The 140381-nt window shown below is 41.2% G+C and overlaps 9 protein-coding genes across 15 annotated transcripts in view; 5 read left to right on the top strand and 4 right to left on the bottom strand.

Annotated features, from left to right (window-relative positions):
• Positions 1-9090, bottom strand: part of LOC125286340 (GDNF family receptor alpha-4-like) — a 22601-nt gene extending 13511 nt beyond the window's left edge. Inside the window, exons 1-2 of one of the 3 annotated variants that reach the window (XM_048231358.1) lie at positions 8465-9090; positions 6518-6608 (exon numbers count right to left, since the gene is read on the bottom strand). Coding sequence is in view for 2 of the 3 variants with exons in the window: in XM_048231356.1 (XP_048087313.1) it covers positions 8465-8525 (61 nt within the window). In the remaining variant the exon portion in view is untranslated. The remainder of the gene's footprint in view (positions 1-6517; positions 6609-8464) is intronic. The other 2 variants (XM_048231356.1, XM_048231357.1) reach the window with 2 other exon arrangements.
• Positions 9091-24957: 15867 nt separating this feature from the next.
• On the top strand, positions 24958-35238 carry dnd1 (DND microRNA-mediated repression inhibitor 1). 2 transcript variants are annotated; one of them, XM_048231360.1, is made up of 4 exons: positions 24958-25247; positions 25602-25704; positions 32538-33008; positions 34513-35238. In XM_048231360.1, exons 1-4 carry the CDS (start codon positions 25230-25232, stop codon positions 35124-35126), a joined length of 1206 nt encoding a protein of 401 aa, XP_048087317.1. In that variant the 5' UTR covers positions 24958-25229; the 3' UTR covers positions 35127-35238. The 2 variants fall into 2 exon arrangements, with proteins under 2 accessions (XP_048087317.1, XP_048087316.1); XM_048231359.1 differs by lacking the exon at positions 24958-25247 and adding an exon at positions 25418-25477.
• Positions 35239-36873: 1635 nt separating this feature from the next.
• Positions 36874-44145, bottom strand: hars (histidyl-tRNA synthetase). Of its 2 annotated transcripts, XM_048231353.1 has the most exons (14): positions 44003-44119; positions 42465-42930; positions 42172-42261; positions 41799-41918; positions 41496-41591; positions 41004-41129; positions 40472-40579; positions 39848-39946; positions 39618-39711; positions 39275-39405; positions 38316-38594; positions 37761-37877; positions 37478-37624; positions 36874-37298 (listed from the first exon to the last, which is right to left on the bottom strand). In XM_048231353.1, the coding sequence occupies exons 2-14, from the start codon at positions 42603-42605 to the stop codon at positions 37239-37241; spliced, it is 1608 nt and encodes a 535-aa protein (XP_048087310.1). In that variant the 5' UTR covers positions 42606-42930; positions 44003-44119; the 3' UTR covers positions 36874-37238. The 2 variants fall into 2 exon arrangements, with proteins under 2 accessions (XP_048087310.1, XP_048087311.1); XM_048231354.1 differs by lacking the exon at positions 42465-42930 and having other exon boundaries at positions 44003-44145.
• Positions 44146-47103: 2958 nt separating this feature from the next.
• On the bottom strand, positions 47104-52794 carry tmco6 (transmembrane and coiled-coil domains 6). Its single transcript, XM_048231434.1, has 13 exons — positions 52384-52794; positions 52146-52270; positions 51929-52035; positions 51637-51820; positions 51335-51439; positions 50932-51023; positions 50714-50830; positions 50292-50406; positions 49777-49960; positions 49392-49486; positions 48971-49138; positions 48711-48830; positions 47104-47582 (listed from the first exon to the last, which is right to left on the bottom strand). The coding sequence occupies exons 1-13, from the start codon at positions 52472-52474 to the stop codon at positions 47571-47573; spliced, it is 1515 nt and encodes a 504-aa protein (XP_048087391.1). The 5' UTR covers positions 52475-52794; the 3' UTR covers positions 47104-47570.
• Positions 52795-52906: 112 nt separating this feature from the next.
• Positions 52907-59576, bottom strand: tcof1 (treacle ribosome biogenesis factor 1). Its single transcript, XM_048231376.1, has 9 exons — positions 59379-59576; positions 59182-59237; positions 59024-59099; positions 56909-56996; positions 56632-56705; positions 56341-56542; positions 54021-55454; positions 53723-53823; positions 52907-53630 (listed from the first exon to the last, which is right to left on the bottom strand). Exons 1-9 carry the CDS (start codon positions 59493-59495, stop codon positions 53571-53573), a joined length of 2208 nt encoding a protein of 735 aa, XP_048087333.1. The 5' UTR covers positions 59496-59576; the 3' UTR covers positions 52907-53570.
• Positions 59577-59893: 317 nt separating this feature from the next.
• Positions 59894-64178, top strand: LOC125286522 (THAP domain-containing protein 3-like). 3 transcript variants are annotated; one of them, XR_007192192.1, is made up of 8 exons: positions 59894-60056; positions 60151-60343; positions 60428-60553; positions 60786-60887; positions 61125-61238; positions 61350-61568; positions 62009-62106; positions 63071-64178. XR_007192192.1 is itself a non-coding variant. In XM_048231683.1 (7 exons), exons 1-6 carry the CDS (start codon positions 59977-59979, stop codon positions 61566-61568), a joined length of 834 nt encoding a protein of 277 aa, XP_048087640.1. In that variant the 5' UTR covers positions 59894-59976; the 3' UTR covers positions 63071-64177. The 3 variants fall into 3 exon arrangements, 1 of the variants encoding a protein (XP_048087640.1); XR_007192193.1 differs by having other exon boundaries at positions 62009-62110; XM_048231683.1 differs by lacking the exon at positions 62009-62106 and having other exon boundaries at positions 63071-64177.
• Positions 64179-71695: 7517 nt separating this feature from the next.
• On the top strand, positions 71696-74193 carry arsia (arylsulfatase family, member Ia). The gene is made up of 2 exons (XM_048231793.1): positions 71696-72012; positions 72293-74193. The coding sequence occupies exons 1-2, from the start codon at positions 71696-71698 to the stop codon at positions 73695-73697; spliced, it is 1722 nt and encodes a 573-aa protein (XP_048087750.1). The 3' UTR covers positions 73698-74193.
• Positions 74194-128139: 53946 nt separating this feature from the next.
• On the top strand, positions 128140-129422 carry LOC125286718 (homeobox protein not2-like). Its single transcript, XM_048231952.1, has 2 exons — positions 128140-128440; positions 128552-129422. The coding sequence occupies exons 1-2, from the start codon at positions 128140-128142 to the stop codon at positions 128860-128862; spliced, it is 612 nt and encodes a 203-aa protein (XP_048087909.1). The 3' UTR covers positions 128863-129422.
• Positions 129423-133174: 3752 nt separating this feature from the next.
• The window catches only part of emx3 (empty spiracles homeobox 3), a 9388-nt gene continuing 2181 nt past the window's right edge, over positions 133175-140381 (top strand). Inside the window, exons 1-2 of the mRNA XM_048231758.1 lie at positions 133175-133948; positions 140157-140341. Of these exons, the coding sequence (XP_048087715.1) occupies positions 133606-133948; positions 140157-140341 (528 nt within the window). The 5' untranslated portion in view covers positions 133175-133605. The remainder of the gene's footprint in view (positions 133949-140156; positions 140342-140381) is intronic.

The raw sequence follows: 140381 nt of genomic DNA, 5'->3' as shown, positions 1-140381 counted from the left end.
GCAGAGGAGGAGGGAGAAGATAGAAGCAGGGAGGAAGAAAGGAAGGGGAGGAATTAAACACAGGCCCAGGGGAATGGATGGAAATGAGAGAAAGGGAGAGATAGAGATACGGAAAGGGCGGGAGAGAGAGAGAGAGCAAGAGAAAAGAACACCTGTTTCAGAGAGAGTTTGTGTGTGTGTGTGTGTTCTTGTGCATAAGACTGAAAAACAAAGTCGATTGAGAGGATAGCTCATTCTTGGTCATTCTTGGAGTGTGTATTTTTGGAAGTGGGACAGAGAGCGACATATAGACAAATTAAATCACAGAAAATTAAGGCTACTATTCACGCAACCAGCCAGTGAGTCACAAGATCTCACCGTGGTGTCTAATGTTTAGTGTCTTTTTTGGGTCAAGAGCCCTTTCTAATCTTCTGCCACTCTTTGCCGGAAGTTCTAATTCCCATAATCCCGCTCTCCCAAGTCCTGTCATTTGGAGGAGATTTTTGCTGACATTTAACAGATTTCACACCTCAAAATAACAAATGCACACACAAACACGCAGCACACTTCTGGTGCTTTGTCTGAGCCTGATAAAACACAACAAATGCCAGCGCCTGAGATCACGTCCAGTCCAACCGGATTTGAAGGATGAGGGACATGATTTCTGTGGACAGCCTTTGCAAACTGTTTCAAGTGTGGCGGATGAACCGGAGCTTTCAGGTCACAGAGTAGCCTGATCTTAAATAATGACTGTTTCTGGGAGGACATGGTTCTGATGCCAGACTGGGACACCCTCAAGATAAGATTGAGTCTGAGACAGGCTGGCGAGAAGCCCTGTGGTTTAAAAAAACCTTCATCTCCAGTCACTCATTAGCTAACAGGTGTTGCTGACATGGCTGTCAAGAGTTATCACCCACGACACGAGACGACTCACACTCCAGCCCAGCCTGATAGACGCTTTTACTGCCAGAGGGAGTTCTCAGTAATTCTGCGGACCAAGAAGGTCTACACCTCCTGATCTCCATAGCAATCGTCTGAGCAAGGGTCTGAGGACTGAGGCCAGGGTGGTGGCAGAGAGTCCTCAATAATTAATTGTTTTATCCAGCTTCCGGGGTTGAATCTAAGTAAGGACACAATATGGTTGTAGCACAGCTGTGACAAAACCTGTATCACGCCATGTCACACTTCACACTCTCAGCACTCATAAGACCCAGCACCAAATCACACTGCATATATATCAGCTCATTCATTTGCCAGGCAATCAGATCCCTGAACCAACCAGATGTGGATCACCTCGCCATCTGAGAATCCAAAACTGGTATCTAAATTGGGTTCTGGAGACTGAGACTACACAATGAGATCACACAGTGTCCTGAGAAGATGGGAAGAGTAAATACTGCATGAGCAGCAATTAATAAATGCAGAAATCTGGTGACATGTTGTGATAGGTGACATTTTGTCATGGCCTATACTGAATTGCTATTCTTGATCTATTTCTCTCACCACCTGTCCCCCTGCACATGTTTTCCCATTTTAATTTTTTCTCTCCTCAATTGTATGGAGAATGAACTAGACCTTGTTAGAGGCAAAGACAGCTCTGTTCAAGTGACACAAAGTGAGTGAATGAAAGTGGGTGAGCCATGAATGCAAAGCTCACATAGGCAAGCTGTTTCAGAGGGTGTCTACTTGTGTTCACGCACGGTGAGCTGACAAATTATTCTACTTCAGTGGGAGTGAAATGCAATAGCCCACTTCTTTAGCATTAGCAATGTTGACATCCAATGGAGAGGCATTTAGCAGATCAGTCGAGTTACCCTGATCTGGAGTTACACAGCACTAGCACTATGCAGAGGGTACATACCTGCCCTCCCATATGTTATGGAATGGTGTATATTAGAAGTACAGTGGGCACTCATTTCTCTACTAACAATGTATTCATTCATTTTCTCTCATTACATTCATTGTGAGGCATGTAGAATGACATATCACGGTTTGTCTACAGTTTCATATTGTTGAACCTGGCCTGCACAATACAGTTTATCCATATCGCACTGCATTATGGTGTCAGTGACCAATCGTCTTGCGGCAGTCAGCAGGAAGTATCAAAGATTAGTCACACGAGTAAACGAGTTTAGATAATGAATGTTTTTTTTTTTAAACGAAAAATCCTACTGATTATGCCAGAAAATGGCCTCGACTACAAGCCCAACGTGAGTGAGCCCCAGAAACAATACAATTGAGGTTAATTTGGTGCGTAGTAGATTCATGTCACTTAGGTACAGTGTTTAAATTATTAGGTTACTTCAGACACGAATTTGCAAGTCACCTCTACCTTTTTCCCATAGAATGATATAAAGTCTGATAGATAAGATAACTGGTTGTTATCTCATGCATTCTTTGGCATCTAAGCCACTGAAAGCTAGTGACAATCTTGTCAGCTAGTTAATGTTAAAATATAAACCAATCATGGGAAACCGCATTTGCAATGTAAACTGAAATAAAAGTTTAATTTATCATAATTAGTCCACCAATAAAATACAATCTTGGGTACAAAGTCATCACCCTTAGTGTTTATGATGCTACATTGCTTCAAATCTCAAACATAATAAAGTCCTTAGAGAAATAACTGGGAAAGTTTACTCTAACAGCCATCACTGTTACCATAGAGGTGAAGTCCCCCTTCCCCTTTGCCCCTTTTCGAAATGCTACTGGCACAGAGATCAATTAATATAAAGGTGTAGGCTAGCATTCAGACTGGACTCCTACACACTTAATGCATGCTAAATAAATTGTTATATTTCATTATAGGCAGTTTGTCTGTAAGATTTCATATTTCTTACTTTATATGGTTTTTAGGCCATTCTGATATAGTCTACTGACTACATCCTGACAGTTCTCTCTTTATTGTGATTTAATAGACTTCATAGACTTCAACCCTATTTATTCGTTCTTGAGTTAACAATGAACTTCAATTAATGTAGGAAATGAATAGTGATTGTGTGGCCTATGAGAGAACACCCAGTGATAGGCCTGATTCCATCAAATGGTAGCCTATAGCGATGTGGTCAGGGTACACCGGTATACCGTGGTCTGCCTTACCGGTGACCTCGTCGTGGTCCGCCTTATCACAGAATTTATAGTTCACGCACCTCTTTTTTTACCACCACACCCCTCACCCAGGGACAGTGAGCATACTGATGCTCAAAGGCTGTCGCTGAATTGGCTAGGTGGGTGCCACACATTGCCGTTGGCAAGTTCGCTTCCCCATAATTCAAATGAAGAACATTGGATTTCTCAGCACTGACTTATTCAGTTCATTCATTCATTAAATCCCTGCTCTTGAACCATGCTTCTTTATTTCAAAGAGGTAGTTATTTGCAGTATGCACCCTCATCGACCTTGCAAAAACATTGCTCGGTGTGATGAATGTGTTCAACAAATTAATGAATGTGTTGAACTTGATGTTTTTAAACAAAACTATTTGTCCTTTATGATTCTAGATAAATGTTGGACAGTTCTGTAGCAGTCCTGAACCCCAAAAGTCAAAAGTTCATTCCGTTATCACTTATCAGTCTTGCAAGTATACAAATGCAGAAGTTCGTGCCCTGGTGTAACCTTAAAGTATTTTGTTTATGTCAGACAAATACATCATGATTTACAAGGTATAACAGAGGGGAATACTAACACCATTGGGTAAGACAAAGTGTCAAAAACAATTGCAACCAATCCTCAACATTAATTGGGTTAAAGATTTATTTTATCTTGAGAAGGCAGGTAACTGAAGTGTGATAAGAATGGCATAAATGCCTTGTTTATTTTCTGTTTGAGGGACTTCAGTCTCTGTTACACTTCAGAGAGTAACTGTCGCTCTGCCTGCCAGTTGTGATAAAGATCTTTTTCAAAAGCAATCATGTGCTGTGTGTCTTTGTCCTCTGCAAATTTAAAGGATATTCTAAGAGGGGGACATTTCTTTGAAACGTTACCAGATCTTCTTTGCTCTTGGGAAAAAAATGGTAGCAGCTGTATACAGTAGTCTTTTGTCGTTCAGAAAAAGAGGGAAGTGTGGAAGTGCTTCAAAGCCTCATTGGTATAACAACCACGCTTAGAGATGACATTTTGTGGGCCTTTGGATGGAGGAGAGGCATCTGTCAACTGGTGGCTGTTTGTCGGTGGGTACAAGTACAGACAAACTTGCATTCTTTTGGATGCCGCTTGGAGCATGTCCAATTTTGCCCAGCTGTCTGGTGTTGTGGTATATAAAGTGTTGAAGAGTGTTTGACTGAGCCCTCCAACAGAAGTGACAGGCACACTGCTGGAGAGTTATATTTGTGTGAAGTGGCATCGGTGAGGCAGACTGTCTGTTCTGCATAGAGACAACGGATGTGTGACATAAACAAAAAAAAAAAAGATTTTCTTTCGTACGCAGTATAAATGAAAGGTAACCTTTATTTAATTTAAGACACCAATTTGCTAGTATCATTTTGTGAAATCTTTTAATTTTTATTACATTTTATTTTTTTTTCTGAAGAGCAGTTTAAATTGAGAAAGTGAGTGTGAATGTGGGTGATGTAATGCTGTGCTGTGATCTGCCGACTGGCCGTGGGCTGGGGGTTGAATTTACACCTGGTTCTGCTTTCCCTGCATGACGAATGCACTGCACATGGCTTGGGCCTCAGCTCTGGTCCTGGAATATGAAACTCTACCCAGGGGTCTGGCCCTAGATCACAATCCCTGACCAGGTGTGTGCGCGACAAGACAAGACAAGACAAGACAACACGGCACACGTTGTACGCAAACCGCGACATTGCTCTGAACAGTCGCCCCCCCCTCCGACTGACATGTCAATTAGGCTTTTCAAATCGGGAGCGACACCGGGAGATGTAGAAACATGGAGACGAGCGCACCTACATCGATCAATCATTTTAAACAGAGAAGAGAAGACAGAGAGCGGGATGAGGGCGTGGAGGGATGGCAGGAGGGGGAGAGAAAACAGACTCAGTGTGGTGGCACGTTCCAATCAGACCCATGCTGACATGAGTCATTCTGTGTGTGTGTCTTTGTGTATGTTTGTGTGTGTGTGTGTGTGTGTGTGTGTGTGTGTGAATGTGCGCATTTGTGTGTGTGTGAGTGTGTGTATTTGTGTGTGTGTGTGTGTGTGAGTGTGTATTTGTGTGTGTGTGTGTGAGTGTGAGAGAGAGAGAGAGACAGGAAGTACACAGACACAACCTCCACCAACAGACCTACACTGGACACAGAGGGATGCCTTAGGAGCCCTGGCTAACAGCAGGAACCACATACCTCACAAATACTGAGAGAAAAGGACAAACACAACTTATATCAATAAGGTATAGATCTCAATCTGTGTGTGTGTGTGTGTGTGTGTGTGTGTGTGTGTGTGCGAGTGATGGCAAAGGTTTGAGTGTATGTGTGTGTGATGGCAATGGTGTGTGTGTGTGTGTGTGTACAGGCCCCACCTCTGCCATGAGTATATGTTTAAGTTTACTTAAGATGTGCAAGCCTTTGTGTTTGTGTGTGTACACGCATGCATTTATGTGTATGTGTGTGTGTGTGTGTGTGTGTGTGTGTGTGTGTGTGTGTGTGTGTGTGTATGTGTGTGTGTGTGAACGTCATCCCTGCCGAGGGTTGATGCATTAGCTGGAGATGGCCTCACATCCTCGGCTTTGGCCGTATATCTGCCCATCAATGACATCATCCAGCTGGGCAACAGCCACTTAGCCACTCTCCCTCACTCTCATACACACACATATACACTCTTTTCTGTCCCACTGTATTTTACACACACACACACACACACACACACACACACACACACACACACACACAGTCACACACAGACATTTATGTTTGGACTCATACTCATTTTGTCATAGACATGCATAACACTAATACAAACACATTAATTGACTCCAGCATGCTCTAGCACACACAATTTCAGAGCAATCCCCAAACTCACTGACAGTTCCAAAGGTCCAAACATAAACAGACGTGTCATCCCACACACAGACACATATACACACACACACACACAAGCACGCAAACGTTTATCTGATATTGGTGGTCCTTATGCTCACATTCTACCGATATGATACACCTGAATGATAGAGCAAGCTGAATCAAAGGTGTGTGCACACATCAATATGCATACTGTACACACAACCCCTGTGATTGTCACTTGGCTCCCAGCTCCAAGTCAAGGCAGAGGCCCAACGCCATCTGCCACATCCATGTTTGTGTTCCAAATCCTAGTTATCAACACACCACACACTCACACCCCTCCCCTTCCCACATGCTCTGGATAACCTGAAAACACCCCGCACAGCCACACTTAACCCAGCATACACACACACACACACACACACACGCACATACAGCTTAATTCACAATTCAATTAATTTCAAAGTTGCTTTATCAGAATGACACAGTGTTGATTTAAGGTCAGAGAACAAATAAAAAACATTAGTTTGCAATAGAAGTCTCTCACAACATCTGAAAACTTGTGTGCCTTACTGTGCATTACATTTTCTAAAAACCTGCCACCACTGTCTCCACTTCCTCACCAACTTCTACTGCTTTGCCAACCACAAAGTTGCATTTAGAACCCCTCACACCTGCACACAAAAAACAAGAAACATACTCACACTTGGCTTACACATTATCTCTCAATACAGATTCACACACCCCACCAACATCCTTGTGCCTCCTACAGTGTCTTCTTGAGTAGTCTCTCGACAGGAGACTATCTTCAGCACATATCTTACCTTCGGCTGAATTAATTCGGTTATTAAATATGTCTTAGAATTTTATTACATTTCTTTAAGTCGTGCTGGAGCGTTACTTGAGAGACTTAGTGGAGAATATTTCATCGCATCCACATGTAATCGGAACAGTATGAGGTCTACCTTTAGTTTTAAAAAGATGAAATGTGTGGCAGCGGTGCCTCAGTTTCAATCATGTTCGATTCAAACTTGCACCTTGCGCACACCTGTCTGTTTAGTGGTGACTACCACTTTGAGCTCGAGCGGTTGTCCAAATCTCGACAGCACAGACTGCGTGCTTCCTCCATGCCGGACTCTCCGCAAACACACCTGGTAAGTATCTGACGCGCGCGCCCACCTGGACATTGATAAGAGCTGTCACTACTGTTTGGTCAAAAGATAGCGTGTGCATGCAAATAGCTGTAGATTTTCCCTCAGATGCCCGACAGATGACATTTGTATTAAAAACAACGTCTAAAATATATTGATGAATTCAAATAAAACAGCACTAAGATTACCCCACTTGTGCGTAATTACCACAATAACTATAGGCCATAGACAGTAAAATACAACACTTCTCACTGAGCCAAAGCCCGTAGGCCTACGCCCACGGATTGAGCTCGCGGGAGGCCATGTCAGAACGCGTGCCGCTGATATATGAACCAACCCTAGGGAATACACGAGCAGCCCATCAAATCTGCACTCATTAACACGTGTGATAAATAAGCAGCACTCTCTGTCTGCACGATCATTAAAGCGAGGCGAGCTGCCCACGCGGTACCGTCGGCAATGACAGCGACGACAAGGCTCGGTCACCAGGGGAGGCCAGCCATAAGTTCCCAATCTCTGTCACCCTCATCCTCCTAAACACTGCATAAAATGTCATCAATGACAGTATGATCACATACAACATAGTTTCCAACCTGACGTTCTCAATTCTCTCTCAGACTCAGGTGGCACTTTACACCATAAAAGTGACCACGAGTTTATGTGAGAAAACTTCACTAACCACACGTCAGAAAAACCCAGTGTGACTAAAAACTAGGGAGGATCGGTTCTAGCCTACTGTGTGTGTGTCTGTCTTATGTGTGTGTGCCATTCCCAAGGCCCACGCGTTACTCACTCTGTGAGAGATCTCATAATGTAATTAGCTTTGTCCCAAGACTCATATTTATAGAGCAGCTCTGCCGATACGGATTACGATGATTATTTGATAGCGGCCTGGGGGACAACCCGCAATCCAATTATGATCTGAACGCCGCATGCAGGCGACCAGTGATTAAATGCAACAAAATTCCCGAACTGCGCACCGCATATAGACCAGTCAATTAATGGGACTGAGGCTGAGCCTCTATGTTTTGCTTAAGTCCAATGTTAAATGTCTGATCGGAATGGTCATTGCAAGTGTATGGGCCCAATAAATACTATTATTAGCGTTTAGAGGAAGATTAACATTTGTCTCTTCATTTCTAACTCCACCGTCGACAAAATAAATAACAGACCATTCACTTTTGAAAATGTTGGCCATCTGCTGCGTTAAATAGTGTATGGGGTGATATATTTGGTATAAGATCCTTCATTTTATTGACACGTAGGTTATTGGTTGGAAATGTTGTGACAAAGTCACTTACTTATATTGCGGGAAGAGTAGCAAAAAAAAAAAACACAGAGGCAGAATGAGGATCGTAAAGCGGGAAACCTTTTCGTACCTCGTGAGAAGAAGCTGAGGAGAATTCCGAGAAGGAACATTTCGCCTTTTGTCAAGCGCATCAGTGACTCTCGAGTCTTGTGGTACTGAGGCTGCTGTGGTCGGGGCTCAGGACTTGGACAGAGCGTCTGCTTGAACCGATCTCTTCCTTATCGACCCGCGGACCCAAGAGCCCACCGCCCACATCCACTCACACGCGCCGCTGACCTATCCTTCGACGCGCGGAGACAAAGCAGTCTGAGTTGGGAAACGTACACCGAATTCAGATGTCCATGTGAAAAAAATAACAAAAAGGCACATGAAACTTATTACGGTTTGTCAACCACAAACGCCTTTGCTTGATCACATGAGAAACCACCAACATAAATAAATTGCTGTGGTAGACTAAACGATTGTTAAAAAGGCAAAAAAAACATTCAAAGTGATATTCCCCAAACTAATTAAAAAATATATACATCGCATTTCGGTCCGCTCGAAAGTGTCAGCACGTCTGCATGTCAACCCAGGAGCGTTTAGCCATCAGAGAGACTCATTTTTAATCTCAGCAACAGCAAGATTGGTACTCTGGTATCTCCGCGTGCGGCTGAAGTGGATATAGACTGCTGCCCACGCGACACTGTCCGTTGCGCGCTGCCAATCCTCAGTGAGCGAGAAGACTCTCCTGTGAAATTCGGTAGCACTCTAGCGGCGATTTTGGCGAGTTCTGATTGGCTCGTGCAGATGTGGTGGATGAGACGCGGTGGGGCGAGCCTCACCCCTACCCCCTTCATTCGGAAGGTTGCGAAATGCTAAAGTTTCCATCTGAAGTACATCACAGAGTGACCACGGGGAAAGTTGGCCTATCGATTTTTCACCGAAAAGCAAAAAATGTTTTATCGTCTTCAGTGGCGCATCAAATGCGAAATAAATTAAGGCACTGGAAGGCACTGGAAGGCTTGTATCCTACGGTGTAAGCAAAGCAAAGTATTTTTTGTATTGGCCAATTACCGGCAACATCTCATTTCACCCGCAGTCTTACAAGCCAATTGCTACAGCTACGATGCATTCAAAAAGAACACAACATCAATTGCCCCAGAAAACATGATTGCGCACCTGCATATTTCTGAGAATTGATCCGTGTGCATAACAAGGGGGTGGTGTGTCTGTATGCTGTGTGTGTGTGTGTGTGGGGGGGTGTAAGAAGCAGCTGAAGTACCTCAAGGGTGTATATTTAATATGCCCCCAAATCCAGTTGACATGGCAGAAGATTGGGCTTAGCTAAGTGTCTAAGAATGTACCTTTGGGATGATTCCAGAACATCATGACTATTCATGATGTGCATGTGGGTGGCCTGAGATAATGATAGATAACACTCAGGGGGGCTCTCACAACCCCTCAATTTACTATGTCTGTGAGTGAGTGAGAGTGTGTGTGTGTGTGTGTGTGTGTGTGTGTGTGTTGGCGCGGACACACTCAAACCCCTTTGCCTACCCAATCTCTCCCTCTCATCTGTGCTGTGGCCCTCTTGCCCCATACCCCCTCCCTGTCCCTGTCATCTTCCTCTCCTCTATCGGTATATCAGAGTATCTCTGACGGTCCCCATTGCTCTTACTGTCTTTACTTCCCAACACACATTATCCTCTTCACCTCTCCCCGCCTCATGGGCGTCTCCCCCTTTTTTTATCTCCCCCATCTTTTTTGACTCTTCCCTTCTTCCCCCTTCCCTGCTCCCTCGTTTCGCTCTTCCATCTGTCTCTCTGTTGCCACCTCCCCACCTCGTTTACCTCTCCTCTCTCCATCATTGTTTTACGATCATCATGCCCTTTCTCTCAAGTGCTCGGTCCAACACTATTAGCCCTATTACCCCTGTGTGTGTGTGCGTGCGTGTGAGACAGAGAATGGGTGTGACTGGATGTGATTGTGCACACCATTATTCTGATTTACTGGCATTAGCCATGCATTGTAAATTATTATTATTATTATTATTATTATTATTATTGCATGTATCAAGGTAATTATCTTCAGTATATTTTCTGCAGGTGTTTGGGTGTTGATCTATGCATTAAAACATAACGGTTTACGTAAGGTGGACTTTAAACTTGAACTAAAAATGAGGTTTAGATCATTTTGAAATGTAGCCAGTTACAGAGTTATATTGCATTTTTACTTTTTATTTCCTTTCAGATTACTTATTTAGACCCTTGTTTAAAAATTCAACAAGGAGACAAAGACATACACAGTGTCTTAAGAGAGAAAAGAGGAGAGGGAGAGAGCAGGGTGAGAACAGAGAGAGAACAGGGGAAGGGTCTTGAAAAACAGGACCTTATTTATCATTTATGCCTATTTCCTAATTCATTGTTAAACAAATGTGCCAAGTACTGTACCTATGCTGTGGCTATATCTATCTGTAGTAACAGTAGTAGTAGAAGTAGTAGTAGTACTGGTAGTAGAAGAAGAATATGCATGGAAGCCTAATAGTAAAGAAAAACCCCATGAAAGCCAGTGAATAAAAGACTGATAGGTGATTGGGGGACTCAATACACATTCCTAACAAGCTCTTGTCTCTGACTCTGAAACATTGTCTCTGACACTGAATAATACTGAGACTGACACTACAACTCATTTGTCACTCTTTTACTCGATCATGTTAAAGCACCAGAGATGGGCAAAAATACATCAAAATTCATTTTAAAATAAAATATCAAAATACCTTAATTTTAAGTGTATCAAAATAAACCTCAAAATACAGTAGCCACATCATGTATCAAAATAAAATACCGCATTTTTATATTAAACTATGTAAAGGGAGCATGAAATCACTTTGCAAACCTTCCAGTCTATGTAATGTATTCCTTCATCAGTACACTGACTCTGTTGATTAAGTGGACAGTGTTTGAGAGCAACAGCTTTTCTCTGCCTACGAAACATGCTATAAATCTGCAAACAGTCAACAGATCAACTATGCTGACCCTGTCTGTTACAAGTCATAGCATAAAATATCAGAGATGTACTCAAAAACTGAACTTGTCAAGTGGTACAAACTAACCACCAAACCTGTAGCCACATAATGTGGGCATAAAGTAACCCAATGCAGTTCTACCACCATAAAATAACTTCAAACTCATAGTACACTGACATATAATACGGAGAATGAAGTCTCTGACATTGTCAGTGCATGCCCAGATACCTGGGGCAACTTTTTGAGCAGGGCAACCACATAACCGGTTCCATGTGTTCCGACTGGATGATCATGTGAATTTGCCTATTTGATTCTCAAAAGAAAAAAATAAGTTGCCCAGTATCAAAGGGAACGTGCCAGAACAACAATACTCAGGAACACTGCTCAGCATCATTGCTCAGAAAGGTGCCTTGTGTAGGAGCTTTGGAGGACACATACACATCAGTCAAAGTTGTTCCAAAGTTCTACCAAAAACAGGCAAACTTAAGTGTGGGTGAGCAAGTAACCATGTGGTTGAGTGAGTGGGTTGGTGTGAAAGAGGGAGTGTATTGTGTGTGTCAAGTGCGTAGGTTTACATATGGACCATCGTATTTGCATCAGCACCAGTCAAAGGCTATGTTCACTGTTTTGCACTTTTATGATTTAATCACATCACCATTGGTTTTACCAAAAATATTTAGCAAAAATACATGCCTATAAAGTATTTCGATACAAAATATGCAGTAATTTTCTTCAACCCAATGAAGTACAAATGACAAAATACTATTTACATGTATCATAAATACAGCCAATCCCTGAAAAGCACCCACCACATGTTCATTTTGACATGATCACTTGTTTTTAAGTCCCGTCAGGCCAGATATTAAAACGATACAAATTCCTCAATCTTCCAATATGATACTAACCAATAGTGCCCTACTTCATTGCCAATACAGCTGGGAAGCTATGCCATTTTTGTTTATTAAAGTTTTAAGTTGTGAAGCCATCTCCATCTCGATGACTCCCTCTTCAGACCATTCACGTAGGAAGGAATTAATGAATATCAGTCAGAGAGAGCATCTGATACAACCTCTATCTCTGGACCAAGGGACATCCAAACTATGCAGTACCTCAGCAGTAATTGACAAGTAAAGGACAAATTATAATACCATTTTTTTGTGTTATGAGAACATCAGTTTTCTTTTTTGTTACAAATCCCTGACTGACATAGCTCTCTTGAATGTTGTGTAGACTAGACTAGACCAAAGTGTAAGTGGTAGGACTTGATATAGTGGCAACCGACACCACAGAGGTGAACTGAATTTTGAGATTTCTTAAGGACCATAAAATAAAGCTTCAGGCTTATTTCTAAGAGTTACCAGTACTTCATACCACTTCAACCATCTATTATTTTTTTCTTTTGCAAACTGCAGCGGTCTATATGACCCCTGAAATACAGTAGAGAAAACAATGATGAGCATACTCCTTTTATTTAGACTTACAGAGGGGCAAACACATCTGAACCAAGGGCAACACTAGGATCAATACACTAGATTTGAACGTAAGGAGAAGGCATGATATACTATGACATTCTCAGGAAGAGCTCTGAGGCTGCTCAGGGACAATGACAACAGTCCATTATGGTTCCTCAATTAATTCTAAAGGTTTCCACCTCAACCAGGAAGCCCACTATGTGATATTTAGAACCTCTAAGGCATGGGTTGGCAAGATTATTCTTGTAGTCCGATTTTTATTTTACAATATCGATTTACAAATAGTCTAGACTATCAGACTGCGGGTGCTTAAACAAATATGAGAAAGAACACCAGAATGCACTATGATCCGATCGATATTCAAACAGTGACAGCGTCATTGCAGATCAGACACACAGGCTTTGCATTTGTGAAACCGGCTAAGATGAACGCAAAGTTTTCTTTCCATAAAAAACTTCCTTCGGTAAAACGGTAAAACTTCCTTCTTTAGATATTCAAACAGTGACAGCGTCATTGCAGATCAGACACACAGGCTTTGCATTTGTGAAACCGGCTAAGATGAACGCAAAGTTTTCTTTCCATAAAAAACTTCCTTCGGTAAAACGGTAAAACTTCCTTCTTTAGACTTTTTGACCAAGACATTTGGTCAACATTTGGTCAGCTAACTTCTACTGTAGTTCGCTCCTAACTCTGCACGCTAATATTTCTTGTAGGCAAACAATAAACATTGTAACATTGTCATGTCAGGAGGTGGGTTAACCAAGTATTTAAGAATAAATGTAAGATAGACTATCCAAAGTCGTATCCTAATTAAAATAAGCCAGGCTTCATATACATAGCTACTGTATATATATTGGGGTTTTTTCAGGAGATTCTAGGCTACCCAGATCTGCCACAACTAGGGTTGCAAAATTCCGGGAAGTTGGAAACTTTCCATGGGAATTAACGGGAATATATGGGAATTAACAGGAATAAACGGGAATTAATGGGAATAAACTGGGATTTTTTAATATGGCAAGTTAGTCTATAACAGGGAACCTTAAATGTAGTGGACAAAACCCTATCTTGCAGTCTAATATTAGTTAAAACAACCTGATTTAATGCAATTTCAGTCGAATTTCTACCCTGCACATATGTCAATCACATGCACACAGCAATCGGCATAGGCTGCTAGACATAAAGGAAACCTATGGTGCGTTTATATGCATGGGGGAAAATGTTCCAACCAATCAGATTTTGTTTTTGAGTGGTGTGGTGTATCTTGGGCAGTTCAGTGCTGCTAGTTTAGCACGCTACTAAACCATAGGCAGAGAATAGGATTCCCGCTAGCATGCTAGCCAGCTTTGTATGCTAAGCTAAGCAAAAATACGAACATACAAATCATATTGCTTATTACGAAACAAAATGTTAATGTTTGTATATGAAACAGTTTGTATGAATTACCCAAAATTCCCAATTAATTCCCGTAAATTCCCATTAATTCCCATAATTTCCTTTAATTCCATGATGGTTTCCAATTTGGAATATTTCCAAAATTCCCCAGCTTAACTTCCCATGGTAAGTTTCTGGAAAGTTTCCGGAAATTTACCAGAAATGTTCCGCCCCTTTGCAACCCTAGCCACAACTACATGTACTAATACTGTACTTACACTGATTTGATACAAAAAGCCTAATATAAAAATTCTTATATGTGTCTCACCACCGCAAGCTGATAGCTCGACATGCCTTGCCTTTCATGTGTGTGTAGGGCAGACGGTCCTATACCGTGGCACTATAATTGCCATTGTGGAGGTATTCTCTGAGGCTGAGCAAATGTGAAAAACATGTGGTGTAATGTTAAACAATCCATCATTGCCAAAATGATTGTAGCCTAGGCTACACATTTACTTTTCACAATATTGAAAGGAGAGATTAATCTAATCAGGAGCGTTTAACTACTCAAGTAAACCATCAGTGGGCCCATCCAGGGTTCATTTTTTCATGAGTTATTTTTTGTGTTTGTGTTGCGTGCAGATCATCCACCAGAGTGGCGTTTAAATATTAGCCTATCCTCTGGCCCGCCATCCATTTGCTAAGAAAAAAACTGGCCTGTGGCCAAAGTTACTTGCCGACCCCTGCTCTAAGGGTTCTCTAGTCAACAAAAGAATCATCCAAAAAGTATTTATGATCAGCAAAATAGCAAACTGTAGTTGAATACATAAGGACTTTCAGGCAATCAACATCACACAGAAAGCCCTCAGTAAAGAAGTGGTTTGGGACTCTGTAATTAACTATTACAGTTTCAACAGTTCAGCATGTTGGGAATATAGGGACATCTAAATAATGACAATTATTTGACATGTACACGGCACACTGACGAAACATTCATTTATACACAGCGGTAGCGGTAGCAGCAGAGAGTAGAAGCCATCAGGCAAATGTTATTTAACCCTATGAACCCTAGACTATTTTAAGGGTATTCTCACTACCTTTAGTTAGAAGCATTTATCCTGGTCATTGTGTCATTGTAAGTGCCATCCACACATAGCTACTGTATATATTGTTTTTTTTTCAGCAGAGTCTAGGCTACCCAGATCTGCCACAACTACATGTACTAATACTGTACTTACACTGATTTGATACAAAAAGCCTAATATAAAAATTCTTATATGTGTCTCACCACCGCAAGCTGATAGCTCGACATGCCTTTCATGTGTGTAGGGCAGACTGTCCTGAATCTGGCACTATAATTGCCATGGTGGAGGTATTCTCTGGGGCTGAGCAAATGTGGAAAAACATATGGTGTGTGCCTTACGGAAATAAATGCCATTTTTATTTAGCCCTATGAGCCCTACTCTATTTTTTGGCCATTCTCACTACCTTTAGTTATACGCATTTATCCTAGTCATTGTGCCATTCACACATGCTATATTTTTTTAGCACAGTCTAGGCTACCCAGATCTGCCACCATTTCACGTATTACTACTTGCATTGATTTGATTTTGATTTTTAAATAATAAAAAGAGAAAAAGCGTATTATACAATTCTTACATTTTGAAATGTATCTCACCACAGTAAGCTGCCAGCTGGACATTACTTTCATGTATGTGTAGGCCAGACTGTCCTGGCAATGAATCTGGCAATATAAGAACCATGGTGGAGGGAGACTTTGGGGCTGAGCAATTTACAGTGTGTGTGCGCAATGTACAATGTGGTGTGCGCCTTACAGAAATAAATGCCATTTTTTATTTAGTGATGGAAAATCACCTTTCTGCGCATATCTGTGACACAAACTGATCTGACCACTTGACTTGACCCGAGTTTGCGAGTTAGCCTGTGTGTGCACTCATGATGATTCTCAACAACTTTTTACTGCATTGCAATGAACAAAGTAAAGGCAAAAATGTGTTTATTTGTCAAATAAATTGGGATGCAATGTGAGCTTGAATTGGATACCATGCAGGAATTTGCTAGGATCTCAAAACCAGATTATGAACATGCTTTGCCATAGAGAAACACATGATAGCATTGGATTATGAACATGCTTTGCCACAAAAACACACAAAAAAAGTCACTTATGAATATGAAATTATTATTTTGCTGTCACTTTCTCTGTTTTATAACCCAGAAATGGTATCAAATTATAGTTATCTGTCTCCTCTTTAATCTGACATGCATGGCATATCTATCCGATCACGGTTTGAGAGTAATTCAAACGAGAGTAATGGGTGTGCACCGGTAGGTTGTTCTATATGACGTTATTATTTTGCTGTCACTTTGTCTGTTTTTATAACCCAGCAGGATCGATATACTTGGTATCAATGGATAGCTCTGTGTCTCTTCTTTCATCTGACATGCTTGCCATATATACATGCGATCACGGATCACGGAATTCAAACAAGAGTAATGGGTGCGCAGGTGAACACAGAGCAGTATAGACTGTAAATATGATGCAATTTGATTTAATTTCATTTAATTTCAGTTTTACAATTTGCATATATGAATGTACAGACAAGTGTGTAGTCCCCACTTCTGCTCTGTCACGCAATAAAGGTTTCATCTCGCTGCAACGAATAGTTCCGGAGCAATGTAACAGAGAAGAATGGGTGTGTTTTTTGACGCACTTTGCGTCAATCAGGGTCTAAGGGTTAAATAAACTCCTGGTGCACTTACAAACTTTCCAATGCCTCGTTTTATGAGTACAGACCCTATTTGTACTATTGTAAAAGTTTGGTACCATTCCGGGCATTATTAGTGGGGTAATTTACCAGATACAGCGTTGGTTCCATTAGTGCATGCAATAAGCCATTCGGGAACTCGACCAAGGGAAAAAAGCTTGGGGGCGGGGGGATTGGCTTGAGGTCATGGTGCAAAAGACCCTAGGGTGAAATTACTCCGAACCATCCCTTTAAAGCAAGTCTAAACAATGAAGTATACATAATTCCTGGTTCAACAGAAGAGAGACTGCATTTGTAAATGTGTTGAAATGAAATAAGAAAGGGTATTGGTATTTTGCGTGTGTACCTCTACTTCAATAAAAGTGTAATGGTTTTTTACTGTATAAATAGTGTGATGCAAGTTTGGTATTTTTCCTCTTCAGACTTTCAACATGACCTTTAGAGACTTCAAATGTCACCATTGATCCAAGGAGACGTATCAGGTTCTGCAGAATAACAAAGTGACCGGTGGAAAACCATAACAGATTAAATTTGCTGCAAGTCCTGTTACACACATAAATATGTGTGAGGCAGTAAAGCTTGTTATGGGGGTATAGTGAGTTGAGGTGTAGGAAGATCCAGTGATGAGTGGGAGTTGTACATGTTGAGAGCCATTGACTGTATGACGTCAGATTCTCAGATAACGCACTTCCTTCAAAGGAAAAACCATGGAACATAGTCATTAAAGAAACACACACATACATACATACATACACACACACACACACACACACACACACACACACACTGGCAGGCTCAGAGTGAGTGAGTGAGAGAGAGAGAGAAAGTGAGGGAGGGCCATAATTTCTTTATATTGGACACATAACTGCTATACAGAATCACATGGGGAAATAGATATGAAAACAGTGAGTTTACAGGTAAAGCAGGAAACATATTTGATATATTGACATATGTTTGTGGTATAAGGTGACATTGAAAGGGCTGAACATCTACCAGGATAGGTAAACAGGGTCCAAATAAATGAGCAATATTGCTGAAGTAGCTGAAGAAAGTCGGTTTATGTCCAGCAGCAGATGATTAGGCCAAAAACAGATAGTGGGTTGTGTAAGTCTACATTAGTGCACTGGATAGGTTGACAGATCTACGGTCTGAGGTCAAGGAAGTCAACATCTAATCCTCTGTGTGACTGGAATTACTCAAATGTGACAATAAAATTAAACCAGAATCTCTCTCTCATTCATTCTTTCTCTCTCTCTCTCTTTCCCCCTCTCTCTCACCTCTCACACACAGACACCCCCCACTACACACACACACACACAGACACACACAAAATGAAAGGTCCAGTGCTATGCGCTGATATCAGAGGCAGCACCATTTCCTCTTGCACCCCTCCTCATCCTACGCCTGTTAGTTCCACCTGAGCTGCTATATGACAAACAATCAAAGCCACTGGAGCAGAGGCTAACTGCACGCGCACACACACCACACCACACAACACAAGGAGAAGTCTTAAATTAAGTTGTTATCATTGTGTTGTCAGGAAACTATTAAATAGTTGCCAGTGAAACTTCAGCCAGTGTGTTTGTAATAAAGATTTTAGAGGGAAATGTTCTACAATCTATGGCTAGTTAGTCGTATGTCTGTTATCAGTCTTGTCTATGAAGTTGAAATGAAGCTAGAAAACTGTGCAGGACGCTGGGATTTCACTGAACCTGAGTCCTATCAGTTAATACAGCATAGTACATTCAACTGAGGAAAGCATCAGCATAATCCGTCTGTCAGCATAAAAGTCATACTCAACTGATGCTAATGCATTTAAAACATATTTTAAAGCTTGTGTCCTACCTTAATTACCTTTGACTGGAAAGTCTGCATGATGTGGCTTCCACTCAAACGCCATTAGAATCTCCACAGATACCATTAACAGGTCATGATATTTTGTTGTGGAGTGGCACTGGAACAGCAAGATGGCAAGGTAAGGTTTCCATGTAGTAATTATTGTCATGCTGCAGGGAGTTTGATGTTATATTGTCTGGAAATAAGTTGAATATCAACATTTGGGTAATATTTGAGCAACCTTTCCAAACACATAGAAAAGCAATTTGCAGGACACACCTATCTAATATTATGTTACATGGAATGTTTAATGTACACATTCTGTAAATTAATTGAAATCAGGCAATTAAGAGAGTCTGTTCACAACTCACAAACAGTCTGTGACAATGTAGAATGTAATGATGAAAATTATCATTTCTCATGAAAAAATATATATATTTTGCACCTGGATTCAGTGACTCATCTTATCTGTACAACTCAGTCTGCTTCTGTAGTATTGATATTTGCATGTAATTTTGTGCATTATGTAAATGTCAGTAGTTTCTATGGCTATGAAATTAATTGAGGAATATTTTGTTGACAGAACTGCACTGGCAATACATTGCATATACACACACACACACACACACACACACACACATGTCTACACCCCCATAAGATCATACATTAATCCACAGATACATACACACAGAGAAATATCTTGAATATACATCACAAGGCTGTCACTAAATATCACAGAGACATTTAGCTTTTACACACACACACACACACATGCACGCACATAGCACACACTCAAGCCCTAGCCAACACAAGCCCACACACACACAACTAACCACCCTTACTCCAGGGAAACAAAATCGAGGAAAGTGAGGACAAGGAAAGACAAGCACTGTGAGTCAGAATGTTAGAGAGAAAGAGAGCGTGTTAAGGAAGTGGAGAATGATGGAGACACGAGGCAATGGGGGTGGCTGCTGGTGGGGGAAAGCAAACAGGGGGCTTCGAGAAAGACGCGTGTGCTAATATTGACCAGCGGGCTTGGCCAAACACAGACGTGCACCCGTCACAGTAATGACAACAGCACAACGAGTCATCGACACGTCTTATCACCACCTTGAATTAGCAACCGCTGTTTGCCTGATTGCAACTGTTCATTGCACATGGCTACCTTAGCAGTGCAAGCAAAACACAGTCAAATAACCCCAACACATTCACAACAAAAACACACAGCTAGACAGTCTCACAATCTTGTCTGTGTGCACACCTCTTTTTATAACAGTTATCTAAGCAATACACACGCCAACAGGGCTATTCAGAACAAACCTCAGCAGTACATATAAGGAACGACACACTCTTTCCAAGCATAAAGACAAGAACTCACTCGCACATTCACAACACACACACACACACACACACACACACACACACACACACACACACAGTCACTCATGCACACACATTTATCTGAGCTGTGTACACATTATAAAGACAACATTACACGCGATGTGCCTCAACACATGCATGAAAGCAATATTGACTAGTGCAATAAATAACACATCTGTCATTAAAAACTTGTTAAGGTTCTGCCGCGCCGAGGTGATCAGGACGAAGGTTAATCACACAATGGACCCTTTCAAGAGAGTTCCATTATCAGCATCATAGTTGGCCCCACAAGACTTCCTTTTTAACATTCCATATGTTATCTTAATGCAGAGGAAGTAGATTGGGGCCCAAATAGAATGTTCAAGCATTGTTTTTGTTTTTATTGTTGAAAGGGTCTATAGGAACCTGATGTTGTCCTGAGAAAGGGGCGATTGTAGGCTACTGTGGGGGCATTGCACAGCAGCAAGCAACCAGCTTAACCCTTAAAAGGTGTAGGTTTTTGAACGTTCTAAGTTCCGCAACAATTGAAGGTTCTAAAATTCTATGTTAAATTCAATGAACCCAGATATTCTTTAGAACGTTCATTTCTCAACATTGCTTTAAGGGTTAAAGAGAGTTCAGAGGAGAATTTAGACTAGCTGGACGAAGGAGAGGGGTGAGTAGACTAGACAGCTTTTAGATTACAGGTTAAAAGAAGTCTGTGAGGCGGTGATATACTGACAACTTCAGATGATTCTATTGGCTCGGAGGCGCCGGTGTCTGATGGCTGACTCCGAGGACCGAGATGGTAATTTCCATCTGACTTTGCAAATGAAGTGCTGCAATCACAAGTGAGCTGAAGCACAAAACAAAACAACCAAGAATAGCCTACCCTCCTGGAGAAGCAACCAGCAAGCAACCAAAGACACACGCACACACAAACACACACACACACACCTCAGGGATTCACCATGGTCCCAAAAGTGAATGCCACTCTCACTTATGGCAAAACACTCAAGTCACACAGTCTCACCAAACTAACAAACACACACACAAACACACAAACTCAGTACACATGTGTTCAAAGGCCATTGAGCATACTTTACACATTTACTTGTGCACAAACAGTCACAGAGAAAGAGAGAAAGAGAGTGAAAGGGGGATATAGAGAAACAGATACAGAGTGTGAGAGGGGAGGGTGAGAGGGGCAGAGGGAAGGAAAGCAAGATAAGACAGATAGAGAACTCAGAAGTTTGTGAATCCCAAAGATAGAAAGCAGTTGTGAGGGGTAGGACAGAGATATGGGGAGTGACAGCAGACAGATTGCTGGCCCCTGTGGTGGTCCCTGGGGCTGTGTATGTGTGTGTGTGTGTGTGTGTGTGTTTAAGTAGTAAGAAATGGATGCAAAGTATGTGTGTGTGTGTGTGTGTGTGTGTGTGTGTGTGTGGTGGGGAGGGGGGGGGCACAGCTGGCCTCCTGTGCCCTCAGCTACAGATCTGCTGTCGCTGCGCAGCACACTCCACATAGCAACAAGATGAGGAACCATCACGAGAGAGAGGATGGACTTTCATATTTCACCTTAAATATCTTCACCACACATCATAGGCCTACTCAGGAAGAGAACATCGGAGAATATCCATGCCACCACCAAGCCAACAAACCCAGTTGTTTACAGAAATAAAACAAGGCAATTCCCCTTGCCACCAGTTGCTGTAGAGCACCTGCATTTAGAAACCAGATTATAGTTTTCAAATGGGGAATTACCAGTGTGTCCAGTAAAGGACTCTTTAAATAGCCTGTCTAATAATTAACCGATGTGAACAAGTCAGTGCGAGACCAGTGGTAAACAGAACTGTGTAAATCTCAGATGGGGCCTAGTATTAACACAAACAATAGGGACATAAGCATTGTGTTTGAGTATCTGTTTTTCATTTGCTAGTTTGGTTGAGATGTCTTTAATAAAAAATACCTTTTCATTCTGACTGAAATACGAACAATTTTCAATAACTAGAATTCAGTGGCCATAGAGTTTGGTTGGCGAGCCTTGCATTGCACGGACATCGGCTTTGTTGATAGACACCCGGGTCTCTTCCAGCGTGTTACAATTAACCTCCTATCAGAGAAACAGACAGAAAGGGGACGTGTTCAGAAAAACCTCCCCTTTCGCTTCTACTTCATGTGAAATGGACCCCTTAGGCCTACGTCACATATTCCAGTAGGTCTATTTCGAACTGCAACAGAATCATCACTCGGAGGCAAACAACAGGCTATAATATTCAGCCCAAGGGCGTAGGATTGGTCTCAGCTTTGGTGGGGACACATTCACAACTCCTGTTGTCACGATACCAACATTATTGTTTCAATACCAACAGCAAGTGAAGAATCTCGATTTTGATACTATTGCGATTTCTTTAAAATTTTTATTTGGTTTGTGTGATTTGTGAGATCATTTACATCAGTGGCAATCATAGAATTTGATTGACCCTCCACACACACACATAGAAAGTGATGGTTGTCATATTTTGGAATTCATATAAACTATAAACTTATATTGTTAATTATTTATAGTATTTTATGATCTGCATGATTACTAATAGCTAAACATATTTAGTAATTTGAATACTTCATATTGATATTTAATTGATTAGGCTACACTTGTCTTTAATATCATCACATTTGTGGTGTGTAAATCTAATTGAATGCCTGTCACTTTAAGAGGAACGTGAACGCAATTAGCTTTCAGCCTCATGGTTTTAGGCTAGTGAAAAATAGTTTTGCAAGTGCAAGGATATGTGGATTCAATTAATCATGTTTGCTATGTCATTAGATAGATCTGGGATGAGATCATAGAAGAGATAAGTGTCTCACAATGTTCATTTCTATGAGTATGGAAATGCAACAGTTTATCTTTTATTTCTCTGCATTGTGCAGGCTACATTCACAAATACATTAGCCTACATAAACAGAATATAGGAACAGGAAAATGTCTCGGATCCATTGTTTATTGTGACTGCAAGATTGGTAGCCCAATTAGCCTAACAGTCAGTGATGGTGATGGTGACAGTGATGGTGACTTCTATTCTGTGCCTATATGCGACTGTCCGTGCGGCACATAGCCTATTCAACATGACTTTGGTTGGAAGATTACAGAAGCTAGGTTTAGCTGTGACAATATCCTGGGTAATATCCTAACAGCTAATGCTATTTTACACAGTAAAACTTTTTTTTACATTTAACATTTGAAAGCCTGGTCACCAGTTGCCAGTTTGTATGGCTAGTTATTTTGCCTAGACTGAATAATGAAAAAGCGTCGTATTTTTGGGTGGCATAGCTGATCTACAAACCACAAAAAGGGGCAAACATATAATGCTGAAGGGCAAAGGGAATATCACAATGTTTTACTCTGGCCTTTTATGGGATAGCCCTAACTTACCATTGTCGTTGACACACACCCGCTCGCTTGACTGCCAGTAGCCTGTGCTTAGACACTCTCCGTGCGTGTAGCGTGCATGTCAGATAGCCCCTTCCCCCTCCCCCTCTGTTTTTCAGCAAATCATTTGACGTTTCTTGTAGCCTAATGTTGTGCTGGCTGTCGGAATGATCAGCAGCACAAATGAGTTCGCTAAAATATTGGTGGGGACAATTTTGTCATCTTAAAATATTGATTAGGACTAGTCCTTAGCGTCCCACCCTAAATCTACGCCCATGATTCAGCCTCATTGTCTAGGGATATTTCATGGATAATGCGCGTCGCGGCTTCACTGTTTCTCACGCACCTGTCAGAGAACAGCCCACACACACAGCCAGTCCACTTATTAACGGTGTGCGCTCGAGACTCAGACGGAAGCGGTGCGCTCTTGCCCATAGCCTGCATGTTTATAGCCAAGTGTCTTACACATGAAAAAGCTTTCCTGAATTAGAAATGCCGCGAGCCCTTGAAATGCAGATGCCCGCGGTGCGACGGGGAGTCGTACAACAGCGGGAAACCTGATTACATATGCGCCACTCGCGAGAAACTATTAGGATATTTTAAAACCCCGTCGTCCACATCGAAACGACAAAACAAAATCAGTTCACTTGCATATCAGAGGCCAATAATTCAAATAAAGAACACGAAAGAAACTGCTTACAAATCCTCATTTTTAGTCGAGTTCCATTCATATCAGCACCACGAACGCCATAGTGCATTCAGACGTTTTTAGCCGATTAAAGGCAGTTCAATAACACAGTAAAGAGGAAAGCAAAAACTTTAAACAGATTCACAACACGGCCGAGCACATTTGATTGAGCTCAAGAGCTTTTGGTGGGTTCAACAATCGATCTCATGTGCTGACTCTCATATTAGAGAACAAATTATTCAACATTATGTGGGTTAGGTAGGCTAGGCCTATCATATACGTTTCAGTTCGATATGGTAGCCTATTCAGTTAAATAATGGTGTTATTCGCAAAATAGACCAATGGGTCTACTGTCTAGGGTCCTACTCGAGCCTTTGGCTATCCAAACCTAACCTGTTGAAACCTAAAGGCCACTAGGTTAACGGTGGTGGCCTACCTTCTTTGACTTTTTGAAGTGCAACACTCTGCCGTAGGGTGCCATACAAATTATACGGTGAGCCACTGACATCTTGTGGAGCGAAGGAGAAAAGATAACAGGTGGTAGACGCGATGATTAAGGACCACTAGGGTATTGCCTAGTAATTCACGTGACGAGACCATGAACGTAGTAGAAACTGGCGCTAAACTTCAGCAAAGTAGGCTAATTGACATTTCACTCGACCTTTTTACTTTATCTCTAAATGTTGCACTCTCAACATTTGCCTGAAGCACACACACCTTATATTCCCCATTGCCTTTAAGTTTGTTTTTGGTGTGGTTCCGTTTAAAATAGTTTGGAAGTTATGCTCATCCAATCACCTGCTTCCAGGGAGGGTGGGAGTGTGGTCACAGAAAGAGCAGGAGATAAGGAGATACCATACCAGTGTCACTAGCATCGAACGTAAAGATGAGCGAACATCAGCGGGTGAGTGATATTTAAATAATCAATAACATATAGGCTTGTCCAACTATGCACTATGATGACTGTATATATTAAGGGTTGTATGTAGTGTCCCGCCAATGCAACCAATCAGTTTGTTTCCAAGCTTAACAAAATAGTTGTAGATTCTATTATTGCAGAGTATACAATATAGGCCTATGCATCGTGAATGCTGCAATCTGATCAATCGAATGGCTCATACAGTTGTAGCCTATGTATGTTCATTGGCATTCAGAGCAAACTTCGTCTCAAGCAGACTGTGTTTATACAGTGGAACTATGTAGGCGAAACGGATGTGTGTGTATATAATGTAGGCTGTTTGTTTTCTGACATTTGCAGTCACCCCCCGAGCGATTGAAGGCCTTGGAAGACTGGCTTCAAAAGACCAAAACAACATTAACTCAAGTGAATGGTCAGAGGAAATATGGCGGGCCACCACCGGGTAAGTAAACTTTTAACGCGCTATAGCCTACCACACCAATCCAAACTTCCGATGAATTATTAGAGCTCCTTTGGCTGTTCGTTTCACTGCTGTTTCCACAACTTTGAAAAAACAGCATCTGGGGATAAGCTACAAGTAGTGTTTGAAACAGTTTGAATAACAGTTGCCCATGTAAGAGACTGCCTGTTAACAAGTCATGGTAGGCCTACTCCTTTCTCATGCGCTATGTTTAAATTTGAATTAGGCTCGGAGCATCTTTGCCATTTCAAGCGCAACAACATGCAATCTGGGTGGATGTAGAATTGGAAACGCCTGGTGCACTGATGTGTTGCGACATTTGACGCAGGGAAAAATGGCCACCCAATACACCAATTAAATGATGAGACCGGCAACCACTGTTTTCCTCAGGCAGTGAAAGAACAGCCAGCAGGCCACAAACAAGGCTTGCGAAAGTGGCCAAGCTTCTACAGCCATCGCTGTTTCAGCCATGGTCTCTCCTCCCGAGGCTGCCCCCAGGCCTTGTTACTGCGCGCGGGTGTTGTGGATAATTTACTGCACCTGGTACTAATTATGATTGTCTAAGAACTTAATCATGGTGGTAAAATGGGAGAGATCCATACCGTGGTCCATGTCCTCTGCAAGGGTCGCGCGATGCTTGCTTACAGCTCCCAATCTTGTTCTCCCGAATTATTCTCATTCTTTCACCTTACTCTTTAAGTGTATTCTCGTCATTCTTGTAGCTACACTGCTGAGAATAAAAACAATAGCAACCATGACATAAATAAAATACTTTTTAAAACAAATAGCATAACACGTTTCAATGTTTGGAACATATTCCTACTAGTTTGTAAAAGTTTCCATAATGTGTTTGCTTAAGTTTCCATTGTATTGTCTTTTAGGTATGGTATGATATAGCCAGACACTTTACCAATAGATGCCCATTAGTGTCAATTAAAACTATTAGTCCCCACTAGACCATTATAATTTCAGAGATTGTTTCTGTTATAACAGGGCAAGTTAGTGTACCTACTCCTGGGATGTTCTGTATTTACATTAATAATGTGCACAGTAGGTACAGTATAGCCAACCTTTCTTACAGGGGTCTGCACTTTTGATCAGTTTTACAGGTAATGTGGCATTTTAGTTTTGATGGTTTCATGCTCTCATGTACCAGCAATTCACTGCACACCATACACTGGGGTTTCTGTCCCATTGTGTCCTCAATTTAATTGAAACCATTATCCTACTTCAAATAGTCAGGGTATTCAAGGTAGCATTTGAAATGGTACCTTGAATAAAACACAAGCGCCGCGACCCATCCAGAACGGTTCCTTGACCCACTTGGGTCCCGACCCACCAGTTAAGAAACACTGTGTACACATATGTAATGGGCAGAAATGAATTCAGAAAAGTTTTTATTGCAAAATTATATGTAGAGATTTGTCCAGACACACAGAACAAGATGGCATAATCTAATATGCAGTAAATCAAGTCATTTCAAGCTGTAAGTTCACACAGGCTCACACATAGATAAAGTAAAACCTTGATGTCAGTATTGTACAAATATTTATGAACTAGCACCAATTACAACTAGAAAAAAGTTGGGGGGAAAAAACTATTTTCATTAGCGTAGAAACGATAAAGTCCACATTTAAAATGTATCATGTGCAATGAATATTAACTTTTCCCCCCTTCCCCTTCTCTTTTTAAAAAAAGTTTCAAGGAAATTCAAATAATCCTTTGGGAAAATATTCAAAATATAATTGGGTTTTTCAACGCCGAAGCAAGATCTTTGGCAGTCTGTGGAATTTTATGCTGGACCAAATAACTACAGTAATGAATATAATGTGATAGACCTAGATTATTTCACAGAATCATGTCTTGTTGCAAGAGAGTAAAAGCAAGTGTAGATATCAATTTCATATTCAAGTGAAAGATTCTTAATTTGGGTGAAAATGATTTATTATTTATTGTTTTGATTACTGTGGAACATTTGGAAAGCGTTATTTACATGGATACATGTTGCAAGTTATCCATAAGGATCCTTGGATGTTCAGTGCATATTTCAACCCGATCCAGTTCAAAATAAGCAATTTATGAGATTCAGAGTACATGTAGGCTACCACATCAATAACTAAATTTAGCTCTAAGAGAAATAAAACAAGAAATCATAACTAAAATGTTTTTTTTTTTTTTTGTGATCTGTCAAATTCTGGAGTTTGGCAATGGCATTGAACAACCCTTCTTGAAATATCAATATTTGTATTTTCTTAATTAATACAAACATGTATAAAACTGACAGTTAGTACATACTGTACATTCATTGTGTGTCCTCTCCTAATGATATCTGATTCTGATAAGAACGTCATGTCATGAACATTTTGAAACTGAAACATGGGTGGTACATGGTACACAGGGCAGCCGTGGCTACTGGTTAGCGCTTCGGACTTGTAACCGGAGGGTTGCCGGTTAGAACCCCCGACCAGTAGGCATGGCTGAAGTGCCCTTGAGCAAGGCACCTAACCCCTCACTGCTCCCCGAGCGCCGCTGTTGTTGCAGGCAGCCGGGATTAGTGTGTGCTTTACCTCACTGTGTGTTCACTGTGTGCTGTGTTCACTAATTCACAGATTGGGATAAATACCGAGACCAAATTTCCCACACGGGATCAAAAGAGTGTATATATACTTATACTTATACTATACAAGGAAGGAAATAAGTGATTTTACAGTGTTTCTGACCGTGTGCATAATAAGGGTTTTCATAGCAAAATCATGAAACAGGGCAAACATATTTTTACATTTGTTTTGCACGGAGTATCCATGATGCCTTCCAATGATTTTAATTATTTTAAAAACCGTTAATGTTGCTGAACATTTGTAATTAGTTTTTCAAAATATATATGGGAATTTATGAAATTGTGTCTTACTCACTGTCAAATATGTGTTTTGTACAGTACCCAGAATTATTGGCACAAGTCTGCAAAAGTTGACTAAAAACGGGTATAAAAAATAATCTGTTGGCAATTTATTGTAATCTCACAATGAAAACAATAAGGAAAAATCCAACCTTGCAAATTTATTTCAAGAAAAAGGAAAATCTCATAAATAAATATGTTTAACAAAAACACATCGCTCACAGTTATTGGCACCCCTGCATGCAACAACAGCACGTTACATTTATAGCGCTTTTCTCAACACTCAAAGTGCTTCACATGGAAGGGGGGACCTCACTAACCACCACCAATGTGTAGCACCTACCTGTGTGATGCACGGCAGCCATTATGCACCAGAACGCTCACCACACACCAGCTTGAGGTGGAGAGTGAGTGAGTGCATGAGCCAATTACAGTGGGGGATGATTAGGGGGCCAGATTGAATATTTAGCCAGGACACCGTGGAATCCGCTACTCTGCGATAAGTGCCATGGGATCTTTAATGACCACAGTGAGTCAGGACCTCGGTTTAACGCCTCATCCGAAGGACGGCATCTCCTACAGTACAGTGTCTCCGTCACTGCACTGGGGCATTGGGATCAGTCTTTTTGGCCAGAGGGAAGAGTGCCACCTACTGGCCACCCACCAACACCACTTCCAGCAGCAACCTAGTTTTCCAAGGAGGTCTCCCATCCAAGTACTAACCAGGCCCACAGCTGCTTAGCTTCAGTAATTCAGCTAAGACAAGGTATCTGTTAGTCTCGCTGCTGGCCCTTACCTTCTTAAGCCTCCTTTTACCAATAAAATAGCTTGTATTATTCTCGTATGACACCCCATAAAGTTGGAGAATACAAAGCAAGGGATTTAAGACCATTCGTCTTTACAAAATCTCCCCGGATTGTCCAAAGTCCGCACTTGTGCATTCTCCTCTTTGACTCACCCCACTGTTTTTGTTTATGGAGTTTAGATCAGGGGACTAAGATGGCTGAAGCTTGATTTTTGTGTTCAGAAAACCATATTTGTTTTGATCATGACTCACTTTTAGGCAGAGATTGACAGATTTCCTTTGAAATGTTCAGGTTTTTCTTGGGGTTCATGATTCCATGCACCTTAATTAGGTTCCCAAGGCCTTTGGGAATAAAAACAGCCCCACAATGTCACAGCCCCTCCATCATAATTCTCATTAGGCATGGGGTTCTTTCCAGTATATCTCATTTCAACTTCTTTAAGTTAATCAGAGTGGCTGAACTTTCAGAAGTAGTTCATGACTTTCTTTTTCACTAAGGTATGAAAATAAAGTGACCGGTTAAATCCTCTAGTAATTTTTCAAAATGGGTAAGACAAGAGAATACATTGAATTTAAATAAAAAGAAAGTGTGTTGACATGTCTAGAAAACTAGGCACTTTGTTGAAAATTATTTACAGTTAAAACAATGATTAAAAGGTTCTAATAAACTGGAAATGTGACAAACTTGGACAACCATCTTGCCCCCACGTACAGTATGGAGGATAAGATAGACACAAAAATCCATGAGAACCACTGTTGGAGAGTTACAGAAAAAGCTATCATGTAACATGTTTTTGTTAAAAATATTTATTTCTTTATGAGATTTTCCTTTTTCTCAATAAATTTCCTTCCCTTCAAGGGTGGATTTTTCATCATTGTTTTCATTGTGAGAGTACAATAAATCACCAACATATTGTTTGATACCTGTTTTTAGTCAATTTTACCAAAGGTGCCAATAATTCTGGAGGGTACTGTAGTTAGGATTGTACATCCATTGTCGATTCGGTAAATGTTAAGGCAGCATTGTGATCTTACTCCTGTCTCCAGTACACAGAAACAGTGGGGCACACTCTGCTACACACACACACATAAGCTACTATAATTCCAGTGCCTCTAACTTGGAGAAAAACTACTTCAGTTGTGTCTCAAGAAAAACAGTTAAGTGTCACAAAATGTGATTGATCCAAGATGAATCTATTTGAAAGGAAGGTGCGGTTAAAAAAGGCCCAAATACTATTTTTCTATATTTGCTGTATACATTACTTAATCTATAATGCATCTCCAAAATAGTGCATGAACAAACTATAAATAGGACTGTAGGCTCTGTGTTCAAGTTAATGTTAAGTAAATATATATTTTTTGTTAAAACAAGGGAATATTTGGCGATGTTTGACATTTTCTGTGTACATACCATCTCACCATTTTTGGGAGGTCCAGGAACCCAATTACATGAACATCGTTTTGTTCTGTAGCTTCTGCAGTGCTCACCTCTTTGGACTAAAAGTGGCGATGACAAGACTGTTATATCCTCCACAGTTGATGTCTTTGTATACCCTGGAAATCCAGAGTTCTCGGAGAGCACAATGGAATTGTCTCTGCGAGACACTCTGGCAAGGAGCAATGATGCACGTTACTTTTACTCCAACATTCCAGGAAACCAGCTAAACTGATGAAGACAGCGCTGCAACATTGGAGGACAGTACACATTGGTCGTAGTGTTATCCGATTGCGTGCAGTGAGATTTTTAAATGCATGCTTGTTGCCACCCCTCGAGTTGGGCCATTACATTGTTCTTGGCCAGACCCTTAATCTTTCTAGATTATCAGGGTCTGGATTTTCCAGGCTAGTCTTTGTACAGTACAGAAGCTAACTTTTGCTTTGCATATATTAGTTAATGCACAGACATTCAGATCCGTATGAAGTAGAACTCTAAGTCCCTGAATAGGTTCAGCAAGACAAAACGAGACACAGATGAGTTTCTTTACGATTCCTACTCTATCTTACAAAATTCAGGGTTGATTTTCGTCATGCTGGATATTCTGTTTAGATGATGATGCCTTATACATTTTAGCTATTTTTTCTGGATTGTCTGGAAGAACTTAAACAGAATGGTCCTTTGCTTTAAAAGCGAACTATAAATAAAATAAAATAAGATCTCCATAAAGATACCCATTAAGTGCTTAATTCAGTCTCAGTCGACTCATAGAATACCTCCATGTCCCTATGCAAAGAGAAATTATTTTTCCTCTCATTTGACTACTTTTAAACAAAATGAGAACATATATCGTTACTAATGCTAACCCCTAGACAGAGCTGCTGGTCTTCCCAGCCAAACAAACCATACATCACAACATCAGCATCAAAATGGACACCCTCCCTCTTGCTCCTACCAAAGCTGCAAGAAACTTGGGTGTAATTGATGACCAGCAAACCTTCTCTGAACACATTGCATGTCTGGTTTTCAATAAGCCAAAAATGGCACACGTTACCCCGCTGTTCATTGAGCTACCCTTAGCCACCCGCGTCGAAGTGATGACTGGGTCATAAAGGCTTATGTTACCCCTCGGCCATTACGTTCCTCCAAGTATCGTCATTTGGCACTGCTGGCCCTGCACACATGCCAATCCAGACTATTTTCATTAGTAGTTGCCCAATGGTAGAATGACTTACCAAGTGCTACCAGAGCAAGGGCGCCCATCTGTTTCCACAAAAAACTCTTGAAGACCCAACTCTTCCAAGAGTACCTCCTCTCCTAACATGCCTAACAACCCAACACTCCCTCCCTCCTCCTCCTCCTTCCACTATCTCTTTCAACTACACTTTGACTAGTACTTAATCTTCTTCACCCTTATCCTCTCTAGTAGTAGTACTTATTGCTGTAGTATCAGTTGTTACGTAAGGTCTCATGCAATGGTAGCAGAAATGTTATTCCTCATTGTAAGTTGCTTTGGATAAAAGTGTCTGCTAAATGAAGAAATGTAATGTGTTATTGTCATTGTTTTAAAGTGAACAAAACATTCTAGTCCACACTATAAAAAAGTTAGTTGTCTAAAAATGTACCACATTCCTGTGAGCACGCACAATAATGTGATTTGTTTGTCTGTCTTTTTGAAGACTGGACCGGTCCTGCTCCTGGTGCCGGGTGTGAGATCTTTCTGTGCCAGCTCCCGCGCGAGGTCTATGAGGACACCCTGATCCCGCTGTGCCAGTCGGCCGGCCCCCTCTATGAGTTTCGCCTCATGATGAACTTCAGCGGCCAGAACCGCGGCTTCGCCTACGCCAAGTACGGCACGCCGGGTGCGGCGCGCTCCGCCATCCGCATCCTGCACCGCTGCACCCTGCCCTGCGGCACCTCGCTGGTGGTCCGCCTCAGCACGGAGAAGCACCAGCTGGTTCTGGAGGGCCTCCCGGGGGGCCTGGAGCGGCCGGCACTGATGAAGGTGCTGGAGGAGTTGGGTGAGGGCCTGGTGGGGCTCAAGCTGAAGACCGCCCTGGTCGGGCCCCAGAGGGACAGACAGACCACGGCACTGGCCACCTACTCCAGCCACCACGCCGCCTCGATGGTCAAGAAGGTGGTGGTGCAAGGTAGGCCGAACACAACTGTGGGCACATACTCTATTTTAGGATGCTTAGGAGGGTACATTATCTAGCAGACAATAACTTGGAATTCCAGGCTCTTCAGAAACCACTAAGTGTGTGCGTGTGGCGTGCAGATCTCCCCCCCCTCTCTGTTGTGGCATTTCAGATTGTGTGTCTTTTTATGGTTGCATTATGGTTGCATTCATTTTGTCCTTTTCTCTCATTTCATTGTGATTTGGTATTAGGCAATCAACGTCTAGCTAATATTAATGCAATATATGTTTTGAAATGCATTCAAAACAACCTCTGATGTAAACGATGGTAGTCAAGAGCTGGGCCACAGATTACTGGGTGAATGATGGCCTTGCAATTTAATGGGGTACTGCAAATAGACACTGCTGAGGCATACATGTGTTTTGCATGATGAAAAATGCAGAAGATGTTGACAAGGGTCTTTGATGCGATGCTGCACGTGCTTTGAGAGATGGAAATATTTTACTTGCAGCTCATGAACAGTTTGAAGTTAAATCAATCATGTTTTTCCATTTTGCCCACATGCTTCGAGTTACAGTTTCTCTCATTTGGTAGGTGTGCCAGAGCTTAAACTCTATCAGCAGCAGCATAAAAGAGGTTGTGCACACAATGGATCCAACTCAATTTTAGAAAGTTCCAAACATTCCTCAATAAGAACCCAGAAAATGTGTAACACAACAGGGTTTGAAGTGCACCACCATTTACATTGGCACAAACATGTTGCTGTTTTGCCAGATCTAAAGCCATCCCTGGGTAAGTTACTTTGCCTCCATGGGTAAACCTAAAAGAAGAGCCCTGCGTCTTTGTCTTGTTAGGAGAATGAAGCTATTGTCTCTTCTATTGGGTGCTTACTTACCCAGGTTTGTCATTAAACCACATACTGAGAATAGCCCCAGGGATGGATTTATTCCAGATTATGCTTATAACGTCATACATAATTGGCATACATAATAGAGCTTGGTGTACTTTCAGGTTTTGTGGTGCATGTTTGTGACATTGTGTTAGATCATTTAACAGCTGTTTGTGGTTTGTTATTTTTATCGTCAAAAGATGTCAAGCCTACTTCAAAGAGGCTGGGCCAGAATGTGATTAATTTGTATGGAAAATGAGACCAAATATAAACTGTTTTGATTTTATTTTGTCAAAGCATCTGTTTAATCTTCCTGTGGCAGCACAACAATGTTAATTTCACCAACACGGGCAGGGTTGTAAAAGTGTACAATGTAAAAGCATAATGGATGAGTGATGGGCAAATTAGGTTAGTAGCTAGGTTAGTGGAGTAGTTAGGTTGCTCCACTAGTAGTATGTCAAATGGAGTAATTAATGACTTCACTAATGAATGAACTAATTAATTGTAATGTGTTGCATTTTAATTCGTCAGTGATTTTTGTTCATTCATTTATCCATTATTTTCTATCCAGTTGTACTCCTGACCACAGCATTTCAGTCAAGCTGTTTGTGTGTTTGTACATTTTAGCCTTCAAGAAGCAGTTTGGCGTTACCTTGGCAGTGAGCTGGACGTCCTCCACCGCTCTGCCGACCAGTCCTGACCGGTATGACAAGCGAGGCACATCGCCACTGCGGCGGGGTGGCAAATCTCCCCCTAAACCACCGCGCATGTCACCCCCCAGCCTGTCCATGCCACCTTCCCAGATGACCCTCCCCAACAGCCCCCCCGGCCTGCCCCCCTCGCCCCAAAGCTTCCTCCCACCGCCCGTCCCCCTCCTCCAGGGCTTTTCCCCAACGGTGGGCGTCAGGCCCGATTTGGGGGGTCCCATGGGGGTCTTGCAGGAGCACAGCCCTGTGGAGGCGCAGGGGGGAGGCAACCCCGTCTTCTTCCTGCGCTGGCTGTGTGAGTCCATGGGTCTCGGGGCGCCCCACTACGAGCTGCTGCAGCAGTACACTTGTGCCGAGGGCTACCAGCACTTCCTGTGGAAAGTGGCCATCCCAGGGCTGGCCGTGCCGGCCTTCCCCGTGGTGGCCCACGTCCAGCCGGACCCCGAGGCGGGGGTCGGTGGCCTGATGAGGCAGGCCCAGTGTGTCGCCGCCATGGAGCTCCTGCAGAACCTCCTTAACCCTCCCCAGGTCTGACCGCCCGGGGAGGGGTTCTAGTCTCGCTCACACACACAATCACGCATGGTTGTTCATCAAGTTCGTTAATATTTTATTATTTTTAATGGTGTTTTTACTCTTGTTTATTTTTTATGTAATGTTTTAACTATGTTTTAATTGTGTTTTAACTGTGCACTTTATTATATTTGTGTTTTGTTTTTCACTTGGTGGTTTTCTTTCTACACGTGTTTCACTTTTTTGGTGTGGGTTTGTAAATAGTGTTTATAGTGTGCTGTGTTTTGAATTTGATTTAAAAAAGAATACAAGTCATGTATTGTAATTACCTCATTTATGTTCAAGACTATTAAAAGTCTGAAACATTTCTACAGGAAAATTGTGCTATTCTTCTGAATTTGCATATCCATATGCAGGGCTTTCTTTGTTCCCATTACAATACAGACATTACGGGAAAGTCAGGGTTATCGTTTCATTCATAGCCATAGTGAAGTGTGTTTGGAGTAAGGGTTGAAAACTCCCATGTTGTTTCATGGCAAAAGATGTAACTCTTCTCTTACTTCCTACTAGTAAAGGTTATACAGACCTCTGATTAGCCAAGATGGAGCTCACACCTACTAGGTCAGTGGCTGATGAGTTAAGTCCTCTTTTAACACCTTTTAAGTAGCCAAACCCAATAATAAGACTCCTGAATGATAAAGCCTATTTGGTGTTTAGGTGAGCATTGTATTTCAGATAGCTTATTGCAGCTGTGCTCATGTACAAGTCATTGGTCATTGATAACGTGGTTAGAATTCTCCTAGCTTACAAGGGGACACAGCAAGGCCAGATAAAACTCCAAGACTGTACAATCCTGATGTTGTACCTAGAAACGTTTAACAAGGTAACCATGCAAGAATGGAGAGACCAATCATATTTCAGACGCCCTCATTCTAATGAAACTTTAAACCATATTTAGATTGCAGTATGTTCAGTCTTGCCGTATCTGAGGAAGCATAGGCTATGTTTACATTATCAGGCCAAATCCCATTTTTTGTGTGGACTGAACGGGACAACACACAGGAACAAAGTTGCATGGAATCTGACCTCAATTTCATTTTTTTTCTGACTTCAATTTTGATTGGAGCCGCTTCCGTATTTTTGCAGTGTGACGGGTCTGAATAGTCATATCGACTTCAGCCTCACTCTCAGATGTGATCTAAAATATCCTGGGAAGCAAGATAAAATATCAGGCAGAAGCAATCTGAAAGCATATGCATTAGCTTTTTACTACTTCTACTCAAACGATGGTGGGAGAAAACCAGTGGGCCAGAACTTAGTGCTCAATCTCTCATTTGTAATGCAGGTAAGAATGTGCGCAGGAGACTGAGTCAGTAGGAATAAACATACGATAAGAGGGACATTTTGGGAGCAGCAGATTACGAAGTAGGATTACTTGGCTGTCCGTATGACTGCAGACTAAAACCTGAGTGCACTCTTTGCATAAAGCTGGCTTCCAGATTTTAGGCTTCTCAGGTGTTTACCTACAGAATTACTTCACTCCTTAATCTTGCTCAGAAATATCCCACAGTTCTGTTATGTTTATTAAGTATTAAGTGAAGGCATGCTATTATGCCATTTTAGACATCCGGACAATTCACTTCAAATAAAATAAATAAACTACCTTTGCAGAACAGCAACCCGGGACATCCGGTTGTATTGTTAATTTCCTATCTTTTGTATTCCAACCCTAAAACCTTGGTCATCATCAGTGAGCCAACAGGGCAGAAAGTGATGTTTCTGATGGCCGTCTTTATTGTTACAGGTTAACTACTCATCGTTGGACCATGAGAGAATAGAACATAAATGCTATCATAATGCAGATCCTCAGCTGGTTGACTCCACACAACCAAGGACAGGTGGTGGTCTACTCCGTGCTCGGCCGGCTGCTGCTGCTGCATCTCAGAGACCCACTCATTTCCATCGGAACGTGTACACGCAGAGACAACTGAGCAGATTGAGAAATGTGTGTGGTAGTGTCATACATACATAAAGTTCGAGTGAAGTAAGAGTCAGGTGTGTGTGTGTGTGTGAGCAAGAGATGGTAGGTTATGGTGGGACTGATTCACTCAGATGTGTTTGGCTGAATTTGGTTGCTTAAGACTGAGGGGTCCTCTTCCTGATTTCCTCCACCAGGTCTGCTCTAGAGACATCCATCTGTAAACACACACACACACACACACAGAGAGTGACTTAACAAATCACACAGAAACACATACTTAGAAGAAGGGGTGAGGAATGTCCATTTCAATGTCTTAAATGAAAGATGTGCCATAGATAATGACTGAATGCACTGGCTATGTCTGTTGATGGATTGGGTGTCGGCTGCTGCTGACCTCCTCTCGACTGGCGACGTTGCGCAGCTTGACCACGCCGTCCCGGAGCTCCTGCTCTCCCAAGATGGCCACCAGCGGGATGCCCGTCTCCTCACAGTGCTGCAGCTGGCTCAGGAGTTTAGGGTTCCGCTTGTATAGCACCTCCGCCTGACGAGGGGTCACAGACACACACACACACACACACACACACACACACACACAATCAGATAAAGCGTATATGTACATTGTACAATGTGTGAATTTGTAGAGGAAGAAATATTGGAAGACACATGCTGGTGCTCACCTTGATTCCTGCCTCCCACAACTCTGAGGTGAGTTTGAGCCTCTCTTCTAGAAGGTTCTTCTGAGCCGAGACTACCAGCACCTGTGTTTCTGTCGTGCGCACCTTCTCTGCTGAAACCTGTAGACACACAGTGGTACTCAGCTTAGATAAAGGTAACCTGTTTACTTGTGTTGTCATTTGAACACAAATTAGTGATGAACTCTCTCCATGCCAAGTGTGAATTAAAACACATGGCACATTCCTTTGTTTAGTAGACAGAATATTCCACAAAACTAAATGTAAGATTAGTGTAATAAAAAAGTGCAAAGTTTTCACATTCAGCTGTATGGGTGCAGTAATTGGTGTGTATACATAGTTAAACTGCTACAGTTTCTGTCCACTTCTGAATGCAGAGTATCAGACAGATACTTGGTCACTTTTAATGGGAATGTGATTCAATGTGCTTAGGTGTACGTTTGATATAAGGTGAGTGTGTGTACGGGCCATCATGAAGGCTATTTTGACATATTGTTCATGAGGTTGTGTTGGTGTGTGTGTGCGGTTACATGATCTCACCTCTGCCTTCTGTTCCATGATGGAGAAGATCCTCTCAATGCCAATGCTGACGCCCACACATGGAACCTTCCGGCCCTTGGGGTCGAACATCCCCACTAGGCCGTCGTAGCGACCGCCCCCGGCGACACTGCCCACGCTGACGGGCCCGTCGTCCCCCGTGCTGCCATTTGCCTCCTGAGGGGCGGGGATCGGGGCCACACCTGCTTGGGTCAGGATGGCCTCGTAGATCACACCTGTGTAGTAGTCCAGCCCACGTGCTAGAGACAGGTCAAACACCACCTGCACAAACATAAGATTTTACAGAATTACACTACACGCAGTTTGACAGATACATAGAACACCAAAAAAGAGACGGCAACAAGCTGAAAGACTTGAGGGGACAAAGTTCGATTCCCGGCTTGCACCATTCCACCGTTAACCCCGAGTTGCTCTGGGGACTATGGCCCTTGTGATATAATTGACATTTACAGAGAGAGAGATCCTTTTCCTTTGCCATATTGCTTGAAACCTGTGGCATGCTTAATAATGTTCCACATTATTAAGCATGCCAAGTAGTTTTCCTTTGATTGGGCTCACCTGGCAAACTAATTATCACAGGTGTCTGAGATTGATTTCAATGATCCAAAGAACCCTGAGACACAATACCATCCATGAGTTTAATTAAAAAACAAAAAAAGAAATGTTCATGACACTTAAATCCAATTTGCATAATCATTTGGAACACGGTGTAAATGAGATCAGTAAGTTACTTAAAAATAAAAGCGTCTGCTAAATGAATACATGTAAATATAAAGCTCCGTTGTGTCTGCACAGGGCTAAAGGACTGACTGTTTTGTCAGTGGGGCCAATAGTGAAGATGTCCGTGTTTCCACAATAACTGATATTCAGGCCGTGTAGTGTGTGGATAGAGGAGGCTGCATGACCCCTCATGTCTCCGCTGGTCCATACAGGACTCTGACCTTGTCCGTGACCTTGAAGAGCTGCAGGTAGCTGAAGAGCAGCTTGATGTCCGTGAGGCCGGCGACGGCTGCTTTACTCTTTGACAGCTTAGGGTCCTGCAACAGCTGCTCCGCCAGTTCCATTCCACCAGCTACACACACACGCGAGAGTACATGTAAAAGTGAAAACTAATTATACAGCAGCTCTTTGACTTGATGAGAGTGAATGCTTGGTTCTGTGCGAGTGCTCCGATTGCGTGTGTGTGTGTGTGTGTGTGTGTGTGTGTGTGAACGCTCTGATTGTGTGTGTGTGTGTGTGTGTGTCTGAGTGCTCTGATTGTGTGTGAGTGTTTGTCTGTCTTACCTTGCATGCGGACATACTCCCCAATCTGATCTGCCACTTCCTCTGGGAGGCCTTTCTCCTTCACTATCTCATTCTTCACCTCCTCCCACGGCATCTACACACACACACTTTAGTTAACGCTCTTGGACAAGCTACATCAAGAGTGAGGGTGGCCACTCTTAGAAGCTGCATGTGAATGCTATTCAGACATTCACCAGCAAAATCATTCTTTGTGTGTATGCGCGCCTCACCTTGTCTAGTTTGTCCACAGAGGAGCAGATGGTTCGGAATTTGTCATCAGGGACACCACACGCAGCAAACATGCCATCTAGGATCCTCCTGTCATTCACCTGAAACAACACCGGGCAGGGGGCACTTACAGTATCTCTTGCATACGCAGGACATGCACTCGCAATCACACACACACACACACACACACACACACACACACACACACACACACACACACACACACACACACACACACACACACACACACACACACACACACACACACACACACACATGAAAGCACACCAGCATGTGTGCACACCCACACACACCTAACAAATATGAGCCCCCTCAAGTAAGCTCTCCTTTTATCATGATTACATACAATCCCCTTGGCAGAGTTTAATATCATAAGTTTCCTTATCGCTGTTCATTTCTGTCGCCTGTTTATCCCCCACCCTCTACCCAGAGGTTAAATTGGAATTTATAATGTGGGGGGCCTCCGTGCTTGCCACGGTTGCCATGGTTTCACATGCTCATGTGGAGCAGTAAGATGTTCTACATATGAAAACCAACACAAATATCACATCTTTTTTACTTTTATTGAAGTAAATTCTTATTATTGTCAAATGTGGTAAACAAACCTTGATGCGGAAGTCTCCCAGCTCCAGCTCGCTCAGGATCTCGTGGACGATCCTCAGACACTCTGCATCAGGAATCATGGGGTCATACTGGCCAGCAATGTCAAAATCCTGTGTTAGGACACAAGGGGTAAATCCACAAATTACACACAGACAAAGACATGAAAAGACCTGGGACGAAATTGAACAGATCTTTGATGGAATTTTTCAAAAATTTTGAGGGATTAGTTAATCCATATAATCAGATTGGCCAATCTATATAATCAGTGTGGAATAATGTTTGTCAGTTATTTTAATAATTTGCTCATGTATAAAGGCAATATATACCTTGAAAGAGTTCAGCTAGCATAAAAGTAATCTAGAAGTTGGTGAAAATAACTCATGATTTACCACTAGACATTTAAACTAGTGTCTAGAGTTGCAATATAAATATATATATATATATGAGTGTGATGTGATGGCTATGATAGCTATGAAAACATCAAGCCTTTAGGTTCTCAGATTATATTGTATGTAATATGGGAAAGAGACTCACGCATTGGTAGAACTCGCGATAACGTCCACGGGTCATGGCTGGGTTGTCACGGCGATAAACCTTGGCAATATGATAACGTTTGATGTTGGTGATCTTGTTCATGGCTAGGTAACGGGCAAAGGGCACCTGAAGCACATGGTCAAGGACACGGCAACCAGTGGATGGATGGCCAGGCACTGAACTGGTGTCTGTGCAACTCAAATCAGTCCTGTCTACAGATTTGTGAGGCCTGTTTCAACCCAGCTCAGTTCTCTGGCCAAAAAGTGTCTGATGGTGTTCTCAAATCAGTGACTAAAAGTTGTCCTTTAACAGAACATGTGGTCACACTGAAAAGGTAGCCAGTTAGACAGCTAACGTGCAGCTAAAATGGAATGAGCTGTTTTTTAACATTATTTAACGCCATTATTGTATGAACCCACAGATGTAAATACAAAAGGCTGTATCAACAAAGCTACAACATTCAAAATGTATAGCATCAGTATTGAAGGATACAGTGAGGTCATATCGGAGAGATAAGAGTTCCCCTCCTTGATCTTTCAGGTCGTAGATGAGTTTGGAGTCTTCACCATATTTCCCTGTTAACGTTTCCTTGAAAAACAAACACAACCACCAAATATCAGCATAGGATGTACAGTTACACACACCCAAAGCTTCTACAAAAACTTGTTTGTCATCTTCCGTCAACATGCTCCTGTTGATCTGGGTGTCATCACCAGTAGTAGTAGTAGTAGTAGTAGATGCAGAGCTGCATATGTGAAGGGTTTACTAAATGGGTCTCTCATGCCTCATTCCTACCTTGAGTTCAAAGACCGGTGTATCGATGGTCTCGGCTCCATGGCGCTTGAAGCAGCTGATAATTGTGTTGAACACCTTCTCCCTGATGGCCATCTGCTTTGGGTTGTAGTCCCTGGTACCCTGCAGAGAGTCACACACACACACAGACACACACACACACACACACACACACACACAGAGGATTGGTGAATACTTGATGAGAACACACACACACGGTTAGAGGATTGGTGAATACTTGATGAGAACACCACTGATACAGATTAATGACATATTGACAACATATATAGTAAGTGGTTCAACTCTCAAACACAAAGCATTGAGCACATCTCATGCTCATGAATGCGCCAGGAAATATTTGGGTCTACATGCTCACCTTAGGGGTCTTGAGAACAAACACATGTTTTCCCTCATCTCCTCCTATCTGTGCTTTCAGCTGGAGGAGTTTGGACACTTCCTCATCAATCTGCAGAGCACAAACACACATGTGAGATGGTCACAGAGACGCATAACAGAAACAAATCAAACATCAATTAATTATCTTACGTGAGTTATTGGTTTGTTGTGACCCCATATTTTTCATTCACTGGCCTTTCTCTGACCACGTCAGACAACATGCTTATGTGTGGTGTGTGTGAGGGTCTATCAAGAGTCTAGACAACAGCTTACCTGTGAAATGGTCATCGCAGAGAGAGACCGTGTCAAGTGCATCAACAGTCCAGTGTGCCGACCAATAAGTCCATCACGCACACGTGCAGGTTTCAGACCAGCACACAAACGTGCGTAAGTCAATCCAAATGCAGCCATCATAATGATAAAAAAAACATAAACACAAAACCAGGAGTGCAAAAGTCAGAGACAAGAAAAATGGGCAAGTTCAGTTCATTGGCACACCATCAGTGTGATGGCAGACAAAATAGTCCCACGTTGAGTTCACATATCACGGAGCACCATGGAGGTCCCACATACACATTCAAGACAGGTGGCAGGTCATTCCAAAAGGTGAGGTGGTGCAGCAGTTCAGGGATGCAACAGATTTGCCATCACACCAAGAGCCAGGGAAGTTGAGATGATGATGGTGTATCCGTAGCAACGGGCAGTAAGAACAGGAGAAAAGTGATCAGCAACCCTATCGCTAGGGGGATGACATCACAGCGACATGGAGGCAAAACATGAGAGGAAGCCTGGGTCAAAAATCAGCCGGATTTCAACGTGTGCCAAGGCAGCCACATGACACTTACAACTAGCAACACACACTTGTTATCAAACCCAAATGATGGTGCATTACAGCACACATCAATTTGCACCACTGCTTGGACCTAGCACACACTAGCAAGAGCATGTGTGACAGGTTCCAATATGTTATTTGCACTTCATTAAAATGCAATAAGAAAGACAAAACAAGGCAAAGGAGTCGCCAAACTTCTCTAAAAGCGCGCAACAATTCTGTTAGGGAGCATCTAACCGACGTTGGGAACCAAAACATAACCTTAGACTATGATAGACAGCCAACATGATAATTTAACCGCTAAGTTCCTGTTAAGATCTGTTTTGACACTCTGTACAAATGGTTGACAATATATTTGTCAGAATCAATTACTTCAATTTCTGACAGCTGTCATACTAGTGTACTGTACACAGAGCAAAGCCAGCGAACTGGCTAGCATAGCAAGATTGCATCAGACAGACACTGATTGGCTAGATGATATAGATGTGTCGGAGGGTCGTTTAATTATTTCTAGAGAATTTCTGCTTTGATATATTACTCGAAATCAGTTACCGGTAACAGACGCACTGAAAAGGCAAACCTCCAGTACATTAAACAAAACGGTATACTTGTGTAACACTACCCAGGCACGTAAATTAGCCTTCTAGCCGCTGCCCAGCTAACATTAGCCATGGTAAAAGTGAACATTTAATTTCATCTAGTGCTTAACACCGATTTGTCCACTTCAGCACTCGTTTAACTACAGCAATATAACTGAGCAGAGTGTTTGATTTGAACGGGAATTCATGTATAACACCATCGGCTACCAGGCTGACTGTTTCGACATGCAACAAACGCACAGGCACAAACCATGCTGTAACTGGCTGGCTAGCTTCTAGGTATTGACGATTAGCTAACTAACGTCACTGCCAAAACCAATTCAATAAACCCGTGCAAAAGGACTCAGATATGTTGTGTACATGTCTGAAAAGACACTGACCTGTTCCTTGCTGGCTTTGTCCGCCTTTAGCTTTCTGACGACCTCTCCTTGCGCTTTGATTGCTTCTTGTATCTGTGCCTTATCGGCCATGGTGCTTCTCTCACGGACCGGTGTATCAATGAACTGACGGCTAGCGGTGTGGATGCTAGGTGTCGCTTAAGTTTTACGTCATCGACGCTGCATGCAGCAACACCAGACATTCTCTGGCACTTACTGTCTATGCTCTGGCAACACCAAAAATCCTGAATACAGATGGGTAGATGTTGACTGACATTCATTCCCTGAGCCCCCTTCGTTAAAACACCACCTTCATATTTATAAAAACAAATAAATAAATAAATAAACAAACAAACATGTAGGCCTACTGGATAATGGTTTGTAGCCAGGGATGGGCACAAATACATCAAAATGTCAAATAAAATACCAAATACCCACCTTAAAAATGTATCAAAATAAGCTACAAAATACAGCAGCCAAAAAATGTATCAAAATAAAATACTGTATTTTTGTATTTTCAAAATACTACAAAATACTTCTTTCTAAAAGCCTTTTTTTGTCTATCCCTTCCCTTATACACTACCTGGAAAAACATCTAAAAGCAAGAGACTCCTTCCATAATCAGTCAACAGATTAGATATGCTGACCCCTCATGTTAGACATCCCAATATAAACCTCTGCCAGGGTCGGTGCCAGAGAACAACGGGTGGGGGGGCACCTCACCTCACTTTTATTAGTTATTTTTCCAAAATTGCCATATAATAAAGAGCATCCTTCGAGCCTTTTGGATAACTGAAACAATATCATGGGGGAAATAGTGCAAGAACATAGCGGTCATAGCCTATAGTGTTTAATAGACTATAGCACACAGTGTTTAATAAAATAGTTGCATATTCTACAATAGAAAAAGTAAAGTAAATGGGCTATAACCAAAGTCCTTTTAGGCAAGTCCCTCCACTCGGCGGCCATATTGCAACGCTTGTTGGGCACTCATAGGGCATCCTATTCAGCAGAAATGCGCGTGCGCAAGGCTTCACCACACCAATTATGCTCCAGCGGCGAGATCACAACACATGATTGGCACGATGTCTTCACAACACACCACATGATTGGCTCAATGTATTCACATGTCGACGTTTTGGTGAGGAAGGGGTGGGATATGTGTAGACAACAGCCATATTGGCGTTACAAACTAACCCCATGCATTTCTATGGAGGATTTTTTGAGTGCTGTGTCTCCTCATTAGAAAGTCTCTGCTATAACAGACTCACCACTAGCAGGCCTAGGCTACAGCTGAGTGCAAAATCTCATTACTGTCTTTCCATTCATTTTGAAATGTTCTTATAAGATCCTGTTCAAAAGCAAATTGCACATAGGGCCTTCTGATAATATTGCAACATTGAACATACTGTAGGCTATGTGATCGCTCAAAATGTTCTTTAAAATACAGAACTTGGACCAACACATTTATGAAGTGGCTAGGCAGAGGCACCAAATGTGATGGAAAGTTTAAGAGCAAACAGGACACTCGGCATGGCTTTTAGTATTTTGTGCTGCTCTGACAGTCCAGTTTTATTGACTAGTCTACTGTTTTTAAGTTTGGAGATGTACTGTTTTGCAGCGACATGCCGACTCCACAACTGTTGCACTTCCCAGCCAGTAATAGATTGCCCACTATGAATCAGTGACAATAACTCAAAGACAAACAATCCAAATAGATAACTTATTTAGAAATTTAAACTAGCATTTTCACCTTTTAAGTTATTTAACACCATCACTCACATTATGGTGAGTTGAATAATTTTGTATACACCTGAAACTGGTGTGTGCACAGCCTCTTTCAATGTAAATACAAAAAAAATTTTAAAAAAAAGTTGTCACATTAATACCATCCAATCAGTTAAGCCAATTAGAAGTGAATTATTATGACATTATCAATCATTTCTTATTTAAAATGTGCAAAATTGGAAATGTCCTTGTTTGAGGTATCTTGTCAAGTTACCATAGCACTGAAATATTTCACAGGTCAGAGAACATAGACAAATTTAAAGTCTAGAAAAAAACTGTAAAACAGAAAAAAGAAAGGAAAATAGCAAACTCAAGTGTTGCGATATGAACTTGTGAACTCAAGTCCTTGTGCTGTCCTTGTGTGAGCAAAGGAGTGTGTGTAACCTTAGCTAGTCATGTCTCCTCAGTTGATGCCTTTAAGCACAACTAACTTCTCAAAGTGTTGCATTCAGATGACGCCTATGGGGCCTGTTAATCATTCCAGCAAAGGAAAATAAACGCTCTACTGGAGCAGAGGGGCTTGACCATGCAAGGGTGCCACAAACAGACAGACAGAGATTGCGTGCTTTACAGTATAGTTGAACTAAACTGAGATGATGAAACTTTCCCCTAGAGTAAAACGTATTCTGCAAGAGGCCAGGTGATGCCTTAACTTCACAGCTATACTGGGAGTGTGTGTAATCCTTGGTCCTTGATCCAAAGATCCTTGATTACTAGTAAATAGTCAAATACAGTCATTGTCTTTATTTTTCTTGGAATTTACCTTTGGTGTGAAATTGTGTTATAGCACCATTGTAGGTTTCTGAGAGTTGTAAATTCACGCTTGATGGTCTTTTTGACCCCAATGTTCGACTTACCCTGACCAGGTAAGTGCTGCCTTGAAGTCGACGATGGTCTTTTTGACCCCCATGTTCGACTTACCCTGACCAGGTAAGTGCTGCCTTGAAGTCGACGGTGAAGGCCAAAAAGACCATACCTCAATTAACTTTCTGTTTTTTCAAATTTATTTATGTTTAGTAGAAGGGATTCCCTAAATTGCATAGTGACAAAACATGATTTCTGAGCAGCAAGGTAAAATAGGATGTTTTAGATACTATTCAATCAGTTTGTGACTTTTCTGGTTATGCTTTTCTCTGTTCTGTTCACCATGGTGTCAAGTGAAGTTTCTTTATTGAACTAATGAGATGTCATTCATAAGAGCTAAATGTATTTATGGCACTTAATAGTAAACAATTTATGACACTCAGTCTTATTGTAGACAAACCATTCATAAGTTGCTTCATGTACATAAGTATAAATCTCCACGGATACAATAATGCTCTTTAGATCAGGATGTTTATTACAAAACACAGAGTTTTCAATATAATTTCAGTTCAGTTTATATTTTCTTCAGCTGATGTCAGATCTATGTTTGCATCAGTATGTATGAAAAAGCACAACAGCTACAACAAGCCATTTCTTTTTGTTAAAACATTTACAAAATGTACAGCAGTTTGTTTTCTAAAATGAATTCATTTTGACAAAGCCAATGTGAAAACCTAAAGGTTTGTTGTGGATGTTCCTTTAACAAGTTCATGATTACTGATAAATAATAATTTATACACCAGAGAGAATATCATTATTGAAACATTTTAAAAGCACATCATATAATGTTATTTAGAATTTCATTGATAAATATTATAGAATTTATAATGTAAACGTTACTCATGGGGTTGAGGTTTTCAATGAAGATGAATGCAGGAAGATGTTTTTTACTGGAACGTGGTGGATGCTTTTGAATATCCTACCCATCAACCTTGGAAACAAGAAAATAGGACATAGTCAAATAGCTGTAATTGCCCACACTCTCTTTGTCTCTTGCACACAATTCTCAATAGCATTTCAAACTGCACGCAATGTCTTACCACGTGCAAGACCATATGATAGAGAGTGCAAAGTTGTGTGTTTTGGTTGTGTACTTGTTCTGTGTTAAGACTGTAGCGGGTCTTCCTGTGGTGAACACATACATACTGTACATCAACGTCTTTGTTTAGAGAGCGAAGATTTTAACTTCTGCTGTGTCTGTGTGTTTCAGGCTGTGTATATGAGTGTGCCTACATTAAGGGACCTATAGTGTATGTGCATATGAGTGTGATTGTGTGTGTGTGCATACAGTGTTTCCCCTAGAATTTTTTCCAGCAGCGGTGCTGTTGATCGTAGGAAGCCCCCGTTGTTGTGCATCGTGCATAAGTATATGTAGATGAAATTGAATTATGTTTTCCATGTCAATTGGTAAAATAAATGCTCAAAAGCCTAACAACTCGAAGAAAATCTATCTTGGATTATAGGAGATAAGTGTCTTGTATCATTTCTATGATTTTGGTGAGCTCTACAGGAATTACAAACTATCTCCAGATGTAAATGGTTGCGTATCTTATTCCTCAAATTCAATTAAACCCACCATAGGCTAGACCTTAGTTTCACAGCCTAGGTATGTTAGCAACACAGGGCTTGAAAGCATTGACTGTATAACAAACAAAAACGAAACAATGCGTGGAATTCATCTGGGAATAGGCTACTGAAGGTAGGGGCGAGCTACCTCGCTGGCGTGTTTAATCTGGTTCCTTGGTTAACATAATGTAGGCTACGTTTTTTTGCACAAAATTGCATCTGCTAATAAACTTAAACATAATCCCAAACAACGTGATCTCCTGTGGAATCCCTGACTGCGCCTTCAACGTTAGCCTACTATTATTTGTTGACATCAAACCTGAACGAACGGCAGCTGTTCCTTAAGTTCACTTGCGTTTTGTTTTTTTTGCAGTGGCACTTGAATTCCAGGAGCGGCGCTGCGCCGCTGCTGAATACATCCTAGGGGAAACACTGGCATATGAGTGTGATTGTGTGTGTGTGTGTGTGTGTGTGTGTGTGTGTGTGTACTTACAACTGGCTGAGGCAGCTGATCTATGATATAGGCCGCTCGCAGACGGAGGGACTCTTCACTGTTGAACAACATCATTTCCAGCACTGGCACGCCCTTCAGCTGGACAAACTTCTCTGCCACCTACCCCCACCCCAGAAATGTAAAAGTCTAATAAAGATTTATCCTTCTTTGTTCAAGGAGGATTTGTCTTCATTAAAATGTGTGTCCTGTTTGGATGATGACCAGTGTAGAACTGGATGCTGATTGGCTGCCTGACCTACCTCTGGACTGCTGGCCAACAGCATATGGAGCACTTCCAAGCTCAAGGTCACAACCTCAGCCTCGGCCATCTTGAGTGTGGCACAAACGGCAGGGAGCAGCCCTGCCTGTACTAGCTGCAAGCAGAACGCAGTCCCCTTGTGTGCCACATTACCCAGAGTCCTCAGCACCTGCGCAGCACAGGGAGAGGAAGTAACATGTTTCCCTCAGCTCATGGACTACGGCAAACAAAATGGTTTAAATGAAGCTGAGTTACAGTTGTTGATTAGCACTGTTTAAGAGTGTACTGTATGTGTGTCATCAGTGTTCAAAATGAAATATGCAGTATGCATAACATGTATTTGATGGTCCCCAAATCCACTCACAGAACACTGTAGCGTATGTGCTGCATACTGCAACTGTGCATATGTGGGGCTTCCTCACCATGATGTTGATCCCCTGTGAGAAGGGCATGAGCTGAATGAGCACTGGAACCAAACCACTGCACGGCACAGCAGAACACCACACCGCAGAGTCCGCTAGAGGAGGCACAAGGAGAGGAGACACATATTGCTGAGTGGAGCAGGCGAGTGGGCTACTGAATATGTACTGAGTGCAGAGGAGGAGTTAAAGAAATGATCACTCCTGATGACTCAGCAAAATGTGACACCTGAGTCATCTAAGGTTATACATCCAACCCTGGGTGGACCTTGTTATCCATCCATCCACCCACCCAACCCCGACTCAGGGTCAACAGGCATGAAGGAAAATAGGACTGTCAGAGCAGAGGAACAGGCAGAGGGGTGGTGTAGTGAAGGGGAAGGCCTACCAGTGAGGTTGTTGAGAACCCAGAGGCCTTCTCTGGCCAGGGCTGGGTGTGTGTGCAGGAAGCTTTGGGCAAACACGCATAGTGCTGACAGGAGACGGCAATCACTGACGTGCACTCCTGCCTCCTCGTACCCATCACCTCGGGCGAGCAGGTTTCCAAGGCAACGCAGCAGGGGCCAAATAAGCTGAGGGGGAAAGAGAGGGAGAACTTACAAATTCCATGCAAAAAAGTTATTATGCAAAACACCAGAAAAGTCATCTGTTTATGCTAAATTTTCATAAAAAGAAGAGTTCATAATATTCACTCTACCAATTTAAAAGTATAATGCAAACTTAAAACAACTTCAGTGCATTTGAAGTGTCGGCTGGAGTAATTGCTTAGAGCAAAAGATTCATTAGTGTGCTCAGCCAGCAAACTTATGCATGCGTGCAGACACGCACACTCCTGAAGTTGAACAAAGCAAAAATTATACACAGACACACACACACACAGAGTAACAAACAAGGACCACTTACAAGCTCCAAACCCTCCTTAGACTCTCCGCGAGCCACAGCTCTCCCTAGAGTCACCAGCAGGGAACTACATTGTGACAGAGCACCCTGATTCACCAGCATGGAGGAGTGTGTCTCACTGAAGTAAGAAAAAGAAACACCCCTAAAAATATACCCATTTTTATGATTCACTTTCTAAATGCATTAGACCTACATTTAACAAACATCAGGACTAGCTCATGTATGAAAGTTCTTTTGTCTAAAATTCATTCAATTTACACTGGTATTCAATCTTAGGTTATAGATGTATAGATGATGCACTGGTGACACACACACACACACACACACGCACACACGCACACACGCACGCACGCACGCACGCACGCACGCACGCACGCACGCACACACCCCCCACCCTAATGTGTTCCAAGTGCTCAAGGCCTTACCTGCAGCTCAGATAGTGCAGACACCAGGCACATTCGACGGCTGCCCCTATGCCATACTCTGGATCAGAGTTCAACCCTGCCATGAGGTAAGAGGTCAGACCAGAGGTCAAAACCAACCTGAGGACCAATCACAGCACAATGCATGGAATGAGTCAAAAAACATGGATGTGTGAATATCATTTACCATTACGCATCATTCGCCATCACAATCAACTTACGGTACAATCTTCTGCTCAGCATTTTTGGCTTGTAGAAGCTGAGAGAGCGTGAAGGCAACGGCTTCAAGCACTGCCAGAGTACCACTGTGATTCTGTATGGACACACACACAAACAGAGAGAGGGAGTGAGAGAGAGAGAGAGAGAGTGACTACCTCAGACACTGAGACCTAAATCATAAGATCCATTCAACCTGCAGAATTTAGAATATGGGTCCCATTAATGAGAAAAGAAAGTTGGGGACAGTGCGACTTGGCTATTGCACCTGTATTGTATTTCCATTGCTACCTAAATTCTTTAAATGTATGGCTTCATGTACTATTCCAGAAATGTTTGTGTCCAGTGTGTACTCTCTGTGCATTGCATCAGTTTGGCCGGATGGCTACAGATGTCGATGGGGTTCACCTGGACACACTGAGCCAGCGCTGGGATGATCCCTTGTGCCAACAGCTTGTCTCTAACGCCCTCATCCTCAGGACACAGATTCCCCAGAGTATAGAGACACAGCTCCTGATTGAGGAGAGGAAAGAGGAGGAGAAAAAGAGCAAACAGAAACAGAAGTGATAGAGGAATCGAGAGTGAGGGATGGCAATGTAGGTAAAATGAAGCATATTTATCCACTGTTTTACATGCCTCTATTGACTCAATTAATTCAAACAATTGTACATATGAGAATATCAGAGCTATCAGACGAACAAGTTTCTCACCGTGAACTTGGCACTCTGACCAGAGAGGTAGGTGAGCAGGTATGGAGTGGTGGGCAGACAGGCCATCCCGACCTCAGTGTGAGGGGAGTGGGAGAGTGTGTGCAGACATTTTCCTGCCTCCACACGACACTGAGCGTCTAGTCCAGAGAGCAGACCCACCACCGCACGCATGCTGTTCTCCAGTCTACACAGACAGAATACACACACACACACATACACACACACGGTGAAATTAAAGACAGACTTTTCACAATACTGAAAGATTTCGCTTTGTGTGTGTGTGTGTAACTACCGGATAAAGGTAAGCTGGAGGTCGGTGTCTTTGAGTGCTCTCCTGAGCTCCCTGAACTGGGAGGCCTTCTCTCCTCCCGCCTGCAGTCCACGCAGCAGCTCGACCATCTAACACACACACACACACACACACACACACACACACACACCTGAAGCCTTTGGATAGGGTTAAGGATAATAATGTAACCTAGTCCTAAGAGCAGCACTCTGTCCATCACCTGGTCGCCAGTGGTCGTGATGCGCGTATCCATCGGTCCTTCCCCCTCACACGCATCATCTTCATCCTCATGCAGCAGGAGCCGCTTACTCACGAGCTGCCGGTCTCTCCGGGCTTGTCGTAGTGCTGTGTGTCAGAAAATGAAATGACAGAACATTTTACATAAAGAAGAGTGAAAACAAGCCTATTCGGACCCCAAACAGCTAACTAACTTTACAGTTGGCTTGTTCATCACTCACCTCTCTCTTGTTCTCGCCTTTTCAATTTGAACTCCTCGAGCCCATTGTTTTGGAGTCGGGCTTTATGTTGCACTGTTTTCAATCTCCACATTTTAATGTCGCTGGTTTAGAAGTATGCTGTTTGCTATCAGATGATAAGATTAACGTTACTTGCGAGTAACGTCAACGGTCTTGAACTTCCACAGAGAAGTACATTCGATCTAGATATCTGGCAGCAAACAGAAGTCAATTGCCCCCCATCATCACAGAGGGAAATAATAACACTGTAATCCAAAAAATTAACTTTGTACACATTCGGTTAAAAAAATGCCGCACTAAAACGCTATCAACACATCGCTAGACAACACAATATTTCGTCAAATTTAATCTTAAATGTTTTGACACATTTCTTCTGTTTTCTTTTAGGCCGCCTCACTTGTCAACACAGGACATGGCAACGCCACCTACCGACTAGGAGGATGAATCGACAAGAAAGTTTTTTATTTTAATATATCAAAAGGTTTATTAAAATCATGATCTTATTAAAACCTTAAAAAACTACCGGCAACATGACATGTAAAAATATTTTTTTTTTAAACTAATTTGATTTTATACAATGGCATTTATCTAACAAGCAGGCACTCTTTTTCACAAAGTAACAAGTTTGACATATACATTTCACAACTTTGTTTTCTTTCTACTGTCCTGTTATCTTCAAAACTATTGCCTTCTGACACAATGTATGTGCATTTCGCTGACCATTACTAGAATGTGATATATAGCATGGCTGATGTAAACTATTCTGATCTGGTCTAATCTGCGCTAGACTGTCAGTTGTCTTTTCCAGCTCTCACCACCAAGTCACACTTCAGGTGTATTTCCCTGATTGCACATGATCCTTAATTGGTGCCACAAAAATAAAAGACATAAAACTGGATTTACAAAACTACATATTTAAAATATATAAAAAGGGTTTGATAAAAAACTATAAAGACAGCATGTCTTCCTTTCTTCTTTGCTTCTCTCTTCGAAGGGAGTCCCTTTGCTTTTGTTTTTAAAAGACAGTCTGTGTGGACGGGTGGGCATCTTGAGGCTTCTTCACAGCCCCAAGGCCTCCAAAGAGGCGCCCTCCAAAGCGGATGGCCTTCAGTAAGGGGCAGCCTCAGCAGGACACCGTCCTCCTCTCCTCTGGGGTACCTATCTGGTGCTCAGGGCTGCTCAGGTAGATCTGTGAGAGGCTGGTTACTCAGCAGTTTCTTTTTTTTCTTCTGTGAAGAAAAAGACAGAGCAATATAATCAGAAAAAAACTTTTTTTTCTCTGTGCACATAAACACGTCTGTCGATGGGTAAAACGGGTTACCTTTTTAGGAACGGACTCCTCCTCAGGTGGAGCTGATGGGGTCGACGGTACTGAGGTCACTTCCTCCTTTTCTCTTTCCTTGTCTTTGTCCTTTTTTTTCTCTGCACAAAATATTAAGTGTATCTTACATAACTTCACACATACATTTTTGAATTCAGACAACCGCAAGTGTTTAAAAGCACTTAAAGCATTTAGTAGCTTGAATCCTCCTGGAGTGGGACGAGCTTTACAGTTAAGAAACATAATGGCATTAGGTTCCATAGAGCTAGACATGAGGTTGTAAAGACACACCACTTACTTTTCTTTTTGTCAATTGTGGGTTCCAAAGTTGTCACGGTGACCAGCGACTCCAGTGCAGGTTGTGGCTCTGTTTCTGCAACACTCTGTTGGCTTTGCTCTTCACTCCTCTCTTCCGCTTCATCCTTAGTCTTCTTTTTCTTCTTCTTTTTCTTTGGTTCTGAGGGGACCTCTTGAGATGTAGGCTCCTCGACAACTACCTCTTCCTCCTTTTTCCTTTTCTTGTGCTTCTTCTTCTCCACAGGAGGATCAGAGGATGGAGGCTCACTGTCTTCTTGGGGGGCACTGACATGTTCATTGCCTTTCGGTTGGATCTCAGTATTTTGAACTTCTAAGGAATCTTTAGTTGAACTGTCTTTAGAAGAGGTCTTATGAGTCTTTGACTTTTTATGTTTTGTGTTGCTGGTATTAGCACTCTCTTCAGCTGGTGTGACTGTTTCTTTGTTTTCCTTTAAAAGGGCATCTGCATTGTGACCTTCTGTAGAATCTGAGCTCTTACTATCTGTAACTGCAATCTTAGTTTTACTTTTTTTGGAGGTCTTAGCTGGTGTTGAAAATGAACTGCCATTTTGCTCAACTGAGACAGGTGCTGTCTTGCTGTCAACAGTAGAATTTGTCACTGTACCATCTTCTGGAGGGGTTGTGCCTTTACTGTCTTTTGAGGGGGTCTTGGGAGTCTTGTGTTTGCCAGCTTTTGAAGTCTTCTCTGTGTTTTCAACTTCTGTTGAATTAGTTGCTGCACTATCTTTAGAAGAGGCGTTGGGTGTCTTGTGTTTCTTAGCCTTTGAGGGTGTTGTACTACTTTCAACTGATGTATTGATTGTGTTGCTGTTTGAATTTGTTTTTACAGTTTCTGTGGTAGAAGGAGATGCCTTGTCTGGTAATGAGGTTGTAGTTGAACTGTCTTTAGAAGGGGTCTTGGGAGTCTTCTGTTTACGAGGTTTTGTCTTTGTGCTTTGATCAGCTAAGGCAGTCACTGCATTTTCTACGTCACAAGAATTGGTAGCTGTTGTTTCTTTAGAGGAGGTCTTGAGATTCTTTTCTTTCAGTGATTTTTTTGGGGTCTTGCCATTCTGGTCAGCTGAGGCAGTGTCTGTGATCTTAGCTTCTGAAGTACCGTTATGCGATATGGCTTTAGTAGTCTTGACCTTTGCAGACTTTGATGGATCCTTCTTAGTTTTACTTGTTTTTGTCTTACTGGCCTCTTGAACATTTTTTGTCTTCTTGTCATCAGATGGGCTCTTGACTGTCTTTGATTTAACTGCTTTTGACGCGGAGTTCTTCTGGGCACCTCTGGGTTTTGAAGGGGACTTCTTCACCAAGGCAGTAGTTTTTGAGATCTTTGCTGCTGGTTTCTTTCTGGGCGTCTTTCTGCCATTTGATGGACTCTTGGAGTTTACCGAGGTGATCGCTTCCATCCTTGCAATATCAGCATCTGTTAAAAGTGGCAGAACAATCAAGTACAATCCAATACGCAAACCCTTTTTCAAACACCAGCATGCAAGTTCCATCTCCTATGATTATACAGAATACATAATCAAGGAGCGTGGTTCCATGCAGCCAATAAACGGTTTCGAATCAGTTTATTGGGAATAAAACGAATATGCGTGTGTCTGATTTAAATAAATTGAAAAAAGCCATATTCGGTTTACTAATAAATCGTTTGCACACCCTAGCATATGCCTGTTTTAAAAGGAATATTGGGTCATGAAAACACCTTAAATGGAATATGCTCCCAGAAGGAAGAGTGTTGTAAGCCTGTGCATGCTCAATTCACACAGAATTAGGATAAAATTAACCAATTGTCTCTCATACACTTTCCTAATCATGGCGAAACAACGCGCAAACTTTTGGAGAAACGAGACAAACTTATGTCTTGCAATCATGCAAATGTCATTGAGTTCATCAACGGGAGAAAATGTAGTCAGCAACGTTTTTAAAAAGATTTGTAAAAAAAAAACTTACTGGCTGGCTATCGACATACGCCTGAACAAGTGAAATACAGGTGGAAGACCCTGAAGACTCTGTATTATTCAGCCAAAAGAGGGAATTCCACCAGCGGAGATTTACTCTATGTTATGACGTTGGGAGCCTATTTCTGGGCTGCGTCGCTGACTTATTCGGAATAATGTTGATTGCTATGTAAACAGGAATATGCTCAAAACGTGACATTCTACCTGCATGTAAACAGGTTAAACAGAATTTTTATTTGGGCAATAAACTGATTCAAGACGGTTTATTCTCGACATGAAAACGCACTCAATGTCAGTGACCTTCCTGCCATCTCTCGATCACTCCTCAACTGCCTCTCTGTCTAGTACCCGTCAGTTCCAAGGCAAGTTTCTTCCATTTCTCCACATCCAGACTGCTGTCGGAGTCCGACCCATCTGCATCTGTGGTGGAAGCAGTGGGAATGGAGGAAACTGTGGAAGCTGCCTCTGGTTCAGAGCCTTTCCTTCTCCGCTTGGCTTTAGGGGCTGGAGCATCAGACTTCTGCTTCCGTTTTGCTGGTTTCCCTGCGCCCTAAGTAGACCCAGGACAAAGGGAGATATCAAACAAACAATATCACAGTATCACCACAATAACAGTAATAGACCTTGAAGAAAGCATACCTGTGTGTTCTTCTTAGAAGGTGTCTTGCTATCTTTCTTACTGGCTCTCTTTCCTTTGGGATGGGATGGTGATGCTACCCACCAGTAACAACAAATCAGATCACCATATCAGAGAAGTGCAAAATTCACTGCAGACAACAGTTAATATTTTTGTTGAGCTTAGTTACATGGTACGGTAACGAACACACTCAATGCTGGAGATTGTATCAGGTCATAGCAATATTGCAAGGCTGTGGTCAACTATCATTTGCTCACAAATACCAATATACAAACCTACCAGTAGAGGGAACTGTTTGCGCATCTGTGTTAGTGACTGGAGTTGCTGGTGTGTTGGTCTTGGAAGTTTTTACCAGTGGTACTGATCTCTGGAAGCAGCAATAGAACATGGACACACACACACAGACACACACACACACACACAGTTTGTGTAATATTACTGTAAATATATAATAATTATATAACATAATAAACAGTTATGGGTCATTCCACGTCAGTTCAACCAGGGCCCCCTCAAAAAAATTACCAGGTGTACCTATGTTACCCAGGAGACACACTGTAAAATTACTCTTATGTAAGATCAATACTTTCCAAGATACAGCCAGTTTTACTGGGGGAGGAGGGTGTCGATTTTGTTCGGCCTCTTTTTTTTGTCAAAGTTCACAAGCCCACAGTGCAAGAACTAAACCATGTAGGAGGCTCAAATTTGGCATGCTGGTACATAAATAGGAATAGTATGTAGCACAATTGTCACGTTTGGTCTGGATAATCCTGCATGGTCATAGCTGTCCCTCAAAGTTGATACAAATTTTATTGGAGTTTTTGGCTGGGCTCTGTTTAAGCCTTCAGAAGACATATTTGTACTCAACATAGTAAGGAAAATAAATCAAGAGCCTGAGATAAGTAGAAACACTCTCACAAAAAGCAATGAACAGAAAATAAATCCCTTCAGGGTCTGAACAGCAGACCTCACAAGTCTGAAAAATAATTTTGGTTATCATTTTTCAGAGCACCCAAACACCTTTGGGAATATACAAAGATTTTTTTAAATATGTTTGTCTTTATTCTCCATGATCCCCTCTTTTTGAAAACACCAATTTGACTTGTCTTATGCAAATCTTTCTTTTTTATTTTCCACCCTGAACATGGGCAAAATGCCCCATTGACATCAATATGTTTTATATAGAGTCACCACACTGCCACCTGTGGTTGTATAGAGTAACCTGTGGTAGCTCTATACAAAACATTTTGATGTCAATGGTGCATTTTGCCCATGTTCAGGGTGGAAAGTGAAAAAGAAAGATTTGCATAAGACAAGTCAAAGTGGTGTTTTTAAAAAGAAAAGATCATAGAGAATAAAGAAAAAAATATTTAAAAAAAATCTTTGTATATTCCCACAAGGTGTTTAGGTGCTCTGAAAATGAGAACCAAAATGATTTTTTAGACTTGTAAGGTCTGCTGTTCAGACCCTGAAGGAATTTATTTTCTGTTCATTGTTTTTAGTGATAGTGTTTCTACTTATCTCAGTAAGGAAAATAAATCAAGAGCCTATGTTGAGTACAAATATGTCTTCTGAAGGCTTAAACAGAGCCCAGCCAAAAACTCCAATAAAATTTGTATCAACTTTGAGGGACAGCTATGACCATGCAGGATTATCCAGACCAAACGTTACGATTTTGCTACATACTATTCCTATTTATGTACCAGCATGCAAAATTTGAGCCTCCTACATGGTTTAGTTCTTGCGCTGTGGGCTTGTGAACTTTGACAAAAAAAAAGAGCCCAAACAAAATCGACACCCCCCCTCCCCCTGTAAAACTGGTTGTATCTTGGAAAGTATTGATCTTACATAAGAGTAACTTTACAGTGTGTCTCCTGGGTAACATAGGTACACCTGGTAATTTGTTCAGAATTTTTGGAGACCTAAGTGCGTGGGCCCTGGTTGAATTGACGTGGAATGACCCTTATATGAAACTGTAGGGGGTGAGTTAATGTTAACATGTTGCATGTAACATAATGAGACTGCATCTTCCTTACAATTTCATCTATGGGAGTTCAATTACTGATTTTTGTTGTTTTAAAGACACACTCAATGTTGATAACAACAGGCTGTTGTGCTGTAGTTGGACTAAGCTTAGATCCTGCTGGAAGACTGAATATGACAGTTACATGACGTAGCCATAATAAGACAGGATAAAGTAAGCTACACAACCATACATAGCCTACAAATGCATACACACAAATGCCAGGAGTGATGCATAGCCATAATTTATAACACAAGCCTTATATCTGAGCTGTCGTGTTGACAGGTGTTGCATATGTTATAACACCTGTCTACACTCTAGTTCAGGCATTTCCCTGTCTGATCTTTAGATGCAGCTGAGCAACTGCTTACCTGGGTCTCCTCATCGTCACTGGAACTTGATATACTGCTGGAAACTTCAGCAGCCTTGCTTCCGCTCTGCGACCCCCTGAGTCCAAAACATAAGCGTTAAAGCACGACAAATAATGTATGGAATAAACAATTAGTTGTTTACAATGTCTATTACTCACGCGGTCCATTTGTTATAAATATCACGTAAGGAAGTGCTTGCCACACCTTCTTCCCCCTGCAACATGTCCCACTTGATCAGACAAATAAACATGAAGCGCTGTAGCCTAATCAGCATTTGAAACAATGTTACCGTTTTTGGACCTGAAACAAAAACAATGTGTCAATGTTTCGGCAAGAAAAGAAAGAGTGTGGAAACCTTAGGAATATGCTTTTTGAGCACGTTGGCTGCTTTCTCGTAACCGTTGTCCTTCAGATGCCGGTAGATTAAGTTCATCAATGCGTCACTAACATCAGGTTTATCCAGAGAAGCCATATTTCAAATAATAAGAAATTGTGGCCGAAATGTCAGATCTATTCTGTGAAAACCGAAACTACATTGGTACGATCATGTTGCTCTAAATCCCACGTTGTTAAACTTTAACCTTTGAACTGAAGGCGCCATTACGCCCCTGCAACGCTATGCATGCTGGTTAATGTAGTCGTTTGTATACAATACAAGAACACTAATCGTAATCCGATACTGCCGAACTACAAAGTTGGAAGATATCCGAGATATCCTGTAGATGTCGCCTTGCGCGTAGATATCAATCATAGACTGTATTATACATTCTTATGTCTATATGATAAGAATCAGAACGGATGAATACGGTTCATAAGCCTATCTATGGTCTTCCGCTTCCCAGCATGCTTCGCTGACGCCGCCATCTTAGTACAGGGTTCCGATCTTAGACGGTATAAATCTCTCCTTTCTGTGCTAAACTAACCTCCGGCCCTCCCGTTGACCAGTTCTAAAGATGCCAGACTTTTGTGCTGCCTTTGGATGTTCCAATGAAAGGAATGAGAAAACAAAAAAACAAGGAATAACATTTCACAGGTGAGTAGGCTAGTTGTTTTAGATGCTGATTTATAGGTAGGTAGTACTATGTCCCCGAATTGCACTGTCGTTACAAAATATGTTTTGTTTGTAGATTCCCAAACGATAAATTGAGGCGAAATGCATGGAAAGCAGCAGTGAGGAGGAAGGAGTTTGAGCCAACACACCGTACAGTGCTTTGCAGCTTTCATTTTAAACCTGAGGATTTTGACAGGACTGGACAGACAGTCCGTATAAAGGAAGGAGTGATCCCATCTATTTTTAAGTTTCCTGATCGTCTTTCCAAAGTTAGTGCCACGACAATTTCTTATTTAATCTAATTTAATTTTCATTTTTACTACCCATGTGTGTAATGACCACTTTTTCTTTAGCTACCTAGGTCTACATCATCAAGCAGGACATCAAACAAGGCAGCTACAGAATGTCCAGGTCCAGGGTCAGGTAGGCCTACTGACAGAGGACTTGGAGAACTCGACCTCAGTGAGAGATCAATCTCTGTGAGTGAAATATTTCTTTATACACCTTTGTTGGATGCTGGACTGATGTTAAAGTGAAGTTTATAAAAGTGATGACTCGTTTGAAGTTGAAAAAATGTAAAAAAAAAAATCAGGATCATCATAGGCCTATATGCCTTTGACTCAGTTAAAGCAAAACTGAAGTTAGTTGAATCTCAGGAGAAGTTGAAAAAATTACGACGGGACTAGAATTTAAACTTTCCTTTTTTTCTAGCTACCTAGTACATCCAGGTCACACAGGACATCAAAGGCTACAGAATTCCCACCTCCACAGTCCTGTACACCTGTCCGAGGACTCAGTGAGGTGTCAATCTCAGTGAGTGAAATCATTTTTGTTTTAAATGTATTTGTTGGATGCTCGGTTGATGTTACAGTGAAGTGTATAAAAGTCAGGAGACTTGGTTTAAGTTATTGACAATTGAAATACTTTTAAGGATCATGGGTAGCCTATGCCTTGGACCGAGCTAAAGCAAAACTGAAGTTAGTTGAATATCAGCAGAAGGTGGAAGAAGTACGACAAGACTTAAGAATTTAAAATCTCCCTTTTTTCTAGCTATATAGTACATCCAGGTCAAGCAGGACATCAAAGGCAGAATTTCTACCTCCACAGTCCTGTACACCTGTCCGAGGACTTAGACCAATCGACCTCAGTGAGGAGTCCATCTCAGTGAGTGAAATCATTTTTGTTTTAAACATATGTATTGGTGCTGGGCTGTTACAGCGTTTATAAAAGTCAGGAGACTTGGTTTAAGTTATTAAAAATGTAAATATTTTTCAGGATCATGATTATGCCTTGGACCCAGCTAAAGCAAAACAGAAGCTAGCTGAGTATCAGAAGGAGGTGGAAAAATTACGACGGCAATTAAGAAATGCCAGGGACAGGGAAAGAAGACATAAGAAGACTGTGAACTCCTTGTTAAAGGTTTTAAAAGGCAAAAATATATTAACAAAGGAACTGCTGAAAAACTTGAGGACTTCATATCAGAGAAAAGTTTAGGTAATGTATTGATGTTTTTTAAAAAAAGCTACATCATTAGGCCTACGATATTATTATATCTCTGGCTGAGTTTTTTGCATGTACTGTTCTTGCTACTTACAAATATTGTTTGCAACAAGGTTCAATTTTGTCAATTTTACATTACATTGTACAGATAGGTGATAAATTAGAGAGAAAACCTGGATAAATGAGTGGAGAATGCACACTCGTGCATTGCATGGTACTGTTATGATGCGGGAAAGACCAATGCTCGCTCTTTGCCTAGGGGTTGTTGTGAACTAAAACTAAAGCCTTCCGCACCTCACAACATGACCAAAACAAACACAGAAAGACCCTATCTGCTAACCCTACACACTAGCCCTACCTGTGGTGCACAAACTTGGAAGTAGGTCCTAACTGTGGTGTGTGTGTGTGTGTGTGTGTGTGTATGCGCATGTCAGCTTGACAGGAGCTTCAACTGCAGTGTGCTGGCACTCCCTGCCCAGTACTTCTCCAATACACCAGCGCTATGGCTAGACCAAGCGTCGGTTTTCATGTAGTAGGTATCTGTCTAGGATAATTTAATTTTGATTATTACTTGAACAAAGAACTTGTTGAGGTTGTCTATTGAATGAATTATTGACTATTTAAGTTGTTGAATGAATATGTTTGGTTTGATTTAAACTATCCCAATATATGATTTGAGATTTATAAAACATTTGTGTTGGTTGTTTAATGGATAATCTAGCTAGCTGTGGCTAAACTTTGGCAGCAATTACTGCCTGGTACCCCTGAGTAAATGCCATATTTCAAATTTAAAAATAAGACTTCAGTTTAGCACGATTACACCATGATGATACCAGAGCTGCTTTAGGGTGTACACTGGGCACAGTTCATTTTTACCGTGCCGGAGTATGGTTCTTTCTCGTTCTTGGCCCGCACTCACACTGGGTACTGTCAAACTGTATCCAGGCTCGGTTGAGCCGCTGTGCTCTAGAATCAATCTTTGCATAGGTGCGATCATGAGTCCAACCGTATCGTGCCACCTCCTAAAGCAGACCCGGGCAAGGATAAGCATATCGTGCCGGGTACAGTACTGAGCGAACACACTGGTCAAACAAACCGGACTTTGGGGGTCAAACATACTGTACTAGGGGTCAGTATGGATGGCATGGTGTGAGTACGCCCTTTGTCACAGTGGTATATGTGCACATACCGCTTCAGTCAGGGCCACTAGGAGCTCTCTTTTTAATTCCATCAGTGCCTAAAGTAGGAGCACATGTTAACGGACGTACACAGTCTTTAAGTTAATTTGAAATGCTTACCTGAAATAACTGTGTAAATAATATCAGTACAACTTACTTGTAATATTAACATGATAGTGGCTCTTTGAAAAACAGTACCTTCCATACCTATCGGATGTAGTTGTGAAAACAAAATTAGTACACATTTACCTGATATGACATTTAATTGTGTTTGAAAAGTGCAACACATGACTAAGCTCTCTCTTTTATGAACTCCAGATGGATGGAACAACAGTCCAAGCACTTCAAGAGTGTTGTGGTCCGCTGTGGCATTGCTCCAGGAAACGCAGGCAACGCCCAAGCACAGGATGGCCCCATGTGTCTGTCAGCTGTTGACATGTCATCTGTGGTACCATCTGAGGACTATGACATTGCATCCTCTCCTTTTGAGAAAGTCGCTGGTGTTGAGTTAGACCATAGCTATTTACAAACTAGCTTTGGGTGTTTAACCAAGAACACTCATGGCATGAGGCAGCTTACATGTGATGTATGCCATAGCAGTTTGGTTTCTAAGGCTGTACCAGCATAATAACTACCACCCGGTGACCTTGACAGACATTTCCAAGGACCAATTCATAGGTAGGTCGACTGAGCTCTGCATCCGATGACCATCAAACATTTAATCAATAGCACATCAGTGCATTGTGTCTCTCTCAAACAGTGTTGTCAAAGCAGTCAGGTTTGGAAGACATGTTTTTGTATTTTTAAGTATAGTTTTGGGGCTTTTTGCCTTCATTCAGATAGGATAGAAGATGGGCAGGAAGCGAGGGGGAGATAGAGATGGGGTAGGATTGGGAAATGACCCGGGCCGGACTCCAACACCGGTACCCGTGGGCACTTGGACTCGTGTGAAACGGGAGCTGTAGCCACTTCTGCCACAGCGTTTCTCATATGGAGATACATTTGCAGATTATTTTGCAACAAATAACTTCACCTCAAAACCACTGTGTTATTGCCAACTTCCTGCACGTTGTAGGCCAATTTCCTTTAAAAATTAAAGATGTATATCATTTTCATCATAATGTGAAGGGAAATTGCTATCCCTTTAAATTGAGTTTAATTTGTTTTCATCTGATTAAGCTTTGAGCGTTTTGAGCTTTGAACTTTTCATTTGAGAAAAACTTTTTAATAAAACATGCTTCATGAAGTACCCCATTGTAAGGGATCTGATGTATTTTTGTAGCATTCATTGTAGTAACTACTCCAGAAATAACTTTCCTAAACTGAGTATATATTTGTGCATTATCTCCTCACTACCTTTTAAATTAAACCATGCTTGTTCAGTCACCTAGTTTCAATGAGACAGCTCTGGTCCAGCAAAGTAATTTGAAGCGTAAACATTTTTTCCTCTCTCCAATTATCCTTGTTTAACCACAGTATATTTTCACTTTGAGCCACATTTCTGCTGAATGCTTGAGACTTACTGCTTCATGGTGGTCTTCATGGTGGACTATTCATGTCCGCAGTTTTACACGTCACTATAATGTTGATGAGGATGAGGGGGAAACTAGAAAGGTGTGATCCAACATTGAGGAGAGCAGCTAAATCACACTGCTCTTCTCACTTGAGCCACAAGTTGAGGTCTGGTCCCTTCTCATCAATCTGTATCTCCGATTCTTGGTTTGAGTTTTGAGGTTTAAAAAAAACAAAAACAAAAACCGTAGCGCTCCTCAGTCTACCAATCACACACACACACACACACACACACACACACACAAACGTATGGCGACACTACAGTAGATACCTTTTTTCTGTTCTAGAATTCCTCTCACTTTTACAATGATACAGGACCACAGTGGTGGCCACCCACTCCTCAGACAAATAAAATACACAAGTTGAAAGCTCTTCACTCTTGGTTCTGGCCCCATCAGATAGAAGGGGCACAAGTGTGTTTGTACGAGAGAGCAGAGAATGGGCAGAGAGAGACATGGGAACCATGTGTGTATATATGACTGGCCGGATGAGGGATAAGTGAAATGAAACATTCATCCATTATGCAAGATAGCATTTTGTGTATGCATCTACATAACTTGCTTGTAAGTGTCCTGTCTTATGTGTGCACATTGTAGTTATATTGGTCCTTATTACACTGAGAGATGAAGTTTGTAATGGGATATATCACTGCTGCGTCTGTCTGTTTGTATGAAGAAATTTAAAGGGTGGTCAGATATTACTCGAGGCTGAAAGAGGTTCATTCATTACCAGTGAAACCAGTAGGAGCATGAGGAGCCTCATGGTTCCCAGCAGCACAGAGCCAAAAGAGAGATGAGTTTGGTTGAAATGCCATCCGAGCAGTCTAGTCTAAGCACTAACATCTCTCACACACGCACACACACACACACACACACACACACACACACTTTATACTAAGGTCTACCCCTAACTCAAAAGCAGTGGAATCAAGGTTCTCAGGGTTTCCCTATCCTGTTGGTTTGAGTGCGTGGGTGTGGTGTAATGTGTGTGTGTTTGAGTTATGTATCTCTCTGTGTGAATGTGTGTGTTTCTGTGTGTGTGATTCAGAGTGTTTATTCAGGCTAAATTCATGAAGGGTGGTCTGTTCTTTCAGGAAACAAAAACCCACCTCACATTCCTCAGATCCAGCCACATGGATGTGTGTGTGTGCTTTGTGTTTGAGGTACTTGTAATTTAAATATGAATTTCTATTGCATTGAGGGGCAGTCTGAGTCTGTGTGTGTATGTGTGTGTGTGTGTGTGTGTGTGTGTGTGTGTATGTTCCTCTTACTTTTGTGTGGGTGATTATGGACAGGCACTGTTTTATTATTGGGAGGCCCCTTGAAAGTGACTCCATCCCTGTGCAGTGTGGTCTCTGATACCTGAGAGTGGAGACACAGCCTCAGATAAGCCTGGGCCTCAAAGTGTGAGAGAGGCCAACCTTCAGGTACCACACACACACAAACACACACACACAAACACACACTTACACACACAGAAGGAAAAGAGGGTGCTTTTTCTCTAGCAATGCCAGGTCCTATAGTCTCTGCGTCTGTATCACTGGGCTCATAACCTTTGAAAACCTTGTACTTCCCCCTGGCCCCTCCACTGGCTAAACTTGAGTCTGAAAAAGTCACGTGGACTGGCAGCATGATTCCATTCGAGTCAGATGATCACATGAGCAAGATAGTCCACTAATTAAATCAGGGTACATATCACACACACACACACACATAAATACAGGCAGACAAGTTTTGGAAAGTGTGTGTGTGTGTGGGGGGGTACACTTTTTACTTAGAAAAAAGAGAGAAAGAAGGAAAGAGAAAGGGAGAGAGAGAAAAAGAACAGATAGAGGGCTATTGTGAGAGGTGAGGTGAGCCGGTTTACTGGAAGCATAAAAACCCAGGCAGGTGTTCACATGGCAGCCTTTCTGCCCGTCTAGCTCCCTCTGCTCAGCCAAAGCCAACATCTAGGGCAAGCTGCCTGCCGCTCAGCTCTCAAACGAGCTTCATCTAATTATTTCCGCCCGTGATTATTCACTCTGCTGGGATACGAGTGGGAGGAGAGTAGAAAAAGAGGGGATAGAAGGAATAGGGAGAAAGAGTGGAAGATGGAGTGATGGGAAATGGACAGGATGAGAGAAGAGGGAGAGTAAGGGGGGATAGAAGGAAGAGGGTAAAGAAAGCAGAGGAAAAGGCCAGTAGGTGACTGCTGTTTCTGCTCATGTCTGACATCTGAGCAGTGTAATTTAGTGTGTGTGTACAGATACATGAAAAAGCGACTTACAGTAAGTACAGTAATTGAGTAAATGTACTCAAGTAATGTCCACCACTGGTGTGTGTGTGTGTGTGTGTGTGTGTGTGTGTGTGTGTGTGTGTGTGTGTGTGTGTGTGTGTGTGTGTGTGTGTGTGTGTGTGTGTGTGTGTGTGCGCGCACACACATGTTGGGGTATGTTCCTCTACCACATGGAATGCAAAAATGTAAGTACCCTATGTTAGGAAATCCAACAACTCATACTAACAGTATTCAGACACACAGGGTGACCATAAAATGGTCTGTCATGTTCATATGAGAAATTTTGTCTTTTCCTAAGACGTTTCACCAATGCCAGACTAAAAGCTTGACAAAAACATCCTGACAGCAGTGCTTGCAAAGTATTACCCCAATATCACATTTAAGATGAGCCTTTTTTTATGACAAGCAGCACATTCGTGTCACACACATTTCAAGTTTTAAGCCTAATTTTGGTAGCCTGGGTGAACCCAGGCGAACCTGTTAGCAAATTAGAATTCTCAACTCTGAGATAACTCTGAGAACTTGATTCTGAAGAAAGTACATATCCATATCTGTTTAACTCTGTCGCCATCAGCGAAACCATTGGTTGTGTCGAATGCACATGAATTGATTGGATCCTGGGTTTTTGCTTATTCGGATACAGGTGTCAGTGGGATCCTTGTCAGTGGGACCCGCAGAGCAAATTCAGATTTGCTAACAGGTTCATCAGGGTTTATTGTATTTTTTGTGGCTTTACTGCACCTAACGGAGCACTTGTGTGATGCCACTAAATAGCTTCCTCAGTTTGGAGTTGCAACACATATGACTGCAAAAGACAAACAGTCACAGAGCCAAGTGTTCATGCCACTGAGCCAAAGTCTTTGAATGGGGATTAGGTGTAACACAACCTCATGTTAGCTGCAGAGCCAGCCTAGTCTCTCTCAGGTCTCATAAGGACAGTTCATGGAGGTCACTGATGAACACCATAGGGACAGTCAGACACAGCTACTGTATGTAAGCTGAGTGTGTCCAAGCTAACGCAACGCAGATTTATTTTTCAGCTGAATGTCTGTAAAAAAAAAACCCCAAGGCAGACAAATAGTTTTTAACAAGAAAAAGAGCAGACCTTCAAAGTGGCAAATTAAGTATTTTATTATATGTGGAATCACACATGTTCAATCTTCCCGCAGTAAACGGAAAGGTTTGCTGATTGTGTTAAGCTTTTTTAAGTCCTAACAGGATATGTGCTTTTACCGCTTCTTAAGTGGTCTGCCAAGTAAAATATTCAGATGTTTTAACACAGCCCCAAGTTATTTGTCTCTTACTGACTTGAGGAATGAATTGCCTGAAGTTTGTTTATGGTATTTGAAATGTATTATATGACATTTGAATGACACAGTGGCAACAACTGCAAAAGAGGCAAGGCAAAATGTATATTATAAATATCTAATGAAAGTTTGATAATAATGGATGAAATGGAGAATATATGTGAGATTTGGAAGGAAACATTTGTATTGGCCTTAAACGTTATTGCGGATACACCATCAGATGCTGAAACAAAGGTTCACTTTTGGACATATTATTACTGGATGTGTGAATAAAGAAGCAAACAATTTCTGGTCAAAATATCTCACCTGGCATTTTTACACCCCTAACTGCTTCTATTTCAAGTAAACTGCGTCAGAAACCTTCTCCATTAATACCTCTTGTAAACATGTTATTGGTTTTAACACAAAATTAAAAGTATTATTTGTGACACTGTGGCATGTGTGGTATTTGGCTTTTCAGCTGCCAAGCAGCTCAGATACAGCCGCTTCAAAGCTGGTGTTGACTCTGGAGGACCTGTGTTTGCACTGCCCACTACTGCTGCCCTGCCAGAGAGAAATAATAACGCATCGCGGCCCTGACACATCGGGCAAGATCAGGTGCTCGCCCGGCATTTGGCATAATTTACGGTCAATACACACACACGGTCACAAACACACACGCTTGCAAAAAAGACAAAAACACAAATAAACAAATTGTATGAGGGTGTGTGTGTGTGTGTGTGTGTGTGTGTGTGTGTGTGTGTGTGTGTGTGTGTGGCCATGTGTGTGTGCGTGCGTGCCTGAGGGCACATACTCTATATGTCTGTCTACTGACATTACCCAAAAGCCCAGCAGCTTTCGTGTACAAGCTATAGTGTAGCTTAAGTGTTAGATAGTTTAGTTTAAGTTCTTGTTGGGCGCATTAATAGCCCACTCAAAAGCCTAATTGTACAGAATCAAGTCAAACCTACTGTACCTTTTTTGTAAATTCCTCTGGCGACATCACTTCACCTCATGCAAAGTCTGACTCATCCGTCTGGGGTAATGGGCCGAGGGAACATCGTCTGACCTGAATACACTGATAGTTGAATGTGCACACACCAAAAGAGTAGACTTGTTGCTTTTTTTCCCTCCCGGGTGTTATGATTGCCCACACATGTCAGTGTGGACACACACACACACACATACAGAAAGACACACTTCACACCTAAAGAGTAAATAAATGACTCTTATCCCTCCCTTGGTGTTTTTATTACCTACACACATCTGCACATACACTAATACGAACACTCTGACACAGACACATACACAAACACACACACACACACAGACACACACTCACTCTTACTTGAAGTCTGGACGTTAAGAACCTCTGTATGCTGTTGTCCCTTTCCTCGGATGACTGAAAGATTCCTGCCTCTAATGAAATACACACACACATAGACAAACACACAACTGTCATCCTGTGATCCACATCTATGCAGACTGCTGACCGCCTCCTCTCGGAAAAACACACAGGTAAACATCAACCTCAGAGGCCCTTTCCCCTTGATCCAGCTCAACTGCCTCTCCCTTACCTCCTCTCACTTTCTCATTCCGCTCATTCCTCCTCTCCTCAATCTCTCTCTCTCTGCTCCCTCTTCCCATCACTCATTCTCTCTCTTTAATTCCTTCCCTCTTTCCCTCTCTCTATCCTCCACTCTCCCACAAATGACCTTTGATACTCTCACCTGAGGAGGGGTTCAGCATGGTGCTGCCCGTCTCACTGGCCCAGTGCTCGCTGCTGCCTCTGGTCAACTTCCTCTGCTCTCCGTCCAAGTCCCTTTTAAGTAGGCGCCTTGTCCTCAGGCAAACCAGCACCTGCAAGCACCTCTCTTTAACATGCAAATGATTCAAAACCAAGTTGTAAAAAGTTAATAATCTGACATTGGTGTTACATTCACACAGTTAAGGGTGTGTGTAACAACATATCCAGGTATAATTTCTCAATATGAAGGCAGAGCTTGTTTGGAATAGCAACATAATATGAAAAATTATACTTGTGCGCTGATGTTATATCTAATTGTTATTCAGCTAAACATTTGATTATGCTGCAAGCTAAAACGTCAGTCATACAGTCTTAAAACAAATTACTGTAACTCATGTTGTCACATTTCAGTGTCCAGATAGGGACAACACAGTTTGTGTTGTTTCCAACACATTGAGTTTGTTATTTGTTACGCAATATGCGTTGAAAATAACAAAACTTGCATTGAAAACAACACAACTTGCATTGTTTTTTTTTTAAACACATCTCTGTGTCCAGATTGGGACAACACCGTTTGTATTGTTTCCAACACATTAGTTTTAAGAGTGTAGCAACATCTACAACCTGTCCCCTTAGAATTATAAGCCTCTATCTACGTTTTGAGATCTGAGATATTGAGCTTCAAAGTCTTAGAATACCATAGAGTTATACTGATAAGCAGAACAAACCTCTATAGATATAATGTCCAAAAATGCATACAACTACAAGAAACACCTCACCTCACCTTCTTAATGTGTCACAGAATAAGAATATGTCAGTAACTCAATTTTGACCAAAATGTCAGATAGAACCTTATAATTCTACAGCAGAATCATTGGTAATAGTGAGTAGTCGGAGATGCTAATGATTGGTTTCATATACTCATAGGAGATATGATAAATCATTGTGCCATTGCCATAAACAGGATAAGTAGAGGTTGTAGCCTCCAAGATAGAAACATTTTGCACAAAGACTCTTTATTATTTATTCCTCTCTCTCTCTCTCTCTCTCTCTCTCTCTCTCTCTCTCTCTGTGTGTGTGTGTGTGTGTGTGTAACAAACATCAACAGTTGTTGCCTCCTGCCTTGCCACTCTCTCTCTCAGCACCCACATCCCTCACTAACCAACAACAGCAGTTGTCCTGTAAAAGGAGGTCTTATGAGGAGGTAGAGTCCTGAACAGTATCCCTGTCACAGCCCCACACTGGGCCCCTGAGCTCAAGGTCCCAGCCCCCTGGAACAGAGTCAGCCTGTGCAGACTATGCAGGGCCCCTGGCCCCCTCCCCATAAAGACCATGTTGTGAACAGAAGAATAACAGCACTTAGAGCTGCACATTTCCAAGTTGATAAGTTCAGTTTAAAGAGTTCATAAAAAAATCACATCAAGGACTAAAATTACACAGACATCAAGGACGGACAGACAGGCATCAACAAGACAGACGGGCATGGAGACATTAGTTTTGGTGCCTATTTCAGATTTTTTTTTTCGGGTGAGATGCTCATCCAGTTTAAACAGAAGAGAATATTATTTTTTTAGACACACATTTGTCATAGGCTAGTAGTTGTAACAGCAGGCTGGTAGTATTGAAGGCTACTTGTCTCGAAGAATGCCCACTGCCTCGAATTTTCTGTAGAGTCATGTTGTTTTCTTAGGCAGGGGTGGCTGCCAAAAACCCAGGGAGGTTGGTGCATCCGATTTCAATGGACCGGCAAAAAACGGGCGGGGTTACAACGACCAAGATTATGCTATTACACAGTACAAATGTACTCTTAAGGTTGGTCTGTGTTAAACTGAATAAGACTGAAGATTCGCGTGAGACTCGAGCTGAATACCTCCAGAGGAAACAGACCTCCCAGGTCTGGAGACGCCCGACATTTGTTTTTTTAAATTCAAGTTCAAGTTAGTAAACTACCTTATTACATCTCATCCCAACAATGTCAACGTTGTTTGTAGGTTGATTGAAAAAAGGTAGGGTAGGCTTGTTTCATATTTTCATACCGTCCTCTTAGAGCTGCGCTCCGTTGCCATGGGAGTGTCTGCGCTAACGGGGCTGTCCGTAGTTAGTTTGCTCAGTCTGGGCTACCTCTCCTGGGACTGGACAAAGCCTAACCAAGTGGAGAGCGAAGTCGTGCCAGAGCCGGGAGAGCCGGGGAGTCCGTCATATCGACCCCCGCATATCATCTTCATCATGACTGATGATCAGGGCTACAACGATATCGGGTATCATAGCAAAGACATCCGAACACCAGTGCTGGACAAGCTCGCGGCGCAGGGCGTGAAGCTCGAGAACTACTACATCCAACCTACCTGCACACCCTCGCGTAGTCAGTTCATGACAGGCAGGTGAGAGACCTTGGCACAGTGCCAAATCGTCTTGTGACTTAAAGCAATACAATGTCAAAACCTATAAAATGCTATTTGTTTAACAAGCCATTGAACATTAAACGAAATAAGTTTTGCATGCACACCTGGTTCCTGTTACCTGTTTCCGTGGCAAAAACACGTGGGTGTGTGTGTTTTTGTATATCTTTTTTGCTTGTGTGTGTGTGTGTGTGTGTGTGTGTGTGTGTGTGTGTGTGTGAGAGAGAGTGTCTAAATACCAACTGTGTGCCACTCCTTGCAGGTACCAGATCCACACAGGGCTCCAACATGGGATTATCCGGCCCCAGCAGCCCAACTGCCTGCCTCTGGATCAGGCGACGCTGCCCGAGCGGCTGCAGCAGCTGGGCTACTCCACGCACATGGTGGGCAAGTGGCACCTCGGTTTTTACAAGCGCGCCTGTCTGCCCACGCGCCGCGGCTTCCACTCCTACTTCGGCTCGCTCACGGGGAGCGTGGACTACTACACCTACTGGGCGTGCGATGGCCAGGCCGTGTGCGGCTTCGACCTCCACGAGGGGGAGCGTGTGGCGTGGGGCAGAGGTGGGATGTACTCCACGCAGCTCTACGCTCGGCGCGTGCGGAAGATCCTGGCGGCGCACGACCCCGCCGAGGCGCCGCTCTTCATCTACCTCTCGTTCCAGGCCGTGCACACTCCGCTGCAGTCGCCCCGCTCCTACATCTACCCGTACCATCGCATGGGCAACGTGGAGCGCCGCAAGTACGCCGCCATGGTTACGGCGGTGGATGATGCGGTGCGGAACGTGACCGCCGCGCTCCGCAAGTACGGCTACTACGACAACAGCGTGATAGTCTTCTCCACGGACAACGGAGGCCAGCCGCTGTTTGGCGGGAACAACTGGCCGCTGCGGGGGCGGAAAGGAACCTACTGGGAAGGGGGCGTGCGAGGGTTGGGGTTTGTGCACAGCCCCCTCTTGAGGCGCCCTCGTCGCATCAGCCACGACCTCTTACACATCACAGACTGGTACCCCACCCTACTCAGCATCGCTGGGGGCAACCTGAGCGGCCTCACCACAGGATTGGACGGCTATGATGCCTGGGCATCCATCAGCGAGGGCGTGGCATCGCCACGGCAAGAGATCCTCCACAACATCGACCCCCTCCACAGCCCCGCCCCGCACGGCTCCCTGGAGGAAGGCTGGGGATTGTGGGATACGTCCGTGCAAGCAGCGGTTCGCGTGGGTGACTGGAAGCTGCTGACGGGAGACCCGGGCTACGGCGACTGGACACCCCCGCAAATGCTGTCCAGCTTCCCGGGCGGCTGGTGGAGCCTGGAGCGCCACACTGCGCCACGCCGCTCGCTCTGGCTCTTCAACATGACCGCCGACCCGTACGAGCGGCGAGACCTGTCCGGGCAGCGGCCCGACGTGGTCAGGCTGCTCCTGGCACGCCTGGCCCTCTACAACCGGACCTCCGTGCCCGTGAGGTACCCGCCGCAGGACCCCCGCGCCCAGCCACAGAACAACGGGGGAGCCTGGGGGCCCTGGGCTGCGGATGACGAGGAGGAGCAGGACTGGGGGAAGTTGTCCCAGCTCAGGAGTAAGGAGAGGAAGGGGAAGTGCAAACAGTGCAGCATGAAGGCCTTCTTCAAGAAGCTCAACGCCGGCATCATGTCCAACAGGATCTAGACACGGGTGTATGTAACATGTTTGCACGGGTCACATGGGAAAGACTATTGTCTTTGTAAGGAAAACAGAAAGCAGTGTTTGTGTCGATGTGTGGAAATGTGTGTGTGTATGAGATTGAACTGGTCTGTCTGTCAGTGCTTGTGCAAAGTAGGAGTGTGTGTGTGTGTGTACAGTATGTGTGTGTGTGTGTGTGTGTGTGTTAATGTGTGCACATCTGTTGGGTAGGAGGAGTTATGTTACACACAGAACCAGCAATAAATTGACTTCAACCAGAGACTAGTGAACATTTCACTTCATCTGTGGATTTAATTAGTCCCAGGCCTTTACTTACAGGCCATTTCTAAAATCTTAGTCTACCTGCTGTCCACACGACTGTTATGATATAGTTTTTATTATAGAATAAACTGTTCATTATTATTTGGTAAATGTTGCATTTGTGGATAGGAGAATGAATGGACTTCTGAGTGGATGAGTTAAGAAATACACAGATGTTTAATTAGCCTTTTGAAAATATAAATCACATTGTCACTATATTGTAAGAAATGTTTGAAATAAAAGTGTTTATTAATGACAATTAAATAGTTGCTTTCAAACCCTAACCTAGTATCCATTTTAAGGCCATGAAGGGATTTTTTCATGAAACAGAAAGTATGAATATGTATCTTTCAGGAACTAAGATTGGTTTTTAGGGGTTGACCAATAACTTCACAGTTGTAAACCAATGCTTCATTTCATAATTTATCTGTATAACACTGCCCCCTATGGGTGAAATACAAATTCGTTCACAATAACAGGTACCTGTCAAGTTTCGAAACTAATTTTGCATACATTGTAGGCTATTTTTCAAAGGACAAGATACTGTGCAGTTGTTGATACAGATGACTGTGATAAAACTGGCTACTTGGAATCTGGGGCACTTCAGACTAGACCCCATGTCATAATACTTGAGTAGCCTAATATATATTTGTTTTATTTATTTTATTATTATTATTATTTTTTTTTTTTTTTTAATTGAGTAGCCTAATATTCGTGAGGGTTTGAGTGTGCGTATAACTCCAATAATCCTGGTTACTTTATATAATATCGGCGTCAGTTGCCTTCGAAGTGATAGGCTACCTTTTAAATCTGCGTCAGGTTTTTTTTTTTTCATTCAAGTTTAAATGCCTCGCCCAGCATACTGCCAAGGACTAATCCGAATGTTTCTCCGAATGGCTGGCCTGGCCTGCCATTAGATCAGCTTTTGGATCAATATGGATACGAGGTGGTTATCATGAACAGGATAACAGAATGACTGCGTCATACTGAGGTGTGGTGAGAAGCTCGAATGTGTGAGGTAACATATCTTGGTGATCTGATCTGTGCCTGTCGAGACTGGGCTAGGCTGAACGTGTGTCACTCAAAGTGTCATATGGGTTGATCGAATTTTTTTAAACGAACCCAAGACGTAGGCTAACTAGTTTGACTGTTGACCCATCGGTTTTTATCATCGACTGACAGGGTGTTATTAGGAGTTCATCGATAACTACTCGTCATAATCTGAAATCCAGGAGAGAGCTATCTATGGCAACCCATTGGGCTCCATGTTACAGTTATCAGTTCAATTCACCTGTTTAGAATTCGGTCTACCATTTAAATGCACGAATCGTTTAAAGTTGTAGCAGGTTATTTTACATTTTACGCATAGCGTAAGCTACATATAATATCTTCCCTCCATCATTTTAAATTATAATTGTTGTTAAAAACTGTTGCAGTTGAAACATTTTTTTATTAGGCCTACAACCCTGTGAACTGGCGCTATGTAGGTAAAGGTAAACTTTAGCCTGGTCTTTCGCAGTAACCTCCCATTTCATGACTATGAGTAGCAGCTCATGGCCATTGGCATTTGTTGCCAATTTTGAATTATGAAAATTCTGTCAATAGCTTCAAGCCTGAGTAAACAACTTGACAATTTGTTAACAATTCGACAATTTGTTAACAATTTGAATTTGAGAAGCGGTCTGGTGGTAACCAGGCTAAGCCTAACTTATGATAGGCTACTTGTAAAGTCAGAACTTGTTGGGGGAAGATCACACGGTAATGGAGTTACACTCCTGCTTTTTGGTGCCAATAAGCAATGAACCAAAATTTAAGACCAATATGTCAGTTGTTATGTGCCTACAATACATGTACACAAAATGGTCTGGTGAAATTAAATCTTTATATGATTTTAAAGCCAGAAAGTGCTCGGTAACGGAGTTAGCCTACAGAAAATTAACATAACTTTTTTTTTTACCTTAAAAGTCAACACCATCAAACATGTGGTTCTCAGAATATAACATTAAAAAACTCATATAGAGTTTCTATACTTGTCTCCTATAATATGACCAAAGATTTAGAGACAGTGTCAAGTTTTGGCGTACAGTAGGCTTCTAAGACATGTACAAATGTTTTTATTGTTAAAACAAGATTTAATTGTGTAAATTGTTCCCAAAAATATATGGGAATATATACTGTATAACAACCGGGAAGTTTTCAGACCCTTTCAAGTTTCCCACATTTTGTTTTTCAGATTGATCTTAAAATGGATTAAACCCATTTTTTTCTCATCAATCTACACACAGTACTCCAACACTCCACAAAAAAGTGTGTCATAAATTTCATAAAAGCATGGAGTGTGTCATAAATTTATAAAAAAATAAAAGACTGAAATACATTACATAATTCAGACCCTTCGTTATGACGCTTGCAATTGAGCTCTGGTGCAATAAACGTTATAAACGTTTAAAAAAAAAAACGTTATAACGGGTGAATCAACGTTGAATTATGTGTTGGATTTGCAAATTGAATCAACGTTGATATCGCAACATTATTTCAGCATCCGCCATTTCAACATTGGTGCTGATTTCCTTGATTTCTTATTTTACAACCATTTGTCAACATTTTACAATTAGCATTAAAACAGTGTTTCAACATTGACACAACAACTGACATTATTTCACCTATAATTCAACATTGATTTTCTTGACCTTTTTACAACCAACATTGTTTCAATGTTTGTCTACATACCCTTTTACAACCATTCAGCATTAAACATTGTTTCAACATTGTTTCAACATTGACGCAACAACTGACGTTATTTCCCCTATATTTCAACGTTGAAGGTCGGTCGTGTGCCGGCTGGGACTTCTATCAATGGTCCTTGAGATGCTTCTACAACTTGATTGCAGTCCACCTGTGCCTAAATGAACATTAGTAGGAGAGGACACATCTCTTTATATAATGTCTCACAGTTGTTGGTGTATGTCAGAGTGAAAACCAAGCCACAAGGGTCGAGAGAATTGTCCGTAGACCTGTGAGACAGGGTTGTGTGAAGACACAACCTCCGATAGCCTCCATCATTCTCAAATGGAAAAGTTTGGAACAACCAACAGTCTTCCTAGATCTGGCCGCCCAGCCAAACTGAGTAATCCGGGACGCAGGGCCTTGGTCAGACAGGTAACCAAGGGCCCAATGGTCACTATGAATGAGATCCAGAACTGGATGAGAGAAGTGTAAAGAAGGATTTAAAAAAATAGTACTATATAGTCTGTACTCAGTAATGGATTACATTTCAAACATTACATTTTTGTTGTGTTTCAGCAGGAGAATACTTGTGGAGACTGTGAGGGGGGATACACCACTTTAGTAATGAGTCACTGTGGAGATGGAGGCCAGGGAACCACTGCTTCTAAAAGGCAGCATCCCGAGGACTATGATGTGGAGACGACTGGTTTTAAAAAGAAATGTCTACTTGATGACCGGTACTGGCCCAAAGGAATGACTGACAGCAATAAAGTTCAAGTTTGTTTATATAGCACATTATCATAAATAGAATGTCACTCAATGTGCTTAAATATAAAAGAAAAAGAATGACAGTAATAAATATAGCTGCAAGCAGCAATGCGGGGGCCAAGCAGTGCGCTATAGCAGGAATGGCGTTGCCATGGCATGAGCAACCACTCACAGCAAGTTTGATGGCAATTGGATAAAGAACGGCTGAGAAATAAGCTCATTTACTTTGTTACAGCGCCCCTAGAGGCCAAATTACACCAATGTCCCCAGCGTTCTTACAATCAGCTCCCATGTCCGTCTACCAAGTTTGGACTTCATACACCAAAGTGTTGCTGAGATGTGAGCTCATTTTCTTTATTGCAACACCCCTAGAGGCCAAATGAGACCACTTTCCTTGCATGTCCTCACAATCAGCTAATATGCCCATGTATCAAGTTTGGACTTCATACAACGAAGTGTTGCTGAGATTTGAGCCCACTTCCTGTATTACAGCGCCCCTATAGAGGCCAAATGATGCCAATTTCCTACTGTGTCCTCACAATCAGATACCAAGTCCCTGTACCAAGTTTGGACTTCATACATCAAAGCGTTGCTGAGATACAAGCTCACTTCCTGTATTGCAGCGCCCCCTGTAGAAGCCAAATGACGCCAGTTTCCTAGTGCATCCCCACAATCAGGTACCAAGTCTCTATACCAAGTTTGGACGTCGTACATCAAAGCGTTGCTGAGATACAAGCTCACTTCCTGTATTGCAGCGCCCCCTATAGAGGCCAAATGATGCCAATTTCCTAGGGCGTCCTCACAATCAGATACCAAGTCCCTGTACCAAGTTTGGACTTCATACATTAAAGCGTGGCGAGATGTTAGCCCACTTCCTGTTAGGCGCATCGTCAGCCGTGTGTAATTGGCTGTCAAGATACCAAGTCCCTGTACCAAGTTTGACTTCATACATTAAAGCGTTTAGATGTTAGCCCACTTCCTGTTAGGGCGGCATCGCGCCATGTGTAATTGGCTGTCACGGGCAAACAAACTTGAAAATAAAAAATCGTTTAAAAAAGTATCGTTTGTGCGGCTCGGTCTGAAGATCATCTCCGCCAAGTTCTGTGAAAATCGGATGAAATTTGTAACCTGAAATCTGAAATTTGTAACCTGTAATCTGAAACTTTTCGTAGAGTTTGGACTAAATCCAATATGGCGGAGGTCCAATATGGCGGAAAGTGACGGGATAGGGGTCGATGAACTCGAGATTGTTCAAGGATTCAGAAGGATCACGCGCATGAACGCATGTCCAGCTTTGAACTGGTGGTGGCGCTAGAGTGTTCAATGTATATGCATGAAAATTGCTGTGAGTGATTGGGACAGTGTCCTGACTAATGGTATCAAGTCTTGTTATGTTAACTCAAAGCATCACCTAGATGTTTGTCCACTTCCTGTTTGGCGGCTTCATCACCATATTTGATTGGCTGTCATGGGCAAACAAAAATGAAATTGAAAAATCTGACAAGTATCGTTTGTGCGGCTCGGGGAGAAGATCATCTCCGCCAAGTTCCATGAAAATCGGATGAAATTTCTGACCGCTGAAACTTTTCGTAGAGTTTGGACTAAATCCAATATGGCGGAGGTCCAATATGGCAGAAAGTAACGTAATAGGGGTCATTGAACTTAGGTCGGTCCAGGGATTCCAACGGTGCCTTATATGTGAAAATCGGACGCACCATTCAATGGTCACATGCGTGAATGCAATCCAGGTTCGACCCATTGGTGGCGCTAGAGTGTTGGGCATAGAGTTCTGGAAATGTTCTGGTGAGAGTGATCATGGGACAGTGCTGAATCAGTGTGCCAAATTTCATAACTTTAGACCCAGCGGTTCAATTTTTCGCCAGATTTTGACCTGTTGGTGGCTAGATGGCTGGGTTTAGAGGTCCGTAAATGAGTGTGAATGGTCAGTGGAGTGTCCCGAAACTTTCTGTCAAAAAATCTGCACTTTTTAGCCAGGCGTTCTATGGGCTGCCATAGACTCCAATGGCAGATGTGTAATAATAATAATAGGAAAAGCTAGTAACTCAATGGGTGCCTTCGCAGCTTCGCTGCTTGGCCCCCAATAATAGTAATTAATCAAATTAATTCACCCCTGTTCTGCCCTCGAGGAGAGTTAAACCTGCCACATCCATTTATCAACTGCCCCAGCATAGCAAATTATCCACTTCTCCTCCCCTTACTCCTCCTTTCACTAGTAGCTTTACAATCACATTAGCCCTTATCCACAGGGGTTGCCAATTGCATGCTTGCAATCTCTGCTGTTGGCATTCCAGGACCAAGGCCAGCTACCAAGCCAAACATGCTTGTATCAGCTCAGATGAAATTTAGTTTAGTGACATGGAGGAAGTTGTACCTGATGACCTTTTTAATTAATTTATTTACTGTTGCACCAACATCAGATGACACTATTTTTCATAGGTGGGGTACTGTATATTATTCATTTAAATCTTCTCATGTGAACAGAGTTGGTTGGTATCTGTAAATTCTTTGGTTTGGTGACATTGCCCATGCTGGTATTCCAGGGACAAAGCACAGAGAGTGCCATCTCCAGTACCCAGCTGTGTGTCTATGAAGAGTGACGCTTCAAAGAAAGATCCATGTTTCAGTGGAGAGAAAATCCCCTTTGACCCAAAGTAAGTGGAACATTGGGATGGGAAACAAAACAAAGGGAATACTTATTTTTGATTCATTTATTTGCTGATTTATTAATTTATAAATCCATTCATCCAATCAATCGGTCCGTCTGCCTTTAATTTAAATCCCCAGAGTTGAGACACAGAGAGCAGGATTTCCAGTTCCTGGCTGCATGTCTGTTAAGAGTGATGCCTCCTTGCAGAAACCCCCGAATATAAGTGGAGATGCCTCTGATACCAGGTCAGACTGTCTTTATTGGTGTGCAGTGCAGATACAGAAATGCTACAGATGGCCTTTCATTTCTTGATTTTATTCAAGATTATTTGTTTTCTGATGAAACATGTATAGCCTCATTCATTTATTCTTTCATTTCGTTGCAGTTTCATTTTCTATTTCATGTTAATTGTTTAAACTATTTGTTCTCGTTTCCCAGCACTGACATGCAGAGAGCAGTCTCGCCTGTACCCAGCTGTGTGTCTACATGTCTACAGAGTAACATTTCTATGATACATCAACCAGGTTGCCTTGGAGAGACGGTCCCCTTTAACTTTAGGTGGGTTTCTAGCGTGGGTTCTAAGCCAAAAGACGACAGGTTTCATTAATAACTGTGAAAAACAATGGACAGTCTATCCTTTGCCCAAAGTGAATCCACCAAAAGTAACTTAAAGAGGTATAACCATATATTCTATTCAATTCTGGATGGAAATACTCAGCTGGAGGGTGTTCAGGTATAAATATGGCCAACCTAGTCAAACTAATGCAATTAAAATGAACAGCAAAATATTTGCTTCAACCACTACTGTTGACCTGTCGTTCCAACCACCAAACCTTCCACTCATGATTGCGATTGAGAGTTTCTAAAACAATGGTTCTAACTATATAGATTGCTGAGGTTAGCCACAACAACCCTTTCTAGAAATGCTCCCCAGAATGTGTTCCACCTGTAAACTTCAGTTGATTTCTGCTGCAGTAATGAAAAGGTTGGAGGGTATCCACCTCCAATGAATTATGCTAAGCTAGGCTAACAATATCAGACCGTGTTATTGCACACACAAAGAAGAGACGGGTATGTATCCTGACTATCCTCTTATCTAAATCTGGTGTAGATGGCAAATAAGAAAATGATGGCGTGTTCCTTTACCAAATGTGAAGCTGCTTAGTTATGATTTAAATACTTCTCTCCTGATTCTGTCAGAGTAATTACAAGTATATTAAAGATCTGTGTTAAAATGTTTCAAGTGATTAGTTTGCCATCTTTGATCATTTAAGTATGAATTGTGAGGACTTTTGTATTTCATTTAATCTCAATATAGAGTCGTATATTGGATATGTACTACCTGAGATTGTTAGTTAGTTATTGTCTTAGTTTTGGCTACAATATTATCTATAACTTCTCTCTCTCTCTGTCTCTCGGTGTGTGCACAGTAACTCTCTTTTTTTGTTTCTTTTACATTTTATTGTGTTTCTGCAGTATGTGACCAACCTGACCAAAGTGCAAAAAATATGTTGCCAATGAGTGATCTCCTACAGGGAATTATTCAGAACCATAAAGCCACTTTGAAAGACAAGAATGGACATTTGATTGAAACCATCACTGTTCAAGAAACCCAAAGTCCACTCAGTAGGCTATACACAGAGCTCCTTATCATAGAGGGAGATAGTGAAGGAGTTAACGAAGAACATGAGGTTCTACAGATTGAACTGGCACCCTGGAAACAAATTTCACAGGATGTTAAAATCCATTGCAATGACATCTTCAGACCATTGCCAACTCATGCATCCAAAGACCTCAGAAAAGAGCAACAAATCAAGACAGTGCTAACCAAGGGCATTGCTGGTATTGGAAAAACTATCTCTGTGCTGAAGTTTATTGTGGACTGGGCAAAGGGAAACGCCAATGAAGATATCCATTTTCTGATTGTTTTTCCTTTTCGGGCACTGAATTTGGTTAAAGATAACCAGTACAGTCTTCATGGACTCCTGCTAGAGTTTCACCCAGAACTGAAAGAGCTGGATCCAATGATGTATGAGGAATACAAAATGGTCTTCATCTTTGATGGTTTAGATGAGAGTCAACTTCAGCTGGATTTCTCCAAGAGATTGCATGATGTCACTACGATATCATCAGTGGATGTCTTGGTAACAAATCTGATCAAAGGAAATATTTTTCCATCTGCAAAGATCTGGATAACTTCCAGACCAGCAGCCACTAATCAAATGCCCCCTGAGTTTATCAGTCGTGTGACAGAAATACAAGGATTTGATGATCCACAGAAAGAGGAATACATCAGAAGAAGAGTCAGTGATCAGGATCAAGCCAACAGAATCATCGCTCACATAAAGGCTTTAAATCATGTGTCACATCCCAGTTTTCTGTTGGATTGCAGCATTTGTGTTTCAGACTACAAAAATACACATAATCTGAATAAAGAATATTTTCTTTATAAATGAAAATGTTCAACCAAATATTGTATTGCCAAAACAGAACAACCCAACCCAGTTTTAACCCAAATCCAGTCTTTACTGAAGAGCAATATTAAAATATGTCATGCAGCCTCTCAAATATCAGCCCCTAGGCTACAAGTAAATATACCTAGACTTTTCTGTATAAGCCAAGTATACTTAAGTTACTTAAGTTAAGTATAAGTACCAAGTATAGGCTAGATATACTTAAACATTTCTGTATAGATATCAGTACAAGGCAAGTATACTTAAGTATAAATCAATTTAGTATATCTCTGATCAGTACACAATAAGAAAACTTACCGGTATCATTTTATGAACTTATTTTTAGTTTAATAAGTATACTAACAGTACACTTCCATAAACTTCCATAAGTATCCAATGCCACATTGTTTTGATTACTTCATGCCTGATGGGTATTGTACTTGGTAGGCCTACGCTCCTACTGTCTGTCCATCTGCACGTGTGTGTGCATGTATGTCTGCTCATATAACTGAAAAATGACTGTAGATTTTCAAGTAAGCTAGAGAGCAACCATATCTCAATCCTCCTATATGTTCACCCAGATCCAGATTATTATTATGACTTTGGTTTCACTTTCTTTAGCACTGTAGGGTGAGGGTCTGCAGTTTTATCAAAGGGTCTGCTTTTGTTTATCAAAGGCTGACACATCTGAAAAATACACTTTACTATACACGCCTCTACAATCAAGAATTAAGTTAGGAATCTCTTTGTGAAAAACAAGGGTCTTGCTTTCACCAAACCCATAGTTATTTTGCACTGACTTTGCACTTTGCCTGCCATTTAAATCAAGACCCACCCAGTTTTACTTCAAAGTTGAAAAGACCTTTTAAGCAAAAAGTCTAAACTTTTTTACAGTGCAGATTCAGAATATTGATAATACTTCACATCAGAGTGGCTAGTAAATAAATAAAAAAACACTAATGTAGGCTATGCGACAATAAAAGTTAAAACATGAAAATGCTCATCATTTTTTTTAAATGTGTAAAGCCATAATTACGCAAATGAGCCTTTGATTTGGACCAAGCAACAGGAAATGCTGACACCCTTATGTCTTAGCACATTTGTTTTTCACATGTTTGATGTGAACTTCAATGTAGCAAGAAGCAGTCAACAGTGTCAAACAAAAGGTACTCGGTACGCTTCCCCAGCAGTGCCACAATGACCGATCCTGCCGGGGGAATGGAGCCATTCTGGTTCTGGTTCGGACACGTTGGTGGATCTGCCAGCAGCTTCTGGCTTCTCAGTGGCCTTGACCGTTAAAGGAGAAATCCGGCGAGTTTGAAAATGAAAAACAATCGGTTTTACCTAGCTCGAGTTGCAACCAGCAGCTAACGCAACCAGGCAGCTACACTCTGTGTACATGGGGGCTCACAGACATGGCCCCAGAGTGCTCTGGCTGCATTAGCTGCTGGGTCAAGCAACTTGAAGTAAAACTGATTGATTTTGTTTCGTATCGACAGTACTCGGTGACCTTGAGAAACGGAGATCTATGTGAAAACTCGCCGGATTTCTCCTTTAATGATCACACCATTAACAGCTTCCTCTTTGCAAGATGGGCCACCACAACACCACAAAAACAAAGCCAAAATTAAACATATTAATGTATTTATGGTAAAGCAGCTAAGAATATCATGTGGCTTTCCTATTGTTTCCTATGCAACATAAACACCAACACTCAAAGAAAGGACAAACTAAGCAGCAGAGCGAACGCATGTGATAAAAAGTTTATCTCCTTTGTTTCATCTGACAAAAAATATGTATGTAGATGGTAAATAGCACAGGGATAATTACATTAAGTGCATTTCAGATTGCTCTCTCTGCACCTCAGCTTTAACAGTCTGGTGAATAGACTCCTCCTGCTCTACCAGTGTGAGACCTCTCTGGACGTTCAACGTCCCCGTACTCCACCGCCTCCTCTCGCCTCTTCTTCTGGTGCAGCTGCTTCTTCTGTCGTTTCAGTATGGACACGTCAGCATACTCCACCTCCAGCTCCTCAGCTTTAGCTGTAAAGGCAGGTAAAGAGGGAGAGGCCGAGAGAAAATAAAGTAACTTGTTATATGCTAAGTTACAACACCTACAAAGCGTTTACAAAGCATAGCTTATCTACTCCATTTTCTCAGTTTTCACTTAATGACAACTGTCGGAAATGGAAAGATAATTTATACACCAGTGTGAGACCTCTCTGGACGTTCAACTCCCCGTACTCCACCGCCTCCTTCTGCCTCCCCTTCTGGTGCGGCTGCTTCTTCTGTCGTTCCAGTATAGACACGTCAGCGTACTCCACCTCCGTCTCCTCAGCTTTAGCTGTAAAGGCAGGTAAAGAGGAAGAGGAAATAAGGTAACTTGTTATGCCAAGTTACATCACCTTCAAAGCTTTTACTAAGCATAGCTTCTCCAGTTTAGCTCCATTTTCTCAATTTTCACTTAGTGAGAACTGACGGAAATGGAAATAATTTTCTTCGGAGTTGTATTTTTATCTCTAATTGCCTTGCCTGTCCTATGGGTGCTCTTTCTTCTTTTGCAGATGTAGTATACTCCTCCTGACCCAGCCACACATAAAAACAAGACTCCGAGAGATCCTGATATTAATGTCATGGCTAAAAGAGAGAGAAAAAATAAAAACACATTCTCAGACTGCAGAGATATATTATATACACATGAATTGTAACTGAGGGCAACAACAACAGTGGAACCAATATACCACAATAATGTCACAAACATCTCACCCTATTCCTTTGACGCTGTGTCGTTATGTTGAGGAGGGTAGGTAATGTTTGAGACCGTCAATGTCGTGGGGGTTTTCTCTAAAAACATACACACATATAGACAGTGGCAACATTAAACACTTTCAAATATGAACGGCAACACTACAACAAATGCTGTACACTGCAACAAAGAGATTCATAAATATATGACTAACAAGTATGAGTGTTGCTCTCAAAAAGTTATTTACCGTTTATTATAAGGTGCACATAGTTAGTTGCCTTGAGGGTGCCATTTGTGTCGTGGATATCTACTTTATACATTCCTGAATCAGTCCAGATCGCAGGATTTATCATCAAGGTCCCATTTTCATGAGAAAACGCTTATCTCTGCTGGGACTGATTGTAATAGGTAGGTGTAGTCATGTGTCTTTTTAATTGAAAAATTATGGACTGATTGTCTTTTCTATACAAACGCAATTTATTGGTTTTGTCTGTGACGAGAAGTAGAAACAGAGGCTGTCCATGAGTCCCATAACATGATGAAACATTGTGTGTAGCATCACAAATCGACTCCAATCCTGTCCAACAAATGTGATAAAATATTGTTAAACAGCTTTGCTCACATAGACATACATGTTTCATGGCATTGTGAACTAATTCACTTATTTACTGATTAACTGAATAATAAAGTAAAGAAAAGTAAAGTGAAGTTAACAGCCTCTAAATCTGGAGACCTAAACAGTTTTTTTTTTTTTTTGGTGCAGTTCATCGCTGATGGTGACACTGGAAAGTTTAGTGGGGAAAAAATCAATCAGACTGTAAAGATGAACAAAACTTCCTGAACTGAACTTGACACCCCCCCTGAATTTAGGTCATGATACTTGAGTTTGAACACTATGCAACAAGTTAAAACAGCTAAAACTGGATTGACTAAATACACCACTTAGTGTATAACTGCATAGCCTACTGTATGTTAATGGTAAATGGTTATGGCTTGTCACCTACTTCGTCGTGACCATCATTTTATAATAAGAAAATGTAGCTGTTACACTTTAGCACAGACAGAGGTGCATCACCCGAAATTAGAATATTGTGAAATTAGAATATCCATACCTTGCACACAGACTGAGAGATTAAATGCTCAGCAAACCATTGCCGGTGTTTTGATTTAATTAGCTGATTAGAGCTCTTCTCAGGTCAACATTTCTGTATGATAAATTCTTTATTGTAACATTTTCTGAGATACTGGATTTCTGGATTTCCATGATCGGTTAACCGTGATCATTTTAAATAATCAAGATTAAAACAAAATAAGCCTTGAAATATCTTATTTTATGTATAATGAATTTAGATCATATGAAAGTGTCCTTTTCTGAAATAAATTATGTTGAAAAACCTTTCCATGATATCCTAATTTTTTGGCGAATTCTCGCTCTGGTCTATTTAAGCAGGTTATGAAGATCTTTGAAGGCACGCTAAGCATGGGTCATGACATTAGATTATGATATCAGTTGCGACCAATGAACCAAGACATTGTAAAGGGTCTTTGCTTTGCCAACATGTCACAAGATTTTTATAATAATTATAATGATTTTGTTATCACCAATAAAGATGGTCATTGTAGGTTACTTACCATATGTTGTCCCTGCAAGCACCACAACCAACGCTAATACAGTTTGTAGCCTCATGCCTCAATAGGTCTCTGAAATTTGTCAAAACGTGTCTGATCAAACAGTCTGAATGAAAGACCTGGAGAAAGAGTGACTATCTCCTGAGTATCTGTCAGCACACAGACAAGTTCTGGTAGAATACTTTCTGTTATAGCATGTTGTAAGGACTGTGAAAGCAACACCTAGCCATTTTGTTCACATTCTCATGCACCTGTCTGAACAGTAGTCACAGTTTTCTGGGGCCTGAGTTTAACAAGTCACTGTGGTGAGACGTACTGGAGGTGTAAGTGACTGAAGAGTTGTGTTTATGTATCACAAGTTTCTGGTGTTTCTCACATTTAGACAGCAAGAGGTATCAGATGATGTAAAAGTGTAAAATGATCCATTCTGTACTCTTTGTGCATTGAGTGTATCTTGGCTTTAGTTTATTGCTACTTACTCTCAGGCCTGTTTCCTAAACCAGGGCACGGTTTTCATCAAATTCACTTTTGGTCCTTGGTGCTTTGCCGTTTACAACATATATCTGTCCAGACTTATAGACAATAGTTTTCAGTTGTCAGTTTTCATTACTTTGACACATACAGACAACCCATTAGTAGTTATCACTATTATGCATAATGTAGGCTCTTTAGACTTTATTTTAAAGTATTTTTGACCAGTGTATTGTTAATGTAAATTGCTTTAGAGAAAGGCCTCTGCAAAATACCATAACCATAACATAGTATAATTTAGGTCACCTCACCCCATTTATCAAACCGCCTGAAACCTGGGCGTCATCCTCGACTCCGAACTTTGCTTTGACCATGCCTTTATTACATCACGACTGGATTATTGCAATTCCCTCTACCTTGGCCTCCACCAGTCCTCACTTAGACGTTTGCAGCTGGTCCAAAATACATCTGCGCGTCTTCTAACTGGCACCAGGAGGCGTGAACCCCCATTCTGGCCCCCTTGCACTGCCCGACAAACAGCGGAGTTGAGAGCGCTCTGGCTACCGCCTGCAGGACGGAGACATCACATCCATGCACGACTTCACGTTACACGTCTGGGGATGACTAAAGTATCTATCTAGTCTCTAGCAGTAGCTGCATTAGCCTACCGTAGTCTAAGGCAACATATCATACAGTTTATGAAGTTGTGCGTCTATGAGCAAAGTAGAACCATATGTCTACTTTGCTCAAAGACGCACAACTTCATAAACTGGGAAAAAGGTTAACGTTAAACTCAAAATGTATGTGCTACATAATTACATGCAATTGCATGCAGACATGCTGAATTATGTAGCACATACATTTTGAGTTTAACGTTAATGTATAACGTTACAAACTAGGGAAGGGATTTTATCAAAATGTTAGCTGATGTGATGCTTGGTGTAACGTTAGCAAAGTCGCTGTTCTTAGCTTCTAGCTTAGCCTACAATGCGCTTTTCTTCAGATAACTGTCATTACGTGATGCACGTAACATGCTCTAAATAGGCAGTGGTTTATTTAACGTAGTCACCTACTTATTATCTGTTTTATTTTCAGAAACACACACACAGCCGAATTGGGACTGAACCGGCTTTTGGAGCTGAATACGATGCGATAAAACTAGAGAAATGTTAAAAACAGACCACGTAGCATTTGTTTAGGGTTGTCTAGCAACATAAGTGACTACTTAATTTGTAAAGCAAAACGATTTAGCTCTACATTGCAGAAGAATTTAGAATACTGCTTCTTCATGACTTGTTTAAATGTCCTTTGACGCATGCTCGCGTTTAAAACTGTAACGCATAGGCCTAGCTGTCCCCGATGTTACAGCAGCTCCTTGTGGAAACAGCAAAGAGTGCACAATATCCGATGAGATTTCTGACGAGGAGCAAGCTCTCTGCCTCACCAGAGCCTTACTGTTTATTAATAAAAAAAATATATAGAATATAAACATCTGGAATCTATTTATTTAATCTTAAAGTTGGCTACAAAGAGGATTCATAGCCTAGAGTAAACGATACATTTTTCTTTATCTGCAATGTTCCAGGAAGATAGGCTTGCATTTATAGGCTGTCCCTGTTTGATCACAGGTCCAAGAAAACGAGTGGATTCTAGTTATGTTTCATGTAGCCTACTTTATTTGATGTTGAGTTTTGCTTCCCAGCATGCATTGCTTATTTTTTAGTATTTTTTGGCTATTATTAGTTTTTAATATTTTGAAACAATATGGTTTGAACAATTTATCTTAGGCTAGCCTAGACCTACTCTAATGATGTTTTGAACAATATGCTACGGGATTTGCCCATTAAAACGTCGTATTAGTTTATTAAGAAAATGACAAGATGTGAAAGCAGCACTTCCTAGCCCGGTATAAATGTCCATGTCTACTCATCATTAGTGTAATGCATTCGGAGGACGTGATTTCATACATGCGTAAAAATATGAGGTGAGTGAAGTTGATTGTGTAGTTGTAGATCAATTCATTAATGCCTGTTCATGTTCCGCCTCTCACCTCTCTCCTAGCAACGCTGAGACTTACAGGATGTAATACCATACCAAATCGCGCTTCATGTTTTTTTTTTTTTTCCGCGGGACGTAAAGGGAACCCTACACAATGTCGAGGAGGTGACGTTCGCCAGGGGACCTTTAGGGGACGTCGCCAGGACTTTATTTTGTTTACTGGGTGGCTCCCAGTTGTTTTTAGGATTCAGTTTAAAGTTTTATTATTTGTTTTTAAGGCACTAAATGAGCTGGCCCCAACCTACATCACCGACCTTGTACAGCCCTAAGCTCAAAGGTCCCTGAGATCCTCAGACAAAGGGTTTCTTCATGTGCCCCGCTCATGGCTCAAACAGAGGGGTGATAGAGCCTTTGCAGTTGCTGTGGAACCAGCTCCCCCTGGATATTAGATCTGCTCCCTCCATTTCTGCCTTCAAATCCAGGCTAAAAACCCATCTTTACTCCATGGCCTTCCTTGTTCCCTAATTCTGTACTTCTGCTCATCCTCTGTATGTCTGTATTGTGTGCCCTGATACTGAAGGTTTCCTTTAATTTATGTTTTAGGTTCTTATGACGATTGGTTCAATGTGTTTTTTCTGTATTATCTGTCTTAGTCTTTATTTTAGTTGTCTGCTGTACAGCACTTTGGTCAGTTTATGCTGTTTTTAAATGTGCTTTATAAATTAAACTTACTTACTTACTTACTTACGATATATACACAGTGGCACTGGCACATCTGTTGATAGTTACATAATCATATTCAGTTCTATTAGATTTACTTGAAAATAATGAAATCACAGTTGGATACAGAGTTTTAATACATTTCCCTTGTAGCTTTTTATGTTTTTAAAAGTATATTTTTGGGCTTTTGCCTTTATTGGGACAATGAATAGTGACAGAAAGAGATGGGATGGGATCAGGATATGTCTACAGGTATGGCAAGAAAACAGGGTCCTCACAGACATCTAGATCTAAAAGTGGCATGGACTCAACCACAGTTAACCACCACAGTTAGCCTATATCTTTTTACACATAATAACACCACCACAGGTAATGCAAACAACAGTAAACTGCAGAATTTATGTTTTAATTGTATGTCTTTCCAGATATTTTTAGCTTTCATTTCAAACATACTGTAAGATTACAGGTACAGTCTGTACCTGAAACATTTATACAATTTTCTCGCTTATATGGTAGGCTGCAGTCTTCTTATCAGTGTAAGTTATTGAGTTTGAGCTAGACTATAGAAGACAAAAACTGGCATATGATGTATTCTGTACAATATGGAGTCCTGTGTAATAGTGGTCTCTTTATAGATGAATGAGGCCCCTTGAGCAATACACTGCTCTGAGAATACTGACACATTTTGAAGTAGGTTCAGTGACCTAAAGCAGAGTAAAAATAGATAAACTAATATCTTTACAGGTTTCAGATAAAGACAGGAGATTCTGAAATTATCTATATGTACAGCACACCAACTCAACAGCAGTCGTCATTACAGTTCTCAGAAAATGGACTTTAGTACTTCTGCAACATATACAAAGCAGCAGCTCAGAGTCAAGAGCAGAGAAGTAACCACATGAGAAAAAAACTGTGAAACCTGGTTGTCAGATGGTTTAAATTGTGCTGTACGATGACAAAGAGCACGGAACTGGTGAGACTGAGTGCATTTCACACTGGCCTCTCTAGTGTCCAGATTCAACATACACAACCAAGCTCACACACTCCTCCTGCTCCACAGGTGTGTGGGAGGCCTGTGTGTCCACACACCTGTACTCCACCATTTCCTCCCACCACTGCATCTGCTCTGGTTGGCTCTTGCTGTGTGTGGACTCTTCAGACTCAGCTAAGAGGAGACAGATGTGAGGGGAGAGAGAAAAAGAGCAGCAGGAAGGAGAAAGTCATTCACTTATTACCATGTTCCAAAGACAGCAGTAGTCTGATCTCACAATTTTGATTGCGGTCACTTTCGACTTCAGTAGGGCTGTTCCCATCCGATACTCAGGATCTGTATCGGTCCTAGATCAGCCCAAATTCCCAGATCGGATATCGAAAAGTAAAAATAAATAAATACTGATCTTATCTACTGATCCATTAAGCTAAAGCTAAGGAAGGATACTCCATTAAGAGAGATGCCGTGTCACACAAAAAAAACATGAGCTGCATATTTCAAGTGAACAGTAGCTACGATGTGACTGAGACCTGCAGCACTTAAGGTCGAGAGGATATTAAGTAACCTGTTATGCCAAGTTACAACACCTACAAAGATTTTACAAAGAATAGCTTTTCTAGTTTAGCTCCATTTTCTCAATTTTCACTAAATGACACCTGACGGAAATGGAAACAATTTTGTTCCGAGTTGTATTTTAATCTTTAATTGACTTGCCTGTCCTATTAGTGCTCTTTCTTCTTTTGCAGATGTAGTATACTCCTCCTGACCCAGTCAAACATAAAAAGAAGACTCCGAGAGATCCTGATATTAATGTCATGGCTAAAAGAGAGAAAAAAATGAAAAACACATTCTCAGTCTTCAGAGAAATATTATATACAGAGAAATTGTAACTGAGGGCAACAACAAAAGTTGAACCAATATACCACAATAATGTCACAAATGCCTCACCCTGTTCCTTTGACACAGTGTCGTTATATTGAGGAGTGTATGTAATGTTTGACTGTCGTTGTCATGGCAGTTGTCTCTAAAACATACTGTACACACACATAGTGCGGACATTAAGACTTTCAAATATGAATGTCAACACTACAACAAATGTTGTACATTTATCTATAACAAAGAGATTAATAAATATATGACTACCAAGTATGATTGTTACTCTCAAAGTTACTTAGTGTTTATTATAAGCTGCGCATAGTTAGTTGCCTTCACTTTGCCATCTGTGTGGTAGATTTTTACTTTATACATTCCGGAATCAGTCCAGGTCACAGGATTTATAATCAAGGTGTCATTGTCAGGAGACAACTTCCATTTCTGCTCCATCCATCCCATCAGGGTCAGTCGATTGTAAGAGGTAGTCATGTTTCTTTTTAATCTAAGAACATTTGTGTTGTTTTTGTTATACAAACGCACATCAAAATGTCTGCTTTTGTCTTTGAACCACACTAGAAACAAAGACTTGCTTGTAGCTTCACAAGTAGACTCCATTCCTGTCAAAATATTTAACAAAATATTGTTAAAAGGTTTTGCTCACATCAACAAGCACGTTTCATTGAATTATGCCTAAATCACTAAGGTACTGATTGACTGAATAATAAAGAAAAGTAGACTAAACATGAAGTTAATAGTCTCTAAATCTGAAGGGCTAAACAATTTTTTTTTTTTTTTTTAGTTCTTTACTGATGGTGACGCTAACACAGTGAGCTGTGCAGGGAAAGTTCAGTGGGAAAAAAATCAATCAGACTGTAAAGATGAACAAAACTCCCTATAGTTGAACTTGTCATCACTTCTGTATTTAGGTCATGATAATGCAACAAGTTAAAACACAGCTAAAACTGGATTGACAAAATACACTAACTAGTGTATAACTGCATACTGTATATGGTTATGGCTTGTCAACTACTTCGTCATGACCATCATTTTACAATAAAAAAAGATCGCTGTTACACTTTAGCATAAATACAGGTGCATCTCACAACATTTTAACTGAAATTTTTAACTTCTTTACTATAACATTTTGAGATACTGGATTTCTGGATTTCCATGATTGGTAAACCGTAATCATTAAGATTCAAATAATCAAGATTAAAACAATTTTTTTTTTTATGTGTAATGAATTTAGAAAGTTTTCTGAAATTACATTGAAAAACCTTTCCATGATATCCCTGTCCCTACAAGCACCACAGCCAATGCTAGTACGGTTTGTATCCTCATGCCTCAGTAGATCTCTGAAATTTGTCAAAACGTGTCTGACAGCCTGAATGATAGACCTGGAGAAAGAGTAACTACAGTATCTCCTAAACATTTGTCAGCAGACAGACAAGTTCTGGTAGAAGACTTTCTGTTATAGCATGTTGTAAGGACTGTGAAAGCAACACCTAACCGTTTTGTTCACGTTGCCATGCACCTGTCTGAACAGTAGTCACAGTTTTCTGGGGCCTGACTTTAACAGGTCCCTGTGGTGGGACTTACTGGAGGTGTAAGTGACTTAAGAGTTGTGTTTATGTATCACAAGTTTCTGGTGTTTCTCACATTTAGACAGCAAGAGTTATCAGATGCTATAAAAGTGTAAAATGATCCGTCCTGTACTCTTTGTGCATTGAATGTATCTTGTATTTGGTTTATTGCTACTTCCTCTCAGGCCTGTTTTCTACACCAACAGCTTTGCTGTTAATTGCCTCAGTTCAGACTAGCAGACTAGCTTTCTCAATAGTTTTCAATTGTCAGCTTTCATTACTTTTACACATACAGGCTGGCCATTAGTTTGCAAAAAACACTTATTTATTTTACATTTGGAAAAAGTGAGATGGAAAAATTGTTTGAAGAGAAATAAAACGAAATATGTACTTTGACAGTGAGATTCTCTTTGAGATTATCAATTGAACTCTTTAATTCACAGTTTTTTTACAAATAGTTCTTTCAGCATTTGTTATAAAGAAGATCCCATTTTCTATAGACCATTGGTTCCCTAAGACTGGGTCGCAACATAGGGGTGGGTCGCAGGAGATTTTATTTGGGTTGTGTAATAGGCCTAATTTATACCATTTAGCCAGGAAAGCTAACAGTTTTATATCAGGTTTGTTAACTACCACAGTCACGGCCCACTGTGCAATTTTGCATTTAGAATAGCTCTGAAACTGGGGGGCAACGCATCACAGAGGGGACAGCGTGGACATATCAAGTCAACGGACAGCTGAAGAAACTCCGACCTAGGAAGGCAGCCGGGCTGGACAGACTGTTTCCAAGGCTGCTCAAGGTCTGTGCTGCTGAACTGGGGGAGCCATTGAAACACATTTTTAACCTGAGTCTCTGTCTCGGACGAGTACCAACACTGTGGAAGACATCATGTCTCACCCCTGTCCCTAAGAAGCCACACCCAAGTGAACTTATTGATTACAGGCCGGTCGCTCTAACATCACATGTGATGAAGACAATGGAGCGACTGGTTCTGCGCATACTCAGACTCCAGGTACGCCATGCACTAGACCCGCTACAGTTTGCATACCAGGAGAAAGTAGGCGTGGACGATGCCATCACTGATCTCCTACACAGGACACATTCTCACCTGGAAAAGTGCTGTGAGAATCATGTTCTTTGATTTCTCAAGTGCTGTTAACACCATCCAACCCCTCAGACTGAGAGACAAGCTCTTGCAGATGGTTGTGGACGCTCACCTGGTATCCTGGATTACAGATTACCTGAATGAGCGGCCACAGTTTGTGAGTCTGAAGAACTGTCTCTCTAACACTGTGATCAGCAGCACCGGAGCTCCACAGGGGACTGTGCTCTCGCCAGTCCTGTTTACTTTGTACAAATCTCATTTCTGTTACAACACAGAGTCATGCCACATGCAGAAGTTCTCTGATGATACTACAATTGTGGGGTGTAACAGGGATGAGCAAGAGGAGTACAGGAGCCTGGTGGAGGACTTTGTGCAATGGTGCAAACTCAACCACCTTCAACTGAACACTTCAAAGACCAAGGAGATGGTGGTGGATTTCCGCAGGTCACAGCCCGCTCTGCTACCAGTCTCCATTGATGGGGTCAATGTGGAGGTCGTAAACACCTACAAGTATCTGGGCTTACAACTGGACAACAAACTGGACTGGTCAGCCAATACTGAAGCACTCTACAAGAAAGGGCAAAGCTCTTCAGGATGTTTATCAGTCTGTTGTTGCCAGCAACCTCTTCTATGCTGTGGTATGCTGGAGAGGAAGCACAAAGAAGAAGGATGCTCACTGGAGACTTCACTCACTGTCATGCACAACTGACAGACTGAGGAAGTCATTTGTCCTCAGGGCCATTGAACTGTTCAACGCTTCACTTAAGGGTAGAGGAGAGATAGACTTCTCTGCATCGTCTGTTTACATGCTATATTAGCACATTTGCACAACTCCTCCCTCCCTCCTGGACTGTGGCCGTACTTAATGCTTAATACCTTATACTCAATACTTGACCAAAGGCTGTAACCCTTTTCTTGCAACCCTCTTCTTGCACTGACATAGTTTTGTTATATTATCTTGTCTACATTATACATTATTCTCTTATATGTCCATATTACTATCCCCACCCTTTCAACTGTATATTGCATCTTGTTTGTGTCTGTTGAGGGGTCCACGACCATGGCACCCTTGACAGGGACAACAAGGAAGCGATCACCCTCAGCTGCACACTGAATTACAGGCTCAGTCCCTGCCCTGTCATGCTTGATCATCCTTAAGCACACTATGTTGATATTTTATTTAGTTTATATCTATCTATCTATCTATCTATCTATCTATCTATCTGAAACAGAGGCTGAAACATTACTGAAGCCTCTGTAACATGAAACATTGAGTGTAGCATCACAAGTGAACTCCATTCCTGTCAAAGAAATGTGACAAAATATTGTTACTAAAAGGCTTTGCTCACATAAACATACATGTTTCACGGCATTATGACCTAATTCACTAAGATACTGATTAACTGAATAATAAAGAAAGTAAATAAAGAGAGTAAATATGAAGTTACAGTTTTTCTCAATCGCTTTGGTGCTTTTCTCACATCACTATTAACATTTGCACAGCAGTTAGTGCATTTCTCAAAACAATTAGTGCAAACTGCAAAACTTAGTGGATAACCTGCAAAATCACCTTACTTGCTCAAAATAGATAGTCCATTCCTCAAAAGCAAGTATTTATGTCAATGAAACTGCCAGTGTCATCAAAATGAGAAGTCTTGACACCATCGTTTATGAACAAGATAGTCAAATGGCTTTGTCATGTTTTCATTACGACAGTTTATGCTTTCAGTGTTTTCCCGTGCAAAAAAAGGTCAGAACTCAGTGGCACTACCTCAAAATGCTCAAGACAGTGAAAAACAGAGAAAAGCATCTGAGAAAAACTGTAATAGTTAATAGTTTTTTTTTTTTTTTTTTTGCAGTTCTTTGCTGATGGTGCCGCTGACACAGTGAGTTGTGCAGGGAAAGTTCAACAGAAATAAAAACCAATCAGACAGTGAAGATGAACAAAACTCCCTAGTGGCACTTCACACCACTTTGAACTCTGATGTAACAAGTTAAAACACAGCTAAAACTGTATTTACTAAATGCACCAGCTGGTGTATAACTGCATATGTTAATAGTAAATGTTTGTCAAAGAGTTTGTCATGGCTGATATTTTACAATAAGCAAGGGTCGTTGTTATTCTTTAGCACTAATACTTGGTGAATTCCCACTCTGGTTTATTTTAGCAGGTTATGAAGATCATATTAATATTTCAAAAAAGTATATCTTGATATCATCAAAAATAATAGTCATTGTAGGTTACTTACCATATGATGTCCCTGTAAGCACCACAACCAATGCTAGTAGCCTACAGTTTGTAGCCTCATGCCTCAATAGGTCTAGCCTGGCTAACTCCAAACCTCATCTCATTGAGATGGGGTCTGGGAACTACATGTAGCCTATATTTTCTCGTATTTGAAACGTGGTTTACGAATGCCCAGAGCCGGCGCTACGAATGTCTAGCGTTCATGGGCTTCGGAAAAACCTTTTTCCCAGTGAAAACATCATCATTCACGTCACGTAATGTGTGAGTCAGAGGTCGGAAACTGGGGCTAGATTTTGCTAACAAAGTTGCCCAGTTAGGGGCTCGTCATCACTTTTGTTGTCACTGTAGTTCGTTTGTAGTCCATGTGGCCTTTCATGTCCAACAGTTTTAATGTGAACTTGAGAAATTTGCCGTTTTTGTCACTTGAAAGCTGCATATCTTTCTTTCACAAGCGTCTTACACTATATTTTAAGCAAATACAGTTAGTCAGGTAAAACTTTGTGGAATTTGGGCATAAGTGTGACATAAGGTACTAATGCATTTTTTTGCATAAATTGATAGGTAAGGGGGTGTCCTTTCAGAATTTGACGGGTGCCGCTCTGGCACCCTTGAGCATTTTCTTTAAAATGGCATCACCTGCCACACCCCTTTTTTGATCATAGAAAATAATCTAAATAGACATTAACATATAAACCCATCATGTATGGTATCAAATTAAAGCTCTTTTCATACAGAAGAGTCAAATTTGGTTTCTTTTTGCTGCATAATAGCTTATACCTCTAAATCGTGTCATGTTTGGTATTAAATTAAATAAATTATGGAACTGCCATGTAGCCTCATACATACAGGAATACAATCATTCAATAGTAATTCATTTTAATATGAATTATAGCAAGTCTGATGTACCCTAGTTCACCAACTTAGCTAGCACGTTAGCTTTCATTTCCCTTGAATCAGTCGCTGAATTTCAGACAGCAATGTTGTGAGGTACTTCCCAGGTAGTTAGCACATTAATTATAACTGTCCTTGGATTTCCCCCCAGAGTTACAGACACCAATATCTTTCATCCTAACATTTTTTTAATGCTTTAAAAACAGACAACACAATCCAGGATTGATACAAACTAGTCTGAGTTATGAGGTACTTGCCAGTTAGTCAGCACATTAACTATAATAGTCCTTGAATTTGCCCCCTTAATTACAGAGAAAACGGCAAAGTTGATTACAGGAGGAGAGGACAGAATCAAGAAAATTATTTCTTCCAGTATTGCAAGGAATGACACGAATCATTTGGAAATACAACAAATGTAAATCAGGTTTATAGCCCAAATATAGACCCTTTCAACAATAAAAACAAATGATAATGGAACTCTCTTGAAAGGGTCTATACTTGCACAAGGAATTTGGTCTCTGCATTTATCCCATCCGTGAATTAGTGAACACACAGTGAGATGAAGCACACAACGAGCACACATGATGTGAAGCGCACACTAACCCTGAGCAGTGAGTTGACTTGCTACAGTGGCGCTCGGGAGCAGTGAAGGGTAAGGTGCCTTGCTCAAGGGCACTTCAAATTTCCCCCCAAATTTCTCCTACTGGTCGGGGATCGAACCGGCAGCCTGAAGCCCTAACCAGTAGGCCACGGCTGCCCAACTTATGGAGGGGATATATACCAGTATACCAGTACGGGAGCATGCCTATGTTCCCACAGCCCTATGTCCCCTAACCGTAACCCACACCTCAGGCCTAACCCTAACCCTAGAAATGTGGGAACATAGGGCTGACCCCACCGATACAAGGAATTTGTGCTCTGCATTTTACCATTCGGGGGTAGTGTACAACACACCCACACAAACAGTGTACTGTACACCCATTCAAACACACACACACACCCTAGAGCAGTGAGCATACTAGGAGTATACATACACACCCGGAGCAGTGGGCAGCCCTTGATCCAGTGCTCGGGGAGCAGGGCTCAAGGGCACCTCATCCGGATGTGGGTACCTCACATGGATGTGGGAGAGCGCTGTTAAGTCACTCCCCCCACTCACATTTTTCCTACCAGTCGGGGATCGAACTGGCCACCCTTTAGTCACAAGTCCGATTCCCTAACCAGTAGGCCATGGATGCCCAAAGTAATTGACATTAATGCTATGGCTGCAAAATTAGACAAATGTTATGATTTGTTGGCTGTTCATGCATTGTTTGGTTGTGACAGTGTGTCATATCCATATGGCAAAGGGAAAACCTCAGCAATCAATTTGATGCTCAAGAGGAATTATACATATGTACTGTAGAAGCTGATGAGCATGAAGGCAGGAATGGATTTCCTTTCTTGCCTCTACTATGGAAAGACTGTTGAAAGCCTCAGTAACTTGATACATGCTATTCACCAAGAAAAGAGACCCTGCTAAAATAAAGTCTTCCTCCAAAAAGAGAATATGCAGCGGAACACATCAAGCGTGCACGGCTGCAAGTCCTTCTGTGGAGAGCTGCTGACAAAATAAACACCTCCAGTGTGAAAATAGAGGATGGAATTCCTGTGCCTGTTCATGGCAACACTGACATTGCACCCAAAACAGGTCTACAGCTTGTTGCTTGTGGATGCAAGGCAGTGCCAGCATGCTCCAGGGCCTCTTGCAGTCAGATGCAGTCAGATGGACTACCATGCACCACCTACTGCCATTGCAAAGGTGGTGAACAGTGTGCAAATAAAAATTCGAAGATGGCTACACTTTCAGTGGAGGATACTGATGACAGCGAGGGAGAAATGTCTGATTGAATGAATGTTTTTTGGAGGAGACATTTGATGTTTGTGATGTGTACAAGGCCAGCCTGGCAACATGTTCTGTATATAGTTGCTTTCAGAATCTGTGAGAAAGTTCTACTTTGTTCCTTATAACTTTGTCTATTTGATTAATTGTTGAGGGTTGATACAATTCATATGTCTCTTGTGGTTGTTGCTCAGCCTACCATTTCAGCGGTGTGACCTTACCAGGCTTTACAGTTATTATGTTCTCTGGAGGGACTTGAAATCATTTTTAGCATGTTTTTATTGACATTATTGATTTCTGTTTGAGAAGAGCTTTCATTTGATACCATACATGATGGGTTTATACAGTAATGTGCATCTAGTTATTTTTTATGGTCAAAAAAGGGGGCGTGGCAAATTATGTCATTTAAAAAAAAATGCTCAAGGGTGCCGGAGCGGCACCCGTCAGATTCTGAGTCTACACCCCCTAAACTATCAATTTATGCAAAAAAAATGCATTAGTACCTTATGTCACACCTATCCTGGGGTTCTACCTGAACTAAGTTGTTTATTTAGGATTAGTGAGTGTATGTTTTAACCTTTGTTGTGGCATCCGTGTTTGTCACACATTCCGACGGCAAAGCACATGAATACTTGCTGTGGGAAAAACAAAGCCACGGGGACGGTCCTTGTCATTCCCAAGTGCCATGAATGCACCATATCAAATGCGTCTGTATGTAGCTCATAACCGCTTCGGTTGCTGCCCCTCCACCGTTCTGTGGTAAGACTTCCTGTTGCATGTAGTGAAAGTAACACCCAGCCTTTTGTTCACATTTTCATGCACTTGTCTGAACACTGGTCACAGTGCTCTGTGGGCCACTGTGGTGAGAATGGAGGCGTAAAACATGGTCCATAACATGAGAGATGAAGTTGACAGTGAGTTTCTCTTTAAGATCCACTTTCTAAATCACATTCTTTAAGCATGAGTTATCTAACAGTATGTGTGCACTAAAGCAAAGAAATACACTGTGAGTTGAATAGTCAACAAAAATGTATGAAGATATTATCAGATAAATATAAACTCTAAAGAGGATAATATCTGTATAACTAGGCCTACCTCATCACATTGGTGGCATCTTGTAAGGCTATCATGTGTAGCGTAGTGAAGGAATATTCATCTGCAGCCTCTATTTCAGAAAGCTCAAAATCCCCTCCATTCCAATGCACAATTTCTCCAGCAGAGGGGGAAATATAGCGAATCCTGCCAAGTTTACCTTTAAACACCACTTTTTTTATTAAGTATATTTTTGGGGCTTTTTGCCTGTATTCCGACAGGACAGTGAAGATAGACAGGAAGTGAGTGGGAGAGAGAGAGATGGGGTGGGATCGGGACATGACTGTGGGTTGGAATTCAAACCTGGGTCCCCGTGGTCACTCGGTTTTGGCGCCACAACGTCCCCCCCAGACAAACTATTTTGAGATCAAAACTTAAAAGGTCACATTAGCATGTCCATCTCATGTTACTTTGACCACTTTCTGCTCACCTACTCTATCACTCTCTCTCTCCCTCCTTCACTATTTCTCTCTCACTGATTCATCTTGGATGATTGAGGGGGTGTGGCTGAAAACAAAACTTCCAACATCTTGAAAAGGCCAGGGTGAGTTAAGACTCCTAAGAATAGAGACTACATATCACCTTGGTAAGGTATACTTCAGGTATATTTCAGGAGGTGTAATTATGACCACTGCTTGCGAAGCGGCGGTCATATAGGTTTAGTCCGATTTTTTTTTTTTTTTTTTTTTTTTTCCGCATGCCCAAATTTCCGTCAATGATTCCCGGGACACTGAAAGACCGGGGTACACGAAACTTGGTGGGCATGTAACCCCACATGGATAGCATGGAACCACCGTTTTTCGTTTTGATCTGTAGCCCCCCACTGGACTGGACCCCGAAGGAGGGTAGGGCAGAACACAGTTTTCTGTGAATATCTCGAAAACCGTAGGGTTTAGGAGGACCATTTTTTTTTGTATGTTGATCTCAAGGGGCCATGTCAACCCATTCCATAACCACTCATTTCATGTATAGCGCCACCTAGTTAAACACAAAAAAAAGTAAAAATAGGTGTTGTAATTGAAGGTATCTGTGACCTAACATAGTCAAAACTGCACGAAATTGGAAGTGTAGGATCATTATGACACCCTCTGTATGCACGCCAAGTTTTGTGGAATTCCGTTCATGGGGGCCACACAATAAATTAATTTATGTTTTCTATACACCAACTGGCCTGTAGGTGGCCGGAGACAGTTTTCTGTGAATATCTCGAGAACCGTAGGGCCTAGGAGGTCCACCTTTTTATGTATGTTGGTCTTAAGGGGGCATGTCAACCCATCCCATTACCACTTATTTCATGTATAGCGCCACCTAGTTAAAAATTAAAAAGCCAAAAATTAGGTGTTTTCATCACAATATCTCTGGCTGACAAGGTCAAAACTGCACGAAATTAAAAGTGTAGGATCATTATGACACCCTCCGAATGCATGCCAAGTTTTGTGTACTTTCGTTCATGGGGGGCCTTACAATAAAATAATTTATGTGTGCATTTAGTGATGTACACCAACAAGGATTCCCGGGACACTGAAAGACCGGGTACACAAAACTTGGTGGGCATGTACCCCACATGGATAGCATGGAACCGTCATTTTTGTTTTGATCTGTAGCCCCCCGCTGGACTGGACCCCGAAAAGGAGGGTGGGGCAGACACAGTTCTCTGTGAATATCTTGAGAACTGTAGGGCCAAGGATGACAATTTTTTTTCCGTATGTTTGCCTCCAGGGGTCATGTTAACCCATTCAATGTGCACACATGTGCATAAACAGATACACACGCACACACATACATTTACAGTAATCATCACATTATGACACATACTCACACAGTAGACATATGTACGCATGCATGCACATGCACAAACACACATACACAGGCAAACACACAAGCGCACACACACACACACACACACCCACACACATAAACATAAACTTGTACACGCACACATGCACACAATTCAAGAATTTTTCCCGTCATCTACTTCCTGAATTTTTGGTCATTGATACCCGGGACACCGAACCACCGGGGTACATGAAATTTGGTGGGTATATAGCCCCACTAGACTTTTACGGAAAATTTTCATTTCGTTGCAGTGAGACGTAATTTTGTTGGAAGTTAAAAGTGGGTTGGAAAAACGATGGACGCTTCCTATAAGGACTGTAATTTACCGCAGCGAACATCTAATAAGGATAGAACGATGTTCACATGAAGTGTAATTCCCATTTCTTCTTGAAGCCCGAAATAAATCTGAGGATGTTTATCGGACATGCTTGGTTTTACTGCAGGTGCGTTAATCTTGTAATATCAATAAGGACCTAGGTAATGTTACCGTTAGCGTTGGTTGAGTGATGGAGGCCCATTTGATTGATTGCATTTGTAGAAAACTATAAATGCGGTTATACCAAGCAAATTGATAGCAGCACTGTTTGTATCTTTCGACTGTCATTTATTGCACGTGCTACAAAATCATTCTGTGCAATGGAAGATTTACCAACGTTACACCGGTCTGATACAGTTTTGCTATACATGCGTGAGACTGAGACGCCTGTTTATTTTGTTTTAAGTGCGTGCAGGGTGTGAGAGGGGAATCGATGTGCTTTGATTCCAGCTTGGTAGTTGTAGTCTGTGAAATTAAAAAGCATGTGTGTGTGAAGTATCCAAACAATGACACCTTCATTTCATTATGGCTGCTTTAGCAACACACCTTAAGCTACTGTGTAGTGGGTCCCATTTAGTAGTGGCTACTTCATTCGCGCTTTCCTTGACTCATGGAGCTGCGTAAATGTTATTACAACTTTTCGCCACGATATGGCAGTTTAAGTCCGCTTGATACTGTAAGGCGTAAACCATTGGTTTCCAAAGGAGATTTTATTTGTGTCGCCAGCATAGCCTATTGACAATTTATGTTGTAAATAGGCCTACCTTATAATCCTACCTGTAGCTTAGGGAAGTAGGATCTAGTTTACCTGTAGCTTTCTATTAGGATCTAGTTTGTTAGTTACCGTTTTGTCATAACTCCCTGATGCATTTTTGCATTTAGAATAGCCAGAGCGTGTATATATCTCAATCGGAAAATTAAACAATATCGGGTGCCTATGGACTAGGCTGGGTGAACCCAGCCTGATCTGCCCACTATTTATTTTTTGATTACTTAAAAGATTGAGCTTGGTCTGATGAAAGCCAGACTAGCCATGGACATCAGTTACACAATGCAAGGGAACATGAATCAGCCTATATTTGCACGAACAATAACGGACAAAAGCTCTTCAACTTTGGCCCGTTAAAATGTGTATGAACAGTCTAGCGGACGCATTTCATCAAGGCCCATTTGGACATGTCAGTTATTTGCACCACTGGTTAGATGTAAAACAGCATTTCGTTTCAGACTACTGTTACTTAATTTGTGCATTAACAATAACGTTTCAGACTACTGTTACTTAATTTGTGCATTGACAATAAAGTATTACATGAACTAAAGATGACTAAAATCTTATGTAGAAGAAGAAACATTCACAAAAAATCCATCCAACCAAAAATTACCTTTGTTTTTGATAGCTGTTGAAAACGGCATGGAACTGACAGAGATGTTTTTGTTTATAAATACATAAAAAATAAATAAATAAATAACATTATGCTGATACCTTTTGCTTTTCCCAAATACAATGTAGCCTACAGGTGTAAGTGACCTTTCATCAATCCAGTTGCAATGGATGAACTGTGATGAACTGCCCTACTTGTGATTGTTTAGAGATTTTAAAGGTATTATAACAATGCTACATCTTCTTTGGCTATTCTACAATCTATTCACCTTTTCAGCACCAGTAGGCTACTTTCTGTGCAGCCTTTTACACACACACTCAGGCATGCCAAACAAGCATACACAAAAGTTTCAAGAGTGGGGGATGGAGTAAAATATGGAGACAAATTGAAGTGTGATTTATTTTCGCAGAACGGATGTACAGGACTGAGTGGCGGTCATATTTTGTACCGCTATGCGGTACATCTAGTTGATAAACTGATTTAATGAATGGAAACTGGTTTATGGATAAACTGACATTTTAAACAGGTTGCCGTTTCTTGTGCAGTGCTGCGCTGTTTGTTCTTTTTCATATCGAGCTAAGACTCCAATAAAAACATTCAATACTTATTTCACAATAAGGTCTGCACCAAGAAATGTAACTAAACAGATTGTTTTACTCAAAATGGCCAGTAGAGGGAGACTCTCCCAAGTTATCCACAATAAGCAATATAACTACTCCCCTGGTGGCCAAATGAAAAATGATTTTGCTCTTCAACTAACAGAGGTCAAATGTCAATTGAGAATGCACCCAGGAAGAACATGATGTTTAACAAAGAACACTAGCAGAACATGATCATTCTCATCACATGGATTACAAAGGCACACAGGAGCACTATTATCAGAGCAATAGACGTAGGATCTCTATGTGGATCTCTATGTGGATCTCTATGTGGATCTCTATGTCTCTGACTGTAATTGCATAATAATAAGGATAGCTGAAATTCTCATCTGTAATTTCTGTTACTACTGAACACACCAGCTCATCAGTATGACTGTGTACTATTTGAATACTTCTTCAGACTCAATTGGCCCACTTTTCAGTTTATAATAGTAAACTCATGAGGATACTTTATTTTGTGCTGCAACTGTACTGGGAACTATACTGTAAATAAACTAGTGAACATACTAGTTATATACTTCCAGCTCACTTTTAGTTCATAATAGTATACTTAAAATATATCCTCAGTAAACTATTCAATTCACAGATTTTATACTGCAAGTATACTTGTAAGCATGGACAGATTATGAGCCACTGGGCCCCTGGGCACAGACATGACAAAGGCCCCCCTGCCCACCTCAGAAAGTTAGAACATTTACATTTATTCATTTAGCAGACACTATTCATCCAAAGTGACTTACATATGTCAATTATATTACAAGGGACTACAATGACTCCAGAGCAACTTTTGGTTAAGTGTCTTGCTCAAGGTCACAACGGTGGAAACTGAACCCACAACTTTTCAGGCATGCTAGCCCAGCTACTTAACCTCTATGTTACCAACTCCCTAACTCAGCAATGCCAGGGGGTTGTGGGGGGGTGGCCATGCCCCCAGAAGATTTAAAATAAAAAAAATAACCCCTTAAATGAAGATTTCTGGCCAGTTTTGTGGAAAGAAATAGACAGATTGAGACTTAAAGATGCTGAATACAAAGCATGATTATCACACATAGTATGACCAGTGGGGCCCTATTCAGATACCAGGGATGGATAGTAGTGACCTCAAAACAGAGGCTTGAGCTTCTGGGCCCCTGGGCCTTCAGTAATCCATCCCTGCCTTTAAGTGTTCTTTACATGGACTTCACTCACACACACCACTTTTAAAGTTTACTACTACGTTTCTGGGATACTATGCCGGCTTGACAACGTGAGAGATGGAACTAATGACTGGCCATTGGCCATAGCAACCATCCATTTAGAACTTGTATTGGCAGTTTGTCCTGCAAGTTGAGAAATTAGTTGATATGTGGCAAAAAGAAGTAGTTCTATAAACAAGACAGTTTTAGCAATTAAAACGTTTAAATTATAACAGGAAATATGGCAACAGTGGAATAAGGGGGATCATGGACTCCACGGTGTTCGGTTCACAGAAATAAATGCACTTACGAGGTGTCTGCTGCGCGTCTGGGCCGTTTTACCACATTGACCATGCATTTATTTCTGTCAACCGAATGCTGTGTCGTCCATTATCCCTTACTTGAAGCATACTTTTTACTGTACCTTAAGTTGTTGTAAAGTTCACTAATATAAACACTACTTGGACTACACATACAAAAATTCACAACACATAATCTGAATAAAGAACATGTTTTCTTTATAAATGAAAATGTTCAACCAAATATTGTATTGCCAAACTTAAGTAGTCAACCCAACCCAGTTTTAACCTAAGCCAGTCTTTTACGGAAGAGTAGGTTCATATTAGAATCTGTGATGCAGCATCTCAAAGATCAGTCCCTACAAGTAAATATACCTAGACTTTTCTTTCAGTATAAGCCAAGTATACTTCATCTGACAAAAAAGGATCTGTATGTAGATGGTACAGTAAATAGCACAGGGATGATTACACTAAGTGCATTTCAGATTGCTCCCTATTGTCTCTGGTCTGCACCTCAGCTTTAACAGTCTGGTGAATAGACTCCTCCTACTCTACCAGTGTGAGACCTCTCTGGACGTTCAACTCCCCGTACTCCACCGCCTCCTCTCGCCTCTTCTTCTGGTGCAGCTGCTTCTTCTGTCGTTTCAGTATGGACACGTCAGCATACTCCACCTCCAGCTCCTCAGGCTCAACTGTAAAGGCAGGTAAAGAGGGAGAGGCCGAGAGGAAATTAAGTAACCTGTTATGCCAACACCTACAGTGCTTTTATAAAACATATCTTCAGTTTCTTCTCACTTCTCAGTTTTTATTTAATGATTAACAATTGATGGAAATGGAAACAACATAATTTTCTTATTTTAATCTCTAATTGACTTGCCTGTCCTATGGGTGCTCTTTCTTCTTTTGCAGACGTAGTAAACTCCTCCTGTCCCAGCCACACATAAAAACAAGACTCCAAGAGATCCTGATATTAACGTTATGGCTAAAAGAGAGAGAAAAAAAACACATACTTAGGTTTTAATAATATATTTTATACACACAAATTGTAACTGAGGGCAACAACAACAGTGAACCAATATACCACAATAATGTCACAAATGTCTCACCCTGTTCCTTTGACACTGTGTCATTATGTTGAGGAGGGTATGTCATGTTTGAGACCGTCAATGTCGTGGGGGTTGTCTCTAAAAGCATACACACACATATTGACATTAAAAACATTAATTCCACTCAGCGGCCACGACCATCGCTGCTGCTTAGCTTAAAAATCAGGCCTACAATCACACGCCAGAGGAGTTCCATAGATATACTGACACGGGAGAGGTTTAATGAGGCGATTTATCATTTTGTGCAATTTCATTCTTAATGTCTAAATAAATGAGGGAATTTGCACTAATATTCAGGAAATTGGCCATAATAAACCTCGCCTCATTAAACCTCTCCCGTGTCAGTAAATCTATGGAACTCCTCCTATGGCGTGTGATTGTAGGCCTGATTTTTAAGCTAAGCAGCAGCGATGGTTGTGGCCACTGAGTGGAAGGGAGACCTACGGTTAAACCATAGGGATCTTGCTACTCAATGTTTTTCTAAGGTTGGCTATCACTATGTTACAAAGGCAGTGAAATATTAGACAAATGTATGGCCAGTTGGCCACCGCTTGTTAACCCATACGCATATCAAGGTTTTGCAGCCTAAACTGTGCATTTGTTTTAATTCGTCAGTATTATATCATAGCAAAGAACACAGTCTGAACGTACCAGAGAAATGGTACAGCCCAATGGGGGTGAGGGTTTGAAAATCGTATTTCATTAGATTATATCCTGAATTGTTGGTATGTGATGGCAATGCTGCATTTAATTACATGCAATATTGGATAACATTAAATTTTATAATTTTTTTCAGTACCCCCCAAACTATTAGTTTCATCCCTTTTGGGAGGGTCCAAGTCTCATCTAGGGGGGTCGGTCCCCCCCAATACCCCCCGTAATTCGAACCATGTTCAAGACTACTGTACAACAAATGTTATACACTGATTTATAACAAAGAGATCCATAAATATATGACTAGCAAGTATGACTGTTGCTCTCAAAAAGGCACTTACTGTTTATTAAAAGGTGCACATAGTTAATTGCCTTCAAATTGCCAGCTGTGCTGTGGATCTCTGCACTATACATTCCTGAATCAGTCAACTTCACAGGATTTATAATCAAGGTCCTATTGTCAGGAGAAAACGTCCATCTCTGCTGTAGATTATGATAGGTAGTCTTGTTTCTTTTTAATACAAGAATTAAGGACTTATTGTTATCTTTTGTTCTATGCAAGCGCAAGTCAAATTGTCCGGTTTTGTCTCTGACCAGCAGTAGAAACAGAGGCTGTCCGTGAGTCCCATAACATGAAACATTGAGTGTAGCATCACAAGTGAACTCCATTCCTGTCAAAGAAATGTGATAAAATATTGTTAAAAGGCTTTGCTCACATACATGTTTCACGGCATTATGACCTAATTCACTAAGATACTAATAAAGAAAGGAAATTAAGTAAATTAAGAGAGCAAACATGAAGTTAATAGTTAATAGTTTTTATTTGTTTATTATTTAATTTATTGTTTTTTGCACAGTTCTTTGCTGATGGTGCCACTGACACAGTGAGCTGTGCAGGGAAAGTTTAACAGAAATAAAAAAATCAATCAGACTATAAAAATGAACAAAACTCCCTATCAAGTGACACTTCACACCACTTCTGAATTTAGGCACGGTCCATGAGTTTGAACTCTGATGCAACAAGTTAAAACATAGCTAAAAGTGTATTGTAAACTGCATATGTTATTGGTAAATGTTTGTCAACTAGTTTGCCATTTTACATTAAGAAAAGGTCGCTGGTACACTATACTACAATACTTGGTGAATTCTCACAATTTATTTTAGCAGTTTATGAAGATCGTTGAAGGCCCCATAGGCATGGGTCATGACATTAGATTATGATCTCAGTATATTATGGCCAATGAACTGAGACATTTGAAAGGGTCTTTGCTTTGCCAACATTTTACAATATTTCAAAAAATTATAATGATGTTGTTATCACCAATAATGATGGTCATTGTAGGTTACTTACCATAAGTTGTCCCTACAAGCACCACAGCCAATGCTAGTGCGGTTTGTATCCTCATGCCTCAATAGGTCTCTGAAATTTGTCAAAACGTCTGTTCAAAATGTCTGAATGAAAGACCTGGAGAAAGAGTGACTATCTCCTGAGCATCTGTCAGCAGACAGACAGGTTCTGGTAGAAGGCATTCTGTTATAGCATGTTGTAAGGACTGTGAAAGCAACACCTAACCGTTTTGTTCACGTTGCCATGCACCTGTCTGAACAGTAGTCACAGTTTTTTGGGGCCTGAGTTTAACAGGTCACTGTGGTGAGACTTACTGGAGGTGTAAGTGACTGAAGAGTTGTGTTTATGTATCACAAGTTTCTGGTGTTTCTCACATTTAGACAGCAAGAGTTATAAGATGTTATAAAAGTGTAAATCCGTCCTGTACTCTTTGTGCATTGAACCTATCATGTATTTGATTTATTGTTACTTTCTCTCAGGCCTGTTTCCTAAACCAGGGGACCGTTTTCATCACATGGTGCTTTGCAGTTAACCACGTATATATCTCAGTTCAGACTAGTTGTCAGTTTTCATTATACGTTGACACATACAGACTGGCTATTAGTTTAAAAAAACATGTACATGTATTTCTTTTAAACTTGGAAAAAGAGAGATGGAAAAATAGTTTGAAGAGAAATAAAAAGTGAAGTGTATGTACAGTCCATGTGTAAGTGTGTAAAAAAAAGGAAAGAAAAGTAGTTTATACTGTCTTGTTCAGGATACAGATTGCTTGAGGAGAAGCTCCTCTTCAGTCTCTCTGTTCTGGTCTTGTAGCAGCAGAGACGTCTGCCTGACCTCAGTCTTTTAAAATGTCCATGATCAGGATGTGAGGAGTCCTTTACAATACTTTGAGCCCTGGTACATAGTCTTTTCTTGTAGATCTCCTGCAGGGTAGGAAGAGGTGTTCTGATACGTTCGGCAGATCGCACCACTCTCTGTAAGGCACTGCAGTCACGGGCTGTACAGTTCCCATACCAAGTGATGATGCTTGTCAGGACACTCTCCACAGCTTGAGGAGTAAAAGGCCTTCAAGATGGGTGCTGATACTTTGAACTTCCTCAGCTGACGTAGGAAGTACAGTCTTTGCCTTGATTTTCTCAGTGTGTGCTGGGTGTTAACAGTCCATAACTTGACAGTGAGATTCTATTTGAGATTATCTATTGAACTCTTTAAATCACAGTTTTTTTTTTACAAATAGTTCTTTCAGCATATGTTATAAAGAAGATCCCATTTTCAAACACATACTATAGACAAACAAGGCACTTGGATTTTAAGGTAGAGGAAGGAAATTCTGTCCTAAATTGTTTACATTAGACAGAATATTAATGTATTTATGGTAAAGCAGCAAAGAATATCACATAGCTTTCCTATTTTTTCCTACGCAACATAAACACCAACACTCAGAGAAAGGACAAACTAAGCATTTGAGAATGAATAATGAAAAATACCGGTAATGAATAATAATTCAGTTCTAAATGTACGTGAAAAGATGTAGTGTTTTAATACATTTCCCTTGTAGCTTTTTACCGTTTTAAAAGTACATGTTTGGGGTTGTGCCTTTATTCAGTTGGGACAGTGAACAGTGACAGAAAGTGAGTGGCAGAAAGAGATGGGATGGGATCAGGATATGTCTACGGGTATGGCCAGAAAACAGGGTCCTCACAGCATCTATCTAAATGTGGCATGGACTCTATAACCACCACAGTTAGCCCATATCTTTTTACATGCAATATTCCTTTGTTAAGATCACCACATGTAAGGAATGCAACAGTAAACTGCAGAATGTTTGTTTTAATTGTGTGTCTCCTCATATATGTTTAGCTTTCATTTCAAACATATTGTAAGATTTCAGGTACAGTCTGTACCTGAACCATTTCCTCACTTATATGACGCTACAGTCTTCTTGTAAGCACAAGTTCTTGAGTTGGAGTTATGATATAAACTGGCATCTGACGCATTCTGTACAAGAATGGAGAGTCCTGTGTTAAAGTGGTCTCTTTATACAGTAGGTGAATGAGGGCCCTTGAGCAATACACTGCTCTGAGTCTGAGAACACTGACACATTTGAAGTAGTTTCACTGACCTAAAGCAGAGTGAATGTAGATAAACAAATATCTTTACAGGTTTCAGAGAGACAGGAGATTCTGAAATGATTTACAGTACAGCACATCAACTCAACAGCAGCCATCATTACAGTTTCTCAGAAAATGAACTTCAGTATGTTCACAAATGCAACACATGCAAAGCAGCAGCTCAGAGTCAAGAGCAGAGAAGTAACCACATGAGAAAAAAACTGTGAAAAGCTCCCCTGGTTGTCAGATGGTTTTAATTGTGCTGTACGATGACAAAGAGCACGGAACTGGTGAGACTGAGTGTATTTCACACTGGCCTCTCTAGTGTCCAGATTCAACATACACAACCAAGCTCACACACTCCTCCTGCTCCACAGGTGTGTGGGAGGCCTGTGTGTCCACACACCTGTACTCCACCATTTCGTCCCACCACTGCATCTGCTCTGGTTGGCTCTTGCTGTGTGTGGACTCTTTAGACTCAGCTAAGAGGAGACAGATGTGAGGGGAGAGAGAAAAAGAGCAGCAGGAAGGAGAAAGTCATTCACTTATTACCATGTTCCAAAGACAGTAGTCTGATCTCACAATTGATTTTTTTTATTTATTTATTTTCCCCATTTGTAGTCACTTTCAAATTCAATAGGGGTGTTACCATTTGATACTCAGGATTTGTATCGACCCAATATCGGGCACAATTCCTGGATATCAGAAAAGTACAAAAAAAAAAAAGTAGATGTACTGCATAGCGGTACAAAATATGACCCCCCTCTTAGTCTTGCACATTCTCTCCGCAAAAATAAATCATGGTTGTCAATTTGTCTCCATCCCTACTGCATCCTCTGCTCTTGCAACTTTTGTATGTAAAGGAGTGTGTGTGTGTGTTCGCTTGTGAGTGTGTGTGGGGGGAATAGTGTGTGTGTGTGTGTGTGTGTGTGTGTGTGTGTGTGTGTGTGTGTGTGTGTGTGTGTGTGTGTGTGTGTGTGTGTGTGTGTGTGTGTCTTTGTTTGCATGTGTGCCTGAGTGTGTGCATGCCTGTGTGTGTGTTTGCGTGCATGTGTTCTGTGTGTGTGTCTTTATGTGTTTGTGTGTGTGTGTGTGTGTACGTGCATGTGTTTGTGTGTGCGTGCATGTGTGTGTGTGAATGCGTACATGTGTGTTAATGTGTGTATGCCTTTGTGTGTGCATGTGTGTTTTTATGTGTGTGTGTGTGTGTGTGTATGCCTGTGTGTGTGCATGTGTGTTTTTATGTGTGTGTGTGTGTGTGTGTGTGTGTGTGTGTGTGTGTGTGTGTGTGTGTGTGTGTGCATGTGCGTGTGTGTGTCTTTATGCGTGTGTGCATGTGTTTATGTATGTATGTGTAAGGTTGCCAACCGTCCCGAATTGTGCGGGACATCCCGTATTTTAAGTGATTTTGATTTGTCTCGATTTTCAATCACAGCTCATCGGTCTTGTCAATAGTAGGCTACTGTAAACGCACCTGGAACAAAGTGTCCAGTGCCGCCGCAACCACGCGCATCTCGCACTGTGTGCACGACACCAAGGGACAGAAGGGGCACCACAATTAAGCCAGAGAAGCTTTGCTGCAAACTGCTTTTCACTCTTCTTAGAGAATGATTACAATGTCAAAATGCAGTAACAGCATCTTACATAACGATGATACTTTTTGGGTCCTCTCAGTCTCCATTTGCCTATGCACCAGATCTAACTTGAACGTTATGCTACTCGTTTTACAGTAAATGGGAACTAGAGGGAGAGAGAGGGTGGAAGTTTCCAGCTGGCTTGTCATTGTTGGTAATTGATTCACCTTTTTAATATAAGAAACTTTTAAAAGGAAATCATGAGAACAACAAAAACAACGCGAGGAGATTGCGGAGTTGTCCGGTTCACACTAGGCTACTAGGGCACTTTGACATACTGTAGGCTGCAGGCACTGTGATTTGGACTGTGATAGAATATGAAGAGTGGTCTTTGCCTTTGTGTAATGGAATTGAATTGGTGAGTCTTTAAGTCTTCAATAATCCGTTTCCCTTAAACTAAGCATTTACATTATTAGGCTATGCCATTTGAAACACTTTCCACTCAGATAGCTAGGTGGGTATGGGTTCATGATTCACTATTAATTGCAAACAGAAAATATCAAGCTAGCATCATTACATGCTTCTATTTCCACAGGAATGAAGGTTGTTTATACCAACTTAATATACTTATCATTGTTAATATTGTGCTAGGCCTAAATGTGGCACAAACAATGTTAGAGTTTGTGGACGACTAGCCATAGGCTATATTTGCGTGTCTGTGTGTGTGTGTGTGTGAATTGAGTGTGTATGTGTGTGTGAACGTGCATGCGGGCATGTGTGTTTTTGGGTGCTTGTAGAAATGTAGTAAGTACATTTCAGTCATCCTCTACCGGCACCCCTTCGCTCAACATTTACAAGCTGATTGGTGTACACATAAATTAATTTATTGTATGGCCCCCCAAAAGTGGAATTCCATGAAACTTGGCATGCATTCAGAGGATGTCATAGTGAACATACACTTCAAATGTTGTGCAATATTGAACATGTCAGCCAAGCCAGTGTGTCTCTATGTGTGTGTTTTTACACCTCATTTTTGCTTTGTAATTTTTAACCACAAATGAGGTTGGTGTGGCGGGTAGGTGACAGATCAAAACAAAAATCAATATCGTCATCCTACATGCCAACCAGGTTTGAATAAAAAAAAAAAATTGGACTAAACCAACGCTTCACTAGTGTGGCAGTCATAACTAGAAGTACCGCATAGTGGTACAAAATATGACATTCGTTCCGCGAAAAATAAATCACACTTATCAATTTGTCTCCATCTCCTACTCCATCCCCCACTCTTGAAACTTGCTTGTATGTGCATGCCTGTGTTTGTGTGTGTGTGCATGTGGATGTGTGTGTTTGCGTGCATGTGTGTGTGTATGTCAAATATGTCTCCATCTCCTTATAGAGCCTGATCGATATGGGATTTTGAGGGCCGATACCGATTTCGATGTTTGAGTTTTTCAAAAACTGATAACCGATATATCGGCCAATAGTCATTTTTAACAAACAGAATGTAAAAATGTTCTCCCATTACAAGGTGGGGCATTATGTATTTGAATAGGCCTAACTATCAAGGCTCCGAATCGGTTCAAGGAACGAAAACCGAAAATAAACGGAATTTTTACGAGGAACGGGAATGGAAACAAAAACCAAATGGTCTTCAACTGTTCCGGAACAGAAACGTTATTCTGAAATCCCCAAATCCCCAAAACTGGTTAATAATGTTTTTTTTTCGTTCTCTGTAAAGCCTATAACATTTCAAAAAAGCATGGCCTTGTCTTGTTGTTGTAATGTAGCCTAGGCCGTATGTCATTTCAGTTGGGATCTTAAATAGGCCTAGGCCTGCTCGCACAGTGAAACTGATTTGGAAATTATGTTTGTAATGTAGGCCTGTGAAGATATATTGTGCCTGCCCAGGCCTTATGTTGTTTCAAAGTCGGGATTTTAAATGTTTGCACAATAAAATGTAGAGTTAAATTGGAAGTTGGCGAGACTGTCAGATTTGTCAGCAACATAGACAATACAACATATTCGGGTTAGAAATTATTGAGCGAGCCTCTATATCTGAAGATCTCCATGGAATATTGATAAAACTTACAACCAGTTAAGGAGTTTCTAGCCCACTTATACAGAAATTATTTTGATACGAAATTATTTTATCATAGAATATAGGCTACAGTCAGCAGCAGTCTGCCTGGTATGTGAGATGGGATATCGCGAATATTTTTGGATGCTGCCTGTGATTTATGATTTTTGGCATTTAGACTACTGTATAAATTAAGGCCAAATACCAATAAGGTCTATTGTAAGGTTTCAACCACAAAAATAGACTTGATAGGCCCAATAACACTGCTGGAACGTTAAGAACTAACGTTATTTTACGTTCCGAACCGGTTCAGGAACGATATGTTGGTGGCAGAACGCAAGAACGAAAATGGTAAATATACCGGTTCCGTTCGGAGCGGAACGATTGAAAAATAATTTTGTTTTCAAGCCCTGCTAACTATCAAGTTTCCTAATGAAAGGCTCTTCATATACAGTAATTCATTTTGTTGCATAGAATAGAAAGAACAGTAAGAATGTGTGTGCGTGTCTGTGTGTGTGTGCATGCATGTGTGTCTGTGCGTGTGTGTGTATGTGCGTAGACAAATGTACAAATTCCAAAATTTTAGAAAAGATCATCACAGAACACAGATCTCTACAGAAATGGCTAACTGCTACCTTACCGAGAACATTAAGAGTAAGTTGGACAAGGGTTGTGGGAGCTGTGTATAGACCTCAAAAAGGCCTTTGACACCGTAAACCACAATATACTCTTGAACAAACTCACCACCTTCAACTTCTCTGAACACGCCACTGGTTGGTTTGCACCATATCTAGAGCATAGATAACAACGTGTTAAAATAAATACTGAACTCTCAACGCCGCTACAATCCAAAATGGATATCCCACAGGGCTCTATTCTGGGGCCGCTGCTCTTTAGTTTATATATAAACGATTTTCCAATATGCTGCTAGTCAGCCAACTGTCAAATGTACGCTGACAATACAGTAATTCATGCATCAGCTAGGACACCAAGTGCAGCAGCAGAGACCCTGACCAAGGAAAAGGAGGGTGTATCCCAGTGGCTCAAAGACAACCATCTGACGCTCAACATCAAAAAGACTGTATCTATGTGCCTCTCCATAAGAGGGAAAGCCAAGTGTGCTATCAAAATAGACCAAGAGGCCATACAGGAAGTTGAGGAATTTAAATTCTTAGGTATTATTCTAGACTCCCAACTAAAATTTAATAAACGTTAAAAAAACTCTGCAAGACAGTCCGGACAAACCTGAACTGTTTCAGAATGATAAGACATCACATACCTGTCAAGGCAGCTTTACTGTTTTTTATACAAACAGGCACTGAAAATAATGGATCAGAAACCAACAATTTGACACCACTGTTCGATTGTACAGAAATACAAGCTTAATACCGGTTCTATTTTTGTTCCTGGGAAAGTTTTGTGTCTTCAGTGAAATGGTGAGGGTCACCACCTGTCATTCAATGAATGTATGGAGAGTGCAGACAGACAGAGCTTTCCACTAGCAGGCAATCAAAAGGCCTATGAAGTCTCCAAATATCAATGATTTCATTTCACCTGTTTTCTGTTTTACTTGGCCGTGACGAACATTGTTGGAAAAACCTAGCATTAACATTAAGGCTACAGCTTTAATTTATTTGGATGAACATATTAGTCCTTATTTTGGCATTTAGACAATGGGAAGGCATCCAAGAATCCAATATTACAGTACCCACCAAAAATATACTTTTTTTGTTTGACCAGAAAACTATTCAGGCTAAAGGCTATAGGAAGACACTGGTGCAGCTTGTATAAAACAGAGGCCTAGTGTTTGTTTGCTGTAGGATAGAGTCTAAAAGACAATATTGTGACTATTAATAGTCGTTTTGAAAGCATATGTATATTTTTTTCCGACAGCTGACATGGAACGTTATTAACCGGTTCTGGAACAATATTTTTTTGTTCTAACCGGTTCGGGAACGTCAATTTTAGGGTGGGAACCAAAACCGGAAACGTTAGAATACTGTTTCTGTTCAGAACGAACCAATTGGCAAAAAAATCTGGTTCAAAGCCCTGGTTATAATAAATAAATACTAATCTTATCTGATTCATTAAGCTAAAGTTAAAGAAGGATACTGTATTAAGAGAGATGCCGTGTCACACGGAAAAAGATGAGCTGCATATTTTGTGTGAACATATTTCATATTTCATGAATGTAACTGAGTCCTGCAGCACTCAAGACAGAGCGGAAAGTAACGTGTTATGCCAAGTTAAAGCTACAAAGTTTTTTCAAAGCATAGCTTCTATAGTTACTCTACTCTCCTCAGTTGTTACTTGATTACATAAGTGAAAAAGTAACACCGTTTTGTTCGGAGTTGTATTTTAATGTCTTGCCTGTTCTATGGGTGATCTTTCTTCTTTTGCAGATGTGGTAAACTCCTCCTGACCCAGCTACACATAAAAACAAGACTCCGAAAGATCCTGATATTAACATCATGGCTAAAAGAGAGAGAAAAATAAAAGCACATACTCAGACTTTAGAGATATATTATATACACATGAATTGCAACAACAGTAGAACCAATATACCACAGTAATGTAACAAATGTCTCACCCTGTTCCTTTGACACTGGGTCTTTATGTTGAGGAGGGTATGTCATGTTTGAGACAATCAATGTCTTGGGGTTTGTTTCTACAAACATATACACACATATAAACAGTGGCGACATTAACATTTTTCAAATATGGACGCCAAGACTACAACAAATGCTGTACACTGATTTACAACAAAGATTCATAAATATATGGCTAGCAAGTATGATTGTTGCTCTCAAAAAGGTACTTACTGTTTATTATAAGGTGCACATAGTTAGTTGCCTTCAAGGTGCCAGTTGTGTGGTATATCTCTACACTATACGTTCCTGAATCAGTAAACTTCACAGGATTTATAATCAAGAATCCATTGTCAGGAGAAAACTTCCATCTCTGCTGTTGATTATGATAGATAGTCTTGTTTCTTTTTAATCCAAAAATTAAGGACTTACTGTTATCTTTTGTTCTATACAAGCGCAAGTCAAATTGTCTGGTTTTGTCTGTGACCAGCAGTAGAAACAGAGGCTGTCCGTGAGTCCCATAACATGAAACACTGAGTGTAGCATCACAAGTGAACTCCATTCCTGTCAAAGAAATGTGATAAAATATTGTTAAAAGGCTTTGCTCACATAAACATACATGTTTCCCAGCATTATGACCTAATTCACTAATATAATGATTAACTGAATAATAAAGAAAGTAAATAAAGAGAGTAAATATGAAGTTAATAGTTCATATTTTTTATTTATTTATTTATTTATTTTTTGCACGGTTCTTTGCTAATGGTGACGCTGACACAGTGAGCTGTGCAGGGAAAGTTCAACAAAAATAAAAAATCAATCAGACTGTAAAGATGAATAAAACTCCCTATAAAATGGCACTTCACACCACTTCTGAATTTGCTCCATGATAATTGAGTTTGAACTCTGATCCAACAAGTTAAAACACAGCTAAAACTATATTTACTAAATGCACCAACTAGTTTATAACTGCATATGTAAATGGTAAATGTTTGTCAGTTTGTCATGGCCGTTATTTTACAATAAGAAAGGGTAGCTGTTATTCTTTAGCACTAATACTTGGTGAATTCTTGCTCTGGTTTATTTTCACAGGTTATGAAGATCATTGAAGGCACTATAAGCATGGGTCATGCCATTGGATTATGATCTCAGTATATTGTGGCCAATAAATCAAGACATTTTAAAGGGTCTTTGCTTTGGCAACATGTCACAACATTTCAAAAGAGGATCTTGATATCAATAATAATTGATATGGTAGGTTACTTACCATATGCTGTCCCTGTAAGCACCACAACCAACGCTAGTACAGTTTGTAGCCTCATGCCTAAATAGGTCTATAATTTGTCTAAATGTGTCTGATCAAATAGTCTGAATGATAGACCTGGAGAAAGAGTGACTGCCAGCAGACATACCAGTTCTGGTAAGACTTCCTGCATAGCAAGGACTGTGAAAGTAACACCCAGCCTTTTGTTCATATTTTCATGCACTGGTCACAGTGCTCTGTGGGCTGACACTGGCCACTGTGGTGGTGAGAATGGAGGCGTAAAACATTGTTACCTTCTCTCAGGCTTGTTTCCTAAACCCAGTCACCATTTCATTCAAATCGATTTCCATAACATGAGAGATGAAGTTGACAGTAAGGTTTTCTTTAAGATCCACTTTATAGTTCATATTCTTTAAGCATGAGTTATCAAATTATGTGTGCACTAAAGTAGATATACTTATAAGAAATATACTGTGAGTTGAATAGTCAAAGACAAAAATGTATGAAGATATTATCAGCTAAATATCAACTCTAAAGAGGATAATATCCGTATTACTAGGCCTACCACATCACATTAGGGCACCCGAGGCCTACTGGTCAGGGCTTCAGGCTTGTAACCGAAGGGTTGCCGGTTTGATCCCCAACCAGTAGGAAAAATGTGGGCGGGGAAAGCCCACATCCACGGCTGAAGTGCCCTTGAGCAAGGCACCTAACCCATCACTGCTCCCCGAGCACCGCTGTAGCAGGCAGCTCACTGCGCCGGGATTAGTGTGTGCTTCACCTCACTGTGTGTTCACTGTGTGCTGTGTGTGTTTCACTAATTCACGGATTGGGATCCCTCAGGGGATCAAAAGAGTATACTTACTTATACATTGGTGGAATCTTTGAAGGCTATCATGTGTAGCCTAGTGAATATTCATCTGCAGCCTCTATTTCAGAAAGAAGCTAAAAATCCCCTCCATTCCAGTTTCGTTGCATTGGGACACAACAAGGCTGTAGCCATGGTGTCAACAGTGACAAACTGAGAAATTGGGGATGAAAGGTAAATAACCAAGGACCCAATGGTCACCGCGAATGAGATCCAGAGTTCCTTTGTGAAGATGACCACAAACTATTTTGAGATCAAAACTTAAGAGGTCACATCAGCATGTTCACCTCATGTTACTGTAACCTACTCTTTCTGCTCACCTACTCTATCACTCTCTCTGTCCCTCCTTCACTATTTCTCTCTAACTCATTCATCTTGGATGATTGAGGGGGTGTGGGTTTATTTTCTCTCCATTTCATGCATTCGAGTAACAAGGTCATCAGGTTATTCAATATTTAAAAAATGTAACATCAATGGGTGCAAAAAAACAGCATTGTGAATTATTTCAAGACTGAATGCATACAGATGAACAGCATCTACTGAACACAGGGCAGTCCAGGAAATGTACAGGTACACAAAATGTAAACCAGGCTGAAAACAAAATGACACAGAATTAATAGTGTCATTCCAACATCTTGGAAAGGCTCCTAAGAATAGAGACTAGTCATCACCTTGATATGGTTTACTGCACTTAGAGCTATTTCAGGAAGTGCAACTTAATGTGAAAAAGAACAAATAGTGCAGCATTTAATGAATGGCAACCAGTTTATTGATAAACTGACTTAACGAATGGCAACTTGTTTATTGATAAACTGACATTGTAAACTGGTTACCATTCATTGAGCAGTGTTGCACTGTTTGTTCTTTTTTTATATCGAGTTAAGACTCAAAAAAGAAGTAAAAACATTTAATATTTGTTTCACAATAAGGTCTGTGCAATAATTGGACAGAAATAACCAAGAAATGTGACTAAACAGACTATTTTACACAAAATGGCCAGTAGAGGGAGACTCTCCCAAGTTATCCACAACATACAATATAACTACTCCCCCCTATGGCCAAATGAAAAATTACCAGTTTTGCCCTTTGAGATTTTCCTCCCCCAATAAAACACATAATTTTGCTCTTCAACTCACAGAGGTCAAATGTCAATTTAGAATGTGCACCCAGGAAGAACATGGTGTTAAACAAAGAACACTATCAGAACACTACTGATCATTCATATCACAGAGACATACAAGAGCACTATTATCAGAGCCATACATCTCTATGTCTCTGACTGTAATAACGGAATACATGCCTCTATAATCAAGAATTAAGCTCTGAATCTCTGTAAAAAACCGAGGGTCTTGTTTTCACAAAGCCCATAGTCATTTTGCACTGACTTGGCACTTTGCCATTTAAAAACACTTCATACCAGTGGCTAGTAAATACAAAAAAAAACCCTGTAATGTGCCAATAAAAGTTGAAGCATTTTTTTAATGTGTAAACCTATGACTAAATACACAACTGTATTTACTTAAAAACATGGTGTAAGACGCTTGTGAAAGAAGGCAGCTTTCATGTGACAAAAACGGCAAATTCCTAAATTCACATTAAAATTGTTGGACATTACATGTGGACTGTAAATGAACTACGTGTCAGCGAGCCCTCAATTGGGCAACTTTGGAAAAATATTCCCCCAGTTTCCCACCTCTAATCCCCACATGCAGTTACATAAACGATGATGGTGATGGTAAACAAGGTGCTATAAGCGATGCCGGGTAACGTCATTTCAGTTGAAGTTCAAACAAAACAGAGAGCTAGCTCACTACTCCCTCCCCCTCCTTCCCGTGCAATTGAAACTCTCCCAAACGTGCATCTTTGTGACCATTTTTGGAGCCTATAGGCTGTCCTAAATTTGAATTTGCTCAGTGAGTGACTCTGGCGACGAGTAGTGATGCTCATTACCTATGCCCATGAAACTAAGCTGCACCAATCACATCGGTGTCTCTGATAAAGGCGGGTCAAAGGCGAGCTAAACAGATAACGACAGCGCTGCGACGTCGATGACCGGAAACATTGATCGTAGTGTTATCCAATTGCGTCGACATCCGGAATAAATAAGTAAATATAGGTAAGTAAATATTGGTCGTAGTGTTATGCAATTGTGTGCAGTAATATTTTCAAACGCATACTTGGTGCCGCCCCTCGAGTTGAGCCATTTTCATTACTCATAGCCAGACCCTTAACCTTTCTGATTGGGTCTGGTCCTCCAGGCTAGCGTGTCGGTACTCTGCGCGTGACCAGAGTTCGCATCCTATCTTTCCATTTTACTTTTGGAAAAAAAAGAGTATGGCCTACGAGACACAACAATAGGTTTTGACCCTAAATATTTATAGTTACATACTATATACTCTACATCGAGACCATACACACGCAAAGATGCAGCTCCATTTACAGACGCACCGTGACTTATCAATCAATAGACGTTCAATCGTAATCTCCAAAAGGCAGATATTCTACTTCAGAATCAGAATAGATGAATAACAGATCCAAGACTTCATCCCATGTCAACGTTTTATTCACCATTTGGTGTGTTTCTGCTTCAATTTTCGCAAAAACTATGAACAGAATTGCTTCCGCATCAATACAAACAAATACACTTATTCTCTGTCTTTTTCATGTGTGATTCACTACTTCCTCTACACTTTGCCCAACATATTTAGGCTTGAATCAAAGCACTGGGTGTCTGCCATCTGGTAGAGAGTAAAAATGAGATTTTACAGCGTATTTTGATCTATCCTCTGTTTTAATCAGTGTTGCTGTTTGTCACAATTTCGCGACTTTGACGCTTAGAGGGTTAAATTAGAAAAATATTGACACAGACATAAGCTGTGGCAGAGAATCACTGCATCATGAACAACGTTGTTGGCACTATACGGTGTTCGAATGCTGGAAGTAGCGAATTGCGACACAGGTGCAATGCTTTTTATAAACAGGTCTTACAACGTAGTTGTTTGAATGCAAGTTGCGTCGTACCATGGTGGTTCAGCAACGTTGTTGCTAACTTTTCTAGAAACGCACTGATTAGACGTCTGATGAAGAGGAAGAGTGTGGGTGATTTTGAGCACCCGTTGTTAACAGCATAAACTACGGCTTCGTTGTCACTGTGTATCAGCACTTCCTTCGACCTCCACTTGCTACCCCAGAAGTCACAGGGTATAACTCAAATATAACAGAAGAGGCCGCTTCACTGCATAACTTGAGACTGGCCAGGAAGATGCGAACTAGCACTCATTATAGAAGCCTCCAAACCCTACAGAAGTTTCAGTAAACAGCTGGAGGTCCTCTGGGAATGAGAAGCAATAATCATAGAACATGCATAAGCTGTTCCATTTAGGTCTGCTGAATTTGAGCATAGAGCATTACTGGATCCAGTAGCTACAGAACTGAGGAAGCACAAGAGAGATGCACAATAAAAGGATGGCCATGATTCACATAGCAACATTTTTAAAGGGAGTCTTTTTCTTGCTTTGAGCAGGTCTGTGATCTAAGAAAATTTACAGTGATCACAGTCATTCTATCTTGCTTCTCCTTTGGCAGCGATGTCAAGAATTCCTCGGTATATGGAAGCTTTAGCGCAAGTCTTACCAGGAAGACTCTAATGCTACGTCAGCCGTTCATTCATTACTCTTGACCAATCATCTGCATTCACCTGTCTTAAAAGGACTTCATGCTCCACTGCCTTAGGTGCCATGATTTCAAAGTCACCTCCATCCTCCCCACCAACACCAGACCAGTCCCTGGTCATAACCCATTGGGTAGGCTCTGCCCCTGCCAGCTAATATCAGGCAGGATCTGCTGGGTCAAGCCACTCCGAGACCTAGGCCTATGCCAAAGACTTTACTCTCTTGTTAATCTTATGAACCTTGTAAAATTCTATGTTAAATATTTGAATCTTATTCCTACTCTGAGTATTTATGGGAGAACTAAAATTATGAGGAATTCAAGCCATGATGAAGGCCCGCAAGTTTTCTCTAGAGAGAGGGGAACTCCCTATTTTCTGAAGACCTTTGTCAAGGTGAAAATGCCTGTGGCAGTTGGACTGCTTTGGGAGAAATCGTCCAGAAGATGAATGAGCAAATTAAAATTGTAATTGTTCTGGAGTATCCAGCATAAATCCTCCGATAGCGTATTGAAAATCTTACGAGCAGTGTTCTTCCACTTCACTCCCAACAGGTGCCAACATTTGGGGTGGATAGGCATCACAGGCTGAAGTGATGTCTGTCTTGGCTAGCCAGCAGTTCCTCCCTGCTTTTTTGAAGATGATGATTGTGTTGTCGAGAGAGACAGGTATTGTAGGAAGAATTCCTCGCGGGGAATTTAACTGTTGATGCTGGAAATATTGCATTTGTGTGGAGCTGATAGATCAATGATTATTCTCTTTTCTTCCTGAGTATTTCCGAGTTTCTATGCCAATGGGATTAACCCTGAAGGAAGGAAGGAGGTTTATCGAAGGATCAGATCATAAAACCTGATTCTAGCTAGAAGGGCCACAACGGCAGTGCAGCTCCAAAAATTAAATGGTGAGGGGGAAGGGAGGGAGGCAGCCTGAGACCATCTCCCAGCCTAGGGAAGAGGAAAGGGAAAACAAAGGTGTGGCGGGAGTAGCGAAGTGGTCGCTACGTTGGCTGCCTTTGAAGTGCCCGACCTTGGGCTGAGGGCTGAAAATGCTGTGCACGCATTCTTATGTAGGCTGCATCTTCAGCACCTGCAGCCAGGGAGGCTAAAGGGGCAGCGACCCTTTTTTTTCTTTTCTACACTGCATGAAGAGTGCCGATTGACTACGAGTCTTTGTGCTTTGCCGGGCGGGCCGGATGGATATGCATCCAGGCATTGTTGAGAGCAGGCTGCTTCCTTGTCTAAGCCTGGGGTAGCATACAGAGAGAGAGATAGGGAAGGAGAGTATGCAGACTGAGCATTGACATTCTGATCGATTAATGACTGATTTCTGATCTGATGACCTGGAAGGATCCCTACGCTGCCTATCTCCGGGTCTGACAGAGCCAGAAGACGGAGAAGATGGAATTTTCTGTTGGATCTATGGAATGGAATGCTGCGTGAGTTGGAAGTGCTCAAATGCGGACAACTGTCCAGTGAACGGGCCTATCAATATTACAGCGACGGCTTCTTGTGCTGGCGCGGGATGATCTAGTAAAGGGAGGAGGGCCTCAGACAGGAGCGAGTGAGGAGCGCCTGCGGGCCCGGCCTCTAAGTGCCTGAATTAGGAGGTGAGAAGGTCTACCAGATCTGGTGGTTGATGGTGGTTATCCATCTGAGGAGCCTGGGGATCAGGAGTTGGAGGTACAAAGTTGTCCTCCATATAGTTCTTTCTCCATCAGCAAGAAGTCTTGCCTATGCAATGACTTGGAATGCAATGATTTGCAGCGCCCGAGGCACATGGTGTATGGATACAGAGGCATGTTTAAATCTCCTAGGAGGTGTATAGGAGGGTTAATTGCTGTCAATCAACAGTATGGGCTTCTCCCAAACTTTGTTTAGAAAACCACATTTATTTAACAATATCTAGGAGGGAAAGAGTTAATTCATGTTACCATATTTTAGCATAAAATGGCAGACCCTGAAGCTGTTGGTTTTTTTTGTGTCATTTGTGTGTGTGTGTGTGTGTGTGTGTGTGTGTGTAACACTGTGTAATTGCTCTCCTGCAATAAATCATCTGTGCCAGGAGAACTTTAACCTTAGCTACCATAGCTTACTGAGTCTCCTTCAGTCATTAACATTGACATGTTATGCTAAGTAGGCCTATACACATAAAAATAACAAGATTTGGTGCATCTAATATTTAGATATTTATTGCATCTACTACACAACATGATTTTTAAAAACTGTCATCTCATCAACTCAAGGTTGAACATGGTGGCAATGGAAATTATTTGGAAATGAATGGAAGTCATTTGTCCCCAGGGCCATTGAACTGTTCAACGCTTCACTTAAGGGTAGGGGAGAGATAGACTTCTCTACATAGTCTGTCTGCCTCTTCACCTTCTCCATGTTTGTGTACGTACTGTCCACTAGTCGCCATACCTCAACATTTAGCTTTCCAAAAACGGGAGTTCTTTTTCGGGGGGGTCAGTGTTTATACCGGATCTGTGTTTGCATATTTAATATGTTTCATACACGTGTTTCAACACTGCATTTCGGTCGTTGCTTTACCTTACCATTACCTTACGCATGCCAGTTATGTATCCACCAGCTGCCTGCCTGCAGCCTACTTCCAAAACTCCAAAGCTGCTTGCTGTCAGATTTGGTTCCGAGGGAACAAGTTCAGTGTATCACTATCAACAACACTCAATAACAGTTTATGTGATGTGTTAATCAATTAAATTCCCAACAATTTCACAACAGCTAGTTCTGGAGTAGGCCATTAATCTAGCCCGCTTGCTTACGACGAGACTCAGGCTGCGCAGTTGGCACCCGCTTCCTTATTTGGGTTTTGGGTTGCCAGGTTTTAGCCTATGACAAAAGGGTTGAAATTGAAACTAAAACAAAAATGATCGTGTATGTGTAGGGTGTATTTCATACACAATCTGGCAACCTAAATGCATCAATGATTTTAAAATGAAGTTTGATGGCCATGCAAATTACGGCAGTTTTCCGGGAGAAATAACAAAACGGGATGACCTTGAAATACGGGAGAAACCCGGGAAAAACGGGAGTGTTGACAGGTATGCTAGTCGCCCTCACACTGGACAAGTCAATCAACACTGTTCTGCTCATGTACCTCATGTGTACTTCAACCTTACAGTTACAATAGTATTATTAATACATGATACTGCACTGAACTGCCTTGCACTACCCAGGCTCAGCCCCTGCCCTGTCATGCTTGATCATCCTTAAGCACACTATGTTGATATTTGATTTCGTTTCTATAGTATATTTAGTATTTTAGTATCATGTTTATCTACTGTCTCTATTGTACAGTGGAGTTTTTATTTTTGGATATTACTTTTTCTGCTGTAAGTGCATGTTCCGTGTGATGTCTGTATGCTACTGAGACCTTGAATTTCCCCTTGGGGATCAATAAAGTATCTATCTATCTATCTATCTATCTATCTATCTATCTACCTATGATGAACATGAACATTTTGAGGATTCAGCCAATATAGTCAATCAAAATTGACTGAAAAGCAGCCAAGCAGGAAATAATGCCAAGCAGGAAATAAGTTTTCGCCACCTTGGCCTTGACATATTATCACGATTTCCCCATGGCAATGCCATATTAGAAGACTTTGACAAGATTTGGGAAATATTCTTGAAAGATTGGAGTCTTTTAACTAATGTTTCCCATGCCTTACTCAAAATTACTTTACTCAAAAATGCTTTACTCATGCTTTACTGAAAATACTACAATCTTTTAAAGAATCTTTCCCAAATCTTGTCAAAGTCTTCTGGTGTAAGGATGGCTTAACTAAGCCCCCCACATTGCTGCTTGTATTAAGTGACAACATTATTTCAATGAAATTCCTGTCAGCCTACCATATCGTGAGGACTGGAGTAGACTGATTTCCATATTTTAAAATCTGCACCTGCTACAAAAGAAGACCACTCATGATTCAGTGACATATTAATTCATTTGTGTAGTTAATTTAGTTTTAACTGCGCCTTGTTGAAACGTATTGTCAGGTTTAATCCTATAATATTTATGAACAATACTTGTTATCTAGTAGGTGGATGGAGAGCCTTTGTTTCGGCAGGTTGGTTTCTTTACTGTTAAATAACAAACATTGTCAACACGAGAAACTAACTTTGATTGGGCGTTAGGGGACAGAGAACAAGTCAGGACTTCGTTGATCGTAATCTGCTCATTAACACGGAACTCCCGAGTCTCTGTCCTCATCGGATTTAGTCTAATTCCCTCAAAGGCGTCGCTCACTGCCGGAATTGCCGCCTTGTCTTCTGTGACCAGACCACGGCGCTATAAATGCTTGACGGGTTCCTAAGCACTCATTACTCCAGGCAAGCATGACGTGGACGCTCCCAGAGAAACTCGGCGGACGCAGAGAGGGACACCTCCCTCTCTTGGAGGGGTCATTGCAGACCAAATCCTCGGGACCGTGGGCACAGCCGAAATATTCGTTCAGCATTGATGCCATCCTGTCCACAGACCATCGGTGCGCTCACCCCCAACAAATAATCGCCTCGCATGTCCCGCTGTCCTCGCCGTATGCCTACATATCTGCCAGAGCGCCGTACCAGCAACAACTCCTTCAGCCACATCTCCAGCCATTCCATCACCACAGCTATGAAACAGACATATATGATGGTAAGACCGGTTTTTATTTTCACAATGCATTACAATGTGTGCGGCAAGCAAAGCTGCGTAACATATACAATAGGTAGTTCACCGAATAACGTGTTTCTCTTCATACACTAGGTAACACCGTTTACCCAAATCATTTGACATGCCGTGGAGGTTTCGTGCGTAAAACATGCAGACGGATCCGCACAATTTTCACTACAGAACAACTGACGAGACTGGAGGAGGTGTTTAGCAAGCAGCGCTATATGACCGGGACTGAGAAAATGTTACTCGCTTCGGCCCTGCGCCTTACAGAGATCCAGGTTAAAGTGTGGTTCCAGAACCGGAGAACGAAATGGAGAAAGAGCAAAGAAGACCAAGCCCAACATTCTCCGTGTTCGGTGGAGGAAGAGTTCATCTCGGTCGACAGTGACGACTCCCTGTAGTTTAAAAGAACTTTAACAGTTGGTGTTAATACACCGCAACATCTTTGTCTTTATTTTTATTTCTGTTACGAAAACATATATGTCCTAAAGCAGTGGTTATCAAACTGCAGTGGTTATCAAACTGTGGTACGGGTAGCCTACCATTGGTGGTACGCAGACTCTTTCTAGTGGTAGCCTATACTCTGGGACTCTCCAGGATGTTTTTTTTTTTTCCATAAAGAGGAAATAACCAATTCAAATTATATAAAATATAAATAGGCTATATAATAAAAAAATACTTAATCACATAATTACTGAAGTTAAATTTAAACTAGTTGGGTCTTTCTTGAAAAGAAATAGTATGTGCAATGTAAAATGCGTAGTTAAATAATCCTGCGCTACTGTATTTTAATGACGGTCATAATGGTGGTACTTGGGAAGCCAATTGTTTTCTGAGGTGATACTCGTTGTGAAAAGTTTGATAACCACTGACCTAAGGTATTTCTTGTCAGACAAGACACATTTGGAAGATGGTACTACTGTGTGGTATCCCATGCCTCTTAAATAAAATATAGGCCACCCTACAATTTCTCAATGGGGTCAATGTGTGGTCCAAGAAACTGAAATATTCCTATACCGTTGTCTCGTATCTTATTCGTTAATCTATAGTTAGGCAGGATTATATATTTTAATGGAAATGAAAGTGTATATCATTATTAGCCTGTTATTATTATTATTATTAGTAGCATATTATGTTAATATAGAAATTATCTAATGGCCTAGGCTATGTAATGTGATTTAACAACCCCCCTCTAACGAATAACTTCAAAACACCCTACAATTGAGTCGCTGTTTAAGTTAGACTAACTCCACATTTACATTCAATATCGAATGTGAATCGGACACGCGATATAGCCTATTAATTATCATCGACTCCAAAATCATGGTATAGCCTGATTATTTTACAAGAAGGTCACACCTATGACACTTATGTTTCACAGTAATAGCCTGTGAAACGTGTTGATATGAGTTCCGCCATAATGAATTGGGTTAATATAGCCTACACCTTTAAAGATCAATACGCATCAAAGCGCAAATGGAATTAAGGATAACACATGGATAAATATAATTAGCAGAACAAAGGCCTTGAGCCCGTGCATACAGTCTTTTTAAACGATGGTTTCTGTTATAGCCTTGTTCGATGGAAAAACTGAACATAGAATTGGCAACGCAGCTGAACTACATGGCCGAGTGCACATCTGTTCCAAATTTTTACTGGAGGTCGAACGTTCTTAATATTAATAATAATAATAATAATAGTAATAATAGTAATAATAATAATAATAATAATAATGATCATGATGATGAAGCTGGCTGCTGGTTTTCTGTCCTCTTGAGGTAGCCCAATATAACACCTGTAGAAATGCACTTGAAGAATAACCCGTAACCATGGTTATCCTTTACATGATTAGATCACTAGATGGCATTAAAGAGTGCACAGCATTAGGACAGGATCAGTGGTTAACTCAAATAAGATTCATGATAAGATCGCAAATATAATTTGCCATATTTGGATAATCCTAATAGGAATTAGGTGATAAGTACAACTGATTAAAACTAAAGGTTCACACCAATCCATGACAATAATATATTAGATTTGTCTTTTCAAAATGTATAAAACTGACTTGAGTTGTTATAGGCATACATGCATTCTGGTCTTAGAACGTCTACACTCTGAAAACAAATGTGTTGTCCCTATCTGCAGAGGTGTGTTTAAAAACAATGCAAGCTGTGTTGTTTTCAACACATTCATTTTAAAACTCTATGTTCTCATTTAAACTTCTATCTAGTAGGAGTTTATATACATACATACATACATACATACATACATACATACATACATACATACATGCATACATACATACATACATACATACATACATATAGCCTATATGTACACATGCTCAAGGAGCTTCCCTTTTTTGTTTCAAAATAGGGGGATAAAGTCCTTTGCTGTAGGTAACCGTTCATTATATACATCCAAGATATTGGACTGGTTTTGAGAGGAGATTACATTATTGTCCATCTTTTGTGCCAGCTACACAAGAACAGTATAAAAGTTGCACAGAACTTTAGAACGCATGCTAAATACATCACATAATTACTTGAAAGTCCTCATGATGTGTCACTTTCTTAGATTAGGTATACAGCTGTGTCTTTTTAAAAAGAAATGTCACTCTCTTTCCTCTAATCCTCTAAAGCCCCGGCCTCTTTAGAAGTAGTAAAATAGCCAACACTTATTTCACACCCTTCCTCTGGTCACAGATGAAAGAGAGATTCACATCGTCAGTTAGCTTGTTCCAGGCAGGGGAACAATAATCACGTTTTAACTCGACTTCACACCCCAAGTATTCACAAAAACTCCAACTGTTAATGCCTCCTTTCAATGCTGTGCAATCTGTAATCACTGGCCAGAGGCAAAATTAATAGACACTAATGGCCATTTGGATCCGAAGAGGCAAAGAGAGGGGAGGGGGCAAAATCTGCCAGTGAAAGCTATTAATTATATGCAGAGGGAGCAAGTGGGCAGGCCCTGGATGGGGAGGGAGGCGTGTGTGTGTGTGTGGGGGGGAGGAAGGAGAGTGGGAGGCGAGGGGGTATAGCTTTGAGGCTCTGAAGGGCCCATGGCCTGCAAGTTTCACATGGACTTCCGCAGAGCACCTTGTGAAAGAGGCAGGCAGGGGGGCTTTCTGGCCGGGACCAGGCGGCCGGGATTGTTTCATCTGAAAAGGGCGACATCTGTCCGGGGGTTGGGGGAGACTCTGCCCAAGCCCATTAGGTCTGCCGCTCACTCAACAACTTCCAAGATCTCTCTCTCTCTCTCTCTCTCTCTAAATGGACAATAGTGAAGGAAGGGGAGGGAGAGGAACGAAGAAGAGCAGAAGGTGTATTGGTTGAGCAGCAGAGGATGTGGGAATTGAGTTCTAGATTTCCCAGTGCTATGATCTGTCTATGCCTGTGTACAGACAGACGGTCACTCATACGCAGAGGTGGAAGTCCAGCTTCAGAAAGTAAAAGTCCTACCACATCTGTGGCAACCATTCACTTAAACCTGCTGATTCTAATCAGAACAACTCTTCAGCCAGATAGAGCAGCTCATTGGTGAATCGTTGACCTTTAATTGTTCAACAGTGAGTGTTAGGATCCCACAGAAGATGGCATGTTAACCTCCCCGTCGTGCCAGGGGGCAATGAATTCACATCATCATATACATTACGCTCTCACAGTCCCCAGCGCTTTCTCAGTCACACAAGTTCATGCAGTGCAAAGGTCAAGTGGTGTCCGCGTGCTCACACATAATCAGTGTCATAAGTGCCAAGGCACAAACTTATTTGAATGTTAATGACCCCCATGTTTTTTAAATGAGCATTATGCATTATAAAAAAAGACAACTTTCATCAACACTGAGCAAGTCAAATGAACCACATCTGTGGTGTGACTTGCATGTTAGTATGCATAATTTGCTGAGTATTTTTAAATTAATTTATTATACAGGTGTTCTCACTAACACTATATAGTTGTCTTCATTTTTTCTTTCCCTGTGGTGCATGTGTGTGATTTGTAAGTGTGCAAAACCCAGTTCATCACTGTGATGAAATAAAGGCAGTAGACTTAATTAAAATGAACATCTGTGAGTAATGATTTACACATTTATCTATAAATTGCTTTCTTCTAGTCTGCATAGAATTCAGTAATTGCATATCCTTTCATACACAAGTCACAGTTTTTTCATACATCAAATCTTTAAATACAAAAAGGTGCACCCCAACGTTGAGACCTTTGTAGATCATTTGAAACAGCCTAAGGTTAATGGACATATATGATACTGACAAAGTCCCATAGGCTATATGAATTACCTCTAGAAACAATTGTGAAGTAACAGCTGTTATGCACTACAAGAAGTTAAACAGAATGTTTTTCAATGTAATGATACAGTACATTTGATCGTTTATTCACTTCAGTCGACTTTATATAGCTTAATTAACAACCACAATTTGAAATTAATCTGTTTATGAGCATTGCAAAGTCTGCAATAACATGAAGTGTAGGGTCACTGCGATGCACAAAAATTGGGAGGAAAGGTAGCCTATAGTGTAATGATTCGTTACTGTCAGGGTGCATACAGCGCCGCTTAACATCCAACAAAATGGCTGTAATTTGCAGCTCATGGCTTCATCTGCGCATGCTCTCCACACCTCTGTCACAGAGTCGATGGCAGGTATTGAGGTTGGCGAATGACAAGCCCTTTCTCAAAAGACTGTCTGATCTTCGGTCAAAACAGCGCTTAGAGATGTTGTCTAGAAGAAGAGGACTCAACTAGCGCTGTCACAAACCATCTGACATCAAGAGAAACAAACATAGCATACTTGTGCGTTCTAATGTGTAGGCGATCGGTGACGAGCTCCGGCAGATTTCTTGAAATCATTTATTAATGTGCATTGAATAGTTTTGGGGAGACGGACACTCGGATTCAGCTCGAAGAATCTCTACATTGAGACTTTTGGAGGTATCGAAACGCTCACGTTCAGCTTATGCACGTTATGGATTCCATTGGATCATACAAATTACGTTAACTTGCCTTTGGAGGATTTTTACTGACTCTGTTGCTGAACTGCTGGGCACGATCCGAAACCCTGTTATTGCTTTACGGTTTGGCAGTGATATTTTTCGTAAGGTATTTGATTTTTATGAAACTTTAAAGTGATGTTTCAACACAACAAAAAGTGTTTTACCATCGAATCGCTCGTCGGCAAAGATGCCATTTCCTCGACATCTGGGGACGAACCTATCAGACCGACAGCGCTGAGATTGACGGAGTCTGTTCATCCCGCGCCTTTTGGGACATGTTTCCAGAACTCCGGCAGGACCTTGTACAGTGGCCCGGAAATGATGTTCCCAGATCCGGGCTCCCATGCCACCAACCCCTCACTGTCGCTCCATCATCTCCAAATCCCCACGCAGCATTTCTTCAACCCTCACCAGAGAGACGCACTGAACTTCTATCCGTGGGTGCTGCGAAACCGATATCTTGGACACAGGTTCCAAGGTTAGTAGTCTTACGATTTTTAATTGGTCAAACTTTTTTTTTTATTTACGGTGCATTCTGTAGTTTAGGTATCTTGGCGGGAATAAAATATAGTTAGTTCCATGTGCACGTGTCGTATCACTCTTGATGGACATCTTACTTGTTCTGATGTTACCCATTCTCAGAGTTCTGCACAACTAGAATGTAAGGCGATAAAGTTGATGGACGCTGTCCATAACGTTAAGTAACAATTACTTTCATAAATAGAGTTTAGAGTAGATTTACAAGTGGTATTGTTTTCTCCTGTCATGAGGATATCGTTGCCCTGCCATGGTATAGGACAGCTTAGGCCCGTTGTGATTGCAGCATGTCTGCAGGCATAGGCTATGGTTTTTATAAATGAAAATTAAACTGTTTATTTTAGTATTAAGATGGTCCTCAAGTGAAACAAAAAGGCGGCTATAACTGTCAATAACATTAACATAATTTGTTGGCTATAGACTGTCAGTTGACATTTGATTCAGATGACGCGGTTAATTGCCATGTGGAGCACACTAAGCCTACTCAACACAAAACATATTGTATAGATTTAAAACACGAGTAAATGTTTATATATAGGCATGCATATCCTCAAACTACCCTCAGCGTTAAAGTAGGCAACAAGGAAAATTATATGGCACAATTGTTTTTTTGTAAAATATGCTGCATACATGAAATTATATGAAACGAATGAAAATAGAAGATAAAATTGTTATTTCCAAAGAAAATGGTAGTATAAACTACTGAATTGAACAGTTAGGACTCATTTGAAATAACAAAAATCCCGCAATGTAGGCGACGTACATGTACACATGTTAATTGCTTCATGGATAACATGGAACATATTTAATTAATCGATAAAATTTGATTTATTAAACAAAATTAAAAGGGAAAACGTAGACTAGTTAAGGAAGGAAAACACGCTGGGGGGAAATACCGGTAGGTTATACTAGTAACTTTCTTGTGCCCACCTTTTAATAGCGGGCTACATAGGCCTATAGTATAGTTAAATATTATATAGTAAGTAGATATATAGGTATAAAATGAGAAGGCTATTTTGTTATAAAATAGCAAGAATATTTGGCTTGTTATCATCATAGTCTGAGAAAATATGTTAAATATTTTATGCAGACTTTGTTGCAGACTTTTGTAGAAATAAATGACACCTACCATCGTCGTCTGCATGAGCACGCTAAACAATGCGTAGCATTATATTTTATTTTTGTCGCAATTTTATTTTGTTCTCTTGACTGTTCGAAAATAAATAATTTGGAGGTAATATGATCTAACGCACTCTTGTTTGGACATTTTACTGCTATTGATATGTATTCATTTAGCAAACCGATGAAATACTATTAGCAAATTATATTATTAATTCAGTATTTTTTGTGTAGTTCCACAATCATTTTCAGCATGCTCTGAACATGAATTTAAGCAGGCCCCTTCAAAATCAGATGAATACCATGGCAATTTACAGGACTGCAACAGTAACATTATTATTTATTTATAAACTTGCACAGACACAAATAGAAATAACCTGAATTATCATCAGCAGTAGGAATAAGACTCTCTCTATCTCTCTCTTTTATACCACTTCTCTTCAAAACAGTATGCTTTCTACTGTTACTGTTTGGGTCTTTTGGGCCAAAACATCCTGAGAAGTAACTAATACTGGGTGGCCCCATTAACCAAGCAATTTGTTAAACCAGGTGGATCAATGACGCTTTGCTGGCCAGGCCAGCCAGTCATGTTGAGTCAGATGAAATCTGCCCCTATGAGACTCAGGTCGCGTCAGGTATACACACACACAGAGCTGGCCTCACTCCGCTCCCTCTCTCTCTCTCTCTCACACACACACACACACACACACACACACACACACACACACACACACACACACACACCCTCGGGCTGTCCCACAGGTAATTGGGGAAGTCGGAGGTTGTTGTGACTATTGGTCAGATCCGGGACTGAGATAGATTCTCTTTTGTCTGTGCCCTACGCTCACCCACTCAGTGCTGGTGTCCAGTAACCTTGAACACTATACTGTCCGGACAAGGCTAAACACGGCTTAAAAGGGACTGGATTACCTGTCCCATGTGTGTGTCCTTCTCTTTGGCTCCTTCCATGTCTCTCGCCCCTTTTGTGTTGCTCACTGGTTAATGGTCTTTACTGGTTGATGGTGTTAATGGTCTTTGAGGGGCTCACTTCCTCTGGACTGATCGGGGAAAGACCTGTGAGTCTGTGGGCTCCGCCATGTAGCACGACAGTAAACACGATCTCAGATTTGTCGCTTCGCGTAAGCATACGGTCTCGTCATTGGACACATTCCACGGCACATGGCCTATGTTATGACTCGGGCACTGGGCATACTGGGATCTCTTTTGATCCATGTATTGTGTTTGTGTCGATTTGTCTCCCTGGTCTTCTCCTCGGTCATCCTCAGGATGTGGACATTAGAATGGCCAGCAACACAACAGAAATGCATGTGTACTTGCAAAAATGAAACAATCACTCATTTGCAGATTTGGGTTGTTGCGTTTGCTGGAGAAATTTGAAACGGTTATGGACAGAACTAAGCAGAGAGAAGTAGTAGACACCTAACAGCGAGAGAGTGAATGAGAGAAGTAGTCGGGGTACAGTGAATGAAAGCTAATGGTGGTTTTGGCTCTGGAGGGGTGAACAATTCAGGGCCTTCATTTCCCTCCCCTTTCCTCAGAAGATAATGAGGCCAGCGCTGACAAGACCAAGCTTGTTTGTGCCAGGGGAACGGTAGCGGCCCTGAACTACATGCCATCTGGTTCCCTTTCAGCTAAGTTTGGGGGGCACTCTCTCTCTATCTCTCTCTCTCCTTTTCTCTCTGAGCGGGATGGCCAAGGTCTGTTTGAGACAATCTTCCCCAAGGGGGAGTCCTCCGTTCCTGGGTAGCAGCCCGGGCGCACGTCCCTGGTGGAGCTTTGGTTGGGGGGTCCTTGATCCTGCACCTTGCTCAGGGGAACTTGGGGAGATGGTGATACCCAAGACACAGTGTCAGATACACATGCGCACACACACATATGCACCTGCATGCACAGACACACACAGAAACACTCATGTACGTGCAAATACACACACACACACACACACACGCACACACACACACACACACACACACACATCCACAGAAACTCACACAGACCCCCCCCCCCCTCTCACACACACACACACACACACACACACACACACACACACACACACACACACACACTGCATACACGACGCACACACAGACACACACACATGCAGAACATGCCAAGCCTGAACGTGTGTGCGGTGATTTGACGGGTGTGATGAGCGCAGCGAAGGCCATTTTTCAATCTAATCGTCCCTGATGTGACTGTGGGAGAGAGATTAGAGGGTCAGTTTGTCATCGGCGGGATTAGGAGATGTGTTTGCCTGCTGAGCACATGCTCGTGACGGACGGCCTAATGTCCCCCACCCGCCCGCCCGGGTCTTCTTGGCCTGTTGGTGCTCACTGCTCCTTGAGGAACGTTTAAGGATTACTTTTCAACACCCGCAGAGCTGAGGAAGCTCATTATTGACATTCTTACCCCCCCTCCCATCCACACATACACTCTTCCCCCCTCCCACTCTCAGAAACTCAGAAACAGACACATTTTTTTTTTTCCTGAGATGTCTCTATTGTTTTTCTTTTCCTTTTTTTCTTGTCGGCCTCTGATGTTCAAAAGAAGTTTCAGCACGCCAGCTGAAAATGCTTGTCAATGACAGTCCTGTGACAGTAAAAAATGCACCCTTTCCGCAGCCCTGGTAAAAGACATGTCTTAATAGAAAGGAGTGCTAAACCTTTAGAAGCTCTTAAAACCCATCATGTTTTTTCCCCCTGCCTTTGACCGAAGTAGGCAGGCAGAGCAGTTTGTATGTTTACCAATAGAAGCACATTATTACACATTCATCTTTATTCAAGTATGAAATACATGTGCACAATTTTCACTTCCTCTCCTAAAGAATTCCCTGACCATCACACATTCTTTAGGTTATAGAAGATAGTAATGTGATAAAACTGCTTATTTAAGAAACCAAATGATTGAGCTGTTGATCTGAACAAGCTTTTAGCTGGAAGTCCTATTGAAAGGATTTAGTTCAAAGCTATTGTCTGGAGATGAAAGGTTGGTCTCCATGGACTGAAAGAAACGTTAAGTCCACAAGGCCGACAACTAATCCCCCTTTCATATAGCATTGATGCCATTAATACCTTTTGTGTCCTCAATCGGTACATCTTTATATTTTGTTAAGGTTTCAAAAAGGGTCGACATGCTCAAGGGACCTTTGTGCAAAAAAAATCTGTTTTAATTAGCAAATTCAATTAAGTTTGTCCCAGAGCACTTGAAGAGTATCAGTTTGAGGTAGACTAGAATGCTAGAATGCTCCACGTAAGTGTTAGGCCCAAGTGCAGAACATTAATGTTTTTTCTGGCCGTGTGTAATTTTCTCCTTTGTAGCCATTAGGTTGGAAACAACACAAGGCCATTAGGATAATTGGTGACAAGTGAGCACCTTGATAAGCTCTATTTAGATTGCAATTCCAGTCCCCTATCAAAATAGACGTCTGAGTTAAAGTTGTCATATCATGTTCCTTCATCACATCAGAAATCATGACCTTGTCAAGGATATGATCTGTACACAAAATAGTGTATAGTCAAATGAAGGGGGAATGTATTTGTGCATCAAGAAGATGTGAAGTGCAGGTCTGGCATGTTTGCATAGTTTTTGACGTAGATGTCTGCTGTCGTGCACCTGAGGTGAGCGTTGACATTTGGGGTTTGGACATCGGTTGTTGCCCCTTTGCGTGCCACATGCCCCAGATGGGTTCCATTTTGCCTATTCGTGAGGGAGGCTGTATTTAAAGTCCTTATTCTTCTAAAAAATATCCACACCAAACTCAACTGGCGGTCAGGGAGAAAAATCAAAGGCCATTTGTTTATGTAAAATATTTTTGTTTTCTTATAAGTGATTTTAATAAACGGATAAAGGCCCTTGGGTGCCAGATGGCCACTGCGGTGGGACACAAAGTCACGCACCAAACTAAACTGAAAATTAACGACATTTCACTGTTGCCTTGAATGAAATCGGACGAAATGCATGGGCATTTCATTTGCTTAACTGCCATATAGTCATTATATTCATCAGGCAATTTTTTCAGCACAGATGTTTTTGCATTCCCCAGACTAATATATTTACCTAGGACTTCTCTTTGAATTGCAACAACTTAAAGGCCATGCATTTGTATACAAATGAGCCTAATGCCAGTTTGCAGGAGGAGAACGACTTTGCTTTCAAATCTAAAGGCCCTAACATAGACCTTGCAGTTACAATGCTTCTGATTGGAAAAAAAAAAACCTATGCAAGTGGATATTTTATAAATTAAATGAATATTGTTGAAATTATATTAATTAAATTGTTTTTCATTTGTGTACTGATTTACGTCAAGTGTTCCTGGAAAATGTCATAATGTTTTAATTAATTTTTTTATTGTTATTATTAACAGACAAATATAAAATATTTATTTTAAATACATTATTTCACTTATGCTGTGTAATAGTATACCACATAATTTGCAGAATCACATTGGAGAAATAGGTAATTGAATACAAAACTAAATATTCAGTGTATGGATAAAATGTAATTGTTCACATTATTATATTTTATGAAAAATATATTTTTTAACGTAACTTTTTTGTTGCGGGCAGGATCACTCGGTCTTGATGAACAGTGTTGTTAATGTGATGACATATGAACATAAATCAGTGGCCACGATATCAATCTTAAACTCGCTGTCTGGCTACACAGGCCGGCACACTGAAACAATATTATCCTCTGCAAATGTGGCCAAGAATATTTTGGATGTGCTTTTGGAAGACTTTTACAAAATGCTAAAAGGAAGAAAAAACTTTACCAATCAGCATCTGTATACATAATATTGTATTTCATTAAGCCAAAATTATAATAATTAAATGATATGTGCTTCATTAAACAAAATATTGTTTTTAGAAATACAAAATGCTCACCTATGATTAACTTTGTGCATTAACATAATGGTCAACATGATATCTATAGACCTATCCATTTTTATATATTTTGTCAATATTTTTATCAACTCATGGACCCCCCTTCCCCAATCCTTCTTTTTGTAGGTGATGACAGCAGTCCAGAGAACCTGCTTCTGCACGGACCATTCTCCCGCAAGCCCAAGCGCATTCGCACGGCCTTCTCTCCCTCGCAGCTGCTGAGGCTAGAGCGGGCCTTCGAGAAGAACCACTATGTGGTGGGTGCAGAGCGCAAGCAGCTCGCCAACGGCCTCTGTCTTACCGAAACACAGGTGAGGAGGAACACCCCGAGACACACACACACACATACTC

This window comes from Alosa alosa, chromosome 21 (assembly GCF_017589495.1).
Source record: "Alosa alosa isolate M-15738 ecotype Scorff River chromosome 21, AALO_Geno_1.1, whole genome shotgun sequence".
Taxonomy (NCBI): domain Eukaryota; kingdom Metazoa; phylum Chordata; class Actinopteri; order Clupeiformes; family Clupeidae; genus Alosa; species Alosa alosa.
The sequence above is the reverse complement of the archived record's forward strand: the minus strand, read 5'-3'. Positions and strand labels throughout refer to the sequence as shown.

Coding starts and splice junctions, on each gene's coding strand:
- dnd1 (XM_048231359.1), top strand. CDS start 25,421: ATGCATCGTGAATGCTGCAATCTGATCAATCGAATGGCTCATACAGTT. Junction 25,478..25,601: donor CTCATACAGTTGTAGCCTAT/GTATGTTCATTG, acceptor TGACATTTGCAG/TCACCCCCCGAGCGATTGAA. Junction 33,009..34,512: donor CAAGAAGGTGGTGGTGCAAG/GTAGGCCGAACA, acceptor TGTACATTTTAG/CCTTCAAGAAGCAGTTTGGC.
- hars (XM_048231353.1), bottom strand. CDS start 42,605: ATGATGGCTGCATTTGGATTGACTTACGCACGTTTGTGTGCTGGTCTG. Junction 40,580..41,003: donor ATCGCGAGTTCTACCAATGC/GTGAGTCTCTTT, acceptor GTCCTAACACAG/GATTTTGACATTGCTGGCCA. Junction 38,595..39,274: donor TCTTCAAGGTCACGGACAAG/GTCAGAGTCCTG, acceptor ATGTTTGTGCAG/GTGGTGTTTGACCTGTCTCT.
- tmco6 (XM_048231434.1), bottom strand. CDS start 52,474: ATGTGGAGATTGAAAACAGTGCAACATAAAGCCCGACTCCAAAACAAT. Junction 51,440..51,636: donor GTCAGAGTGCCAAGTTCACG/GTGAGAAACTTG, acceptor CTCCTCAATCAG/GAGCTGTGTCTCTATACTCT. Junction 48,831..48,970: donor TGTTGGCCAGCAGTCCAGAG/GTAGGTCAGGCA, acceptor GGGTGGGGGTAG/GTGGCAGAGAAGTTTGTCCA.
- tcof1 (XM_048231376.1), bottom strand. CDS start 59,495: ATGGCTTCTCTGGATAAACCTGATGTTAGTGACGCATTGATGAACTTA. Junction 53,824..54,020: donor CACAATTGACAAAAAGAAAA/GTAAGTGGTGTG, acceptor TATTTTGTGCAG/AGAAAAAAAAGGACAAAGAC. Junction 53,631..53,722: donor AGGAGTCCGTTCCTAAAAAG/GTAACCCGTTTT, acceptor TTTTCTTCACAG/AAGAAAAAAAAGAAACTGCT.
- LOC125286522 (XM_048231683.1), top strand. CDS start 59,977: ATGCCAGACTTTTGTGCTGCCTTTGGATGTTCCAATGAAAGGAATGAG. Junction 60,344..60,427: donor TTCCTGATCGTCTTTCCAAA/GTTAGTGCCACG, acceptor CTTTTTCTTTAG/CTACCTAGGTCTACATCATC. Junction 61,239..61,349: donor TCAGTGAGGAGTCCATCTCA/GTGAGTGAAATC, acceptor AATATTTTTCAG/GATCATGATTATGCCTTGGA.
- arsia (XM_048231793.1), top strand. CDS start 71,696: ATGGGAGTGTCTGCGCTAACGGGGCTGTCCGTAGTTAGTTTGCTCAGT. Junction 72,013..72,292: donor AGTCAGTTCATGACAGGCAG/GTGAGAGACCTT, acceptor CACTCCTTGCAG/GTACCAGATCCACACAGGGC.
- LOC125286718 (XM_048231952.1), top strand. CDS start 128,140: ATGACGTGGACGCTCCCAGAGAAACTCGGCGGACGCAGAGAGGGACAC. Junction 128,441..128,551: donor TGAAACAGACATATATGATG/GTAAGACCGGTT, acceptor TTCATACACTAG/GTAACACCGTTTACCCAAAT.